This window comes from Scomber scombrus, chromosome 6 (genome assembly GCF_963691925.1).
Source record: "Scomber scombrus chromosome 6, fScoSco1.1, whole genome shotgun sequence".
NCBI lineage: Eukaryota > Metazoa > Chordata > Actinopteri > Scombriformes > Scombridae > Scomber > Scomber scombrus.
Genome location: NC_084975.1, coordinates 5341374 through 5485552, shown reverse-complemented (window position 1 = coordinate 5485552; position 144179 = coordinate 5341374). Strand labels below are relative to the sequence as shown.

Here is a 144179-nt window from a genome sequence, read left to right as displayed (position 1 = left end):
TGACTGTGCACATTCTTCTGGACAGTCGAACACGCCTTTTTAAACATCTAGTTTTTTGTTTTTCTCCTATTGCTTTTTGTTTTCTGCTGAGTGGGCTGTAATGAAGCCATCAGCACCATTACTCTATTGATAAAAGCTTTTTATTTAAATTATAGTTATAAGTAATTGGTATTATGGTTTTGAACAACTCCCTTTTTAAAATGCAAACAGCACTTTTTTTTTCTTTTTTTTTTTAATCTTTGCTTCTAAAGAAACACTTTGACATTTCTTGTTGAGCTTCATCTAATACTGCTCTTCGTTGTTCTAGACCTTCAGAAGACTGCTGATTTCCAAGCTTCAAGATGAATTTGAAAACCGCGCCAGAAATGTTGAAAGTAAGCTCACGTCTTTTTGTGTCTTGAAGCTCATTTCACCTTAGCCTGTCCGCAGCCCGCTAACTGCTATTTATTCCTCTTTCACTCCAGTCTATGACAAACATGACAACCCTCTTACTTCTGAGGAGGAGGAGCAGCGTGCCATCGCCAAGATCAAGATGCTTGGCAACATTAAATTCATCGGGGAACTTGGCAAACTCGACCTCATCCATGAATCTATCCTTCATAAGTGCATCAAAACAGTACGTGAAGGCCTTTTTCTTATTTTTAAGACATAATAAAAAAAGGACTGGAATCAGAACAATCACTGTGTTGTCCCTCAACAGCACATACTGTACCTTTTTTATTTTTTATTTTAATGAAGCCAGAACAGAGTACCTTATGTGACCCTTGCCTTCCTTCTGTCTTTAATCTCTTCAAAAGCTTCTGGAAAAGAAGAAGAGAGTCCAGCTCAAGGATATGGGGGAAGATCTGGAGTGCCTCTGTCAGATAATGAGAACAGTGGGGCCGAGACTCGACCATGAGAAAGCAAAGGTAACGGGCTCCAAGCGTCCTTGCATGAGATATAGCCCATCTGGAGGGGCTGTGTATTGGTTTGAGGTAGTAATGCCGGGGGGGGGGGGGGTCTTTGGAACAAAATGTTAAACACAACACAACACAAAGGCACAGTTCTTGTTGAAGACTCTGCTAAAGTTTTACTTCTGCATTCAACTACACAATAGCCACACAAAGCACTTCCATATATAAAAAGGTCAGGGTCATAAATCCCAACCAAACACAGAACACTCTTGACCAGCAGGGGAGTTTTTTCTCAGTGCTATTGTGGCCCTGTCTGGGTCAGCTGTGTCGTCTCAGGTCCTCGCCTGTCTCGCCATCTGGCTCACCCAATGCCTTACCTGGCTCACAGCCAACTAACAGCTAACATAAAGCCTGCTGCATATGTAGTAGTTGGGCAGGAATCACAGATGAACTCACAAAACTATACTATCATGATATTCTTCCCACAATATAATGATATTACCAAAAAAACAATTCTTCAATACACAATATATTACAATTAAGTAATCCAACTCATATCACAAAATCAGTTACAGAAGAAGAAAGGAAAAACATGTTTCAGGGTTCAGGAAATAGGCAGATTATGTACAATATTTATTAACAGTGCAAAAAAGAAGTGTAGCCTCAGATTGTGCCTCTCACAGAGCTGCTGGTACCATTAGTAAATCTGAGGCTACGCTGTGCTAATGACCCAAAGATTTATTCCTCTTCTGTGGCAGTAAACACAACCTCTCAATGCTTCCTTTCCACAGTCTTTAATGGATCAGTACTTTGGCCGTATGCGATCCTTAATGAACAACAAGGACTTGCCCGCTAGGATCCGCTTCCTGCTGCAAGACACCGTGGAACTGCGAGAAAACAACTGGGTCCCCCGTAAGGCTTTCATCGACAACGGACCAAAGACGATTAACCAGATTCGTCAGGAAGCAGTGAAAGTGAGTCCAGTAGAAATGATTGCGCTCATTGTTTAGATCACCCGCATTCCTGAATCAACAATAACATTGTCCGAATGACGTCAAGCACGTGTTTACGGGTTTGATAAATAAACATGTGACATTATTACCTTCTCTCACAAAGACCCAGTTTCCCCACATCAGTACAAACATCCTTTTATTGAGGAATGTGTGTCAGCGGGACAATAAAGTCAGCACAGGATGTTATCAATTTTCCGGTTTGATTGCAATCATGTGGTGTAGTATCAAGGTCTTAAAAACACGAGTTATTGTTGAAGATTCAAATTTGGAGCCGTAATGAAATTAAATCCTGGGTTAGAAGAGTTTGAGTCGTGTTGGTCGACATTTTGACGTGACAGCTCTGTCTCCCTGTTCTCGTAGGATTTGGGTGTTTTCATCCCAGCACCCATGTCTCAGGGGATGAGAATGGACTTCTTCCTGGAAAGCCCCTTCATGCCCAACAGAATGAAACTGGACAGAGAGACTCTTGGGGGATTGGCCGACATGTTTGGACAGATGCCAGGTACGGCTGTGTGCTGACCTTTTTTTTTTTTTTTTAGCCACACCTTATGTTCTCAATGTTGAAACAGGACTCACTTTTTTATTCTTTGTGTTTAAAATCTTCACCTTGAGTAAAAACACATTCACACTCTGTATATCTGTACTAACTTCCTCTATGTACTGTGGCAGGTAGTGGGATCGGAACTGGCCCGGGGGTTATTCAGGATAGGTACTCGCCCACTATGGGACGACATCGCACCAACCCGCTCTTCAACGGCCACGGAGGCCACATCGCCCCTCCACCGCAGTCCCAGTTTGACATGGGCCCCAAGTCTTTTGTCAAGTCCAACCAGGTAATCTTTCTCACAGTGGAAATTAATGTTACTGCTTGCTTTTCCACAAACCCTCAGGTCAAATCTTATTAAAAAAAAAAAGAAAGTACTTTGGCTGTTTTATCCTGCCTGCCTGCGTCTCATGGTCCTCTGTGCCCACGTGTCTCCGGACAGGTTCAGAACCAGCATTTCCTCAACCAGAACCAGAACCACATGGCCCAGCAGCAGGTACAGTCCAAGGACATGCCTCCACGATTCAGCAAGAAAGGACAGCTCAATGCAGATGAGGTATCCATTACTACTGTAAGAGTTCGAGTACCTAACAACAATATAATAAATATCAATAAGTTGAAGTTCAGTGGCCAGTGTTGATTTTTCATGCCCAGTGATTATGAAAAGACGCGTTATTCTGAGGAATAAACTTGCTACCAGTCTTTTCTTGTGACTTTTACTCTTTCTTTGATCTCCTCCATCTTTCTATCCTTCCTCCTCTCCTGCTCTCTCTCTCTCTTTCTCTTGCTCAAACTGGTAGCTCGTCCGCTGACTGCGATTATGAGATATGAGGGCATGACTTCAGCTAATGTGTGGGTGTGGGTATTGGATTTTTTTTAGAAAAACTAAACATACTGACTGATCTGTTCTTGACATTACGTGGTCCAGCAGATCAGCCTGAGACCTGCGCAGTCATTCCTACTCAACAAGAACCAGGTCCCGAAGCTCCAGCCCCAGATCCCCAACATGATGCCTCCCAGCGCCCAGCCCCCACGCACTCAAACCCCTCCTCTGGGACAGGTGAGACCTCACAGTTCACTACTAGCTCGAAGTGCTTTAAAAAAGAAAAAAAAAGAAAAAAATGTTTTGAGAGAAAGCACAATGATTTTATGAAACTAGCACATGAAATAAAAAAAGATTCAGTCAGTTTGTTGGTTAAACTGTGTGTGTGTGTAATAATCACATGCGTTTTGGCTTCAGCCTCCACAGCTTGGCCTGAAGACCAACCCTCCGCCTATCCAAGAGAAACCTCAGAAGATAAACAAGAAACCACCTCCTGCCAGGGAAGAACTTATTAAGATGACGGTACGTAGAACAATTTGGTTCTTTAACTACATTACTACACGCAAAAAAAGATAAAATAAAGGATAACTGTCACTAGAGCTGCAACAATTAGCTGATTAGTTGATCAAAAGAAGATTATTAGGTAATTTTTTTGATAATCATTTAATTCCTTTATTTTAAAAATGCAAAAAAGAAAAAAAAATCGGCTGGGTCCAGCTCCTCAAATGTTAGAATTTGATGCTTTTCTGTCTCATATATGATAGTAAAGTGATATCTTTTTGGTTTTAGACTGCTGGCCAAACAAAGAATAACACATTTGAAAATGTTTATTGCACTGTGGGAAATTATTAACAGCCATTTTTTTTCAATATTTACTGATATTTAATAGACACAGTTCATCAATAGAATAATCAGCAGATTGATCAATGATGAAAGTAAATGTTATGGCAGCCCTGGCTCTAACACAAATACATTTTGGCACAGTAAAGTCCTGTGGATAAATAAAGATTTATCACCTTAGTATACTTTCATACAGTCAGCAGCTGTTGAAACCAGAAAATGAGTCAGTTAGTGAGTAGAAAACTGACTAATGTTTGCAAATTGTAGTTCATCATCGTTGTTGACCTTTCCCAGTTATGTGGTTTTCACTCTCACACACGAACCTGCTTGGCACATGTATACAGAACAGAAGGTGAGCACAGATGAGTTCATGTTTTTTTTTGTGCTTTCGATAATTAATTTACCACGTCTTGTTTCTGCGTTGTGGCTTCAGGAAACGGTCATGACTGATTACTTTAACAGTAAGAACCTGACCGAGGCTGTGAGCGGCGTGCGAGAGATGAGGGCTCCCAAGCATTTCCTGCCCGAGATGCTGAGTAAGATCATTGTGTGCTCCCTGGATCGTCCCGATGAGGACAAGGAGCACGCCAGCACCCTGATCCACACGCTTCGCACCGAGGGCCTCATCACTGGAGAGAACTTCATGCAGGTGTGTGTGTCGAGCTTTCATTCAGTATCATACTGTGGGCATTACAGCGGCTCAGTGGCTAGCACTGCACAGCAAGAAGGTGCTGGTTTTTGGGTTTGTCAGTGTGGTTTTCTACAGGATTCTTCAGTTTCTTTCCACCATTAAAAACATGTATGTTAGGATTAATACTCCTTTCAGTGACCCTGACCACTGACACTGAGCTAGTTTGTCCCCCCATCAAAGTACAGTGCTGCCCACTGCTCCTACTGTATATGATGTATCAGATGGAGGATAAATTGCTTTTCATTATATGTGAGTGCTGAGAAATCCTGTAAAAATGGACAAAACACAGTTATATCCAAGAAATGATGCTATCATATAAACAGTTACTCTTCTCTTCTATTTTTTTTTTACCATGGATCAAATCTGGAGGATTTTCATAACAAGGGAACCAAAACCGTCTCACCATTTTCAATCATGCAATGAATTTCTCATTAGGGTTGCAAAGGGGCGGAACATTTCCAATACATTTCTGGGGATTAAGGGAAATTTGGGGTAATTTATACAAACTGTACCAATTTTATACAAACATAAATATAAACATTTGGTTTTGTCATAAGCAGACATGCATGCAAACTAATACAATTTTCTTTTAAAAACAAAGATTTGTGATTAGAACTTCAATTCTTTCATTGAACAACACAAACATGAATGTAGAGTAAAATACACACATTCCTTTCTAGAAATCAATGTGTGCATGTGATGGAGCAATGCACAGTGCATGTAGGGAGTGTGGCCCTGCAGTAAGTAATGTGCTATGTGCAAGTGATTTGAGGAACAGAGTAGATATTCATTTGTATTTGCATTAAATTTGGTTGTTGTAACCAAGATGCTACAGGATGGGTTTTTTTATAACTACATTTAAGTTCCCTGTTATAGGCTTATAATGAAGACACATCTGTGACTGATGAGCCTACAGGATGGCTGCATCTTTACTCATACCCCAACGTTTCCCTCCACTCCTGCAGGCCTTCCTCACCGTCCTGGACCAGTGCCCTAAGATCGAGTTGGACGTGCCCCTGGTGAAATCCTACCTGGCCCAGTTTGCGGCGCGGTCCATCATCGCGGAGCTGGTGAGCGTGGCGGAGCTGGCTCACCCGTTGGAGAACGGCACCCATTTCCCCCTCTTCCTGCTCTGCCTGCAACAGACGGCCAAACTGAAGGACCGGGAGTGGCTCACTGACCTCTTCCAGCTGAGCAAAGTCAACATGCAGAAGATGCTACCAGGTAAACCCCTCCGGCTCTACATCCATCTCTCCCTTACCGGTCATTCACAAAACCTCAAACCTTAGTTGTTACTCTGTGACTAACCGACTTCTTCTCGATTGATGTAGAAATTGATCAGAACAAGGACCGCATGCTGGAGATCTTGGAAGGGAAGGGCCTGAGCTTCCTGTTCCCGCTGCTTAAGCTAGAGAAGGAGCTGCTGAAGCAGATAAAGGCGGATCCCTCTCCACAGTCCATCTACAAGTGGATTAAAGACAACATCTCTCCCAAACTCCACACCGATAAAGGCTTTGTCAACATCCTCATGACCAGGTAAATATATTGTAGAGGTCTTTAAATGTATAGTAAAGCTCAAACACTTGCACGGAACCTCTATTATCCACCTTCTTATTAGAAATTAGATGTCTTAAATCACATTTTAGTAGTTATAATAAGGTTGAAAACATTATCTGAACACCTCATTGCCTAGTTTGTGGGATACTTGAAACATATTGTTTTGATACATATTTATTTATATTTATACTGATCCTGTAGCTGCTACAAAGATTGCTGCTAAATGAAATTTCATTGTATCTCGCTGTCCAGTGACAATAAAACTTATCTTATTTCACCTTAAAAACGTGTTTTAAAGAAACAGCAATGTTTGTGTTTTTAGGCGTTTTTTTGACCAAATAGTACCAGAAATGTAACTCGAAGCACATTTCAAGAACCACAATGAGGCAAATTAGACCCATCACTTCAATTAGTAACGCAATGACACAAAACAAACATAAAAGAGGCTGAAAATATGGACTTCAGTGTACACCTTGTACTAGAAGTATAAATACAAGGAAGGTGCAGACGTCGTTCTTGGCATGGAGAGTCCTTTTTGTTTACCACCATCCCCTCTGGTCCTCTCCCAGTTTCCTCCAGTACATCGCTCAGGAGCTGTGCATTGTGGAGAGCGACGACCAGCTGGCAGCCCCCTCCAAAGAACAGCTGGAGCAGGAGAAACAGTTACTTCTGGCCTTCAAGCCAGTCATGCAGAAGTTCCTGCACGACCACACCGAGCTGCAGGTCAGCGCCCTGTACGCCCTGCAGGTGCACTGCAACGCCAGTGGGTTCCCAAAAGGTACAGTAAACACCCCCCTCCCTCCAAAGACCCCATACAGACTACTACAGCTGCTTTAATTGACTTATTGCAAATATATTAGTATAGTAGTATGTGTCAGGTGATAAGTAATAGTTAGAAGTAGGTATAAACTGTGTCTCAGCTGCATCAGAGCTCTAATAACAAGTTTATTTTTTTCACGATACATATCTTGGTCACAGTACTAAGAAAACACATTTTAAGGGATTCTTATAAAAAAAAATGTTGTGTGCTCTTATAAAACCATGAATATTGTTGTCAGATGTTTTAAAATCTCAGATATTATCACTGCTGCCTTCAAAAACCTAGCACTGGTTGGGCTGCACTGACCACAGTTTCAGCAGCACAGGCTTAAACAATGAATCAGATACACTGGAGATACTTTCAGTACTTATCTTTTCTGAATGTCATGTTTTGTTACTCAAGCAGAAAAATAATGGGTCAGGTACATGCTTTGTGATTTGCTAGTAAAACAGTTTTCTTAAATACTCCACCCACTAAGGCATGCTGCTGCGCTTCTATGTCAACTTCTACGACATGGAGATCATCGAAGAAGAAGCCTTCCTTGCATGGAAAGAAGATATTACTCAAGAATTCCCTGGAAAAGGAAAAGCTTTATTCCAGGTACAGTGACACTGAAATCACACCGAGTTCTCTCAAGAAAGAAAACCGATTATCTTTTTTAATTTAATTTCAGTTGAGTAAAATGAGCATCTCTATCACTGAGATTGATGTGATATCAGTGCATCGCCAACAATCCAGTGCATTATAGAAACATAAGAAGCGATACCAATACAATATGATTCACCCTGAATGTGATGTAATGTGATTTGATACAATTTTAATAAGCAAAATTTGATTTGATGTGATGCAAAAGACTCATGCTGTGCAACTCAGTATGGTACAGAGAGTTTGGTTTTATATCTTAAGCGTACAGCAATGCATGGATTAAATTTTAAACTTTAATTACTTAACTATAAGAATCTGATTCGTGCAGTTTATTTTTGACCTCTAAAAACAACCCATGGACACTTTCACACACACAGGCCTTTTTGTAGTGTAGAGTTCTGTCTCCAAACCACATGCATACACTCTGTGACCCAATCAGTCACTGTCAAAATAGTTTAATAATCCACTTACCCTAATGTGTGGAGCGGTTCTTCTAGAGGGCGACTTGCACCCGTAACATTTTGGCAGAGCACCGCTTAGCTGTAGCATGCTACTGTACTTGAGAGGCAGTTTAGATGAGGAGGAATCTCTTAATTTTAATATCAGATTATTGGTCACAGATTAGTCATATTTCTAAATAATAAATTTAAAGGGCCTCTGCTTAAAATGATACAGAAATAAATTGTATATTACAGATGAACAGTGTTAAAAAACGATGCATCACAAGTTAATTCCCAGTTGAATCCAGCTTATGTTTTGGGTTTTTTAATGGGGGCAGTTGGGTCCCATTAGATTGCACAGGTGGTGTAGCATTCAGTCTTACTATTGGTTAAAAATGGTCCAAATGTCATTTCAAATGACATAAAAACTACACAAAAAAAGTACATCTTGCCAACCCTTTTTTGTCTCTGACTCATATGCATTTTCATTTTCTTTTGACATTGTCTGAAAGGTGATAATTGTTCTTTACGAGCATTATATTGAAAAGTGTTGTCATGTATATTAATGGAGTGGACAAAATGTTAGAAACACACCATTCAGTGCGTATTTTCTCCCTCTCAGGTCAACCAGTGGCTCACCTGGCTGGAGACTGCAGAGGAAGAAGAGTCTGAGGACGACGCAGACTGAGAAAACCGAAGCAGAAGCATCATGTGGTGTAGAAGACCGACTTAATCTTGTTATTACACTCGCCTTTCCTTTTTATTAAACTCCATGCTTAAGTTAACCACTATCATGTGGCACTCAGCTGCTTCTGTCTCGCAAATATAAACCGAAAGCTTGTACCTGTAGGGCCTCATGTGTTACCACCAGTACCGTGACAATAGGCTGAGGAAGCATCATTTGATCTGTTGCCTAATGGATGTTTGATTTTTTGGGGTCTGTGTCCTGATCGGCTACATGCATTGTGAAATCTGGAGTGGCTCAACCATGTGTTTTTTTGTCCTTCTTCTTTTCTTTGCTCTGACTGTTAGGTTTGTAACATTTTTTTTCTCCCCACTTGTATTGCATGTTTTTCATTTCCACTAAATTTTTTACTGATTTGACCTTTTACCCCCCCACCCCACATAGTAAACAGCTTTATTTAAAAATGTGTAGGATTTCCCCCTCCTCTCAATAAGTCAAATTAATAGTGATCTTTGCTAATGCTAGTTTAAAAAATAAAAAAAAGCATAGGACCGTTAACTAAAGGTCTCGTCAGCGATCTGCTTTGTGAACTTCGTTTAGGGCCAAGCGGAGAATCTTTAGATGCTTAACATCCGCTTGGATTCTCTTCATAATACTCGGAAACTGTAAGAAAAGGGGGTTAAAAATTAGCTGAAAGGTTGCAGACTGATCAATGCATTAAAAATCTTTGTTTAAAAAAGAAAGGAGGGAAAAAAAGTGTTATTGCAAAAAGGGGGGGCCTGTTGAAATGAGAGCAAAGTATAAGCTGGCCAAACATTTCATAATGGATTAAGGTGCATGTTCAACCTTTGCTTACTAAAAAAAAAAAAAAACAGTTTTTCGCTTCTTCTGTTTTTAAAAAAAATAAAAGTGCTCTTCATAGTCGCTCATGAATGAGCATTTTCATCTTTTATTTTCTCCTCCATCAGGAGATTTCCCCCCCCCTTTTTTTGTTTTGTTATCTGTCCCTTATGTCGTCTATTATTACATGAGTGGTTGCAATACTCCTCATCCTCCAAACGTTACAATATTTTAAAAGAACTGTAATCATTGGTGTGCCGCCGTAACGTTTCAAAGTTGCCTGTGTTTCTACCTCTTAGTTAGATGGGCTTTGGTTTGTTATTTTTTGTGTGCTGGGATAATGAAATCTACTAAGAAGAACTTAAAAGAGCCCAAGCGAATGCCGAAGTATTGGATTTACTCCTGGCCTAATTGCACAATAAATTTATTGAAGCAGACTTTTCCTATGAAGCTTCATGTGGTTTACAAGTATTAAATATTTAAGAACGTAAGAAACGCTTGTTTTTAATGAAAATTCGGCAGCCTGACATCCTCTTTTTTTTTTTTTGGAGAAATGTTGTACCCGTTAAAAGGTGCCGGGAGTTTCATCTCGCCCACAATTTGGAGTGACGGTGTGAATGTCGTCTGTTTACTTCGATCGCTCGACAAAGAAGAGGAATATTTTTAATGGATTTCTTTAATTGGCCAGAAAAAAAAAGAAAGCAAAACATTTTAGATAAGTTGTATTTGACCTTTCCCTTTACTAAAAAAAAAAAAAAAAAAAAAGTAACAGCTTAACACAGCGTAAGAAATGATAAGAAACATCGACTTTTATCCAAGAACTGTGCTCATAAGCCATGTGTATGTATAAGGCAATGGATTCGGATCATATTAATTACTGTGCACCTCTATTGCTTTAATGTCAATAAAGTCCAGTTCATGAGCACCAAAATAATTTCTCACCTTTCTTTTTTGTTTTGTTTTTATTTACTCACCTGTTCTTGACATTTTTTTACTCTCCATTAAAATGATTCACACTCTGTTACACATTACATTTTGAGATGAGATGACCACAGTCTGGTCGTTGAACAAGATCCAATCGATAACGTCAGGATTTGGTGCCGTGCAGAAGGGCGTCTGAATAATACATCAGAGAAGTTATTTATTCTCCTCTTTGCAGATTTTTATCTTCAGGTTGTATTTAGACTAGTAATTATTAGGTCTTGACTCTTGACACAGCTCTGCAAAACCTTGAATTTGATTTAAAAAAAAGGTTTATGGGTTTTAATCCACATGACTCCTTTAAAATTATTAAAAAAGTAGAAAGAGGCTTTCAAAATTCTTCAACTTTTTAGCTTTTTAAAAAAAATGAAAATATGACTCATCAGTAAACCTGCAGCTTTACAGACTTTTGACTTTTTGATGTCAACCATCATACTAAAAAACATTTAAAAGATGTAGTCATTGAACAGTCATTTGACAGTCTATCAACAATATCAAGGCACCAGGATTTAGATAAAAGAAAACAATTTTACATTTTCTTCACCTTAAATCTAAAAGAGTAAATTTAGGCCTCTGTAATGACTGTCAGCTTTAAATGTAAATGTGAACAGTATTTATCTTCGAGTCTAAAGAACATGTGAATTATAAATCCTTGATTGTCACCAAAGCCTTGGAGGTCTATTAAAAGTCCTTAATTTTGACATTCAAGGGAGTTTAATGAGTTATTTTGGAGTCGCACATTTGGTAGTACAAATACGTCTCTGTACATAAAATGAATAAAAAATAATGTAAGTGGTAAAAGAAGCAAAGAACACTTAAGTTTAAGCTCATTCTGAAAACTGAGAGCGTTGTCCTCTTTCTTGTGGAGGCAGGAATAGTTGACTCTAAGGTTATATTGGTAAAGTGGACATGGATTTGGATGTGTGGATGCTCCTTGACAAACATATTTTCAGTCTGCTTGACCTCATTAAGATCTCTGAACCATCTTCTCTGGCGTAAATGACTGAATGTTCATCATTGATTATTCCTGGTCTGTCGGGATCCAGAAGTAATCCACCACCTTCCTGCTTCTGCGATGGGGTGCAGAGTCGGGACGCTCTCCTCCGAAGGCAGGAAGCTCGTCAAAGTGACTCGGACCCGAATCCCTCCCTGTGAGTGGGGCGCACACCCTGAACATGGTCCTGGGAACAAGTTCACGGAGAAAATACTTTTAAGAGCAACGTAATAGCAGACTGAAAGAAGAATCTCACTGTCCTGGTCTGGTTGCAAGTTTCGACCCTTCCTCATCAGCTGTGGACGGACATCATGTGATTTGTTGCACCTGTAAAGACACCTAGTAACCGCAGCAAGGTAAGAAGTGTTACCCTTCCTGTTTTAGCCCTGACCATAGTTGTGTACCTGTTTTGCCATTTTCCATCCTGAAATCCAGCTTTTTTTCATCAATCAACCAATCAATCCTTATTTATATAGCACCAAGTCATCTCAAGGACCTTTACACATAGAGCAGGTCTAGACCCTACCCTTTAATTTAATTTAAAGAGACCCAACATTCCCATATGAGCAGCACTTGGCGACAGAGGCAAGGAAGAACTCCCCCTTTTAATGGGACGAAACTTTAGGCAGAACCGCTCCTCTAAGTGAGAAGCCATCTGCCTCAACCAGTTGGGGTTGAGAGAGAGACAGAGAGAGCGAGGAGAAGAGAGACAAGCACATTGAAACTCAACATTGAATATAGTAGGTCCAGGACAGCAATCGGTCATCCTGTCATCTACAACCCCAGGTTACCTGAGGCCAGTCCTTTTTACCTTTCAAGGATTTTTAAAGCATTATACACGCTTGTATCTTGTCCCATCTTGACTACTGTAATTCCCTTTATGTTGGTGTTACTTGCTTATAGCTGGTCCAAAATGCTGCAGTTCGTCTTTTAACGAAGGAACAAGCGAGAGCACATTTCCTTCGTACTTTGTCCCTGTATGTTTTAGATTTTACTGTTTGCCTACCAAATTTGGTGGTGGACGCACACATGCAGAAAGACAAATAAAGCAGGTGCTGAACCAAAACAACACATGAGAAAAAAGAAAAAAAGTCCACACTCTGCAGTTCCCAATGCAGGTATTTATTTGGATATCACCAATCATCAGATTATCATCAAACCAAAACCAGTCTTTAATCTGAAAAAAGATCATTGTGCTCGAAACGTCATGCTGGTGATATCCAAATGAATACCTGCATTGGGAGCTGCAGTGTGCAGACTTTTCTCTTGTGTTTCACTGTTTGCCAACAAATCATTAAATGGGCTAGCTCCAACATGTCTCTCTGATCTTTTAACAATTAAATGTCCTATGAAGGACACTCAGGTCTGTTGACCAGTTGCTTCTGGTTGTGACAAGATCAGGGTTGAAACACATGGGCCTTTTTTTGCAGATTTAGCCACCAATCTCTGGAACGAGTTGCCTCTGCGTGTTACGCTGGTCCCCACACTGCCTGTTTTTAAATCCTGTCTTATAACACATTTTTATTCTTTGGCTTTGAGCTCTGTATGAGAGCTTTCTTTTTGTCTTTTGTCTGTTTCACTCGTCTTTTTTTGATTGTACATTATTTTTGTTCATCTGCTGTTTTAAAAAAAATGTGCTTTATAAATAACTGATGCTTGACTTGATGTGACTATCATAACTTCTGGCATTCCCAATTTGGAAATGTCTATCTATTTGGTGTCCCATAGTGGTAATAACAATAAATACACTGTGACAGACAGTAATATATGCCAGTGTCACCCCTAGTAAAATCTAGAGAGCACAGATTTTCATCAGGGTTGTCTCATTATTCTACAAACACATGGGGTATCACAATAATTTCAAAACTGCTATATGCACAGTTTAGCACCTTTAACCTGTACAAAACAGGACATAACAAGACTTAACATTTTGTCACTGTTAAATGAAAACATCATAACGCCAATTTGGGGATTTTCTTACACTTTCTAATACTGTGAAAGTTTATATTCCACTCCTGATCCACTGATTAAGATCTTTATTCCATCTCTCTTGTATCTATACCTTTGCTATAGATACAGCTTGGTTGAGTTTAGGGCCCCCTGGTGGCCACAGCACAGCATTACCTGGATGAACTCCTCTCAGGTTCATCAGGGCTGGACTCTGAGGTGGAGATGTACACTGGGTCTCCTTCCTGAACAAAATCAAAGCACATGAGAACTGGTTGCTTTTCTCTAAAAGAAACAGTAGAACCTCAAATATATCTGTTTTTTATTTGATAGCTTCACGAGCACAATCATAAATTTATCTCACCGTAAAATTTCTTGGCATGCCATCTTGATTTTTGAGAATTTTCACTCTCTGATCGCTTTCTGTCATGCAGAGGAAGTAGCTCTTGATGTTGGCTTGACACTGTTGGAAAACAAAAAAAGTCTTTAAAAAGTCATTCAACCACAGACATACATTTTAATAATACAAAAAAATATGGAAGAAATGTCCATTTTTACAGGCTACACTTGGTATTCTCCAAGTTTGATATTCCTGTGCTGCTGTTTTAATGTAATTCACTCTTGTAGTAGTCAATGCACACTGATGACAACTTACAATAATATAGATATGTAGTTAAACTCTCCACTTCTTCTGTGTGCTGATGTTTATATCACAGTGCAAGATTGTCATTGTGTAATGATAGCGAAACCCTTCAGGCTCGTGTTAAGACTTGCAAATGCAAATCAGACTACAAACTCCAACAGAGATGCCACTTCGATGTCTCAGCTCTCTCCTTCAAAGAACACAAGTGTATGATGTTGTCTATGTATGACGTGCACGATGTTTTCTGTTTAATGGCAGTGAGGCGTGATGGACACTAATGGATGTCAGGGGATGTTCTCTCACTCCTTTGTTCTGCCTCAGAGCCGTCATGTCTTCCTGTGCTCTGAACATGTCTGCTAAAGCCTGGTGCTTCTCCCTCCAGCTGAGGCACTCGGCTGTTCTTTCCTGCCTCTCCTTGTCAGCCAGACGTCGCTCGGCCTCGGCCTCCCGCTGGGTCTGCTTGGCCTTTTTGCTCTCCTCCTCTGACGCCATCGCCCTGCGCCTTGAATTCACCTCACTGTAAAAACGGAGGACTGAAATTACATTGCAGCCATACTGCAGGGAAATTGTTTTTTATTCGATTAACACTTAGTTTGACAAACTGACTCTTTATTTTTTTGGCTGCTACATCGGGCTTTATCCAGATTAAATTCCTTTGTGACATCCATTTTGCAAAGATGTTCAGCATAAACAGGTTTTGTGTTTTCAAAGCAGTTTATGAATAATAAAACGTTCCAGATGTTTGCTTGCTGGCTCCAAAAGAAAATGAAAATCAGTCATTTTACGTATTTGTGAATACAACAATAAGCACATTTTCCGCCAACAAATCAAGGCAACCAGCTATGAAAGCCCTTTGGTGTAACTGTGCCACCCAGTCAGGTTAAATCTGTTTGGATAAATCTAACTAGGCACATCTGGATTTAGGAATCTCACCCTCATTATTCTTTGAAGAATCACCCAACATTTCAGATAGACCACCGAAGCTCACGTCCAATAAAGGTGAAGAAGTGTGTTTTAATGGGTGTTTCGTGTTAAGGGAGTGAAGCCTTTTAAAAATTCCGCTTTACATCTTGTGAAACTTCTTTTAACATCAAACACTCCCCTTTTCAACTTTCATCTTCATTTCTACTGTTTTCTCCGTCTCTGCTGCCTCCTTTTATTCCCACGAGTGCTTTCTTCTTCTTCATGTTCTCTGCTTTCTTCTCAGCTCCTCTGTCGTCCAATCCAGCTTTCATTGTGCCTTTGCTTCCCCGTATGAAGATTTTTAACACCTCGCCTAAAGCTGATCTCTACACCACTGGTTGTGCTTTGATTAGACTCAAACAACTGTTAAGTAAAAGGTCATAATTGACATTGGAGGAGCTTGGACTAACCTCAATGACGCCTGCAACATTCAAGCGTTTCATTTTCAATTACAGCTGATTTTCAATTATCCTTCAAATTAAGAGCTGTGTACTCTAGACATTGCCTTGGGCGCTGAGTGTGAAAGTTTAGATTGGTTGCAATTAATCCGATCTAATGTTCTTCTAGTGTTCTAATGTTGCACTCAACACTCAAATGGAGTAAATTAAAGTTTTAAATAGAGCTTACTGCATAATGTAGCACTGGGTGGCACAATAAAGACTTTAAAACAATAAATCTCTTACAGTAACATGATGTGAGACTTTCCTCTGACATAAATCTTATCTTGTTAATGTGATTTCTACTTATGGAGGTTTTGCATGCAGTAACATGGCTTACTGCTTAGATGTATTGCTTCCTTTAAGCAGAGTAGATTCCCACTATATTCTCTTTTTGACAAAGGGCCATAATCAGGTTCAACAGTCAACCATGCTGTATAGCTTCTTTCTATTTTTATAATAGAAGTGGATGACACTATGTACTGAAAACATGCCTCTTCTGGCTCCTTTGACATTGTTTCAACTTCCTTTTTTATAAAAGTATTCATCACTATCGGCCCTATAGCCCGCTATCAGCTGGGAAAAGTTCATACCGTTTAGACTGGGCAGCTGATTAGTTTCAAAAAGCAATCATTCAGCCGCTTTGGGAAAACGAACCTTGACCCATCACTTCCTCTTGTGTACACTAAACAAACAAACACACACACACACACACACACACACACACACACACACACACACACACACACACACACACACACACACACACACACAACTCAAACATCCTCTTGAGAACAGAGTCATTGAACAACTGCAACAAACACAATCAGAAATTTTATATTTTATATAAATTCAAGTCCTGTTTTTGTTGAAAGGACACGACTGAAACTGTATCTGTATTTAATTCAAATAGACATTTAAATAATGTGTTTTAAGAGCAGCATTCGATCATGCACAGCTGTCGATCATGATTTATTATTACTGACTAATGTTATTATTGACTAATATTATTATTATTATTAATCATTTCAGTAGTTCTACACTATGTTGGTCTTTACTCGAATGTCTCATCTCTTTGTTTTACTCGATTCCACTAGTGAATGTTTGGCTAAAATCTGATGCACACCAGTGCTCTATCCTTGGTTCTATAGTACTTTATTTTGCTCTAAGGTTATTTTTTAAGGAGATAACTCAGAAAATATTGTATCCCCAGATAACCTCACCTCTTCCATGTCAGTTTTTCTTTTTTTACATCTATGGCCCTAGTACGCCGTTGTCACATCATATCTTCGGCCCACTTCTGATGATAGTTAAACAGATCATAGACAACTCCAAAATTATGTGTTAATGTTGCTCCGTGTCTTCTAACATGTTCAGCATAACAACTTAAGAAGCCAGTGTCACAGTGTTGACCGTGCATATGTCAGCAGGTTCTGGTGTTTTTCTGCCCCCTAGTGGCCTAAAATTGATTAATGCAGCTTTAACATGAAGGCACATAATTAGAGAAATAATGTGCCTGCTACAGTCCTATTTAAAGGTGTATTTTTACATAAAGTCCCTGCCTGGTGCCGCTTTAATGTCAGCCAGGTGCCAATGAAACTCGCCTCTCTTTGATTTGGACGTTCTCCTCTGTGATTTGTCTCAGCTTGTGTCGGAGGTCGTCTCTGTCTCCCTCCAGGCTCCGGTTCTCCTGCAGCAGGGCCTGTTTCTCCCCAGACACCCGCTCCAGCTTCAGCTTGGCCTCAAAGTAACTCTTCTCTGTTTGTGCCAGTAAAAGCTGCAGATCAGTGTGCTGCACACACACACGAAAACAAAAAAACAGCAGATACATAAAGTTATTTCCACAAGTCATAATTGAATTGATCCAGTCCACCGATAATGTTACATCCTGTTTATGCCCTGGCTGATTTGGAGAAATTGATACCGGATAACGGAGAGAGGGAACTCATCTGCAGTTCATTACCCTGCTCATCATCAACACATTGTAATGATGATTTGCTGATTTATGATTCTTTATTAGATTATTCGGTCGTTCATTATTTATTTTCATCCCGCTCCATGATCTGGAGAAAGTTATGAGTTTCTTTATTGCCCTTGAAAGTTGAAAAACAAATTGCTTTTATAGTTTATGGCAATGGGCTGTCCCATTTTGACATTTCAGACCTTTTATAGCCTTTTAACATCTTCCTCAGTCTTTGAGGTCTTCTGATAAGAAAAGTTGTTACTCAAGCCTTTCCTGTCATGGCTAATTGATTGTGGAAGAAACCCCCCCTTTTAATATTAATAATATTTAAAGACCCCCTTCACTCAGAAATGTGTTATGCTTATTGTTACTCCAGTTTGATATTTGAGCTTCACTCTGCAGAATGATACATGTGCAGTTTGACACTGAAAGTCTGTTTTCTACATTCATCTTCCGAGGGGAGAAAATTCCTCTGTTGTCGCCTTAAATCTCAGTTTACGTCTTCTACCTACGAGCATGATTTGTGACATCACAACTTGTCGGGTCCGATGTGTGGTCCAATATATAACCTACAAAAATATCATGTGGAAACTTAAAACCTCCAGCGCACATACACTGAGAATAAACTTCTTAAATGAACAATATTTGTAGGTTTGGGATTTTCCAATGATGGTGAAGGTATAGATGTCACTTTAGGGGATTGTGATGAGTTAAATGAAGTATTTATGGGTGTAAAAAAAATGTTACTATTTAAAGCAAAGCCTTTTTACCCATCTTGAAACACGTCTGGAGAATATCTTTACTAATATTTTAGCTTTCTGATCTGTTATGTCCCAATTTGCATTATATATATATATATGCATTTTGATTGTTCTTATACTGCCTAACTCTAATGGATCCAGTCTAGTTTATATTAATATTTAGTGTAAATTGATGTAAAACAAAAACATCTGTACAAACTGACAGTTGAATAATTAAGTTTCTGTTCTATAACTATTATATTATTTATGAGTATAATAGAAACACTGATTGTTGGATTTTGGGATGACTGTAATACTCTGTAACTTCTTATCCTGATGGAGTCACAGTTAAGTCACAGCCAGATATACATATTTGTATACATGTTACATATATGATACCCTTTCTAAGTCCAAATAAGAAAAGAAAAAAGAAGGCCAAAGAGTATCTTGTACCCAATATGTAGCCTCTCATCCTTGTCTTGTTTGAGCCACATGTTTACCTCTTTTTTAAGCTGTTGTAGTTCCTCACTCAGACGGCTCCTGTCGGCCTCGGCTGTCTCCTTGTCCCTCTGGCTCCCGAGGGCCCGAGCCTCGGCCAGGGCCCTGCTCCTCTCTGCCTCCCCTCTGGACTCATCTGCCTGCTCTACAGTCCGTGAGCAAAACATCGCCCTCTGCTGGCTCGTGTACAGCTTCTGCTTCAGCTGATTGGAGTCAAAGGGAGAGGTGGGTGTGTACTGTAATGATGTTTGGTTAGGAAACAGTAGAGGCCTTCCTTTGTTTCTTGTTATATGACTCTGACCACTCAGCTGAACAATATGGGTCAGCAGTACTATATGGCATGATGGATGTAGGTTAATGGTGCAACATGGATCTACTTTATTTCAGATCTATATGACATTTGTTTATATTGGTGGGTGGTTGTTTTATGACCGTCTATACCTACTTCTTCACTTCCTATTCCTCTTTAGTGATGAGCTGAGCTGTGTCCAGTGTTTGAGTCGTACCTCTTTGACCTGAGCCTGCAGCTCCTGGTTCAGGTTCCTGAGATTCCTCATGGTCAGCTCGTTCTCTGTGCGCATCATGATCCGCTCCATGTGAATCTCATTTGATAAGTGCTTGTTTTCTTTCCTCAGATCCTCGCATTCCTGAAGGTAAATTTACTCGATCAACGACAAGTGATGTGGAACAAAAACAAGAGAGTTTCACTCCGACAATAATTAAATGATGGATTACACTTAAATAACACAAAGCCCCAATGATAACCTTTTGATAAGGGTTTTTATTTGAAGAATGATGACCTCTGGGTCTGCAGGGCTTTCAAACTTAGCTGTTTTACTACATCAAAAAGCTCAGACTTCAGACGAGTACCTAACCAGAAGAAAAGCCTCATTTTAATCAGCAGAACTACTTTCAAGTGAGTTATTTTGCGATGTAAAGCCTCTGGAAGGAAGCCCCTGCTTGGAAGTGTCTTGCAACTTGCTCATAAACTCTCACATTTAACATCAGCAGGCTGCAGATTTTTCTCCTGGGCAAACTGGTAGATGTCAATTAGCTGTTTTTTTAACATTCATTGCAGCTGTGTGTGTAGCTGCTGTTGGCAGCCACAAAATAAAACCCTTTGTTATCCTCTTAATCCTCACTGATGGGTAAATGCTATGCAGCCAAATGTTATTCAAACCCAAAGCAAATTTCCAAAGCTTGGACTAAAATCAGGCAGAATTTTGGTCAAATGTGTGTAACATGATGAACACAGCATCCAAATTATTTCCATTTGATTAAATAATGCATCCATCCTTGGTGTGAGAGTTACAACAAGCTGATAAAGAATATATATGTTGTATAATACAGCCGATCTTAAAGCTGCTTGAGAGGAAAAATAAAGGGAAAGATGGATGTTTAGAAAGAGTCTCGCCAATTCTTCAATACAGAAACCCACCAGTTAACTTTAACACCAGTGGCACGTTAGCACTTAAGCCAGTTAAAATGCTTATTATTAATTATTATGCATTATGTTATCATGCATGAGATGTTATTGCTTACTAGGCACTTCATTTGAGCATCTGTTTCCAGCAACAGTGGGTTTGAATAATCTCGTCACTGTATGTTGATATTTATGAATATGTATAAATTATTTAGCTCAGTCTGTTACACCTGTTTCATTGTGTCCTGTGTGGTGTGTGTCAATTGAACATAAAATATTAGGGCAGCGGAAAAAAACTGCTTGACATCTGAGATTAGGAAGAATAGATTGTGAAAAATCTGGCTTTTATCCCTTTCTGTATCCATGAAAATTCCTAGAAGGTACTGGGAACACATTTCCAATTTTATGAGTGAGTTCTCTGCACACTGAAGAATATACAAGGAAGCATAAAGCATATATTGCACACTTTAATGACTGATGTGTACAAACATTATGTTGTCCAAACTCTACCTGAGGTCACATTATACCCTTTTTTTAAAATCCATTAATAGATATATGACAATACTTGCCTGAAAACTATAATAAGAGATTACATTTCTATATGTAATGTTAGATTGTACAGTGTTATTTTACTGCGGGTCTTTCTACTTACTATGTAACTCCCTTTTATGACTTCTATTCTATTCTATATCTGAAGTATGAATCTCTGAGGAAGACGCTTTCACTTTCTCCCCCCTCTTCCTCCTTACCTTCCTCTTTCTGACCAGCTCTCCTTGCAGGTGATTGATCTGCAGGAAGGAGCCGCTGGAGCTGACGGCGCTGACCGGCCGGACGAGTCGTACAGGCCTCCTGGAAGGCCTCACGAGACCTTTGACCTCTTCCACCATCCCGCTCCCAAACCGACTGCCTCTGCTAAAGTTGGTGTTGCTCATGGAGAAAGACTTGTACAGGCTGTCGTCTAACGAGGACTTCCCGGCCATCTGCAGATCCGTGTGGGATTTGGCCCGAAGTGCCATTTCAAAGCCAGATCAGATCAGTGCAGTTTTGTCAAAATGTCACTCAACCAAAAATGTGAGGAGAGCAAACAGAGCTCACACTTAGTGCTCAGAACATAAGCCAACAACGTGAATGAAGTTCTCAGTTTCATGTCGAGTTCACTGGGTGTATCCTATCACCAAGTGAGCGTCATTTATTATACATTAGGGTAACATAATAGGACAAACCTGCATGTGACAGCGGCAACAACACACTCTGTAGTTTGGTATGAGGACACCGACAGTATTATCACACAGTACGGATTATCAGGTGTTAAGTGTTAATCAAATTTTCACATTAACTCCTCACACATAGTTGTGCTCTACAGTGGCAAGCACAGACATTTTTAGGGGTAAACAATCTCCCCAGGCTTCCTCAAGTAGAGACATAAATGGGAGCTGACAGGACAGAGGTAGCAAGTGTGTTTTGTGCTTCTTTGCAATAGATTCATTTTTGTTGCTGATTTGCTGAGAAGTAAGGAAAGCCAAAGGTGCAATCATTTTTGTTTTCTTTACTCATAATTTAGTTGGTTAATCTTTGGAAAATACAGTATTTTTTATTTGTCCACAAGAAAAATGATAGTATACATCCTTTGAACTGACTTTTAAAATATGATCATGAACTTAAATTAACCCGGTTGGTTTAACCCTCACATACTGTTCATATATTCTGACTCATAATTAGTCTCTACATCAATTCACATTCATAAATTCCCTGTCAGTCATTAATACATGTTTGATTAATACTGGAAAAAAAGACATTAACATTCAATAGAATATGATGAATATAATATGTTTGAATGCTGATTTAACACAGGTCAAACTTGTGTATCAGCTGCACAAAAATTAAGAAATGCATTTTATTTACATTTGTACAAATGTCCGGCTAAAATGAATGTGTGTATGTTGTTTGTGCAGCTCTCAAATCTAAAATCTACCCACATGTCAGTCGTGCAGTAGCATAAATGATCTGTTAAAGTTAAATGAGGAAGAGGCTGACACAAAACATCTAAGATGGTCAGTGTATCTATGAATAGGGACCAAAATAAATCACTATTACTACTACTAAAATTAACTTCTGTGCATGTGAACCATCCAAAAAAAATTGGTCCTGCTGCTCTGAGCTAAGCCACGGATCCTGTCATTCCCTACATGGATAAATAACAGTTAAGGATGATAATAATAAACCTCATTGACCGTCTGTAAACACTTTCACGTCTAACAGGAAGAGTAAAACAGACTTTGAGAAAAAAGTTCAATAGTTGACAAAACTGTCTAAGAAAAAGAAATGTGTGCTTGTAATTGGTTTTGGATCAGCGAGCACAGAGAAGCTGTCTAACAGTTACTATCTCTTCTTGTCCCTGAAGATGACTTCCTGTAATGATGCCGCGTAAAGGAACTTGTCATACTTTTATCACAGTATTATGCTTTTTCTCTCCTGGTGGATGAAGCAAGACTTTATGCTTTTCCTGACTAGGGAAGTGTGACCAATTAGCGTCTCCTCCTCCTCCTCCTCCTCCTCCTCCTCCTCCTCCTCTTCATCCTATCTGTGTTCCAGCGGTGAATTCCTCACAGACCCGCCGTCCATGCCGCAGTCTGAAGCAGACAGGAAGCTTCATTATACACATGATATTCACTCAGTCATAAAAGTAGGACACATTGAACTCTCTCATCTTTTGTGCCCGTGTACATCAGAAGAAGTCACTGTCAAGCCTCTAACACACCTAAATGGCTTCCTCACATTAGAGAAGCATACAGGTCTTTGATTGAAATGTTGAAATGGCATATTGTGCTTTTATGATGTGTATGTTAACATAAAGGACCAGCTACATAAAGGACCAGTATAAAGAGGTTTTTTTTTAACTGTAAATCATACAAAAATAGTCCAGTAGAGCCCCAAAAATATAAATATAGACCTGGATATGTACATGATACATCCCCTTTAAGTTAGATGGGATATTAAAATAGCTGCTAAAAATATATTTAACACTTAAATTTAATCAAGTGCATCTATAAATGAGTTAAATAGTATAAAGTCATTTTACTTAACACTCATAAACATAACCAAATAAAGTAAAGAGCTCTCTCGTGTTTCACCCCACATTTTCCGTCCTTTACACTCACACACTGAGGAAGCTCATGAACCTTTATCCTTTTATGACACCCCATTTAGTGTAAAAAAAAAAAAAAGGAAGTATTTGAAACACCCTTCCTCTTCTACTATGCTGCATGCATGTGAGACTTTACTGAAAGTGTCTCTGCAATCTGTTGAGACCTTCAGGGTTAAATCTTCTCTTGGAGTGAGGACCTCCACACCCAATTTATGTTGTTTCTTAAAGGCAGGGCTTATATAAGAGAAGAGAAATACAGGATGAGCTCCTATGTATTATAAAGTTGTTGGGTTATCAGGTCAAACTGTCACATGATTTAAGCGATGAAAGAGACACATTTCATCAGTTTGGACTGAGGAGAAATGATACAAAAAATCAACAAATTCCTCAAATTGAACAGCATGTTGAAGTGTTTTCTGATCTGACGCCCCTATCTAGTAGTTATCAGCAGTTATTGCAGGAAGACATCATTTGTCTCATCGTTGTCTGTTCCTCCCAAAACCAGTAAAGTCAGTAAACATACTGCATATTTCTTTATCTGTGAATGACTTTTTGGCAAACAAAAATTTAAATTTATAGCCTCTCTTAGATGTAAAAACATGAAAAATGTGCCTATTTTGGTGTAATAAGAATGCTTTATGATAATTTCAATATTTTATCAACTTTACCAAATGTGCAAGCTCACTTTGTGTCACTTTTGTACATATTGGATTGTATGAGGTCAAAAGAAAAGGTAAAAAAAATTAAATAGAAGGCAACAAAACGTGCCCTGATACTGTCAGGGGTTTAGAGGTTTGATCCCTCATTGCGCCCCCCCCCCCCCCCCCCCCCCCCCCCAGACAGTGTTGCCAGCGACTGCATGTTGTTCCTAATTGGTTCTTTTGATGTGAGTGCCATGGGACCGACCGCTACTCACTGTGGAGGTTTGAAGCAAAAAGGAAGAAGGTCCAACAATCATAAGCCAAAGAGAAATTTAATGAAGCAGAGAAAACAGAGAATAAGAGAGCTACAAATGATTATAGAGAAGAGGAGAGAAAGTGTAAAGAGAGAGAGACAGAAAGAGAGAGAGAGAAAAAAAGGACAGAAGCACAGAACAGTACGGAGGGAAGTTCCCTTTCCGACTGGTCAGTGAGAGCAAACATACCTCCGGATGATATATGCTGGCAAAGGCAGAAAAACCATGACAACCATTACCAAAAAAATACCAAAAAAAACAATAAAATAAAAGATAATTTTAAAGTATGTTCATGCTTCATCCATATTTGGCCGAGTATGAATCAGTTTGATAAAGTAGCACATGACTTATCATCAGCTCTTTATTGATACCGAGAGGATCATCTCCTGTTATTTATTCCTCTCGGAGCGTTTTTCTTAAAGCTATTGTTTCCTCTCATCCTGCTTTAATACTTCCTGGAAATCCTCAATTTGTTTTATTTGTAACTTCTTTAAGACTGAACGTGTGCTCCAAAGAACATATCTGTAATTTGATAACCAAAATAACAACGTTAGGATCAGATACATCGAGGGGCTAGTGTCAAGGTCTCTCTCCTCTGGACGTGTGTGTTATCTAATGACGGGGCATCAAGCAGATTTGACCTCAGCTTCCTGTTTCCTCTTCTCCTTTACATCACATTTGTTCTCAGGTTTTTACCCCTGCGTTCGCTTTATTTGGTTCTTGATCTTCGACCACGTCAGCTATATATATGTTTTAACAACTAAACATGGCAAGAATTTTGATTTTTACTCAGTTCTTATTTGTGTCTTTTGCAGTCTTTTCTCTGGCCTCTGACTCCAGTCTACTTAAAGGTAAGTTCTTTATTTCTGGTGAAGGTGAAGCTCCTCACTTACTGGCAAATTTAGAAAATCTGTCTACTATCTTATTGTTTGTATTACTGGTGTGATAAAGCTGAAACATATTTACACTGCATGAAATCATTTATTTTTTAGATATTTTTTCCTTAAGATCTTTTTAATCTTTCCTACATGATCATTTTTGGTTAAAAGTATATATTGAGGGCAATTAACTCACTATAACTTCTGCACTTGTGGTGACAATCGAGACGTTAAACTCATTCTACGCTCTTAGTTCAGTAATGTCATAATAATCCCAACATGTAAAAAAAAGGAAACATTTAAAAAATCACGAGTTCAAAGTAGAAAATGTTAATTAGGAGATAATCTGTGCCTATATTATGAGTCTAAATGCATCTACAGATAATGCAGTCTTTAGTATATATTTTGTCTTTTGTATGTTAGAATAGTTTAACCAAATTGACAAAATGATCACAAGTCATATGTATAAAATGCATGTATGACATCATTTATTTATTATCTATCCCAAAATGTATATGGCTGTTTGGATAAGAGTAAAATATAAGCCTACATAGACTATAAGATGTTGGTGTAGCTGTGTCATGCGTTCACATGTGTAATAAAGATGATTTTCATACTCTGCATTTTTTATAAACATCCAGCAGTCCCTAAAAGTCAGAGAGCCGCTGGAGTCTTCATGCTTATTGAAGGAGGAAAGTACAGCTTCAACCACACTGCTGCCAGAGCCGCCTGCCTTTCTCTGAACGTCACCATAGCTACACGGACCCAGATGGAGCGGGCCGTACAGCGTGGACTGGAGACGTGCAAGTAGGCTGAAAGCATGGGGTGACTGTTGTTTTACAGGAAACTGAGGTTTTAAAGACTCTTCCTGTTGATAGCTAATGAGTTGAGATGACACTCAGGTTATTTTGTGGTTGACCTTTTTAATGTCAGTAATGTGGTTTATTACTTTATGTGTGGCGGAGTGCAGCGTCATTTATTTTAAAGGATCCTTTATACTACACCTACAATGCACCTAAAGCCTAAAAACATACAATGATATGATTCATTCTTGTTCTCTGTAGAGTTTTAACATTTTTAAACACAGACACATGATCATTTTTGTGCTTTTATGTTATTTTTTATATTTTTATAATGTAAGATGTCTATTATACATAATCAAAGTTGCAAAACGTGAGGTGAACGTATGTAAAAATGTTTCCAGATAATCTAAATCCCAACTCTGAGCGCTTTGTTTGCAGTGTTGCTTCTACTTCCTCATGTGCATGCCCATAAAATGTTGTTCTCGTTGTCCACTCGCCATATTTCAGATTCGATTCGGGCTCGAACATAAAATCCTACTACTTCTGTTTGTTTACAAAGCCTCATGAGCAGCTGTAGATGGCCCAGAAAGGGTAGGGCCTTAAAGAGACAGGGGCTAAAACAGCCTGTTTCAGACTGAAGCTGAACTGAGGGGCTGCATAAAGGACCAGTTTAAGATAAATAACAAGTTTTCTGAAATGTGATTTGAACCAACTTCAAGTGGGAGTATCAAACGGGTGCTAATACAACAAGAGACATGCATACAGCAATGCACCAGATACATCAAGATAACACCGTTCCATTGACCGACGGAGCAGATTTTACAGGTCAAAGTTGAACAAAGGTACGCGTTTGATGTGAAGTCTGCAAGAACCGTCTCTATTCACAGATACAGTGGAATCATGAAAAATGAGGATGCCCCCCCTTCAGATAAGCATCGTCAATATCTGCAGAACATACCAAAGATCAAAGAAGGCTGATTTTGAGCTTTAGCAAAGACTGACTTGACCTGTGCTGACTTCCCTTCTGATCTATACTGATCTCTTAATTTTATTATCAGATTTGGCTGGATACATGAACAGATTGTGGTCGTCCCACGACTGACAGCGGAGAAAAATTGTGGAAGTGGCAAAACTGGAGTGGTGACGTGGAGCGTATCAGCAGATCAAAAGTTTGGTGTCTTTTGTTTTAATGCATCAGGTACAGTATGTTTACCGCTCTGTGTACTGTATGCTTCCTTGTATACTCAATAAGTAACAACTTCTAAAACCTTTTTTTAAATATAAGAAAACACATGATTGTTTTCTGATTTACTGAACTAGAGTAAAATGTAAATCTTTTTTCTTCTTCTCATCACTTGCAGATTTAGAGGAAACTCCTAAAACATCAACAACCAGGCCTCAAACCTCCTCATCTACTACGTCACCACCGGTGGTACCGACCCAAACACCATCAACACCTGCTGCCACACCTCTGGTCAGATCAACAACCAGCGCTCCATCTTGGCTTTCGAGGAAGCTGAAAACAACAAAATCCCCTCAACGTGTATCTCCCACCTCAGCTTTTACTCTCCCGGTCAAGAAAACACCTTCGACTGTATTCTCCTCCACTTCTCCTCCTCTTCTCCAACCTCTCTCCACTCGTACTTCTACTTCTCTTTCTCACCTCATCACTTCTTCTTCACCTGCTGTTACCAGTTTTGCATCTTCGACTTCTGTTCCCGCCTCCAGTTTCTCTGTCACCTCTGAATCGGTGCTGCTGCAGACCGTCAACCCCACAAAGCCTCGTTTTGGAGGTACGTCCTTGTCTTGGTTGTTTTTACTGTATATCCCTCCTGTTGTCCTCGAGTCAAGGAAGGAAGGGAGGAAAGAGGAAGGAAGGAGGACGGAAAGAGGGAAGGAAGGAGGGAGGGAGGGAGGGAGGAAGGAAGGAAAGGAGGGAGGAAGGGAGTAAGGGAGGGAGGGAGGAAGGAAGGGAGGAGGAAAGGAGGGAGGGAGGAAGGAAGGGAGGAAGGAAGGTAGGAGGGAGGGAGGGAGGGAGGGAGGGAGAAAGGAAAAGAGGAAGGGAGGAAGGAAGGAAAGAAGGACAGAGGAAAGATGGAACGTAATGGGGAGGAAAGAAAGAGAGAAGGAGGGAGGGAGGAAAGAACGAAGGGAGGAAGGAAGGAAGGAGGGAAGGAAAGAAGGAGGGAGGGAGGAAGGAAGGACAGAAGGAAGGAAGAAAGGGGGATGAAGGAAGGAAAGAAGGAAGGTTGTTTTTACTGTATATCCCTCCTGTTGTCCTCGAGTCAAGGAAGGAAGGGAGGAAGAAGGAAGGAAAGGAGGGAGGAAGGAAGGAGGAAGGAAGGAGGACGGAAAGAGGGAAGGAAGGAGGGAGGGAGGGAGGGAGGGAGGAAGGAAGGAAAGCAGGAAGGAAGGGAGTAAGGGAGGGAGGGAGGAAGGAAGGGAGGAGGAAAGGAGGGAGGGAGGAAGGAAGGGAGGAAGGAAGGTAGGAGGGAGGGAGGGAGAAAGGAAAAGAGGAAGGGAGGAAGGAAGGAAAGAAGGACAGAGGAAAGATGGAACGTAATGGGGAGGAAAGAAAGAGAGAAGGAGGGAGGGAGGGAGGAAAGAAGGAAGGGAGGAAGGAAGGAAGGAGGGAAGGAAAGAAGGAGGGAGGGAGGAAGGAAGGACAGAAGGAAGGAAGAAAGGGGGATGAAGGAAGGAAAGAAGGAAGGAAGGAACATAAAACAGACAATTTGACCCGGGAGGACGACACAAAGGATATTTGACACTTATACATGGAGGTTGTAACTTTATCTGCTCTAATTAGATTCATTGCTTCTCTCTCTTATGACAATTATAGTCACATCACAGTCTGGAGTTTGGATGGGTGGATTTTATTACCTTCAATTCCAGCACCTTTGATTCAATTATCAACTCTTAAAAGACACATGTTCCCCTCATGACATTAATTTGGTCATTCAGGTTGGAGTTGAATTATAAATATGTTTGAATTTGTGGTAATTATTGATAATCCTGGTTGGTTTTTTTTGCACGTTTCTCTCAGTCGTTCCTACAGCGATCATCATCCTCGCCACCATCCTCCTGATTCTGACTGCAGCAGGTGCTTTGTGCTACTACAAACTGTAAGTCCTGAAATAAAGGATTAGTTCACTATTATTCAAGTCTGTCTTAAATCAAAAGTCAGGTTTCTCTCACTGTAATCACTCTTCCTGTTCATACTGACTATTAAAAGATCCCCTTAAAAATGTCCACACATTCATTTTGTGCAAAAGAAAGCATTTAAAAGTAGATGTGAAGCTTATATGAGGCTTCAGCCGTCTGAGTTAGTCATATCAAGTGATATCTGACACATTTACAGTCTTTTTAGCATCAAATTCCCTCTTTGTGTTTCCCTGTTGAGCTGTGGTGGAAGTAAAGTAACAAAAAGAGGGACTTTGGCACTAAAAAGACTCAATTTGAAGGATATCTACTTGATTTAACTCATTTGGACGACTGAAGCTTTATATTAGCTTCAGATCAACTTTTAAATACATGTTTGCACAGAAGGAGGACTGTGAACAGGAGGAATGATTACAGCAAGAAAAACATGTTTCAATGACTATTAAAAGATCCCCTTAAAAATGTCCACACAGTCATTTTGTGCAAAAGAAAGCATTTAAAAGTAGATGTGAAGCTTATATGAGGCTTCAGCTGACACATTTATAATCTTTATAGCATCAAATTCCCTCTTAGTGTTTCCCTGTTGAGCTGTGGTGGAAGTAAAGTAACAAAAAGAGGGACTTTGGCACTAAAAAGACTGTAACGTTGAAATATATCCATTTGTTTTGACTCATTTGGACGACTGATGCTTCATATTAGCTTCAGATCAATTTTTAAATATTTTTTTTTTTGCACAGAAGGATTTAGTCCTCCGTCACTTACATTGTGAGTGAATTATGAAGGGATCTTCTAATAGTCAGTATTAACAGGAGGAATGATTACAGCAAGAAAAACATGTTTCAATGCTCATTTGGGCACCTAAATATTGTTTTAACCCTCCTGTTGTCCTAGAGTCAAGGAAGGAAGGGAGGAAGGAAAGGAGGGAGGAAGGAAGAAGGAAGGAGGAAGGGAGGAATGAAGGAAGGAAGGAAGGAAGGAAGGAAGGAAGGAAGGAAGGAAGGAAGGAAGGAAGGAAGGAAGGAAGGAAGGAAGGAAAGAAGGAGGGAGGGAGGAAGGAAGGATAGAAGGAAGGAACAAAGGGGGATGGAGGAAGGAAAGAATGAAGGGAGGAAAGAGAGAGGAAGGAAAGGAGGGAGGAAGGGAGGGAGGAAGAAGGAAGGGAATGGAGGAAGGAAGGAAGATAGGAAGAAAGGAAGGAAGGAAGGAAGGAAAGAAGGAGGGAGGGAGGAAGGAAGGATAGAAGGAAGGAAGAAATGGGGATGGAGGAAGAAAAGAAGGAATGGAAGAAGGAAAGGAGGGGAGGAAGAAATGAAGGAGGGAAGGAAAAAAGGAGGGAGGGAGGGAGGAAAGAAGGAACAGTCAAAACAGACAGGGTCAATTTGACCCGGGAGGACGACACAAGGGTTAAGGCAGAAATTATGGACCTATCCTTTAAAACCATTTGATAAACCTTTGATAAAACATGTAATATACAAACATGCTATATTAAGAAGAAGCAAAATACAATAAAAACAATAATTTGATGTCATCCTGCAGCATAAAAGATGAATTTCTGCACTGTTCTAGTTGTAAGCAGTACATAGACTAGATGCAACTAAACCAATATCTTCTTTAATTCTTGATGCATTCAATTGTATTTATGTGTTTTCCACATATTTAAAAAAAAAACTCAGTTATTTCTACCCAAAGGTAATTTAACAAACTGATACCAGAGAGGAAAATTATCTTACAATTGTCTTTGTTATGGTCTTTTCTCTCTCTTTTTTTTGGGAAAAGGAGCATTTTCCCCTTTCTGTCTCAGGGGCACAGGAAGGACGACATAGAGACGGAAATGTGGAAGCAAAGCGGCAGTGAGATGGACCTTCACGTTAAAGATGGAGCAGAGGAGGAAGACAACGAAGAAGAAGAAGAAGAAGGAGACATAACAGACACAAAGTACTCCGGTGACGTCATGCTGTTTGTGAATCCAAGCATCAAAACCTTTTCTTCAGAGTAGCTTCATGATGTGTCTGTAGGAGGAATGCATGGATTGATACCACCGTGTTTTCTGATAAATGTCAGAAAACAATCCAGGCTTGATTAATTTGCTTTGAATGGTTTATTTAGCTTCTCAAAGTCAATGTAAATATGCACATAGATTATACAGCATACCTTATTCTGTTGTATTTCCCTCTGTGTTTGTGTGTAAGGACAAAGGATTGTATCTCATAGCCTAAAGATTGTGTTCATGTGTTTTTTTAAATTTTTATTAAATGTACTTAATTTTTCATCAAATGGTATTTTAGAATTTTATTTTTAACATCATATTCATAATCAGCTCAACTGTCACACACCAACTTCCCAGACACATAAGAGGCACATTTCTTATTTTTCTTTTTTTTAAAGATTTATTTTTGGATTTGGATCATTTTTGATTTATTTATTTAGCTTTTTTTTTGCCTTTATTTGAAAGTAGATGGCAACGAGGCTAACAGGAAACTGGGAGGTAGGGAGAGAGAGAGAGAGAGAGAGTTAAACCAGGGACGCTGCAATTATGTGGCATGTGCGGTAACCAATAGACTTCATGACGTGGGGTTAAATGGAGTCACATTACCAATTAATCCCACTTTATTCATCAAATATCTTTATTTTATATTCCAAAATCTACATGAACTAATGAATACATTTTCATATGAGAGATAAATGTTGCTTTATAAGAAATGATCTCCCTTATAAATCATGTCAGTATCCATGAAAAACTTAGATTTTGGTGCTTAATGGGAACATTTACCCTAACAGCTGGAAACATCGGTTAGAAAAGTAGAAAAGTAAGCCATTGAAATAGTTACATTACTTATAACATTTTAAATAAGATAATTTGTAACATATTACATTTCCAAAGTAACCTTCCCAAACGTTGCCAGTACACCTCCATCACCCACTACGACCTCAATAATACACATAAAGTAGATTTATCGCTTTTTGACAATGTTAACAAAAACATTTAAATATATAAACTTCATAAAAATAGAATTTAAAGCAGAGTTGTTGCATTAAATTGCTCATGTGTATGATTCTTGGTCTATTTTGTGTTTGCAGCCCAACTTAATGTACATCTCCCTCCACATGGTGTCACTAATGAACCATTTTATTTATCCTCCGACATTAAAGGAGAAGAACAAGACCTGCATTACGTCACATGGTCCTGTCTAAAACGATAACCCTAGATTTGCGAAACTCTCCCTAGTTTTTCTCATTGTACAAAATACTTTTATGATATGACAACACCGTGGTTAAAGTCTAATTATGTCTATGTATAAAAACACTAGGTTAGGATGGTAAAAGATTATAATTTGGATTTAAAAAAGAGCTTTCACATATCTAGGGTTACCATGTGGCCACGCCTACATCACGTCACATGACCGGTAGTAAAAACAACCACATCAGCTTAAAGCAACGTGAAAGAGAAAGTTACATATAAGAGACGGTTTATTTAGGTGGATATCGACACATATAATTATATATATATAAGTATTAAAACATGAGACGTCTGGGCTCCGTGCAGCAGAAGATACCATGTGTGTTTCTGACGGAGGTGAAAGAGGAACAGTCCAGAAAACGCGACTGTCAGGTGAGCAGCAGCCATTGATGATGCATGAACATCATTATGAATCAGCTGCCATTGATGCATGAATATTAATATGTATCAGCTGCTGCGAGCATTTAGAAACATGACATTAATATGCAATTAATTCATTTAAATAAACAACACAGGATCATGCTCTCCTCCAAACCTCTAACTTCTGCTAATGTGTTGTGTTTGCTGTGTGGTGATGTGCAATATTTAGACATATAATAGGTTACAGATTACTAGTTACTCTATTTAAAATGTAATAAGTCATGCAACTATTTAAATTACTTACTTTTCTAATATTCTAACCAATGTTTTCAGCTGTAAGGGTAAATGTTCCCATTAAGCACCAAAATCAAAAAGTTCAGGTGTTTTTCATGGATACTGACATGATTTATAAGGGAGATCATTTCTTATAAAGCAACATTTATCTTTGTTGAATTGACTGTTTATGGTTAAATATCTCTGTTTGTTTTTCCAGCAATTTCAGGTTGTTGCCACTGAGAATGTGAACCCAGTAGCTGTGGAGGCTAATATTGACTGTGCACTGGCCACAGAGAAGCTGGATGGCACCTGCTGCTACGTCACAGTTTATAAAGGTGAGTAGATTTATCTGAAAATATCACAAACGGCATAATTCAGCATATTGGTTCACAGGAATCAACAGGAATCTTGGTGTTATATTTGGACCCTAAAGTGAAATTTGAGCACCATGTTGACAAATTGGTTAAATCCTGAGGAACATTGCAAAAATCAGACCGTTATTGTCGGCTTCTGACTGAAAAACTTGCCTCAATTAATGCGATTAGAGAGTCAAAGCTGCAGCAACACTTGTAGTATAGAAGACATTTATTAATAGACCGACGCATTTCGGCTTGCGGCCTTAATCAGGGTCATCATACAACACATTATACAAGCAGCATTTATATAGGTTGTTTAACCCTTTCATGCATAGTGGGCATTGCAGTGGACAGCTATTCAAAAGCTGTTTTCTTATGTATGAAAGGATGTATGATGGCATAGTTACACTTCAGCCACCACAGTGGACACTAGAGCGTCATCCCATACACTACCACTAAACCTGCAGTAATGTTTTAGGTTGTAGATCAGTTGATTTATGTTATTATAATTTAATAGTTTATCATTTGGTGAAAGAAAAAAATAATTTTTTTAGAGAAATGAAAAAAATTTGGAGAAAAATCCTGACTGAGGTTATGATAATTCATGAATGAAAGGGTTAAAACAGAAAAAATGTAAAAAGTAAAACTATATATATACAAAAAATAACCAATAATGTGCATCCAGATATGCATCAGCCAGTGGGTAATGGGTTTACCTATACTACAAGTGTTGCTGGAGCTTTGACTTTCTTCAGATTTGTTTCTCTCCATGCACCTTAGAAGCAGGTGAGGTTGTGCCAGAAACCTTGTCAATTACTGTAATTCCCTTTTTAATCAAGCTGCCCTGACTCTTCTCCAGCTCGTACAAAACACACCAGCTGGGTTATTAACTATGACATCACTCTGAGTGTAGCTTCACTTCATTGGCTGCCAGTGAAAGTTGAGGGTTATCTTTTAATCACTTGTAAGGGCCTAAATGTTTTTAGTGCCAGCCTACATTTACAAACTACTAAGCTCTTACACTACTGAGCGGGAAAAACTAAAAACCAAAGGCGACTGGTGTTTTTGTTGCCCTGGCGACCAGAATCTGGAACAATCCCTTCCCCCTTTTCATCAGATCAGCTGAGTCTATTGACTGTAGTATTACTGGTGTGATAAAGCTGTAACATATTTCCACTGCATGAATTCATTTATTTTTTTAGATATTCTTTCCTTAAGATCTTTTTAATCTTTCCTACATGATCATTTTTGGTTAAAAGTATATATTAAGGGCAATTAACTTACTATAACTTCTGCACTTGTGGTGACAATTGAGACGTTAAACTCATTCTACGCTCTTAGTTCAGTAATGTCATAATAATCCCAACAAGTAAAAAAAGGAAACATTTAAAAAATCACGAGTTCAAAGTAGAAAATGTTAATTAGGAGATAATCTGTGCCTATATTATGAGTCTAAATGCATCTACAGATACAGTCTTTAGTATATCTTTTGTCTTTTGAATGTTAGAATTGACAAAATGATCACAAGTCATATGTATAAAATGCATTTAAAAAACCTACTTTTTTAGGTTTGCTTTTCCATAGATTTCAATAACTTCATTTGTGTGGCGACTGGTTGCTGTATGCTTTGTGTTCATATGTGCATGATGCCTGTTTGTATGCTCGAATGTGTGTTTTTTAATGTACGTTTCAATGACGTATAAGGATTTTCAACAACTCAATTGTAGAATAATAAAAACAAGCATATCTAATGCTGTAGTTCAAACATTCAGAATGTTGTGTACCTGAAGATCCATATTATACATTTGAAATTAAGTGATTTTAGTGGGTTTGTCAAGATGAATTGGCACTTTAAAAAAGTCATGTGGTGCGACCATGATTCATCTTGAAATAAATTAATTTACTTAACACGCTTCACATCTTTTTTTTTATTTTTTTTTACAAGTTTTCAGTAATATAAAGTGTTTGGAAACAAAGTATTTGCAATTTCTTTAAATGTTTGTAAATGATGATCTTTTATTTATATAAGACATTTCAAGGCCAGAGCCAATTAATCTTGAAAACCCCACTAAAATCACTTTCAAATTGTAATATGAATTTTAAGGTACACAACATTATTATTATTAATGTTTGAACTACTGCATTAGATATCCTTGTTTTTATTATTCTAAAATTGAGTTGTTCAAAATCCTTATACGTCATTGACCCGTATTTCTTTGTAACCTGTGTTTAAAAAAAGGTGCTATATGAATTAAGTGTTCTGTCCATTAACTATCCAAGCTTGTATTTTGGAGTGAGCTCAATATTTTAGAGAATAAAACTACAAAAACAAGAAAGCTTCATCAAGACAGATGTGAGAATATCATAATAATGTCATATGTGTATAAGACATGAACACTGACGGTGGCTTGTGTACGTTTTTCTTGATTTGATGGCAGTATGGTGAGATGAACTGATAAGATGTCTTTATCTCTCTCTCTGCAGGACAGCCTTACCTGTGGGCTCGACTCGACAGGAAACCCAACAAACAGGCGGAGAAGAGGTTCAAAAAGTATCAGCATTCTCACAGGAGCTGCAAAGGTCTTTAAGCTTTATTTATAAAAAGTATAAGTTTGAATATTCACTTTCTTTGTTCACCAGATGTCAATTGTTTAGTTGTACGTGTAGAGGACCGTTGGACTAGTAATTATTGTTTCTGTTTTCCTTCTTTCAGGTTTCACGTGGAGCGTAGAAGAAGATTTTAAAACGGTACCAGAGACGTGGATCCCTGCACACAGAGTCAAACATCACAACGGCCAACCAGTGCCTGATGAACATGGACACATTCCAGGTGCTTTGACGTTTACATATCCTGGTTTGTTGAGCCAAATAATGATGAGACAGAGAGGTTGTCTCAGTTTAAAAAGACTTCAGTGCAGAGGTGCTTTTGTAAATCCTGGTAGATTAATTCATGGATTATTTGATCTTTTAATGATCATCTTGCACTTAAAAAAAGTATCAGTGCACACAAACCTGCAGCCCAGAACAGTGTAAGTAGGATATGGATAGATGATGGGTAATACTTGCATCAATTAGACTTTCAAATTTAAATTGACTGACTGTAGTTTATGCAAACAGATTAAATGATTCAAAGATTCAGGGATACTTTATTATCATACCAACAACATATGCATAGACATGAGGAGGTATGAAATTAAGAATTTAGGCCCGGTCAAGCCAAGAGCAAATAAAGATAGATAAAGGGAAGACAAGTTTAACAATAAGTACATTAAGTTACATGATATACTTATAATAATAAATCATATTAAACTTTATTTATAGACCTTTTTTCAAAATCCAAATTACAAAGTGCTTCACAAGGCAACAAAATACACAAATCATAAAATAATTGTGTTATAAAAAAGAACAAATAAAAACAATTTGAGTTGAACGTAGGAAAAAAAGTAAGAATAGACAAACCATATTTATTTTTTTAAGGAGATAAAAAGCAAATTCAAGGAAAATTAAAACTCAAATAAGATTAGGTAAGACTCTCCGGTAAAAGTGTTTTAACCCTTTCATGCATGAATTATAATAACATCAGTCAGGATGTGTTTTTATTTCTCTTTAGGCAGGGAGGGAGGAAGGAAGGGAGGAAGGACACAAGGAAGGAAGGAAAGGAGGGAGGAAGGAGGAGAGGAAAGGAAAGAAGGAAGGGAGGAAGGAAAGGAAGGAAGGACGGAGGAAAGAAGGAAGGAAGGAGAGAGGGAGAAAGGAAAAGAGGAAGGAAGGAGAGAAGGACAGAGGAAAGAAGGAAGGGAAGAAGGTAGGGGGAGGAAAGAAAAAGAGAAGGAGGGAGGGAAGTGAGGGAGGAAGGGAAGAAGGACAGAATGAAGGAAAAAAAGTGGATGGAAGGAGGAAAGAAGGAAGAGAGGAAAGAGAGAGGAAGGAAAGAAAGAGAAGGAAGGAGGGAGGAAAGACAGACAGAAGGAAGGAAGGGAGGAAGGAAGGAAGGAAAGAAGGAACAGTCAAAACAGACGGGGTCTATTTGACCCGGAAGGACGACACAAAGGTTAATATCTGTCCACTGTAGTGATCACTATGCATGAAAAGGGTTAAAGGAGATTAAAGTATTTCAAGGAATATTAAAAGTCAAATAAAATGAGGAAAGGGACTTAAAGACTGATATGAAATTTGGTACAAATAACTCAAATGTACTCTCAAAAATTTCTCTAAATTGATGCACTAGATGAAATAAAGTAAAAAAGCTCCTTGATTTCAACGAGGACAGCCACTCTCACACATGAATGATCAAGTTTGGATGTTTTTCTGTCAGTTTGAACGTCGCCACCTGCAGAAAAGTTGTGATTGGATCTTTTTTTGTGAACGTTCAGGTTGGGTTCCAGTGGAAAAGGACAACAAGCAGTACTGCTGGCACTCCTCCGTGGTGGATAATGAAGTCGGGGCGGCTCTCGTTCTCAGGCCCGGCGCCGACGACGACGAAGGCACGCTAGAAATCACGGCGCTCCCATTGGCCGACCTCCTGGAACAAACGCTGGAGCTCATTGGAACCAACGTTAACGGAAACCCGTACGGTAATATGATACGGCGTTTTCTGTCAGAGGCCATTAAAGTTGGTATGTAGGGAGGGCAAGATTTAAACAAATGGTTGTTAAACTTCAAGCTGTTTCTTGTCAGTGTCAAAAACACTTAATGCTGTTTTTTAAGTGAACGCTGGATCCAGATAAGCAAGAAAACCACCAGTATAGAAAAGCTAAGGCTGTAATTCTTCTGTGCCCACTGAGAATGTTTTATTACTCCTCTTGTAAATTTAATTACTCTTTAAATAATTTAGTGTCTGTTTAACAAGGAGGCATTTTAAATGTCAGCAGCACATAAACTTATCATCCTTGTGGGTTAAAGATTATCTAAGTTTGTTTGGAGCAATGCAAAACAGGACTTAACATTTATTTTTTTAAAGGTTTTGATAACCAAGTCCTTACTAATGACTTGTATTTTTACAAAAATGTTTTTTTAAACAGTAGCAAGTTCATTGCACGCAATTGAAAATAAGAGTGATAAAAATGTTTTAATGATGTAAAATAAATAAGAGAAAATAATACATTAATAAAATAATACATTAATAATAATATAAATGAAAATAAGAATAAATGAATAAATAAATGAAAATAAGAGACAATAAGAAAAAAGGTTTAGTAAAAGTTACAGTAAAAAACTAGGTTAACATACATTTAAAAAGGAAAATGAAATAAAAGAGATAAAATTTAATAAAAACTAGACTAAAACTAGGTTTAAAAATAGTTTAAAAGAAAAAAGAGACAAAAGAAACAGATGAATAAAATCAATAAGAAGATAAAACTTATAGATTGATAATAATAACATAAAATACTACTAAGGCCACTAAGGCCATCAGTGTGAACCCAACTTTAGTCTTTTCAGTAAAAAAGTCCTTAGATATAGACAATGTTTGACAATGTGCAAATATAGTAACAAAAAGACTAAATTTGATATATTGACTTGATTTGATTCATTTGGACGGCTGAAGCTGAATGGTCAGTATGAACGAGAGGAATGATTACAGTAAGAAAAAAAAGAAGTAAATATTCATTTGGCCACCTATGTTTCCAAAAGAAGCACTTTAAAAAAATGTGAACCAGTCCTTTAATGAAATTACGACATTTTTGGATAAACATGAAAACAAATACTGAATATACTGAAACAAATATATCATAATCTCATCTCTCTCTCAGTACTTTCCTGAGTCATAAAACAAAGTTTCATCCTACTAACAACAGGGTTGGGGTGTAAGAAGCAGCCGGTTCACTGCCTGGTGTCACACGGGAGTGTTCGGATCAGAAACCCTCCGCCTGTGGACTTCCAGCAGCTGTGCTCCTGGTTCCAGGAGAGTCCCGAAGGCCGGGTCGAGGGCATCGTCTGGCACTGTAATGACGGCACGCTCATTAAGGTAAGGTGACTGTAGATGTAGTTAAACCTGTCACCATAACGACTTTAGTTGGACGATAATCATTATAAATGATATTATTGTAATTTGAAGTTCATTTTATACCACTGATATACTGATAATATAATAGTATAATAATGCACAAAGGGGGGGTGGGGGCTACACTTCTGTAAAAACACAGACTGCCATTATGGATGAGGACAGAGTTATTTACCTTTAATTTTTCTGCAGTCTCCACTCAGGACGAGCACAGTGAGGAATGGAGGACACTACTCACTTAGCCAATGTGACATGAATAGTATCTTAGCTGCTAATGTGAAGTGTGGCAAGTCCCGAGGTCCAAAAAATGATCAGTCATGTCCACGTATTATACGATAAGTCCATATATAGACATCATGATGGTGATAATTATGTTATTGTACCATAAGTCGATAATTATTGTGACAGGCCTAGTTCTTCCTTAACTGATTATATTCAAATAAATAAATGTAATTTATAACAATGACATCATATAAGGAGAGAAATTCTTGTTAACTATTTGAAATAAATACATGTCAAATACAGTCAATCAACAGACAGATGAAGCTGTAGTTTTCTCACTGTGAAAACACTTTCAAAAATAAATACAGGTTAAACTTGTACATTTGCATATATAAAAATGTGTATCAGCTGCACAAAAATTTAAAATTTCCATTTTCATATATTTTAGGTTATATTAGGGAAAGTCTGGTGAAAAGAAATGTGTTTTTAACTGCCCTCAAATGTAAAAAACGAGTCAAATTTGACCCAGAATAGTATGTAAGGCTTTAAGGTATTGACTGAATTGATACTGGTATTGTACTTTTTTAATGATAGCCCTAATGTTCGGTATGTGTTCATTTACGGTTCTGTGCCTGTTGTGTTGTGCAGGTTCATCGTCACCATCTGGGGCTCAGGTGGCCCGATGGGGAAACCAGCTTGGGCAAGAAGCCGGTGGTGGTTCACGTGGACGGGATGGTCGATGAGTATAACAACAGCAAGGACTTGTTCACATCCTTCTCCAGACTCAACGGACACTGTTTCAATCAGCTTCAGGATATCCAGTATGACCTGTAAATCCAGCCTGAGGAGATAAAGAGAAAAAAAAAACCCAACCTCTGCTGCGATGAGCCAGTAGCTGCTCCATATGTCCGCCAGTAATTCCATTTCAGTCTTCTGTTTTTAAAAGCACTGCATCAGTCTGTGGAAACCAGTGAAATACACACAGATCTACAGAGAGAGGTATAGTAGTATAGTTTCGCTGAAAGTCTTAATCAGTGGTTTACAGTGAGAGAGCAGGAGGGGATCAAACCTGTGACATGAGGTAAGTCTTCTGCACCAAACACAGGAGCAGGAACAGGAACCGGAAAAGTCTTTACAGTTTCAGTGTTAAAAAAAAAGAAAAAAAAGACTGACCAATTAGACAATTTTAGCACTTTAAAAGTTGCTTAAATGTTCTGTAATTAAATTGTAAATACTGCATGTTACAGCTGCTCCATCACAATGTGAAGAATAAATGACACAGTATATAAAACTCTATGAAAACTGCTTTATTTCTAAATATATACATAGAAGCACAATATGTCCAAACTGTACAAATATAAAGAAATCTTATAAATATGCTACATTATACATTATATCATCAAACCAAGAACTTGGTGTTAAAATGAAATAGCTGCCTTTATTTAATAGAGGAAACTAAAAAGGATCACTTTACTGTTTAAATCAAACATTTACTTTTTGGAGACATTTTTCTTTAAATTTCAGAGGCTTTAGGGGTGTAACTGAGATTTCAAACTGCATCTGTCTAAAAAAAACAAGAAACATGATTGAAATGACAATCTTTCTATTACATAAATGCTGAATATTTCATTTGCAAATACTCTTTTTTTTGTTTACTGTGATCTTGAGATTCTTGAGACCTGAGATAAAAAGTTTTCCAACAAATGTTTTAGCTCAAAAATACTATTAAAATTCTATATTATTAGAAAACAGCTTAAAAATGGCAAAATTCTGATAGAAAACTGGAACTATTTCAGAATAAAGTAAACACACATTCAACTGCTGAAGCTTAAAACCACCAACACTTTTTTTAAGCCACTACCAAAGTACTACTGAGGTTCGATTAGCTGCCTTTTTTTAAAGATGTAAACTGAGAATAACCTGTAAACTTTTAAAGAACTTTTAAAGAATTAACATTTAAAGTCATTCAGTTAAAAGACACAGGACCCCCGACTTAACTGATGGACACGTTGGGCATTTCAACTTTGACGCCGAACCGACTGCACACCTTCCTCAACTGCTCCTCCAGCAAAATGCTCTTCTTCACTTCTACTTTGTAGTTGTACTTTAAATCTTCGATCTCTTCAAAAAACGTCGGGTCGAAGTTTTCCAGTTCTTTCTTCAGCTTTCGGACTTCGGATTGAAGTTGGGTTTTCTCCGTTTCGGCCGCCTGCAGAAGAGTTTTGAGCTTCCTGGAATCTACGAGTAAAAAGAGAGAAAACTTTAAATGATTGCTCTTCCTTAACACTCACGTACTTTTCATATTCTGACTCGTAATTAAACTCCACATTCATAAATTCCCCATCAATCATTAATAAATATTTGATTAATCTTATGAAAAAAAGATTAATCATAATCACTGTTTTATGTTCCAGGAGAACATTTTATAGAATATGATGAATACAACAAGCTTCACTATTTGTCACTTGTTGTCGTACACAGTCAAAATTTGGATTTTCTAATGATTTTTGATAAGCAAAATAACTCAGAAATCACAATCAGCTTAAAATTTAATATAATTTTCAAGGAACAATAAAAACCAAAGTCTCACCTTGCTTCGTGGACGTCTCACCGTATCGCTCGCTGTACGCGTTGAGCTTCTGTGTCAGTTCTGCGTTCTCTTTCTGCAGCTCACTGTTCACCAACCTGCACAGAAAATAACATGTACACTAAGAAAAAAAATATCATGGCCGTTAAAACAATCAGTTAAAACAATCCTGGCAAAGAAAATATGAGAACAGGACGGAAAAATGCTGCTAAACTTTCCAGGTTTTCTCTTTCCAGGCATTTTGACCCAATTATAATTATTCACATCTGCTCAGTCTTATACTGTATTAATTGATTGTTTGCTGGGTGAACAGTGACAGTGATTGTAAAATATCATGATTACACCAAACTTCCATTGTCTAAATTAATTATTCTAAGAAAACTATGGTTATTCTGTCAAAATGTGTATGTTTTACAGTCAGAGGTTTGCCTGATGTCGTACATAACAGTGGAGCATTCATTGCATTTAACATACGTTTTAATGAATGTTAGCCCTCATACAACTAGGCCTGTCGCAATAATTATCGACTTTTCATACAATAACGTTATTATCATCATCATCATGTTTATATATGGACTTGCCACACTTCACATTAGCAGCTAAGAGGCTATTCATGTCACATTGGCTAAGTGAGTAGCGTCCTCCATTCCTCACTGTGTACGTCCTGAGTGGAAACTGCAGAAGCGAGCAGCTCCGCTTATATGGAATTAAAGGTAAATAACTCTGTCCCCAACCATAATGGCAGTCTGTGTTTTTACAGAAGTGTAGCGCCCACTCTCTAATCCCAACCCCCGTCTTTACATTATTATGCCTATAAAAAGTATTCACCCCTCTTGAATGTTTTCCCCTTTTATTGCTTTTATAAATGAAGTTATGGTCAAAATAATTTGGCTTTTTTGAGAAGAAATTACAAAAAAACAAAACTCTTTAATATCAAAGTGAAAACAGATTCCTACAGTAATGTCAATCAATTAAAAATATACAATTGATTGCGTTAAATATTTTGTAAATTTCGACCATGATTCCATTTATAAAAGCAATAACGGGGAAAACATCCAAGAGGGGTGAATACTTTTTATAGGTACTGTATTATCTTTATATCAGTGGTATAAAATGATCTTCAAATGACAATAATATCATTTATCGCGATTATTTCGGAGGCAATATATCGTCCAACAAAGGTAGTTATCATGACAGGCCTATATGCATACATAAAACATTATCACTATTATTCATCACAGACTAGTTTTACATGCTTTACCTCATCGCCTGGAACTCCTTTGAGAGTCCAGCGTCTGCTTTTGCAGCACTGGGAAACTTTTTCAACATGTCGACCTGGAAAAGTGACAAAAAAACCAACAACAACAATACAGTAAAATGTAAAATGCTTCTCACAGAGACTCAAGGTGGCAGTTTGGCTTCACAACAGAGAATACTGACTTAAATGGAATTTATTTTTGTGAGTTATGTGCATCATTAATGTGTCTATGAAGCACTTTTTATGTTGTTCTGTTTCACTGACAGATTTTTGATTTCCAGAGACCGAACAGACTGAAACAATTTGAAGTTTTGACGTAACAAAATTAATGTTCATGATCCACAACACTGATTATTACTGTGAAAAATTGCCCCTCTGAATTTTTTTGGTTGTGAGAACATACTGGGGGCAGTTAATGTGCTGCTAATCACAGGAAATACTAGCTTCATACTTCAAAAGCTCTTTAATAATATCTATTTTTACACTAACTGCAAGAAGTGTTTCCCATACGGACTCCTCTTTAAATCAGCAGCAGGACAAAACGAGCTTAAAAAGCCAAAATCATCACTTCATTTCTCATTTTGGTAAAGCTCTGTGTTTATAGTTGATCTCTACTTGACAAAAAAAGGAGAAAAATCATTTATTCAGGAAGTCTAATAAGCAAAACTAAGGCAGCACACTAACAGTTATTTTTAAATTAAGTTATTGTTTAGCTCGTACCTGATCTTCGAGCGTCTGGGTGTTTATTTGAGCTCTCTCCTCGCGCTCGTTCACCTCCTTCAGCTGTTTTTTGAGGTCTGAGAGGTTGGAGGTCTTCTGGGCGAGCTCTTTCTCCAGCTCCTTCATCTTGTTCTCAAACATTCTGCAGATGGAAATGAAACAATCACTGGTTTATGCTCTGTAAGTAACTGTACTCATATCCTGGAGCTTCTACAAGTGGAGGACAGGAGGTTTGAGGCTCTAAGCCCACCTGGGAAAGTGTTTGCTAGTTTGCTGACCTTGTTACCACAGATGCCTTAAAGGTCTTACTGTCCGCCACCTCTGCGACGGTTTTGGACAGAGCTGACCGAAGTCTTTGCTTGGTTTCCTCCAGCTCTGCCTCCAGCTTCTCGTTGGTCACCTCCAGACTCGTCTTCGTCACTCTCATCCTCTCTGAAGCCTCTATTTCCTGTCGTGATAGAAAATGAACATCCAGGAAGGATAACAAGATGAAATGAAATGTATTTATTTATTCCAGAGGATGGAAAAATGACTTTGTCTGTCCTCAGTCATAAAAAACATTTAATGGACTGATGATAAAACAAATTATAAACAGTCAGGAAAGAACAATGCCTGATGAAACATTTTGAATATTGTTTTAACTTTTCATCGTATTATGCAATAATATTTACTGTATTTTTACCATAAGATAGTGACGGGGCACTGCAATAATCCTGAATAGTCTTTCCTCCTCTTAATATAATTTTCTTGTATATTTTTGTTTCGTTTTATAACTTTTAGGGTTTTTTTGTATATATTATTTGTTCTTATTTATTTATGTATATGTGTTTAATTTTTTTATATGTATGAACTAATGGATACATACATTTCTCCTATCGGGATGAATAAATTAAATCTATCTATCTATCTATCTATCTATCTATCTATCTATCTATCTATCTATCTATCTATCTATCTATCTATCTATCTATCTATCTATCTATCTATCTATCTATCTATCTATCTATCTATCTATCTATCTATCTATCTATTTACTAAATACAAAGTCACTAATTTACATTAAAAATCTCTCAATACAACACTACATTTTTATATATTATACATAGAGATGTTTTTCTTTTCCAAAGTGTGTTTGCATATTAACGTCTCATCGGCCAACAAACCAATCATAATTACCCGTTTGATCTCCTTTCGTAGACGTTCGTTTTCCATCACTATTTTCTCCAGTCCTTTGGTTTTAGCTTCAAGTTTAGAACTGAGCTCGGCTTCGCTTTGGCTCTTCAGTTTCTCATAATCAGCCTAGAAATACAATAAAAATATTTACCATCAGCTGTAATTAATATGCTTTTCACACAGAGAGAATATGACTTAAAAGATACGAAGAGGGCAATAACCTTTAGTTTTTTGTGTTCTTGCTCCAAGGCAGAGAACTTGTCCTGTTGTGCAGTTGCGCTGGATTTCTTTAGCGTTTCATTTTCTCTCTGCACCCTCTCCACGACCTTCTTCATCAACCCAATCGTCTTCTCGAGTTCAGGTACTGTTTTACCGCTGTGGCCCGCCTGATGAGGAACACATTATAAATCATTTTTAAGAACAGGAAGTTGGTGGATTCAATTTCAATTAGTGTAGTGTAGTTCCTGCTATCCAATTCAGTTTCTTTATTAAATTAGAGTTTTTTTAAGGTCATTAGATATTCTTAACCTCATCTACAGATATGTACGTTTATTTTTTGGTTAATTCTGTTAACATACTCCACGGATATTGGCCAGCTTTTTCTCTAGTTCCACCTTTTCCTTTTTCAGCACACTGCACATCTCCCTAAGGTCCGTAACTTGATTCTGTGAAAACAAGAATTTAACAAATGGTTTAAAAATAACAAAAACACTGTCAAAAACTTTTGCTCTTAATTAAATCAATATGTTATCTTTTAAGTTAATATATGGTTGAAATTTAGCATTTTTTTTGTTGAATTGCTTTGCTCCTAAAGTTTTTAAAGTTAGCATAGTGAAACAGAAGTAATGAGATACATCATGACACAATGATTGACTTCTTATTAAAGCAAAATAGATTATTTTTATCTGGTATTCACAAGACACCATTTAAATAAGACAGATGCATTCAATAAAAGGGTAAAATTACAGCTCCATTTGACAGGTTTTGACAAAAGTCTGTACATTAAATATGAAGCTACAGCTACGGTCAGCTGTGGTCACCATAGCATGATTAATATTTACCATACAGACATCAAAGTGTTGTCAAGTAAGTGAATGAGAATAATTCCCAAAATGTCAAACTATTCCCTTAAGTTCCCTTACAATCAGCATTCATATCAAACAACGGTACAAAACTGATCTGTACTTCTCAATCTGCTTCATGTGTACCTTCAGCCTCGGTAAATCTTTGTTGGCCTGCTCCAGCTGAAAGCGGAGCTCCAAGTTCTCCGAGGCCAGCTTGAGGTTTTCTTTCGGGAGGTCCTGGTCTCTTTGTGATGGAGTCCCAGTGCCTCGCCCTGACGTCTAGAAGACCGCAAACACTCAAAATCAATGATAAGCAAATAAAAAAAAAAAAGATAAAAGAAGGCATTTAAGATATGTTACCTCATAGAAAACAGAAGGGAGTGTAGGAAAACAGCATCATTTTTGAATAAATGTGTTGTTCTTGGGTCAGGAACTTCCTCTATGTAAACACTACCATGGAAACCTTCAGTCCATAACACACAATGCACAAGGGGATTACACCACAACACTACCACGACTTTGATTTTTTCTGCTACCACTGATTGACTGATGTACCTTCAGGTATCTAAGAGATCTCTTGTCTTGTGTTTGTCCACCACCATCCCTCTTTTTACTGATAAATCTCTCCGGATGTATAGAGATAGAGCCAACATCTGGATCTGCTGAGCAGGACTGGTCTTGATTATTATCCTCTGTTGCCTCCTTTGTAGTCTCAAATGCTTCATCTTTCAGCTTGTCATGTTCTTCAGTTTCTTCATCTGCCATCTTTCCCACATCATTATCATCATCTTCCTCTGTATCTCGACCATCTCGTTTCCCGACACTCTCTTTTTCTAGCGTTTCACACGCTTCGCCGCCTGCTGCTGAGGCCGGCTCAGAGGATGACAGGACTGATCCAGGTCTTTCTGACGGATTATCAGACTCGGGTTCGCTCTCTTCTTCAATCACACTCAATTCATAACCATCATCTGTAATGTCTCCTATATTTTCTACATTACCTGTTTCTATAAGCCTCTCACCTTCTTTAATCTGATCTGTGTCAATATCTTCCTCATCTGTTTTGTCTACTGATTGCTCTTGTTTAGTGCAAACCTTTGCTTCCGGAGAGATGGTTTTAGTATCTCGATATGTCTTGCTTTGGCTTGGCTCCCTCTCATGGTCACGGGTGTCTGCATCAGCTTTACGGACTGCAGGGCGGCCGCTGCGTTCGGCAGAGCTGGGGGCCACTTTTCCATCCCATAAACAATCCGCAACATCAAAAGTTACAGAACAAATCCCTCTCAAAGCCTTGGACCGGGAGCCTTTGTCCTTCACAGTCAATGAATCAGATTTGAATGCAGTGAAGAAAGACATGCATAAAGAAAGACAGTAAAGAAAGATGAATGGGGAGATAACAGCATGACGTCTATTGCTTCATAAAATAGAACAAAGATAAATCAGATGTGAAAATATTTTGCCTAATAGATGTCTGCTGTGTGCCCTCCATTGTCTCCCAGAAATAAACTTGGTCATTTTGCTCTTTGTAATATCTGTAATATATATGTAGGGTTGTATATAATCACTATTTTCATTATCAATACACATGGAATAATTGTTTTAGTCTACAATAAAAGAAATTGTTAAAAATGTCTGTCACAGGTCCTGAGAGCCCAAGGCGTGACATCATCAAATTGTGCCTTTCGACTCACGAACAGCCCACAACTCAAAGATACTCTGATTAAAATGTCATAAAACAAATTGTCAGATCAACAGCTCGAGTCTGAGCATTTTTGGTATTTTTCCGTGATAAACTACTGACATGATTGCCCTCTATTAAAATTGTTCTTTGATTTATTTTTGTTCAAGTAATGGATTTATCGTGTGTCTGCAGTGTTGGACATTCATTAGTCATTGTGTTTTTTATGCTCATAAATACTTACAGAGGGTCTTGATGGACTGTCTTTGGATAAATGGCTCTCTAAGGAGTGAAGCCTCTCCTCCAGGTAGCGGTTTCTCAGATTCAGATTCTCCATGGCGGCGTCGCGAGGTAAAGCCTGGTGCTGTCTGCAAGTTCAAAGACAAAATAAAGGTTTTAGTCTAAATGATGTGCCGCAGAAAACAAATCATCAAACTTCATTGAGTATCTAAAAAAAAAAAAAAAACGTAGGAGGAACCTCCGGTGTGAAAGGTGCTATATAAATAAAGTTGAGTTGAGGTGTATCTGGATCTTATCAAACACGTTTTGCAGACTGGTTTCAGCTACAAATTCCAAAAGTATATAGTAAACTTGGGAAAGTCTCATTTTCAATATCCTTTTCCATCATCAGGTAATAATTCAGAACAGACCCTAAAAGCTCAACACTGGCATCTCTGGATGGTTTCAAACAACTCATTACAGTGTTTCCTTCTGGATTTTATTTGGCAGCTGTGGACAAAAAGGGTTTCATAGTACCTGGGTGGCTCTAACGTGCCGCTGGCACTGTACGGCAATCTAATCTGTCTATCTTGAATTTATTAAATGTGGTTTGATGGTAGAGCCAGACTTCTATATTTATTTTATGAGTTGCTACTAACAACTTGTTTGCAATGTTACTGTGTGTATTTGTTGAATGATTGGTTTGATACCAACTAATACAACTGTAAAAATTGAGATTTTGAGGTGATATTTTAGGTTTCTCCATTCCATGCTTGGACTGTCCTGATTATAGGTGATTATTTAACCTCTTGTTTTTGCTGCCATCTTGTGGACAGAGTGTGATATGACTCGTGTTGCACAGTGTCTTCCCCTGCAGTTGTTCATGCTTTGCTGTTAAAAAGATTGCTTAAGAACTTAGATATCATCAGACAATAAACAATAATTATACTGATAGTGTGATATCATACACAATGTTATGAGCAGCTTAGCTTATATAAACATTATAAACTTTGTTAGTACCAACGTTTATTTAAGCAAGGTGTTACCACTATTATGATTCATTGAGTTCGCTTATGCTAATGTTAGCCAGAACATTTTTAGCTAGCATGGCTGCCATTGATCAAAAAACCTCACCAAGGCAAGAGCTTGGTGGGCAAATGGCCATAAATCGAGTTGTCTTCGAGCAATCCTGAATAAACTCTTGGAGACATTCTGCACTATGTCTTTAATGTTGCTGCCAAGTTTCATTCACATATTCATAGGCCTGCCGTTATCTCCAGTCAAAGTTTTGCCAACTCTTTTTGGAGGGAAATATTAATAAAGTAGACACTGCATTTACATCGTCCATGCATATGGACATCTTTGTTAAATTTAGATTTTTTTTCCTGCATACATGCCAATGATTAAAGAAGTGTGTAACTGGTTTCGCTCCTTCTTTAAACAGAATCAGACCAGCTGATGTAAATTTGCTCGGCTTCGTGAAGCCTGAAACCAGCTTGTTGCTACTCAGTTATGGCTGCTTCCATTCATGGAGCATAAGGAGGTTTGATCCCGCAAATTGCCGCTTGCAGCTGTATTATCCTTATTACAATTATGTTGCTTTTATTATTACTTACCTATTCGTTTTTATTGTTACTTTAAAAGAAAATCTGGTTTAATGATCATAAAAATCCTATGCTGTTTTTAATGCTCCTTTTATATTGCATTTTCCATGAAGCCAATTGTTTCACATATTTTGTTTGAAATGCAGCATATAAATAACATTTTATTAATATAATTGTTTATGATATGGCGTAACTTTGGCACAATTGTGCAATTGAAGACGGCTCTTGTACCTGTAAGTGTTTTTCCAAGTATGCCAATGAGTAATCGTTTTATATGGTAAGTACACAATTGTTTACAGACATGCTGAATCATTTTGCTCGTTTCTTTAAAATAAGTCATAATACAAAACATACAAACTACAATCAGGTTTTTTTTGAATATCAAAGATCTGAAAAGATTGATGAAGACTTACCTTATGGTGCGGATCTGTGTCTCCAGATCTGAGTTCTTTTTCTTCAGCTCCTCTATCTCCTTCTCCATTTCAGTGGATCTCACTCCGACCACCTGATCGGCAGTCACTCCTCGAGCCTTCAGCCTCTTTTGGAGTGCGTTCTTCTCTTGCTCCAGCCTGCGTACACAATAAAAACACGCAAATGAAATGGAGGAGACACTTACAGTTGATGTAAAAGTGGAAAAAAGGTGGATGGTGGTGTGACAGAACCAATGGCATCTTGGAAAGAAAACATTTTTGCTTCCTGCATATCTTATATACTGTAATTTCCTTGTATTAACTTTGTGCTAACTGTCAACATTTATAGATAGTGTACAACTTGTGCGCAGATGCAAAAGCTTTTTTCACATTTAACTGACTTTAACAAAGTTTTGGTAGATTATTTGACAATTCATCATCATTCGTCATTGTGTTTGTGCTTAGTTCAGTAATAATCTGGCCAACCTGTGGAGCTAACAACTACCGACGTATATAAAAGGCAATCACACTTATTCAAATTCAAATTCAATTCAAAATTACTTTATTTATCCCCAAGGGGAAATTCTATTAGTCTGTTAGCTCTTCTGTAAATTATTGAAGAATTAGTAGAAAGCCTGATGGCTGTAGGAGCGAAGGATCTTTTAAATCTCTCTGTCCTGCAACGGAGAGAGAGGAGCCGTCCACTGCTGTTTTTGTGGTCCATAAAGGTGTTGTGTAGCGGATGATCTGGGTAATTCAAGATGGCCTCGAACATCTTGACAGTGCATCTCTCCACCACCTCCTGCAGTGTGTCCAACCTGGCTCCAATCACAGAGCCAGCTCTTTTGACTTATGGGCATTTTACAGTCACTAATTTTCTGTGGGAGGAAACATGTAAACATCTTTCTTCATTTTGCATCCAGCACCTTCTTGTTGTGTGGTTTTGGAAAGTATTACAGCAACTGACATTTTATGATCTACTAATTGAACCTAATTGACTCCATGTTTTGTGTGTACTGTGTGTAGTTTCCTGACATAGTGAAGCTAAACTGAGTCCCTCCTGCTGTCATTTGAAGCCATATGTTCCAAGTTTCCTTGTTACACATATCGCTACACTGCTACACTTACTACATAGACACACTATTTATTTTTTATTTTATTTTCTATTTTAGCCTGTTTTACTACTTGGACTATTCTTCTAATTCTATTTTATTGTTTCTTCTTCATAACCCACTTTTATGTCTGTTTTACTTCTTTACTTTTACTCTTTTACTCCTAACATCTCCGGTTTTACTCACTTTATTTTATAGTGACTGTAATATTTGATTGATCTTTTATTAGCTCTTTATTTTATGTATTTATTTGTTATGTATTTATTATTACATTTTAATCCTTCCTCATTGCAGATTCTTAAGAGTTATGTTAGCGTTTCCTGAGTCCCCTGAGTTCCCTGAGTTCCCTGAGTTCCTATGTTTAATGATTTATTTTTATTTCCTTGTTCTGAATATGTAAAGCACTTTGTGTTGCATCGCAATGTATGAAAAGTGCTATACAAAAAAAGTTTGATTGATTGACGCTAAATCACCCAGTATATGATGTACACACACTGACCTGGCATAGAGCTCTTTAAGAGTGCTGAGCTGCTTCGAGAGGGATTCACTCTCTCGTTCCTTCTCTTTCAGCGCATTCTTCATCTTCTCCATCTTGGCCTGCCATTTCTTGCTCTCCTCCCACCGCACAATTTCTTCTTTGCCCTGTCAAATAAAACAGAAAAAAAAACAACAACAACGTTTAATGTATGACCATAATGCTAATACAATAATAGTGCAGTAAAATGAATCGTCTGATGTGGACGAAATTGATGTTCAAACCTTTCCGTGATCGTCTTTGACATTTTTTATTTCTGCTCTTTGTTCCAAGTCTGCCTCAAGCCTCCTGATTTTCTTCTGCAGATTCTCGATGGTCGGCGCCTTCCCATCTGGTTCTGGTTCATTCTAAGCAGCAAATATGAAGAAGAAGATTTTCATAGCACTTCATTAGAGACATGCCACGTCACACAGACTTGTCATAATGAAATATGTGAAAGATAAAACAAGAGACAGAGATCTAACCCCCAGGAGGAATGTCCACATTTATATATGGGTGCAATAAATACCTGAACATTGAATAATTAAATCAGCTCTAATATCAGCTTGGGGGAATATATCTTAAATCTCACAAGAATGTCAGATTACATTCTTGATGCATTCCTCATTTTATCTGCTACAGGAGGGAGCAGCGAGTGTTCGTGTGTTTTCTATTTTAATGTTTTATCGTATTTCAAGGTCTGACTGTCTTGCCTAATTGAGAGGATTCTGGTCAGTGATGTTATGCTGATAGCGGCTGGATCATGTGGCCAATGACTAACGCGTGTCACTCTATGTACTCAACTCTATTACCCTTATGTAATAATAACAACAACAGCGACAACAACAATAAGCTCCAGATCAAAGTCAAACCAAGCAGCCTACTTCCATATAGATTATTATCGTGGTGTGTTACTCTACAATGCTTGGTGATAATAACCTGAAGGGCGCTGCTGAGCCTTTTGACTTGCTGCTTTAGCTCCTGGATTTCCTGCTCTCTCTCCTCCTTTTCAGCCTGCAGGCGTCTCTGAGTTTTCTGAGTCCTCTGGATGTCCTGGTTTAGGCCGTCCATTTCCTCCTTCAGGGTGTTCTCCCTGCCTCTGGCTGCTTTGGCAGAGTCCTTTGAAACTTGAAGTTCGTCATTGAGCTCTTGCAACCGCACCTTAGGTGGGAAAGGGATTTAGTGTCTGGTGACATTCTATAGTTTTCTTTTTAGTAAATGAAAAACAAGTGTGTGTGTGTATGTGTGTGCGAGCGTGTGTATGAGCGTGTGTATTTTCACTGTATTGTTGTGTGTGCATTATGTATATAGCTAATTGCTGTGAATGTTTTGGGTTTGTTATACACATTGGAATATATTGAATGATTAATGAAAGAAGGGTAGGTGCTATAAGCATACGATTCAGCCTACACCTTTTCAGTTCAACTGCTTCATTTATACTTTTGTACATGAGTGTTTTATGTGAACTAAACTAAACCAACTGTAGGTTAAGAAAGTGTTGTCACGGCGCGCAGGTGGTCGAGTGGTTAGAGCGCATGCTATATACGCAGCTGACCCCGGTGCGAATTCCGGTCGGAGGTCCTTTGCTGCATGTCACACCCCCCCCCCCCCACCCCCCCTCTCCCATGTTTCCTGTCGGTCTACTGCTAAATAAAGGTGTCTATGCCATACAAAATCTTTAAAAAAAAAAGAAAAAAGAAAAAAAAGAAAGTGTTGTCAGTGTAACCGAAGCATGATGGAGTTTATCCCCATGTGCCACATTACTGCCTTGTTTTGAGTTCATCCCACACCTTGTTGCTGCTGTAAATCATCACGTTAGCACCACATGTTCAATGATGGGCAGCTGAAAATAGTCCCCAACGTATGCACTATTTACACCTATGTTAGTTATGTATCTAAAAACTATAATACCCAGCTGTTTTTGGCAATTACTGAGTTTCTTTTTCAAACTAATTGTATACAATTGTGACCTGTTTAAAAATATTTACATCATCTGAAGCTACAAATGACAAAAGACAATAAAGATACCTCTAGTCGTTTCCTTACGTTACCATGACTACTTGGTTATGATAACACAGTTCATTATGGCCATACTCTGTAATTGGCTAAAGGGCATGCTATGACTGCCAACATCATCATATGAATCACTCCACTGTATTTACCTTTTCATACCTGTAACCTGCAATAATGTCTGCCAGATATAAAAGAAATGAAATAATATCCAAATATGACATATTTCTATAATATATTGAATATGAACATCTGGTTAACTGTTTATAGAGATGAATGATGGACAAAAGTTTAAGGTTAGCTACTATTCAGAGTATTTTGGATGCTGTACAAGAGGCAGACAGATTCATGATTTTAATTAACCAGAGGAAATGACTCCTTAAGGTTGCTGACAGGTATAAAGCAGGAGTAGATGTTTCATGCAACATTTTCCTTCATGACATATTTTTGTTTTGTGTAATCTAAATTAATATACCCACTAGACTTCTATGTGGCAGATAATTTAGCTCAACTGTCAATACTGAAATATAAGATATCGTATGCAAGAAAAAACAAGTATGCTGTGATGTTATAAGGGTCCCACCTTTAGGTCTTTGGTTTGCCTGTCAACCAACATCTGTACGTTGAGACTCTCCTCTTTCTGTGCTGCGCTGGCGATGACTTGATGCTCTGCTGCAGATGTCATTTCTGCCCGCAACTCTAACAGAGCTTTACTGAGAGCCTGAGAAAACAAGAAGCAAAAAGAGATGCCAGCTATGATAAATATGATTGGTGCAGCTTTCACAATTCATTTGACAGCCAGCTGATGCACCTTCAAGCATTTCTGCAATGCACTCGTTTTCCTTGTAAATTTGATTCAGGGGAACACAAGGGAAACATCCAGATCAGGCTTCCTATCATGCAGCCAGCAGAGATAAAGAAGAATTTAGTACACCAAGCCCACATGGCATGCACATATTTGCAGTGAAAAGAAACAGAAGCAACGGATGGGAGGGGAACAAGCCAACAAGATACAGCATTTCCCCATTCCTTGGATATTCATCTCTGTGCTGTTCTCTCTACACAACACAGATTGTTGTCTTATTCAATTAACATGTTTTAAATTGCTTTGGTTTGCTATAGTCACTAAAAAAAAAAAAAAAGAAGTGGAAGAAGTACAAGACAATTTAGATGATTAAACCTTGAGCTGCTTCTCCTTCTGGGTGAGTTGTGCTTTCAGACGTTCCACCAGGTTTTTCATGGTGTTGCTGGGGGAGCGGACGTTGGCCTCCTTCTGGGCCTCCAGCTCAGTTTGAAGGTGATTCATCTCCTTCTCCATCTGGGCCATTTGGCTCCTGTGATCCTCAGTCTCACCAGACAGAGCTTTCAACTGGGCAGCATGACACTCCTCCAGCCTGCAACAAATTCCCTCTGTTAGTTTGTTGTTGTTTTTTTAACTATTACTATTAACGTGGCTTCTAATGTATACCTCAGACCGATGTGGGAGAGTACGGTTTGACTTACTTAGGCACTGAATCTATACAGTGAGAACACCTTTTCCATTCACCAGTGTCACAAAAAGTTTTTCATGTTTTGACATGAATCAAAAATGATAAGGTGTGTAGCAGTGTGTGCAGTGTATTTATCCCCTGGTGGGCCATTCAATAGGATGTGTGTATTTTTACAGTTCACTGCTGAGGAAATAACCAGAAAACATAAGAGATACAAGGAAGAGAACATCGATGCAGCCATCTGTGGCGCCATCTAACCCTAACCCTTCCTCATCTTATCTTCCTTCATCTTATGATAGGACAATTGCAATATCTTTGGCAGGGAAACACTTTTTTACATAACTTGTACAATAAGGCTGATTTGGATTCAAGCAGGGAAAATTAGCCTCTATGGCAGGTTACAACACAGGGTAGGACAAATCTCAAGAATGAATCTTGTGTGGTATATTTTGCCTTGTAGACGGGGTGATATGAACACACAGAATGTGGTTTCTGGAAAACTGACAGATTCCTTGTTGGCAAATCATTTTGTTTTAGGTCCATTAAAATGCGTCTTTGGTGATCACAACTGGACTGCTCTAAGTACAGGTGTAGACGCACCCAAGAGGCCTTGAGGACGCATTGAGATCTGATCACTCAGACTACATTCGGAGGTGGTCTGGGCTGCATATGGCCACGTTCTTTTAGCAGTGAGAACGCAATGTGTTCTGGGGCACGACTGAAAGAGCGCCTACTCAACAGACGTCCTCTATTTTCCAGCAAACAAGGCATGGGAATTGCAATGCTGCCTCCGAGTCTGTGAACCATCAATCCAAAACTGTGTTCAATTTGTTTGATAACAGGATAAAGAAATGCATGTGAATTAAAAAAAAAACAAATTTCACATCCTGTTTTCATCTTCAAATCAGCAATTGGAATAGAAATGAAACATAACCAGAAAATAAACTTGTTTTTTCGCTTGTCTGCCTGTAAAATATATTAAAAAAGGTAAAACGTTTAATTTCCGTTTGTTTCCCTTCGATTGTTCCTTCTGTCATGTCAAATTGAAGTTGACAAGTATAGTGTGAGATCCTATCACAAGGCGCTGATGCCAGGGTTGAACAGACGTACTTAGAGCAGTCCACTTGCAATCAGATCCCCCAAGATGCCTGTTAATGCGGGTGTGAACAGGGCCATAGACAAGGTTATTTCCTGATTTAGAGGTTGTTTGAAACATGAAAGGCAACATTTCTTGTATGCAGAGTTATTCTGCATGTAAGGGAAGGAATTCAGCCTGAGTGGCGAGAACAAAATTGTGATTATATCTAAATGACCGCAACGGCCCATTTCTTTTTTCTTTTCCATAAACTGACCAATTATGGCTGATTAGCAGCAAGCTCAAGAAAGCTACTTGATTTCTGCCGTGAAGGAATGTAAAAATGAGGAATTGCCAGTTTCTTAGGTACGACTAGCAACCAAGCTAATTGCTAATGCAATTAATCCTACATTAATTATCATATTCTTCAGTTATTTTGGGAGGGGGTGCAGTTTGTGGTGGTGCTGACTATTATTGCATTATACCTTAAAAGTGCGTTTTACCCCCCTCTGCTATTCATATAAGTTAGTGTGTCATCATCGTGTGCATGAAATGCTTATGTCCCACTCAACTAATGAACTCTTGCAAGCCCTCTTTAATCTGCTTTCCTTTAGCTGCTTTTTATTAACTTTTAACCCCTTTAACACCCAGCTTCCTTGGGTTTTTACTTAAGTAGTTTTAAAGTTGTCAAAGCCATCTTATTTCACACTGCTGGCAGTATCATCCTGTTCAGTGAAAATGTACAGTGTTACTTTATGTTTTGTACATTTAAACATTTCCATCAAATGGAAATATACTTGTGGTTTTTGCTTAATTTTTTTCCACAGAATTTAGATAAAGTATTCTGAACAATATTTTGGCTGCAGAGTTTGTATTGCTGATTTGTGGATGAAGAGGTTAACAACACCACCGGAATATGACCAAAATGTAAAAACTAAAATAAAGATAACTCATCAATAAAATACTAAATGAATGCAGCTCAACTACTTTTGGTCCAAACAAGACAATACATATTTTAAAAAGGTTAATTCAGAATCCATCCTGAGACTGTTTTTCATTTCTAAGTGCTCGACCCCTCTTTGAACTGTGCCAGGACGCTGACAGAGACCCTGCTGAGGTTGAAGTTCATGTCCCGTAAATTACCATAAAGCTTTTTCACTTTACAAGTAATCCTGGCTGAGATCTCATTTAACCTGGGTTAACAGTTTAGTTAGTGCTGAGCATTTCACATGTTCAACTTTAAATGTGTGATAATTCCTCTGTTAAGCTTGGACCGAGTGAACTTCTCCTCACAGCACAGTCATGCATGACGTCTATTTGAGGTTTGAGCACAAGCAGGAGAATGACATTTATCTAATCAGTTCTCCACAAGTTGCCTTCTGTGAATGCTATTGTTAATGTTAACAATATTAGCCCTGAGGCTCTTGTTTGTACTAGGCCACTTATCTGGCTGTCTTCCACATGCACATGTAAATGTTGTCTTCCTGTAAACACACAGTGTTGTATAGTCTTTCCTTCTTTTGTTACTGCTTGTGTTTGCATTGTTTAATGTTTCAATTGCATGCGGATTTGCTCTTTTAAAAAAAATCTGCGTCTTGTACTGTCTCCAAGGAGCTGCAAGAATTTTTCATGTTCTTGGCACTGCATAATGACAATAAATTAGAGAAATTGAGAAATTAATGTAAACCCTGGGTTACTCTTGTTACACAAGAGTGAAACAAAGCCAAAGTTTCAGTTAGCCTATGGATGAAAAAATGAAGGTGTGAAAAGTCTGCTGATACATCCACATCAATACTTTTGTACTCACTTAACTGTCTTAAGGGAAACGTACAGGTAAAGGATTCTGACGCTACTTTAATCTACTCTACTCTCGACCCTGGTTTAATAGGATTATTACTTGGATATCTCATCAGCGTGTTTCTTAGCCCGCGTTTCAACGGTGTTCTTCTGTCGCTCTAGATCCACAGCGGTCAGCTTCAGCTTCTCTGTGAGGGAGGAGAGCGAGATGTCCTGTTCAGCCACTGTCTGCTCCAACTCCGCCAAACGCTCCAGATGCTTGGACGTTGGTACCCTGATAGTGGGTTTCTTCATCAATTCCTGGACAAAGGAATGATGAAGCATTAAACAAAATACTTAAAGGACAGTCTGAAATTTCAAACAGCACTCAAAGACGCACAGAGGGTATTGTGTATGCTTATGTCACTTTCCCAAATGTATTTATTCTTCCCTCAACTACAGCACATAGCTTTTTGAACATCTTCTAAATTACACTTGGAAAACGGTACTGTTTCAAATTAAACATTGGCTGCAAGTGTGAAACGTTATGTAACATACGGTACGCTCAGAAATAGAATATGGGGATTGTTTTTAAAGGAGACATCTGTGGATATATATATATATATATATATATATATATATATATATATATATATATATATATATATATATATATATATATATATATATATAAATATATAAATCTGATGTCATGAACTAGACTTGCAGCAATGTTGTGAGTAAAAGCCAAAGCTATTTAAGGAAAACAAAAAAAACAGTTCACAGTGAATGACATGGATACCATTGCAGTCTGCCTGAAGCGGTCGAGAGACGTGTCAGTGTGCAAGTCCAACTTTTGGTGTAGCATTCTCAGCTCCTCCTGGTGTCGCTTTATCATCTCCTCTTGATCCTGGGATAAGTAAGTTGGAGTTAAAACAGAGAGACACTTTGGATCCAAAATTGTGATTGATTGTTCTTTAATATCCAAGCCAAGGTTTCTAAATGGGTCACACATTCACTATTAAATTAAACACAATGGCCAGGATTTTTCTGTGGAGAATTGATAGTCAATATTTAATCAAAGTGCTGAGATTTCTGGTTTTTCAGATGGAGATTCAAAACATTCAAAAGCGATTAATAAACTCCATTAAGCAGATCACTGAAGAAAGATGCTCACAGATTTGCTAATGCCTCTGAAACGGCACACATTGAGAATCACTGCATGCTCATTATCTCTCTCTGTATTATTGTACCTGTCGGGCTTGAGCCAGTTGGTTCTGGTATTTCTTTAACAAATCCTCTTTTTTGTCAAGTCGACCTTGAAGGTCTTTGATGGTCTGATGAGACAACTTAAGGGCAGGCTGGCTGTGGAAATGGCCTTCTTCATGCTTGGCCAGGTCGGCTAGCAGACGTTCTCTGTTGGCAGCGGCGGGGAGGCGAAGACGAAGCTCATTGATCACTTTATCCCTGGAAACGATGTTCTGTTCTGCCTTCCACAGAGCTGCTTCTTTCTCTTTCAACTTCTGCACATGAAGGATTCAGAACTCAAACAATCTGGTATTTGTTTAATTTGTGAGGAACACACATTAAGAGAGACAGAATACTGTACCTCATCCAAACTTTTGCAGGTGGCCTGTGTATCCAAGATGGTGCGAACATGCTCTCTGATTTTACCCAAAGCAAACTCTAACTGATGAGCCAGAGGTAGAGTTGGGTCTGGTAGGGAGCCTGAGCCTTCTTCAAACTGGAAACAACCAAAACAAATCAGCCAAGAGAGAAGAGTGGTAACAGATTAAAACAACAAAATGTTAATTCATAATAGATTAAAGCTAAGGTCATTGCTGTGTTAGAGACACATTTAAAAACAGGGGGGAAAAAGCTGCAAAAAGCCATTCAGTTACTGAAAACAGGTTAAACTTATTATTAATTTGAGAAACATTAGCATCAGAGGCTGTAAACAAAAGTCTACCTTTTCGGCACTACCCAAAATTTCATTCTGATGCTTCTCATAGTGGTCCAGTTGGCGCTCGAGCTCCACCTCTCGCTGATCCCATACAAGCTGATGCTCTTCTTGAATCTTGACAAGACAAAGACAAAGAGGTTTCTGTATAATCACGACATACCTCTGTACATAAAAGCTCCTAAAACAAGTGGTTTAGTAAATTTGATAACTACACTTTGTTTCCTCCCTTTAAGTTCTATGATACAACACATATAACCAAGTCATAGTTTCATAATCCATGAATTAATCAATGTTTAAGGTTGATAAGTGTTTGTCACAATGAGGAACAGACCGTTTTTGCCCTGTTGTGAACATTTATAAAAAGGTGTTTTTGTCTTACCGTGTTTTGCTGCACGATATCCTCTTCGAGTGATTGAATGGTTCGCTCCTGCTCTGCCACCAGGTTCTTCAGGTACCTGATCTCCTCCTTCTGGACCACCAGCTCCCTGCCTTTCCTCAGCTCCTGCAGGCGAGCTTCTTCCATTTTCTTGTGCCACTCAGTGACCTGTTTGAAATCATAAAATGTCCCTCAAACCAGTGAGATCACAAGACCAACAATATTATTCTATCACAACTGTGGCTGTTGCAAATATTTTTTTAAAAATAAGGCAACCAATTTAAATAATCTAATCAAGATATATCTGAACTGGACGATTAATTGTGCCAACAGCTCCAAAACTTGTCCCACTGACCTTTTGGGCTCCTTTCACATCCTTCAGTGTTGAGATGAGCTCCTCCAGTCCTCGAAGCCTCAGTTCCAGTTCTTCTGCCCTTCCCTCTGCCCTCCTTCTCTCCTCCTCCGCCTTTCTCTTCTCCTCCTGAGATTTGACTCTGTCTTCCTGGAGGCTCATCATGGTCGCAGAGAATTTTTCCTGCTGTGGGAGTGGCAGCGCTCCGGCAAACTGCCTACGTAGCGACTGGACGGTCTGCCGTAGGTGCTTGGCGCGATTTCTTCCCTCCTGATGGGCGAGGAACAGAGCACGTTCGCTGGCGTCCAGCCGTTGTTCAGCGCGCAGCTTGTGGGTCTCCAGCTGTTGGATGTGAGAGCTGGTAGCCTCCAGCTTACGCAGAGCAGCTGACTCACTGAACTGCAGAGCCACAATGTGCTGGTGGAGCTTTGCGATGAGGGCCTTCTCATCTGACTGTGACTGAGGAAAAGAGATGACACTGATGTTGAAACATTTTCACATGACTCCTTGAGTGATGTAACAAACTGCTACATTATTAGGTTAGTTTGTGTTTTCATGTGTTTGTTAATACTGAGAGGGTGATTAATACTTGTTCATGAGTTTACTTTCAATTTTATCTACAGGTCATTTGTAAATATTTTAAAACCACTTTGACACAACTAGAGATCTGTAACGGTTCTGATCATTGTGGTTCCAGTTTCTCAAATATGAGACATTTCCTGCTTGTCTGTATTTTATAGAATTATAAACTGCACATTTTCAGGTTTTGGATGATTGGTTGAATAGTGGACGAGTCACTTTGGACTCTGTGAAACTGTGATGGACACTTTTTGCTATTTCCTGATTAACGGAATATAATCTCATACAGATAAAGGCCTACATAAACACATATTTTTGGTAATGTGGTTATCAAACACTTGTGTGTGATAATTTACAGTTTAACAATAAACTTTTATTGTATAAAATGACATCAGTGCACTGAAACAGTGAAGTTCACTGGGAATCTAACAAATACAAATTTGTGAGTGGCAAAAGTATGTGAACCTCTAGGATTCTCAGTTCATTAGAAGGGTGAATCAGGGTCCTTTCCAAAAAGAACATTCCTGCTCGAGTTTGCTCAAGACCTTGTGGATAAGCCAGAAGTTGATTGGAAAAATGTTCTGTGGACAGATTATGATATATTTTCAGTGTGAAATCCCATTTACTCCTCCAAATTGGATATCAGTTGTTTATATCAGACAGTCTGCATTATAGATTATAGATAGAAGCTGCCTTGCCCATGCCTAGACTTTCCAGTTTAAATATTTCAGTTCACTGAAGATAAATCAATTCCTCAAAAATACAGTGAGCCAGTGGAGCCACTATGTCTAGCAGTGCCTATTTTCAATGTGTTTGAATGTGTGAAAACTAGCATGAATGCCAAAAAAACCGTAGATAGAAGAATATTTAAAACAACACAACACAAAGGTTACCTGGTAGTCCAGGATTTGTCTCCTCAAAGTTTCTAATTCCTTTTCCTTGGACTGCTGTCTGGCCTGCAGAGCAGACGCCTGCATCATGGCTACATCAGACACCTCTTGGAGCCTGTAAGATAAACCACATGTTGACTTAAGTAGAATAGAAACAGTAGAATAAGCCTGAATACTAAGATAAAAAGCAATTAACCAAGGAGAAGTGTCATAGTCATAGTTCTACTTGTATAGAAAATAAAAACATAGGAATGCTCATGCTTGACAGCTGAATAACTACTGGAAACAGTAATATTTGTAACTGTAATTAGGAGTTTACATAATAATCCCTTAGTGCTTTGTATGCTCCAGGCAAAATCTGTCTTGGTTTACAATGTCTTGTTGATTTTGGGACAGTTTATATTCACTTTGGGATGGTTTAAATTGCTTTTCTTGACGGTTCCAGGATGGTGTCGAAAAAAAGTTAGTCTGGAGCCCTGCATGTGGCATGTTCTCAAATTCCTCTGAAGGTCACATTAAGTGGAAGATTGCCTTTTGTGTTTGAACCCAACTCATTGCTGCTTGTGGCTATATTGAAAATTGTATTTAAATTTGTACTACAATTAAATTAGAACCCACAGAGACGAAACCAGAGATAATAAATCCTCTTCTAAAAATACATTAGTGTTTTTACTGTTAGCAGTGATAAGCCAAATAGTTTGGCCAAAATTCAGAGTTCTCCAGTTTCTCTTACTATAAGCAGGGCAAGGAGAGTTTTATATTAAGAGATTCATTCTTGATTACACTGCAGTGACCTTAAAAGCCCTTTTTATGTTTATACTATTATTTCACAAAATGATTACAAGATTGCAAATTTGCAACCTCTAAGATTAAACCTAAGTGATTAATCTTTGGCCAGTACATTGTCAAACATACTTAGAAACCTCGATGCGCAGCTCAGCCTCAGCCTTCTCCAACTCTGCAATCCTGGCTCGGTCAGCGTTGCTGACAGCTTTGCTGACGCCATCAGCCAACTCATCTCTCAGCTCCCGCTCCACCCTCTGGGCCTCCACATTCATTTTAGTCAACTGAGGAAAAACAGAGGAGGCGCTGCTTGATTAAAGACCTTTAGGGAAAAATGGCCTTAACTGGTGAGAATCTGGCACAGACCGACAATTGTAAAAACAGTTACATAGCTCTGAGTTATGTGCTGTTTTGGATCACGAACCAAAAGATGTTGAGGTGGTGAATGATACAAATCTTCATCTTTCCTGACTGCTTACCTCTGCAAACTTTGACTCCAGCTCTAAGTTGCGTTCTTCCACCTGCTTCAGAGAGTTCCTCATGTGTTCATACATTGTGTGTGCGTGCTCCGCTCTCTGCCTCTCGTTGAGCTCCTTCATCTCTAGATTGGTGATACGTCTGGCCGTAGTTACCATCTCATTGTTGGCCAACGCCTTGCCTGCCTTTTCCATGCTGCTCTCACCTCCTGAAATAACACAATTTAGTAAAAGAGAGTTACTTCAAGGATGGTATGCACACTTATCTGATAATGGCATTGCATTCATGGATTTATAGTATAGCCAAATTCCTGTTTCTTTGTATTTGGTTTGTCTTAAGAGTCATACTTTTAAGACAAACCAAGAAGAGAGACCATATCACTCCTGTTTGAAGTCCTTACAATGACCTGTTTTTTGGTTAGTTATAGAATCGATTTTAAGATCCTACTTATTACATTTAAAACCGTATAATCTTTATTTATTGATTTTCTTGATAGTCTTTTATAGTAATCAATTGTATATTTGTTTTTAATGATATATATGTGGGAATATACAGAGGTGTATTGCCGCCATGCCAGAACAAGAAACAAGGATCAGTATCTGAGTAAAAAATGATTGCATATTTCCTTACAGAGACTACTGTCTGTCACAGTTTGAAGTGTTTGTGGTTAGTGGTGAATTTCATTGGGGTATAGTGTTCTCAACACTAAATTTTAATGACACTCTTCAGAGTTTCTGACCTTTAGTAGCACCATGGAGCAGTTTTTTATGAGTTTTTATGTTGTTTGTCTCTTGCATCCTCAGGCGGGGTAACATGATACAGTTTTGCCAATGGTTTGACACTATGCTAATCATATACAGGTGGTTGTCATGCCCTAAGAAATGTGAGATGTGGTAAATGGTGTGCTAGCATAGGCAATGAAAAATACCGCAAGCCAGTAAACATGGATGTAAACAAAGCGGGAGGTAGTTAATGCATTCAACATGTTTATCAGACCTCAAGGATACACGCAATGCATTTTGGTTGAAATTTAGGACACAAAAGCTTGTATTAGTAAGACCTATTCACTTTATAGCTTACCAGTTGTGTTGACGTTCTCCCATGCTTGCTCTAATGTATTCAGTTTCTCCTTTGTGATCTCTAGTTCTTTATTAATGGCAGAGATTTGCCCTCGGAGAGACTCATTCTCATTCTGGGAGATTGGACAAAAAAACATGATTATGAACAATAAAAAAAATAAAAAAGACCAAGAGTAGACTCAGTAAAAAGGTGTGTGTATTAAGAGATGTACTCAAAATACTCTAGTACTAGTAGATGTGTGTCAGTACCTCCAAATGTTCAAGGTTAGTGGTTCTCTTTATGAGGCGGCTGTCCCTTTGCAGCATGTCTCTGTATTTAACTGTTAGTTCTGTGTACTGTTTGTTAGCCCTCTCCAGGTCTGATGAGGGCACACTATCGTCCAAGGCCTTCTGCAGAGCTGCTACCTTATAAGAGGCCATTTCCTAAAAAAGAGAACAAGAGACAACAGTGTAGTTAAAGGCTGCTGTAGAAGAGTAGTGGTAAGCTGTAAATGTGACTTAAAAGGATGCTTTTTAAAGGGGAGATTCTCACATATGTCAACCTGTAAATATACTTACATTTCAGTCCATGCTTGCTACAACAGCTACAGTGATTGTTCACTTTAAAATCAGACTCAAAGTGGACTGAGATGATTCCTGCTGAACTCCGTCTTTCTGGAAAGCTGCACTCCTTGCCACAGTTGATGCTATATTCTTGCTAAAGTCTTCATTTCTTATATCTTTAGAAGTAATGTGGTCACTAAAATGCTATTATGACCAATAATAGATATAATAGTCATGATATTGCTAAAAAAAACATGTCCAGATTTCTTCATCTGGCTTTCTTTACGTATCTATTGCCTTTGCACATATTTTTCTTGTTTCTCTGTGCTGCTACTTTGTATTTGTGACACTGGTACATCTTTACTACCCATGAAAAGACTGTCAGCTTCTTTCACTATGTGTTTGTTTAAACCTCTCTGAGCTCCTTCACCCCCACGCTCCTGCTCGGTCAGCTGATTTGCTGCTCCTGGAGGTACCAGGGTCAAAACGGAAGCTCAGAAGGGTTAGAGCATTTTCTGTTGCTGCTCCTAAATTATGGAACACGCTTCCTTTAAATATTAGACAAGCCTCCTCACTGTCCATTTTTAAAACTAGTCTTAAAACCCATTTTTATTCCTTGACTTTCAACCGTGCATGAGACTCTGCTCCTGTTTTAGTGCTTTATGGTTTGTTTTTAGTTATTGTTTTTAATTAAACAATAAACAATTATGTTACTATTTATTTCCTGTGTTGTTTTATCTATGTTGTTTTAAAGTGCTATATAAATAAAGTTGAGTTGAGTTGAGTTGTTTAAGTGTAAAATAGAAAAACTGCAACTGATAGTGAGATATCTGGAGTTTTCTCACTCAAACTGTTTTGAAAAAAACAGCACAAGCTTTCATTGTATGTGAGAGGTTTGGACAGACTGATTTACTCAGATATTAGGATTGGCTAGGTTTGTGGGTGGAATTGAACTTTTTGTTTCTCTACCTTGTATCTCTGTAGGTAGCCTATCCTCTGGGTGACAGAGGCCTGCATTTGGCCGCTGTCGTCCCTCAGCTTGCTGTTCTCCTTGCGGAGGTGCTGTTCTTGCTCCAGCAGGGTGGTGTAGCGCCGCGTCAATTTTTTCTCATTGACCTTTAACACCGTCAGCTTGCGCAATGCTTCGCTCAAGTGTCTCCTGTTTTCTTCTGGGTCCTTCTGAAGGGTGTCCAGCAGCTCCTGATGGGTGAAATGAAAAGGTTTGATCTTTCGGGATATTTTAGGAATGCAAATATATATCCATTATAATAATTTTTTTTTTTTACCATTTTACCAGTAGAGCAGTTACTTAATTCATTATAATCTTCCCCATTATGCATCTCATATTCTTGGATTCACCCATTTTTTATTTCTGTTCTGTTCTTTGTTTTTTTTTTTCATTTTCACAGGCACTGAGTGTGGAAGGGTTTGCATATGTTCAATCTTATCCCCAACATGTGCAAGCAACAAAGGTTAAGACCCAGGTCCCTCCTGCTGTGAGGCAATCTGTACCATCTACAACCCTCAAGGGTGTAACTCATTCTTTAAACATCAAGACAGAGTGGTCTGTCAGAGTTAAAAGAAGACACGCAGCAAGAGGGACATAGAAGAGTTTTGGTAAGATTTATCAGTGGTTTATTTGGATACATGGTAGGTTCTGAACATTAAACCATATGTGTGTATGTGGATGAATGAGAGGCACAATGGAAAGCATTTGGGTAAAAGCCTGACTTACATTGAACTCTTGGATTTTAACAGCATCCCCCTGCTTTTGCTCCTCCAATTTGTTCTTAATCTCTGTGAATGTCTCTTTCTCCTTCTGCCACTCCGCCTTCTCACTAAGAAAAAAAGAAAAAGAAAATGTGTTTCAGCTTTTGCACTAAAAGGTCATAAAGCAGCAATATCCTGAAAGGAACTTTCTTAACCCACCTTAGGTATTCTTTATAGAGAAGTCCCTGTTGGTGGCTAATAACAGCAAACTTCTCTTTGTATTCCTCCAGTGTTCCTGTGAGCTTCTTGTTTGCTTCATCCTTGTTTTTGAGCTCCTAATTAACAAAGGTGTTATACATTTTTAATTTACAGCTGAGACATTTAGTTGATTTGTGGTTGTTTATCTCCTAGACGGTCACACTGACCTGAAGCAGCCGGACAGCATACTCATTAAGGGAACTGATGACCTCTGTGCTGCTGTGACCCAGGCCTTCGGGGAGGGTCAGAGGTTGGAAGACGGCTCCACTGCTGACTGACTTCTGCAGCAGCTCCAGTTCACCTTCCAGTTGGCTGACCTGACAAGCACATATGAGGAGAATCACAAGCAGGCAGTGCTTGGCAGTCAGACCTTTTTTAAAAATGTGATAAGATACCGTGGAGCCCAATCATGGAACAGACATTTTTCATATACTTAGTGATTAAGTGATTCTGTCTTTGCCCAGATACAAAATTTAACTCAAAAATGCTGTGATAAAAAATATTCTAGTACATAATCTGGATTTTGTAATGTTTTGTTAATTTATTTTTTTTAATCTTTGTTTATAATTCTTTGCTGTTTCACTATTTTCCTCTGACTTTTATTATTTATTATTAAGGTTGCTTCTGTGATCAAATATTCATTCATAATGTTTTTTTTTATGATGGGACAGCATTGCTCTAAATAGCTGAGCACGATTCTATCCTTCACACAAGGAACTGTGGGGTGATTATGATCGGGTGATTGCCATGATAACGCAAAATAATATAATGTGAAACACCAAAGAATATGTCTATGACTTTTTAATAAACAGAGAAATGAAAATAAAATGCATAAAACTACACAAGAGCACAATAAAGCATAAAAGAGACCAAGTGATGTGACAGACTACAACTGGAGAACTGGAGAACTTGAGTTTTGACAGCTGCCTTAGGCAAAAGCTTTTATGTATAACAAGGCTTTCCTCTTTTTAAGAAGCCTGGACAAGGATTCAACAAATATAATTGGCTGTTCTCTGACAAACATGGCTTCTATTAAACATTTGCCAGAGATTTTGCGGTAGTTTCAATATTGAAACTGAATGTGAGCTGAAAAGTTGACACAGAAGTTTGTTAACCTCCTTTCTCTTATCATATAAAAGAGGATCAACATTTGTCAAAAGCACAGGAGACTAATCGGTCAAAGAAATTTGCCAGTCGTGCTCATTACTCTCAGAGAAGTCAGGCGGTGCCGCTGTCTCTATAAATCTTCATAATGTTAAATTATGATTTACTTCTTGGTAACTACATTCGTGTTAGAAAAAGATCTTCTGAGTTGCAACACACAGCTGAAAGCATTTGTTGTTGGCCTCGAACAACTGCTTGACTTTGAACAACTTTTGACAAATCGAATTTAAATGTGTACACAGAAAAAAAGCTGACACGATGAATAACACCGCTTTGTTTTCTTGCCAAAGGAGGGGAATAAATCCCAAAAAGGATTAAGCTGGAGTTTATATGCATCATTATATTTGTCAGTTTCACTCAACACCATCATATATTTATCTTGACATATCGGAATGTACCTTTTCTTTTGCTTTGGCGAGCTGACTGAAGCGGTGGGTTGCTTCTTCCCGGGCCAATTTCAGCTCCTGCCTCAACTCCTCATTTCTCCCCACGAGCTGGTGGATTTGAGATTTGAGGTGGGAGGCAGAATCAGATGACAGCCCGCTCACATTGTAGACATCTGTAACCTGTAGCGATAGGAGGGAGGAGCAGAGTTTTGAAATGCCTTGAGTATGAACTTATGTGCACCTGTTGCACATAAAAATAATTGTACTCACATAAATTAAAACAAACCACATAAATATTGTGACATATGACTGCTTCTCAGTTTGCGTCTGGCTTGCACCTGATACTTCCTGCTACTTCCTCTCGTGTGGGACATGTCTGATTCTGAATCCAAATCGTGTGAAGTCAAAATTAAACAATCGTCTTCACCAGCTGTTTTACATTTGAGATACTATATGATTTTCTTATGGGTGTAAAAACAGCATGGCAGGATCCTCCAAAAGTTTAACTACTCTCATTATTCTCTAGTTCAGTGAGTTTGTTGTTTATTAAGTTGCTATGTGACAAGACCTCTGATTCATTAACGGACAGAAACTATTGAAACACCTGGGAGGGGAGAAAAACCATTGTGCCATTGTTTTCAGAGGCTAAAAAGGCTCACATTGAGATTGTAGAAGCACGGCATATTTCTAAATCAGTAATGGAGGAGAGCTCAGCGTTTATTCGTGTCTGTATCGGGCTCAGTATGCCTTAGTGTGAGTGAATTTTTATGTTAAAATTATTTTTGAAGAGTAAAGTGTGCATCTCTAAAAGCATCTTGACTGCATCTGTAAAATATAAGTTAATAAATATAACAAAAATATGATCTAAGCAATCTTCCAAGTACTCATTAATGCTAATATCCAACACTGCTACTGCTGTATGTACTACTTATATTACTAGTGCTCACTGCAGTCATCTCCTTTTCCTTTTAAATCGTATCAAACTGCGGTTAAGTTAAACACATTAAATCAGCCAAGTGGCATTTTATGATATTACTTAAAAGTTACTAGAGGACAAAACGGGATTTAGTGTCCAGTGTAGCCAAGGAAATATAACAACAAATTGCTAATTTGATCAGTGCCCAGAGAGAGAAGAGAAAACAGATGAGACAACCGAAAAATCTGACACATCTGACCCAGGTAAAGTGCCAAGATCTGCTTGTGAGAGACTCTCTTGATACATTCCATATCTAACCTGCCAAAACCCCAAAACGTTCTTGAAACACCAACAAAGTAACTACAGTTTGTCTAGACATCTTGGTGTGGGATGCTGACTTTGGCCTGAATGCAACGCCAAACTTAGAAAGATGGTGCACAAGTACACACTCTTATAAATGGTACTCAGCCGAATCGAAATGCCGTGTTGAAACATTACAGTGATTGTTGTATTGAGAGATGTATGAAGCCGTGACATGCACTGTATGCTGATGTATGTGCTTCTTTCTCTTCTCCTTTTTTCTCACTCCTCTTTGTGTGTTTGCTCATGTGGGCATGGTGAGTATGCTTTATGTGTAAAGTGACTTGAGATGACTTTTGTTGTGATTTGGCACTATATAAATACAGATTGATTGATTGATTGATGTAAAAAATCCCAACTTTAAACATTTACAGAAACAATATCCTGACTGAGCACTGTCTAAATAATCTTAAATGAAACATCAGATTTGGTACCTGGGCAATACTTACATTAGCCAACCTTTCCAGACTGGGAATATCGATGGCAGCACCAAATGGAGTAGTCCCCTGATGAATCCTCATAGCTTGTAGGACTTCTTTCAGCGCAGCCTCCAGATCTCTTTTCACTTTTGACAGCTCATCCACTTGGAAATAATATACACACAGGAGGGAACAGTATCAGTGAAGCTGCGGACTCTGAAGCATTACATTCTGTTGAAAGCTAATGTTAATATATGACCCGTAGGTAAATATTCTGCTATTAGACTCATGGGACTGATGCAACACGTACACGTCCAGGAGAGACTTGGGGTAAAAGCTTGGCTATACTTACATTTGACCTGAAACTGGGTCTTGTGAAGTTCAAGCTCTCTTTCCTTATTGTTAAGTGCTTTTTCTAGTTTTTCATTCTGTGAAAAAAAAAAAAAAGTTAACATAATTGAAAAGGTTACAATTAAAAAAGGTAAAACATTTCAACTACAGATGCAACACATATTGGCACCAAAACAGAAATATCTCTTCAGTTCCCACAAATATTCCTAGTGACATGTAGTTTGGGGTAAAAATCAGCACATTTCATGGTCTGATATAGATGGACTATACTTACTGTAAAGACCGGTGTATAAGTTGCACCGGTGTATAAGACGCAGTCTACTTTGGGGGGTGTCATGTTGGGAAAGACTGGTTTATTTGAAAGTACCAGTAGCTATTCATTTATGAACACATCCGTATATAACTCTAAAACCTTCTCAATTTACTTTTATTTGAAACACAATCAAAACACACATATTACACCTGAAACAGTGTGTCAGGTTAATGGTTAATGGTCCGAAATGATGAATGCCCGCCTTTCTAGTCTTCCAACAACTCAAAGAGCTTTACACTGCATGCCATCCACACACTGACAACACAGGAGACGCCAAGAGCAATTTGGTTGTTCAGCATCTTGCCCAAAGACACTTCAACATGTGGATTGGAGGAGTTCAGGAGGAACAGCAACCCGGATATAGAGCTTAATCACAAATCATTGACTCATTTTTTTTTGTTGCATTTTCTTGTTGTTGTTGTTTAAAAGCAAAAATAGTCTGCAAGTTTTGTCCCACCTGTTCCACCTGCCTCTTTTTTTACTTAAACCTCAACTGTACCCAACAGGGTACTTTACTGCTTTCTTTGAGATCTAATTATTTCCTTTTGTTGAATCTGAGCCACTATGATGTGTACAATTTAATGGGTTTAGTGTGGCAGATGTCCGTGTTACTGTTTTATGTAATGGCATCCTACAGATATTGGCACAAATTACTAATTTCATTAAGTAATTGGATACATGACATCAGCTCATTCACTTTTTATCATGCATCTGTACTTGTTTACAGGTGGATTAAAAGGTGATTAATTCATAAATTAGTCATTTATTCCTCCCCCACTGCGTTTTTTTCTTTTTTATTATCCTTCTTATTATCATTATTTTTTCCCACTTCATTCATAAATTATTCTGCGTGTTTATTTTATTTGCTGGCTCAGTTTTTTGTGTGTACCAAGTCTCTGCAGTGAAGGACATAGACCAAGCAACTGTGTTGTGTACAGTAACATCAGTAAGCTTTGATATGGGATAATTTAAATCTGTGGCTTTATCAGATTTTCTCTTTTTGTTGAAATGCGGGTGAGATCAGGAGCTTACCTTTCGCCTGATTTCTTCATCTGTGTAAATGCTGCTCTGTTGAAGAGAAAGCTGCACTGTTCTGCTGGGCCTGTCGTCATCCTCGAGGAAGCTCGACTGTGGGATCCCTGAAGGCACAGCTGATTGTTACTAAGACTTCAATATGTCAATGAAATAAATGCATTAAAATATTCTGTATGTTTGGCATTTTAAAAGAGAAACAACACAAAAAGACTGTAAGTCAGTAATAATGTCTGATAGGAAACACTTGGTTCATTTGAGATAAAATATCAATATATAATGATTTTACCTACAGAAGTTTTGAGATATACGTATTTGAAATTTCCAATCCCACAAAAATATAATGGAGATGAAAGGAATTTTTAGTTTGTGGGGCAACGCAAACAAAAATGACATTTAAAAACTGTTCATTTGTTCCTAGAGAGGGTGTCCTAAATACTGATACAATGAACACATTGTCTGATTTCCAGGAATATTTTTTCTGGAAAGACACAGTTAATGCTGCTTCATCTGTCCAATCAAGGCAATTATTTACATGCTTGAAAATGACAGGAAGTCCAAATTTTTCACAACACAGATGGGTGGTGTGTGATGTGTCACCGGAGATACATACAGACAGACAGATGGAAACACCCAGAAGAAACCTCTCTGCTTTGATTTCATCTTTGGCAAAAATCTCTCAATACAATCATTGGTGTTGTGTAATTGTATGTTAGTTTGTTTTTTGGGGTCACCTCTCTCTTTCACTATGCGTCTGATTTGTTTCTTTAGCTCCAGTCTTTCCTCTTCAAGCCGTTCAATCTAGGGAGGAGGCCAAGCAGTGAGGTGAAAAGTGCTTATAAAGCATAGTGGTTATAAATGCAATGATTATAATCTTTGTAATCCCACTTTACCTCTTTGGTGAGGACTTGGTTTTCTGCTTTGTACTGGCGTTGCTTGAGATCTTTGGCTCGCTTGAACTCTGTCATATCCACTTCCTCCTTTGGTTCCAGGCCTTTGTAGTCAAGACAGAAATAAACAAGCAGAAGATTGATTATGCTAATCCAGATCAGTGTCGTCTAAACAGGCTTACAGATGTGAACTGTACATTTTTTAAATTTTTTTTTTTTTTTAATCTGACCTAGTTTTTCTCGGAAATCCTCGTTTTCATCCATGAGGTCACTGATTCTCATCTCAAGCTGGTTGATCTCTTTGGTCATGGCCTCTGCTTCACAATCTCTCACCCTAATTTGATTGTTACACTCTTTGATCTCCGCAATGGCTGCTTCCAGGCCATAAATGCCCTGCAATACAGAAACAGAGCTGCGGTTACTTGTCCGTCAAAAAGCATGTCTTGTCTCACTGTCTTTTATTTCCTTGTTTTTCAACTCATATGCTTTTTGGGGGAAATTAGGATGTGATTAGACATGGTGGAGGACAAACACTTAGTTTGTGGACCCAAAAAGCATGTTGATCACACCACAGTCACACAGTCATTTCAATGTCTCTATTAAAAGTGAGGATGGACAGAAAAAAAACATAGGCATCGCTTCTGGGAAATTAAGATGAATTAATTTGATTTGGATTGGAAAAAAACTTTGATCGAAGCCAAAAGTAAAAAAAACAACAACAAAAGAACAAAGGGGGAAAGAGACTGTCTTTGTAGACTTACAGACTCATACTGGCTCAAGCGGTTTGAAGCATCAATGAGAGCTTTGTCTTTTTCCTCAGCATGAGCTTCCGCTTGTTTTAACACCTGTTCTGCTTCCATCGCTCTGGTCTCTGCAACTTCCAACTTGGACTTCAGCTCCTCCATCCTTCGCTGCTGCATGGTTGATGCCGGGCCTTACACAAGAAAAGGAAAGTATTTCATGAATGTTGGAGGTACTTGGCCGTTCTAGTAGTTCATCTAATAAAAAAAGCATATGTAAACTAGACATTTTTAACTCCACTTCACCTTTGTTATCTAATAACACAGGTGTTCATCTAATAAAAAAAAGCATATGTAAACTAGACATTTTTAACTCCACTTCACCTTTGTTATCTAATAACACAGGTGTTCATCTAATAAAAAAAAGCATATGTAAACTAGACATTTTTAACTCCACTTCACCTGTGTTAGTCCTATAGATTTTACAGGTATGTCACAGATGTGTGGAGTGAAATTAAACTTATACTGAAATCAAATACATTTAAAGTGAAACTTTTAATGCTAAACTTGTACTAAAACCTCAACTCTAACCATTAAATTCCCTCTTTAAGGCGTGAGAAGCAGAAAAGATTTTCATCACACATTGAAGGACTTAACTTTTACTGTACCTCTCTCCCTCATTAGGGCCATAGCCACGACAACCATTATTACTGCAAAAGCCTGAAGCCCACCATGTGGGTGTGTCATCGGGTGAGTCAAAATTCAAATGATAAGTATTAAGATCCTTTTTAACAACCTTCATCATATGTATCTTTATGTAGGTGATCCACTCACCTCTGTCTTTCTTCGTGGACGTCTTTAGCTCCTCAATTAGCCGAGTGTGCTTCTCCATTTCCCCTGTATACTGCTCCACCTGTTCACTCAGCATCTTGATTTGATTATCTCTCTCTTGCACGGCCTTTCGGGCATTCACCAGCAATTCAAAAATAATGAGAATTTATGTGTTAGACTGAGCTCAGCTGTACCTGTAGCATTGACACAAGTGCACTTGCATCATAAAAGGAAATTTATGAAATGAAAATAAGGGGTAAGCCTGAGGGTAAGAGGCACATGACGGATGCATGAAGAGCAGAGACACTTACACCGCATAGCTCATATATGACCTGGCCCGGGACAGCGATGGAGATAGTAGGGAGGACAAGTTGATAAAACATGACAAGGTGAAGAAAAAGAAGACGGTAGGAAAAAAAAAGACAGATGGATGGAAAGCATGAAACGACAGACGCCTCAGATTCAAGATTCACGACTTACACGTTTACTACCTTTAAATACTGCAACTGGGATAATATACAGTATGCAGAGTGTGAATGAATGTTATAGTTATAGTTACTGCTCTATTGACGTATGTGCACATGTGATACTGCTTTAACAAGAAACTATTTAAATCCATTAACATCCTCATATCCTATATATAACAGATATTTGATTTCAGCACACTTCCTTTGAGAAAACACGAGTGGTATACATATCAATTTAATGTTAAAGCAACTCCAAGTTATAATAAATCCAATACATCATTTTTTTTTTCCATTAATAAAAAATGTATGCTGCAAGATATTCCAAGTTGACTATATCATCTTTCTACAAGAAGATCCTGAGATAAAGAGGCAATGTTTCTAAGTTTTTTCTCATAAAAAAATGTCCAGGCACTGTGCCTAATCATAATAAAGCATAATGACCAACATTCAGTACACCGCAGCAGCAGGAGATAAGCAATCAGAGAGATATTTGTGCTGGGACAGACCTGTTGCAAGGCAATAATGTTGCTTTTATCCAAGTCCAACTGGGCTGAACGCAGCTTTTCTCTCAGCTCGCGGATCATCTGCTGGTACACTGAAATTTCATCATCCTTCCCGGAGAGCACTCTCTAAATGTGAACAAACAATTGTGTCAGCATGGTGGGAAACATCATCACAGTGCTGTAGAAAAGTCAACAATTCACTGACTTTTGTAAAGAAGCATACACAAACATGTACGCATTCACATAACTAAGTCCCAGACGTTAAAGGAGCACCAGGGAGTAAAGAAAAGATTTAAAGTTTTTCTATTGCGTTCCCCTATTAGCACTTCTGATATTTATGAAAACTAGCCTGTTTTCAGCTTTATTTCACAACACATAGCCACAGAGACACAGTCCTGGCCTTTTTATTTTACTGTCTGACTGTTACACATGACTGTGATGTTTGAACTGATATTGTAAATGAGGCATGCAGAGGTGTTTTATGCTTATTCATTTCTGTTTTAATATGTCACTGCATTGATACAATTGTCTTTCTCTTTCTCTCATTTGCACACTGTATTTATCTCAGCATTGCTTTACACTTGTGGGTAAATTGACTACATAACTTTTTTTAATGTCAGTTACTAAAATATAACAAGAAATTTCCACCCCTACAGTTTGCCTTCTCTGTGAATGAATGCTGTTCACAAGTTGTAACAGCCTTGAGGCTTGTGTTTGAATAATCAGTGAAAAGTGGTGGAGCAAATCCCCCTAAATAGTTCCTCAGCATTCCTAAAGTCCAACCCAAGAGAACAGACTCTTTGGGAAACTAAACGTAGACCCTGGTTCCTCTGATCCAAAGGTAGGTAACGTTTCTGCGTTCATAAAAAGGTTCATGATTTATATACTCGCTGCCCACTTTATTAGAAACACCTGTGCAACAGCGCTGCTACAAATGGAGCTTATACAAAGCTTGTACATTTTCGGTTTCTGTTGACAATTTCAGAAAGATGATAATTCTACTTTATATTTAGTACTGAGGACATGGTGGGTGGTTGTGGTGTACTGGAGTGCACAATATTGAAACACAGTTCAAATATTTTGCCCTCTTTCATGTAGGTTAATGGAGTGGACAAAATATTAGAACAACTTTTCAATATTTGTTAGAGTTAAAAAGTACTTGTAAGTACATATTGTGTAAAGGGGAAAAAAGAAGAGGCCCTTCGTTGAAAGTTGTAAATATGACATTTGATTAACACTTACCTTCCACTCTTCGACTTTAGCATTGACCGCAGCCATAATCGGGTCATCTTGTTCTGTCATGTTATGAATCTTATCTGTTAACTCTCTGACCTGCACATGAAACACGCACACGCACGCACACACACACACACAGAGAGTCATGATTCAGAATCTTGCATACATCACTGTCTAGTAGTAAAAGACTATAACAGCTTTCACACTGCACAATAATAACCCACTTCTTATATGTGGTATCAGTAATGTCAGGCAACTAATCCCAGCATGAAATATACTTTACAAGCAAACCACAGATTTACGTAACAGAATAAAACGGAACTTCTGTGACAAAAATAATGGGGAGTAGTAGTTAATTCAGCAGGGTCTTTACTTGCAGCTTTGCATGATCCCTCTCTTTCCTGAGTTGGTCCATGATGGAGTCAGTCTGCTGCACCACAATTTTCATCTTGTTGTACTCGTCTGTCATCTTCTCCATCTCCTTCACCGACTCCTCCAGACTTTTCTGCATCTGCTCGTTCTGTGTCTTCAGGTATACTATTTCATCCTCTGATCGCTAAGCAGTAATTAAATTATAGTAAATGACTAGTTAACTGAAAACAACACTGATATTTCACGTTTTCTGCAGTGCACACATTTGGTGGTTCTATATTTCTCTAAATAATGGTATTATTGCCATGCTTTACAAATAATGATCTGTTACCTCACTCAGCAGCTGGTTTAGTAGACTAATAGTTCAATAAATTGTACCTGCAGGTCTTCCAAACACTGGTAGAGCTGGCGATTAGCCAAGTTGAGCTTCCTCTGGGTCTCAGCATTCTCGTCTCTGGAGGGGCCCGGCTGATTCTGGTCCAACTCCCCACGATAAAAGTCCACATCCTGCTGGAGCTGCTCATTCTGACGAGGTACAGGAAGGACATACTTAGTCTCAGAAGAGGTGTTGGATCCAATGTAGTGTGATTATACAATATACACAAATCTACACACACAACATTTGATAAAACAACTAAATGTGTCTAGGGTTTGAAGCTGAAAGAATTAGTTGACAGACACATTTTAATAATTTTATAATTCTTTAAATCATCTTTTTCAAGCAGAAACACGAAAAACCCTGATTCCGACCTCTGAAATGTAAGGATTTCCTGAGTCTCATATAATAATAAACTGAATATCTTCAGTTCAATAAAACCAAGCAATTTTAAAGACTTATAAAAGGGAAATGAAAGGAACTTGTGATGGGCTTTTAAAAATATATATTTTCTGACATTTTACAGGCCAAATGATTCCTCAGTCAATCAGGAATTGATCATGAAAGTAACTGTTAGTTAAAGTTTTACATATGTTCATTGTATGCACAGACACGTTGAGTAGAAAATAGAAAGAGAAAAGTAAAAAATGACCCGTCAATGTGCAAACTAGGCTGGTAAAAATTGCTCTTTGCCTGTTTCATCAACAAAAGATCACACTTCCACACAAGCCAATAGCTTTTACATAATAGCTTGGATTCTATTTTATTTATATTTACATATTTCAATATACTCTCTATATACTCTCTTAACTGCTACAAAATCTACCATTTTAAACTGAAACACCAATAAACTACACTGTTTGTCTTGTACATAATTTCTTTTTAATGCACACTGGTCTAGAATTGAATACTGTTTATACTTTAGAATCCCTAAATTTGACCTATTAGTTATCTGTTGCCAATTCCTCCCGTACCTACGCACTGGACTTTATCTTATCTATGCTATCTTAATGTTTTTTCCCATTTTCAACCTGTCACTGATACAGGATACAAATACAGGATGTTAAATTATGAATGATTACACTGTTTATTAATGACCTCAAACCTTAGTTTGGCATTTTTGTGTTGCACTTCCTTGTTGCTAATCAGCTGACATACATTGATGCAGATATGGTTGCAGCAAGTCAATATGAGCTTGGACAATTTATCAATCTATATCTACAGTCTCTCTGACTAACTATACAACCTTTTGTAATTTGACTAGCCTTTGTCAGGGGAGTCACACGTGTTTTTGGACTCAACACCCATATACTCACCATACGTAAAATGATCCAGCAGTACAGATTTGTAACAAAATTAATAATACATGTCCAGTACCATTCATGGACTATCAAGACCATCGCTACAAGAAATCTTAGATGTGTGTACTGTGTATCGTCAGGCTCACTTGTACCTTTATTCAACTACAAGCACTATCATACCTATTTTAAATAACTAAAGTCAAATATTTACTCAACTACACAACCTATACATCTTACCGTCTTCTTAAGTTTTTTTATCTATGCGAATGGAGCAGAAAAAAGATGAAAAGAGATGATGAAATTTCAAGAAAACATACATATGAGTAAATGATAGCATGTTTAAAATGTAGATGGTTTATATTGTTTACTGACTGAGGGTGAAGTAATGTGTTTGATGGAATGCCTGCTACCACATACCTCTCTTTTCAGCTTCTTGACCTCATCCTCGGCCTCCTCTGCTCTCACAGTCAACTGGGAAAACAAAAAAAGGGAAAGAAGAATATGCAGGAACTCAGTGAGAATTTAACCACATTAAATGCCTAACACACATCTGTTACATTTGTAGTTTGGAAAACCGCCAGAGTCCTCGAATACAACTGCTGACAGTGACACTACTAAATATACCATGTTTTCGTCTGCTTCAAGCAACTTGCACAGAAAAAAAAGTAAGAGAGATTTAGTATAAGAATACTAAAGTGTTTTTACATGAGGCCTAATGTAGATTAACTCATAAACCAATATGTATAGGTCATCCAAGGACTACATACAGAATTCACAGTGCTGTGCTAAACATTGGAATTGTGGGTAATGTGGTCATACCTCCTCATTGCTTTTCTTTTCCTTGCCCATTTCTTTCTTAATCTGGGTCACCTCCTTCTCCCTCTGCTCTAGTTGGGTCTCGAGCTGCCGAATCTCATCTCTCAGGAAGCGGTTGTCTGGCCCTGTGCCGGCGTGCTGAGCCGTATGGACCGGACGCAAGACAAACAAACACCCAAACAACCCCCACCAAGAAAGAAACCTCTTAGCCTACAATCTTCTTAATGTTTACAACAGTGATAAATGCATGACACTTAAACAAAACAAAAAAAGATTACCTACGTCTTCCCAAAGCAAATGGTGGTGAAAGTTCTTATTACATCCAAATCTTCTAAATTTAAAATAATTATAATTAACTTGAAAACTGTTATGGCTGTGAGCATGCAAGGAATTAGCTATAATCCTCTTAGGTGTTGTCTTTCAGTCACAGTCAGCACAACCAATCCCTCTGCAGCCAGGGATACACTCTATGATTGGCTAAAGGATTTGGCACTGTTGCCGGAAGTAAAGGGGCATGAAGGGTCATTTCAAGTCAAACATATCAGTGCAGTCTTTTACTTTAATATCTGTACTGGAATTCTTCCCGAGAATAAAAAAAAAGAACAAATCAATTGCTCAGGAAGAAATGTACAGTATGTTAAACACAGTATGTAAGTATGCAGAAAAATAGATGCATAGATAAACAGACAAATAGAGAAAAGCCTTACCTTGCGCTCTTGTTCCAGTCTGGACACCTTGGTGAGAAGTTCCTTTTCTACAGAAGTCATAATCAATTATTTAAATGGTGCTGTTTGTTAGAAAAATGCATAAGAAATTAAAAATATTTTGATTACTGAACATGATCTGTGTACTAACCAGTTCTAGCATGCTTTACACCGACGCCATCTATGAAGTCAAAAGCAAGAACAAGTTCCCGATCCTTCATCTAACAGGGAAGAGGAGGAGAAGACAATTGCGTCTACAATGACAAACTCATGCAAAGAGGGCTGTTGATAGATGTGCATGGTAGAGATCAGGATACAACAGTAACAAGACACTACACCTTCAAAAGGGCTTGAAACACTCTTAAGATGTGAATAATGTTCTCTGGCGCTTTATCCTTCACCTCCCATTCTTCCGTCTGCATGGAAAACATGATATTATACTCATTCAAGTCTGCAACAACAATGATCTGATACATAACAAATATATACACTTTATATAGACTTACTGAATCACATGTGCAAGCTTAGGGGCAGACAAAGCAAAACAACCTGATGAGTACATTCATTTAGCTGACAAAAGCCAGTGAGCAGGGATATGTAATACCCTGAACAATAATCTCAGATCAGTAGGAGAGTCTGCTTTGTATAAATAGCCGTAGTCATGGCAAATGGCATAGAATAGCCAGCACTAGTAGGGATACAACTTGTCTTTTTAAAACAATAGTAGAATAGCTGATGGATGGGTGAGTGGATGGAGAATGTGTGGCGTATGTTAATTAAAACTGGAGGTGTAAGATATTGTGGGACAATTACCAAAGCGAGCATGGTGAAGACCTCGTCCACTTTCTCTTTTTCACATTCGTGCAGGGTCGCTGCATCAATTCTCCTAACTTTATCCCACTCAAGAGCAGCAGGCATCTTGGGCATTTGTTTGTGAAGATTTTTCTTTTTACCAAGCTGAAGTAATACAACTGAATTTGCCTTATGTTAGTGTTAGCTTGTTACCTCATTTTAGAGATAGAAGCTATGGCTAAAACAAATATCATTATGCTTCTCAAAAATTAGCTGTGGCGGTTCATATGTGAGCTAACGTTCAACTAAACCACGCTCAGTAAAGACAGGTCGATTAAATATATATTAATGCTAAATGGAAACCATAGGATAACGTTAGAAACAAGCTAAAAAAGACAGTTACGTTAGCAGCTTCTTTATGGTTGCCAGGATACGATGCTTAGGCTGCTTGGTTACCATTGACAACGGCGCAGGTTAACGTAACGTTAGAAGAACTGATTAAGATAGTACGCAAGAAAATAAACGGCTTACTGAAGAAATTCAGTGACCAAGCATTTGTTTTCATTAATTTCCTAGCTGCTGTGGTGGTTCATAACATGAGCTAATGTCCAACCAAACCACGCTCAGTAAAGACAGGTCGATTAAATATATATGCATGCTAAATGGAAACCATAGGATAACGGTACAAACAAGCTATAAATGACAGTTACGTTTTGGTTGCCAGGATATGATGCTTAGGCTGCTCGGTTACCATTGACAACGGCGACAGTTAACGTAACTACTGATTGAGATAGTCCGCAAGAAAATAAACGGGCTTACGTTAAACTGTGCTAATTTTACCAATATATCTAGGAGGTGTGGATATAAATGTATCGTATAGTACTTATATTAAAGCTTGATACTGGTCCTTAAACGCTTTAGTTTGTCTTTAAAAAAGTCAAAAACTCCGACGCAGGCTAAAGCTAAAGTGTTTAACTTGCGCGGTCACCTCTGCGCCGGAAGTAATAGCGATGATGCGTTCAAAGACAAAAAAGAAAAAGAAAAAACCAACCTAGCTTGCACAAAGTGGGATGCCGTTTTCTGAATTGTGTACTAGTACTCCCTTTGTGTTTTTTACCACTCCAAAGTTTTTGATATCACCACATCTGCAAGTCACCGTCTGATTTGTTAGGGTCACGGTAGGTAGGAAATTCAATAAAGAATCTAAACGTACATCTAAGGCGTCCACCTTAATGTTGGGTAAAGAGTATAGTGTCAAGCCTGTTAGCATTAGCTGCGAAATTAACTACTTAGCTTTTGCCATTTAGCTAACGTTGAGGTGCAGCAGCCACAGTCTGATATTGTTATAACATGCTGTTTTGAAGGTGTTTATACTTTTACATCACCGGGATTTAGCTGTATCAACCACAACCACTATTATACAGCTATTTAAGCACTTATATTAGCTAGCAGTGGCTCTAGATTGATGCTAAAATACCTCATTCATAGCTTTTGCTCTCTACAGCCAGCTGTTATTTTTGTACTGGTTTGCTAGACCATTGGGTTTTTTAAGCATGTCAGCCAGTATATTTACCCGTAATTTAACGTGTTGAATGGCTGCGGCCAGATTATATAGATGTTACCTAATATTGAGGCCAGTGCTAATAGCCCAAACCCATGAAACAAGGTGGCAGGTTATTTGTAGGGCGTTATTATGGAATGAAAATCATTGCCAGCTCTAATTTCATCATCACATTATCACCCACTTTTAAAGAGGAGTTGTTAAATAATGATTTAAAAACTCACATATGAGGACAAAACAGCCTGCTAAGTACTTTTAAAGAATGAATGACATGTTTATTAATTGATTGTTGTTTAAAAAAAAAAACTGAGTCAATAAGTCAGCCCATTCATGAAATCAATATACAGTATGAGGCTACAATTTAACTTCAAACCTCTTTGTTTTTTCTGCACAGTGATCAATGACGGCTTTGGTTAGCCATGGCTGTCGTGTCATGGAAGGAGATTTTACTTTTGACTGGACTGGTGGTGGGATGTTACTGGAACAGTCTGTCGTGTGGCTTCGTGTTTGATGATGTCTCAGCAATCCTTGACAATAAGGACTTGCGGCCCTTGACTCCTGTCCGCAACCTATTCCTCAATGACTTCTGGGGGACACCCATGGCTGAGGTAAATGATGCTATCCTCTTTTTTCCACCCTTCTCAGGGCCAAGCACCAGACCTGGGGAGTAACAGAGCCTTCTTCTCACTCCCCAAATCCTACCATGACTGCACTGATTTCATCAAATTCAAATCTCTTCTCAAGACTCACCCTTTAAAATCCGCTTCTAATGTTTGATTGTTTTGATGTTTTTCTTTCATTTATTTTGTTTTTCTATTTAGCATCTCCTTCTCTGCATTGTTTTTATTGATTGTGTTTTCATTTAGTCTGTATGGTATTATTCTTTTAATTGTCTTTGATTCTGTAAAGCATCTTTGAGTATTGTTAAAAACGCTCTATAGATAAAATGTATTGTTATTATTATTATTATTATTATTAAGACACCTGTGCAACAGACACTCACATCATAATTTCTGACTGAAATTGCATTTGTGACACACTTTATTTTCAGTTTCAGGGCTGGTTTATTTGTTTATAAAAATATAAAAATGTATATTAGTCTTGACCAAGCTGATTAGATAATCAGTTATTTGTGAGTCATTTTTAAGAAATATGCTTATATGCTGACCTGCATCTGACGGCATGTGTATTTATCTCATTGCAGGAGCGCAGCCATAAATCTTACCGACCCTTGACCGTACTCACCTTCCGTCTGAACTACCTCTTCACTGAGCTGAGCGCCGCCTCCTACCATCTTCTCAATGTGGTCTTACACGCCGTAGTGTGTGTGCTTTTCCTGAGAGTGTGCCGTTTGTTCCTGGACAAAACCTCCAGCTTGGTCGCAGCATTGTTGTTTGCTGTGCACCCCATCCACACTGAAGCTGTAAGTTCACGTTCACTGGACGAAGTCAAGTAATGTGTTAACATGTGTGTATGAAATGGGGACAAAAAAACAGACAGAACAAATGCTGTGTTGTACTTCTTACTCATTAGCTGCCACTAAAATGTTAAATTTACTCACTTTATTGGTGTGTTTCCCGTTGACACAGGTCAGTGAGGCATCCATCTTGAGTATGAACTAAAAGGCTTTTCATTATGGTGGATGTTAGATTTCTTAGAATGGATTAAAAGGTGGAGTTGTTTAAAATTGGATGTGCATGAGGTCACTGAAGAGATGTTGTTGTCTAGGAAGCAGCGATTTTCTAGGAAGCAGCATTTTTATTGGAAAATCAAGTGCCCATTTCATGTGATCCTCTGGATTACCTCTTCAGTTCTAGGCATGAAATACTTAGCATTTATCCTCATAGCCAAAAATTAGGCAATTACTGAACTGAATGTCTTGACTCAGCTGATGTCCTGCCACTGCTGGAAAGGCCCAGTTGACATGTTGGAGAAATCTATCCAATCTTAAAGGACTGAGAATCAAAGCCTAAAACCGCGTGTATATGTGCATACTGTACGTGTCTTTACTGAAGAGGGGATGGGGATGAGCACTGCCTCAGCATCACTCCATCATGCACACTGGCTCTGTCTACTGGGCGGGGCATCACAGTCAGAAGGTGCTTTAATTTTCACGCTTCTGAACAAGTGGCCGATTGTGTGGCTTCTCCACAAGATCAATGCTAAAAAAACTAAAAATCACTTCTTCGTTTTTGTTTACATGATTTTTAAAGAAATACGATTGCAATGAACAGGTAGTGAAGAAAAACTGTTCATGCTAATATGTTGTTAGTACCTGCCCCTTAAAGCCTTATCCAAAACACCCCTCCCCCCTTCTGTGTTACATAGTATTAATTCACTTTTAACAAGATCAACTCCATTCAGTGCAAATGCCATTTTAATCCCACTCTGTTTATCCACCCTAACCTTAACCCTAACCCATTTCCTTCTGACTGTGGACATTGTCTCATTGACATTGCTATAGGCAAGGCAGCTTTATTTATATAGCGCATTTCATACACAGGAGTAACTCAATGTGCTTTACATAAAAACTAATTATCAGATGATTTAACAGTAAGAATTGGAAGCATAACAACATACAATTAAAAACAAACAATTATAATAAAAAGAAACAAGTACATTGAACAGTAGTAATTGGAAAGATTAAAACATACAATAAAAAAAAGAAAAAAGAACCCAATTATAATAAAAAGAAAACAAAGTACAGAAAAATAGAAATAGATAAAGAAAACGCCAAAAAAAGCCAGACTAAAATAGAGCATAAAATATGACAGTACAGCATAAAATAATGATTTGCAATAAAATCATTAAAAGAACATACAGTGCAAATGAAATATTCAATATTCATAGTGATTGCAATATATTTTAAGATTAATTTTGAAAGGGAAAGCCAGTCATATGTACAGTCATTTATTAAGGATAACGTGTATAACGTTGTTGATCATTTGAACTTGATCATATCTGTAGGGTCTATCTCAAAAACCTCTTCCCCAATTAGGACTTGTAATTCATCCTATTCAACATAGCTGAACTGATGACCAGACAGCTGCTGACCAGGGTAAGGGAAAAAAATCCAAAAAACAACAAAGAAAACATTCTGCTTCTTGGGGTGAAGTGCTACTGTTACACAGCATGCACCGCTGCGCCAATCATCCTCATGGTGTCCTCTAATCTATGCAGAGTCTCTCAGACTTCTTGAATGGAAACAATTTGCCTCACAAATGAGCCCTTAGAGTTAGTCCAGCGAATGCCCTTCATGTTATCGCTGTCTGGAATCTCTCTCTGAACGGGTCATTTGTTTTTGAGTTATGCTCCAAGCACTGAAGGTCCCTTCATGATAAAGTACGCACAAAGAGTCCCTGTGTGTCCTTGTGTCCTTCTTAGTGTGTGTTTTTTTTTTTTTGGGGTTATCTGTCTTTTTGAGGCGAGGCTTCAGGGTTTTTTTTAAGTATCTCCCAAGTTTCTTCAAATACAAATTATTTTGCGTCCGACAAATAATGCGGAATACACATGAAATGGCATTAAGGGGGGGAATGCACTCACTGAAAAGATGTAGTCCAGACACTAATAGTCAGATAATGAAATGTCAGACATTTAAGAAAAAGGATTTGAGCTAATTTGTAATCCGTTTTCCTACTATTCTGATAAATTAGATTTCATAGATTGACAAGGCATTTAAAGGCAGTCTCTTAGCAGATGTACTGAATTCCTTACTTAGATTTCCTTGTCCTGACTTCATGAATGCACTTCAATTTATAGAGCCGGGCCCTGACCAGAGATGGCATAAAAGTAGGCTGTCTGTCTGCTCGTCTAGATAACGCAACCACTTGAAAAAAAAGAGTTCATGAACAAGCCCTGTTCCTTTTTACGGTTTAACATCAATGTTATCAAACTAAGGCAATAAAACAAGTACAGTGAGTGCATACATGTTTTCTGCTTCCTGCATAAGAACCTTTTCCCACCTTATCAACAAGTGAGTTAATGCACCTGTTAATACACTTGTTTGTTTTAGTTTTATAGATTTTTAAACGGCCGTGCCATGATGTGTGAGTCGCCACTCGCAGCTAAACGCGGGGACAGCCGGTGAATTATTTCCCTCTGCCAACGAATGACAAATATTAGGTCATGGCCAAGTTGCCAAGTTGCTAAAAGCCAGTCAGCCTGCCAGCCAGCCAGCCAGGCATGGACTGGCTTTTTCATTAAGAGCTCAGCGTGCCCTCAAGTGAAAAACACTCATGGGATGGGAGAGGGAATAGTGTACTTTAGTAATATCTGTTGTTCTAAGATTATGTTATTCTAAAACCTCATGCTTTTGGTTATGGTATCTAGCACGACTGTTATTTCTTCCACATGAGGGCAGTCATCATTAACCCAAAATGACAGATGTTACTGTCAGACCAGCTGCTTTAAAGAAACAAATATCTGCATTGAGATGATTTATTTGAACAAACATGTTGTCACAGCTGGATTTTAAACATGTGGAGTTGGTTACTTGCCACCTGAGATCAGATTGAGAACTTGAGTGTTATTCTGTATATTGCTTCTCCTGACGCGTACCAGGAATATTGTAACGTGTCAATTCTTTCTTTGCTCATCGTTGTTTTTTAACCTCATGTGGAGTATGACCTCCATTTACTGGTAGGGAAGCTCTAACACTTGTGACATCCGAGAGTCTGGTTTGAAATACAGTGGCGTGCATGAAGTATTGTGTTATCACGAAAGCACCTGAAGTTTACAATTTCACTTTTTTCTCATCAGGTCACAGGTGTGGTTGGCAGAGCTGAACTTCTTTCTTCAATCTTCCTCCTGGCTGCTTTCCTGGCTTACACGAAATCAACAGGGTCGGATCACTCCATCGGTAAGCCCCCCTCATGCACATCATCACATACGATGTTCGTGTCATGTAAGGTCTGTTTGTATTTGCCCTTCGATCGACATATTACTGGAAACGCTTGGGATAGAGAGAGGAAATTAAACTCAAATTTTGTGTTTCAGTGTTTGCCTGTTTGGCAATGTTGCATTCATTCTTATTGGATTCACAGATTATTCTACACTTAAAGGTTTATTTTGAATGAGGAGGTTTTGGGCAACAATAGGATTTACAATCAATGCTTGGCTCGTAAACTGTCAAAATTGGGAAACTTTTTCCAGGATGAAACTAAAACTAATTGTTTTTCGCCCCATTGATCTGATAGGTTTTTGGCACTTTACTAGGTTGAATCTCTCATATTGTAATTAAAATCTTCCCTCCAGGCATTTTTTAAGACCTACAAACAAAATTCTGCTTTGATAAAAAAAAAAATTGTTTCTTTATGGTTTTTCCAAAAAAATTTCAATTTCCTGATGAGAAATTCATATGATTCTATTTATTTTTTCTCTCATATTGGAAAAAACACATCCAGAATCTGTGCAAATGTTCATCACAAGTGTAAATAAGCACGACTGGATGCAAGATGTTCTGCTAGTTTATTTTTAATGCGCGCTGGAGGCTTAAACTTTCCACATCACACTCCGCTGGACCATGACTGGTTGACATGCTCATCGGTACATGTTTTAACTCTAGTGAAATTGAAAACAGCCTTTTAATGTCAAACTCCAAGTGAAGTCACAACAGTAAAAGACATTTTTGAGTGGAGTGGGACTTTAATAACATTACATAACGTTACGTTTACAATGGTGTAATGTTCATTGTTCTAATGTTATATTTTATATACGCTCTGTTTCATGTGTAGTCGGTTTGTCATAGGCCACTTTCGGGGACACATTTCAAACTAAAGACGGGTTAATTGGGGATGGCTTGTCCAATTAGGGACGAAAGCTGGGTTTGTGGGTCAGTGTTTATGGTCAGTGTTAGGGAAAGTTTCCAGGAAATGAATGTAAGTCTATGTAATGTCCCCTAAAGTGACCTAGCTCAACATGTCCTCATGTGTGTGTGTTTCTATAACTGTCTGTGCCACATCACATCGGTGCCTATAAACTTTAAATGAATTAATCTTCTGTATCTTTAGTTCTCCGCCTTATTTATTTATTCATTTTTTACCTTTGATTGTCCCAAGCAACAGAAAGCATGACGTCAAATATTAACCTGAAGTGTTTAAACACCAGACCAATCGATTATTAATAATATTGGCTGATACCAAATAACAATATATGAGCTAATATTTATTTTTTTAATTATTATTATTATTATTTTACCATTAAATGAGGGTGTAGATAAATTAAATAAGACACTGTGACCTGATATCTCCTGAGCAGGGCATTTTACAGCTGAAAAATAAACTTGTTAGTGCTATCAGGTGGATGCTGTATAGCAATACTGTTTCTAAATTATTTATTTTTGGCATGCCTGTGCTGTAAATTCTTGTTACTCGTCACCTGACATTTAAACTGACACCAATGCAGGGGTGAAGGTGTGAAGTTTCAACCGTCTTACGCGTTAAGAGATGAATTAATTATCTGGTTACACTTGTATTTGTGCATGTTGTTGTGTATTCTCCTGCCAATTGTCTGTTCTCACGGTTTCCTCGGGCAGCTGGAAGCTTTTTTTTAAGCTATGTTGCTTAATGGTCCATTCAGGTAGTTCTCATTAAGTAGATATTCATTTCTAAACACACACGTTTATACTCCAAAACTTTCTCAATTTACTTTTATTTGAAACACAACAAAAACACACATATTACACCTGAAACAGTGTGTCGGGTTAATGGTTAATGGTTAATGGTCCGGTAATAATTTGCTTAACTGAACTGGACCGGTATATTAACTCAAATCGGGTTCAAAGTTAGGCTATGAGTTTCAATTAACCTTTTAAAAGAACACAGTAACTTTACAAATACCAATACCTCCTTACAACTGCTGCTCCAGTACTTTATTAGATGCTCTGAAATATAATTATTGTTGGGAGTTCTGTAAATAATGTAATATTAATATAAATTCATTTTTCTAACTTAAAATTTAATTATTAAAAAATCGAGTGATCCTATGTGCATGTACTCTGAGTTAGTGCAAATCAATCATTAGTAAATCAAATTTTATTTATATAGCACCAAATCATAACACAGCATTTTTCACATAGAGCAGGTCTAGACCGTTCTCTTTAAACAACGAATAAAGTCTCTTGAATCTTGAAAAACACTGGGGAAGTGGTTATAATCCACGATGGTGTTTACCGAATGAGTTGTAATGTTTCACTTGAACACGTGATAGACTGGGAATAATAGATGAATCCATATAAGTCCCATTTCCTTGTAATGTTCTGCCTGCTAACAAGAGCAAACATTGGAGCTAATGCCTGACTTACACTATTTTGTACACTGTAATGGCATCTCAGATCGGTTTAGTTAAGATAATATTTTACCAGTGATTAATGACCACCTGCACGCAAATACCCGGTCATGTAGTATTTCCCACTTTGACCAGCCTGTTATCTAAATTCAGGCTTTGCTTCAGGCTTTACTCAGTCGACTCAGCTAAAATTCACCCCCTTTGTAGGTAATGGATGAGCCACTGTCAAAGGTTGTGTAGAGGTTATCTGTTATTTATGTATATTCTTTTTTTTTTTTTCTCAGTTTGGGCTCCCATCGCTCTGACAGTCGTTCTAGTTGCTGCAGCAACACTATGTAAGGAGCAGGGAATCACCGTCGTAGGCATCTGCTGCATCCATGAGGTTTTTGTTGCACAAGGGGTAAGACACCTACTTTTTTTTTTCCAGTGATGGTTCAGGCATGTGCCTGGCACTTGTGCGATACAGTCTGACTTATATGTTGAGAAGTAGGATGAAACTGATAACATTTTGGAATGTGCATACACTGCTGGGATTCATCTGTAAAAATGTAAATCATTGAAATAATCTGAAAGAAAAAAAGTGTGGAATTTTGATCAGAAGTCAGTGAAACCTTTTAATCTCAAAGTTAAAAGCCCTCAACACCACATTGTGACCTTTCCTTCCTGTCTTTCTCTACCGCTGCTGCTGATCCTTCTGCTCCTGCTCCTCTCAGTTTACCTTGCCCATGCTGTTGGACACACTGCGGCAGGTCCTGCAGGGTAAAGATGGTTTCCCCTACGCCGTCCTGCAAACACTGCTGAAGCTCATTGTCCTGGTTATCAGCACCCTGCTGCTCGTCATCATCAGGGTCCAAGTCATTCAGTCCCAGCTTCCTGTCTTCACCAGGTAGGCACTTTTATTTGTCAGTAACAACTAAATGCTATTTCTCTCTGTTTGTCATCTACATGGGTTTTTCACTAGTGTACCAAGTATTTATTTTACAGATCAAATAGCAAAGTAACAGATATATTGGTATCGGCGAATATGTCGTCCAGTATGTGCTGACTTTTAGTTAAGTTATATAGGCAGCATTTTATTTATATTTGATCCTATTTAATAATAGCTAATTATAATTATTAAATTCCCAGTGAAGTTTTCTGTCATTTTATACAATAAAGTTTATTGTTAAATCCATTACATATCTCTGTCAAAAAGTGTTTGATAACCACATATGAGGGATAATTGCACACAAAAGAAAGTGTGTTTATATATTTTTATACATTATCGGCCAATATATCGGTATCAGCATTTATTTGCTCCATTTTATCGGTATCGACATCAGCCCCAAAAATAATTGCATCGGTCGGGCCGTACTCTGAACAACGTCATATGTCGTTTTTGTTTTTAGTGTGTTGAAATTCAATCTTCGAGGTGAGTTGTTAAAAAAGTGTATCTCCACAGCTGCTGCAACCTATCTGCATAAAAGGAAAAGACATTTGTTGATACTAAAAGGCAGCTGAACAAAAATCAGATCCATTTGAATGTAAATGGATTATGTGATTATGTAAACACATTACACTAGCCTGATTCTTTAATTTATTTTGGATTATGTAACAGTTTACATAATGCTTTTATTTATTAGATTAAAGTAGAAAATCTTCCCGTGGATTTTAACTTCCAGCAGCTTACTCTGTAGAGCACAGCGCTCTGCATGATGATGATGATGATTAATACAGAAATACGTCTGCGTGGCAGCTGCTCCTATTAAAAGAAACTGAAGTGTAGCTGTAATTCGTTAATCTCACATGTTAAAAGCAACCAGTTGTTAAAAGGGGTTCAAAAGTCAAAACCACAGCAACCTGAAAAACCCCCTGTGAAAATATTCCATGTAATCCTCTTAAAATGACAGTTATGAAAAAAAAAAAAAAAAAAAAAGGAAAGAAGAGAGAAGCTAGTGTGTGTTTATCTTGTTGTCCCTCAAATACTTTCCACTAACTCAACTCATGACCGCTCCGGATACGATGTGCTGCATCCTAGTTAATAATTTCAGAAGGAGAAATTCAGTATTTAGCTTTAGATGAAGTTCATGACCAGTTGGAGAACACTACGTAGAGTTATCCAAGAGGACAAGGAGGTCAAATGTGAATATGTCTATTGGATTAAGTATTTATTGAGTCTAGTTTGAAATAGTCTATACGGGATTCCACACAGATTGAACATAATGGCATTTTGATAACTAAGATAAAATTCCAGACAAGTAGCCTAGATGTGCTAATCCTCTAGCCGTAATCTTAAAGCTGTCTCCGGATTGTCTGAGAGAATTTCGGTGATCAAAAGATGAGCCATAACAATACATTTCATTTAGATTACCAACATCGGGGTTGTGATTAGTTTCCAAAGAGACGATCCACCACAACAAGTTTAAAATACCTACTGAACAAGGACATATACAGGCTGGATTTGTGTTCGCCTTGCTCACCTGTGATCAGACAGATCAGGATTTTAAGCATGTGGGTATTCCAGTGTTAGCTGTATAGTCAAAACACATTCATAACTGTGGGACTGTCATTCACATTTTAGGTTTATTTTTTTTCTCCCCCCCCCCTCAAGATCAAATAATGTCACTGTGAGAGCAATCACCAGATGGGTTATAGAGCCATATTGAGTATATAACATTATTACAGCCGTGTACTTTACTCCACACATAGACTCATGCTCCCTAGAACAGAGGTCACTAATAGGCGGACCGCGGCTGAAGTTATTAGATGTTAGAAGTTTATGGTTTAAGTTTAAGTTTAAAAGTAAAAAGGGATTCTTTTTTATTTTTTTTCTAAAACTAAGCACTTTATTTAAGAAGCAAAATCAAAGGCTTTCTGTAATTAACTTTATTTTAAAATGCCATCTTTATTTGATATAAGAAAATCCTTTTTTTATTCTTATTTTATTTATTTTATTATTTATTTGAATCCCACAAGTTGAGTGTAAATACTAATAAATGAATTCTAGTGTATTTACTTGCCAGTCTATAATCTAGCCACTAGACACAGATGCTGATGCTACTTCAATGCTACTTCAAGGTACTGAAAAATAACACGGACATTATGATGTTCCGGACCTTCACTTGAGGACATCAGTGAATTTTAATTAAATACCCCTTCCCTATTAAAATATCCCCCTTCTGTGAACTTTCCTCCATCAAAATGCAAACTTTACACACAATATATCTCATTTACTTGATTGGAAGATTTCCATCAAATTTTCTCAGGCCCATTCATATCCCTAAGACAATAATAAAGCCTTTTTTTAAATTTTAGTAACCATGGACTTTCCTTTAGCATTAGCATAAGGAAAGACTTTACTGGTTTAGCCCGACTGCTGGTAGAACTCTTAAACATCAAAAAAAAGTTGTGAGATAACATCTCAACACCAGTGCTGCCCAGATAATGGTTGTTATGGGGAGCTCTTCTGTGGGGAAGAGAGTGTTGAGGGTATCCTATACCGGATTAAAGGTGAAAAAAATGTAAACAGTAAGATGCAGCAGTCTGAACGTGAACATCCAATACACTCTACTACATCACATGCATCTCATTGTGTAATTATATTGTGAAAGCACCAATAGTCATCCCTGCAATATTGTTGCAATATCGATATTGAGATATTTGGTCAAATATATTGTGATATTTGATTACACCTTTTCAAATAACAACGACAAAGACCAACAAGATTAATTGAATAAGGTATAACGGAGGCTTCCTTCATAATCATATCAATATTATCTGGCATAAATAATCAATAGAGAAATGAAAAGTGATAAAATGAAATAAATAATAAGAAACATACGCTAACCCTTGTCAGACAGAGTATTAATTGAATAGTCCATCTTGCCTTCATTTCCAGGCTTTTGCCACAAAACTTGCAAACATATATAGATCAAAATTAAATAGATGATCCATTTTTTTGCTCATAAGAACGCCAAAATATTTCAGGATTCGGTCGAGCCATTTGATGGAACATTAACTCTCTTAAATCATCATAATGTGGACAGTAAAAAATATAAAATGGCTCTCACTTTTCACTTCACAGCTCTCAACAGGGCAACTAAAGATCTTTGGCTTCTAGATAACCCGAGATGTAACATAAGGTTCAGGAGCAAACTTTAGTTTCATGTGCATATACTTCCTTAATATCGGTTTTAATAAAATATTTTCAAGCCTTTTTGTCTTCATATTTCAATAAGAGCTTATTTCTAATACAGTTAATGTTACCACACAGATTATTCAGTATGCAGTATGTGATAGTAGGCCTTCATGCTCCTTCAATCTAAGTCTTCTCTTTATTTCATTGGTTAGGTATGGCATTTTATTTTAAAGTAAAAACTAGGTCAGCTTTTCCTCTCTCTTTTTTTTTTCTTCACACTACATTACAGTTACATTACATTAAGGGTTTATCTGTGTGTTTCCTTCCCGACACTGTGTTTTGAGGCTCTGTTTTACCCCCTCAAACCTAGACCCGTGACTGACCAGATGAAATCAGTGTATTCTCCTTTTTTCACTCGATTTCCATGACATGGGGTTGACTGAGGTCCCATTTTTCAAGTGCATCACACACACACACACACCAGATGCGTGTCCTTGTATGTACTCTGATGTGATCTACAAAGAAACTGAAAATAGTTTTAAATTGTTTCGATGCAGCCTTTAAATTTAATCGCTTTTTTATATTTTCTTCTCCACCTTTATCCTTAAAATATTACGCCAATATACCATTTTATCGTGTTTTCTTTTCTTTCTTTTTTTTACTCAAATCTGCTTGCGTTTTCCTTCTCCTGTCTACCATTCCCAAGCTTTTATTGGATTTACTCTTCTCATCTCTGTGTCCTGTCCTCTTTCGTAGGTTTGATAACCCAGCAGCAGTCAGCCCGACTCCCGGTAGACAACTCACATTCAACTATCTGCTCCCTGTGAACGCATGGCTGCTGCTGAATCCCTCCGAGCTCTGCTGCGACTGGACGATGGGCACCATCCCTCTGGTGGAGTCACCTCTCGACCACCGTAACATAGCAACCCTGGTATTTTACACTTTTCTGGGCCTGCTCGCTTACCACAGCTTGTGTTACAGGCACAGCTCTGCCAAGACCGTCATCATGGTGAGAGAAAGACCCAAGTGCATTTTGATATAATTTGTGTGGTCAAACAATGCATATCTGTATATCCAACACATGGTAATACCCATATTGCTATATTACTTCATCTGCAGTGCTAGAAATTAACTTTTTCCTCCACCAGCCAAAGTGGCAGGTGGATTCTGTATTGTAAAACTAATTGTACACTAATTGTAAATGTAATTAATTGAGTGACACGGGGGGGGGTTTCATTGTGGATAACACTCTGTTTTGTTTTCATTCACCCTTAATCTACTTGAAATGGGTGGAATAGTTTCATTAGGTGTAAATAATTAACTTGCCCCTTCTTTTCCCTTTTTTTTTATTTTAACAAGAACTAGTTCCTTGTGTTTAAAGTTTCCTACCCACATCTATTGTTTAACAGAGACCGCAGATAATTATACTTGATCCTACTAAATTAGGTACCAGAAGCCAGCACTAATGTTGACTTAGTACTTGCCAGAGATGCAGAGAGATGCAACTTAAGCTCTTAATGTTTAGATTTAAAGGAATGAATGAGTGATGACTGTGGCACGTAGAAACAAATTAGCATGTGTTGTGCAATAGGCCCTTGGCTCCCTTTTTCCTTAAAGGTCAGTAAACTTCCTCATAGCTTCTCTCTTAAGCTGCAGTTTTGGAAAAAGAGGACGACAAATCAACAGAAAATCAACTTTATCGTGACCTTTTTCTTACCGTGTTTACTCTGGTTTGCTAAGAGCGTTTTGGAATATGTTGCATAACGTATCGCATATCACATCAGCCTACTTGGCATCGTAGCAAGGCTTGCCAGCTGTCCCCAATGGAGTATGAAGCACATTCAATTGTATTAGATAACAGCTGTGCATTAGGGCACCAGATCAATTATTGTCATAACTGATTAATCTGCTGATTATTTTCTCTATTGATTAAGCAACGCTTTTAATTGTTTAGTCTATAAAATATCAGACAGTAGTGAAAACTCATCCCTCACAATTTCCTGAAGCCAAAGTTAATATTTATAAATGTTCACATGTTCAACTATTGATTACAAGTGCAGGAAAATAGGGTGGCTCATATTGTCTGAAGTCATTTCTTTGTCTTTTCTCCACCAGGCTCTTTCTTTTATCGTCCTGCCTTTTATTCCTGCGTCCAACCTCTTCTTCCCTGTGGGTTTCGTTGTGGCAGAGAGGGTGCTTTACGTGCCCAGTATGGGCTTCTGTGTTCTAGTTGCACATGGATTCAAGATTGTTTCACATAAAGGGTGAGTGCTTGTTCTAAGTAATGCTGCTGCCTTAAATTGGTCTGTTATGCCAAACAATCCTAACAAATTACTCACACCCGTGCGCCTCAGGGGACATGAATAATATATCAAACACTTTGTATTGTTGTGAACACATTTTCCACCAGAGATAATTGTTGCAACAATATTCAGGGTGGTTCCAGTTTGGAGAGGGAACAATTTGGCCCACATTTGTTTTTGTTTTTTTAAATGAGGTGCAAACCTTATTACTTGTGTGTACATTAAGTCAAAGCTATCAGTGCACCCTTGTACTACTCATAAAATTATCGGGTTCTCTGAAACTATTTAGTCTGGTTTATTGTGTCATGAAATCAATATAATTTCATTTTGTAGACACTTGAAGAAGATGACCTGGTTGATGATTGGAGTGCTGCTAACTACACATGCAGTGAAAACTTTCAACAGGAATTGGGACTGGGAATCAGAGTATACTCTATTCACTTCTGCACTGAAGGTAAGCTGTAAAGACATCGCCAGAATACCTTTGGCTCATTTTGTGTCCTGGCCATTTTCCAATGTCTAAGTAGATCGTTAACCACCTTGCAATCAAAATATTCTTTGTAACACTCTAAAAGATGACTCATCTTTTCTGAACAATAAAAATTCAAAGAACCGAGGCCGTTCTTTGAATTGATCTGACACAGAACAAGCTCACTCTCAAGTTTCTTGAATTGTTTGCCACTTCAGGTTAACAAGAACAATGCCAAGTTGTGGAATAATGTTGGCCATGCTCTCGAGAACCAAAACAATTATGCGAAGGCCCTGCAGTATTTCCTCCAGGCTACGCGTGTACAGCCAGGTAAGAAACATAAATCAGCCTGTAAATGAAATGATTGCATTGCATGTTAAGGAAATATAACTCTGCTAGAGCTCTCACATAGTGGGGTACACCATGTTGCAATGCATCGTCTGTCTTATTTGGTTGTGTGTACATATAAAAACATAACAGACATTTTTTTAAGGCAGGCAGCGACAACTATAACTCACACAAGTTCCATCTTAATAGACTTGTTTTTCTTTCTCACGCAAACATGAGAGACTTTACGGAGTTCAAACAAACCAGGTAGTTGCTGCCTGAATTTTCACAAACACTGCAGCGTGATGTTAATGCGGAAAAAGGAAATGGTACTATTACTTTAATTTAAAGTTTCAGGGATATTATATTATAGTGTTCCCGCTAAAATGTCCATGCTCTTTTAGTAAAGGCTTTGATTCCCTTATATGAATCTTGGTGAATAATATGCAAACACTCTGCTGTTTATTGTTCATAGGATCTCTTATAGTTATGTTAATGGTGTTGTTAGTTTTTCTTGGATACACAAAGGAAGAAAAAAAAAAGATGGAAAAAAAACGTGAAATGCAGCAGTAAAAGCTATTTTAAAAACAAGGCTAAATTATTACATATTCAACTTTTCTTCATGCAGAAACTTCTGTTCACACATGGTTAACGTTCAGTCTCTTGTTTAACGTCGCCATTAATTATACTCCTTTACTAAGATTGGAATCAAGTTAGGCCATTCCCAGCGTCTCTGTTTTATTTCATCATTGGGTTTTCAGGAAGCCCGTCCTCAGTTGAAACATCAACACTTTTACCGGTTCACCACCCAAGAGTGTTTCCCCAAGATTAACAATGTAAACACATTAACCCGATGAGGATTTCCTGCTATGCTAATCATCAGGCGTCGGTTCTACTTGTCCTGATCAACCTCTTTTCAACACTTCACTTTTCTTATCGGTTCCCAGAAAGATTCATTTTGCTTCTAGGCTCCTCTAAACAAGCGTCGTATTTGTTTCTTTAGTACACAATCATGGTTTCATTATTATTTTAACGTTAGTTCGGTTTATGCGTGTAATGTAAACAAAGCAGAGCGGGGAAAACCTGTTAAAGTATGTTTGAGATAGACGTGGTCATGTAAGGCAAAACTGAATTTTCCATTTTCTATTGCATGTTTCTGTCAGTTTTTGGATTGTTTTCTGTTGCCTCTCTCATACTCCACACAATGTTTCTGCAGATGACATCGGGGCGCACATGAATGTCGGAAGAACCTACAAGAATTTGAACAAGTCCAAAGAGGCCGAAGATGCCTACTTAGTTGCCAAATCACTCATGCCACAGGTATGTCACCAGGTCACACAGAGGCCTCAGATGTTTCAAACTGGCACGTAGCAAAGTGAAAACAATGTGACTTATTCATTCATCATTCAACCATGCCTCTTGGCTCCTCTCCATTCATGTATTTTTCCAGCTTCCTTCTGTGCACTTATTATTCATACCAAAGTAGTCAAGCTTGTAGACAGAGTTTAGCACCCTGAGCTGGAAGATCACATCATTCACAACATCCCGATGGTTTTGATCAAATCGTGCATCAGTCTTAAAGGTGCAGCGTTGTAGAATTTAGAGGCATCTAGCAGGATAGACTTGAAAATAATGGAATATAATATTCATAAGTATGTTTTAATTAGTGTATAATCACCTGAATTATTATGTTTTCATCACCTTAGAATGAGCCCTTTACAGTGTTTCCCGTAGGATTTTGAGAGACTATGGTGGTGCGACCTCAGCCCGACCCTCTAGGGAGGTCCGGGGGCACATTTTTAAGTCAAATGCATCATTCTGGTGCACTATGAGAGCAAAATTAAGAGGTTCATCCATAAAAAATATAAAAATGTGTGCTCTAAACAATTGTGCGCTTTAGTAATGCAACTACTGGTTTTGGGAAAGAAATTTTACCAGTTCATAAACGTTCCCAACAAACCATCAAAAAAGACTAATGCCCATATTTGAGCTCTGAAACAAGGAAAGCAGAAGTTGCTCCGGTGCAGGGCGAGATGCTTTGCTGAACGTTTGTACAGACATGTTTGGCTCACTATGAAACTGTGGTGGCACAAATTAAACTATGGTGGGCCGCCACATTCAATATAAAAAATGGGACCACTGCTTTATATCTGCATAGGGAGCTGGTCCTCTTACGTAGATGCCGCCATGCTGCACCGACATGTTTCTACGGTGGCTCAGAACGGACAAACCAAACACTTAATCTCTAGAGAAGCCTTTTATGTTTTTCACAAGTTTTGCAGCCTCTGTAGTTTCTTCTACATGCTTAGAAGAGGAGGGCGAGAGGAGAGGTATTCATTTGATTGCAATCTGCATCCTTACCGCTAGATGCCATTAAATCCTACGTGCCGGTCCTTTTAAAAAAAAAAACACTATGCTGCCAAAATCAACATCAGTTGCGCTTACAGAAGCAACAATCCTTTTGTAAGTGTCACTCATGTTGCATAACCACATATGTAGGTGTGTCTTCTAGTGAGCCGCCTTTGTCTTAACATGCAGTTGTTCAACTGGAGCGTGGCTTTGTTTTTGTTTGTGTGTCACTGCTTGACCACAGAGTCGAAGTAGGTCAACTGGTACAGGTACATTCTGGTGACACAGGGCATCGCAATTTAATATCAAGATCTGCCTCCACCTGTGTGTTAGTTTTGGCATTCGTCAGATGACATTGAATTGAGTCCAACAGGCTCCTCCCTACTTGTTTACTTCAACCAACTGTTTAGTATGTTTAGTTTTAGCAATTTTCTTACTTACCAGCATCTTTTTATTATTGATCACAGTTGCTGACGACAGCATACAACCGCAACAATCGTCACCACCAGCGCTCCACGTAAATGAGGGTGGTGATAGTCAGGAGGGTTCCAGTTATCAGACACTTGATTTAACTGGGGCATTGAGCCCAGATGGAGTCAGTGCCCAAAAAAATGTCTACATCAGAAGAAATGTAACTGTTGTATAATACTACGAACTGACAGATCGTTATCAAAATGTAGTCTGGCTTCCATTCCTTTTACAACTCATGGCATTTCTCAGAATTACAGACTGACTTTTAACAACTTTCTCTGCTGTTCTCAGTTTCTCTGAATCACTTTGTGAACGTCTCATCAGGTTATTCCCGGTAAGAAGTATGCAACACGCGTGGCCCCCAACCATCTGAACGTATACATAAACCTGGCCAATCTGATCAGGGCCAACGAATCGCGGCTAGAAGAAGCCGACCAGCTCTACAGACAAGCAATTAGCATGAGACCAGACTTCAAACAAGCATACATCAGCAGGCAAGATTTTTTTATTTTTGCACCCCTAAGATTTCACTCCTCTAAGCAAAACCAGTTTTCATTCTTTGCACACATAAACCAGAATACAGGAACTTAAAATTCTATTAAAGTGTCTTTACATTTATTATTTAATCGTAAACTGAAGTTTCCTGAAATATTCTGATCTTGTAACTCACACATTAGTGTTTGAACAGTGACACATCTTTTGGCTCACTACTCCTACTCCTCACAGCTATGTAAGACGCCCATTTTTACTAGTATTTTATTCCAGTTCTAAGTAGTTGCCAGGGTGCAGTTGGCACTTAATCAGATTAACACAATGATTTAAGGTCTCATAAAACAATTGTGGTAAAGTTTTCAGGAAGGGGGGAAAAAGGGGAGAAAAATACAAAATGATTATTCTGAAACCCCTCAATGGTAGACTTTTTATACTCATACCACACTTTGTATTGTCAAACATCTCTCGTTGAGCAGTGTGTCTTTGCAGCCACATTTCATCTTATTACTTGCCCTCTGTGCACTGTCTTCCCTGGAAATAAGTCTGCAATAAGTGCTACAGTATATCTGTTATCACCTGCACCCAAGCGTGTCTAAAACTGCTGCTTGCGTAACCTGTCTTGCCTTCCTGGTACAAAGAGGAAATGGATTTCCTCAGAAAGACAGGAGTAATTATAGGCTGAAGATTGTACAGGCTATAAATGTATTATCTATTACAAGATTCAATTACCATGCTTTGTCTCCTCTTGCTTTCTTTTTGCATGTTTTTAAATTACTGTATTTTGATTTGTCTCAGAGGGGAGCTGTTGTTGAAGATGAACAAGCTCACAGAGGCCCGAGACGCCTACCTCAGAGCTTTGGAGCTTGACCGCACCAACGCTGACCTGTGGTACAACCTGGCTATTGTTTACATTGAGATGAAGGAGCCATCAGAGGCCCTGAAGAACTTCAACCACGCCCTGGAGCTCAGCCCGCGCCACAAACTGGCCCTTTTCAACTCTGCACTTCTCATGCAGGAGTCTGGTGAGTCAGGTCTGCCAGATCACTTAAATCGAATGTCTCCATTTGGAGTCACACCAGGACTCGACGTTTCCAATGACAAGCATTACTTGGCCTTAACATAACACCCCCATTCACTCTAACTGGTATGAACAAAGGGAAATAACCTAATATTACCTTTTAGGGTGTAACCATGTTCTAAGAACTGGTGTTTTTGTTGCATGTTGTGAATCCTGCATGCATTAACATTTTGTTCATTGCCAAGTTTCTGTCAGGTCATTGACTCTGTCACAATCAACACATTTAATAAGCTGTTTTATTTCCAGCAGGTTTGACTGGCGGTTTGGACAGTTAGCTTTTCAACCAGTGTTTATTTGCTTTTGTAAATCTTGCTACAGTGCTTTTATACTGTCTGCTACCAGCACGCTCATGTCACAAGTTAATCCAAGTGCAACATATTAACACCGAGTTCATGTGAAGAGTGCTTTTGTCAAGGGTGTAAACAGGAAGAAACGTCTGTTTTGTTTTTATGTCGGGTGCTTGAGACAAAACTGAGAAAGAGTGAGTCATAAATGTAGCAATATTTCATTTAAAGTAATTTTTCTTTGCCTGTAAGCTCACTGTACCATGACTCTGTGACCAGTCAACATTTAGTGTGACGTATGAAAGTGTTAAGGTTTTTTGTTCATTGTTACTCCTTCAAAGGGTTTTTGTTCCGCAACATGAAAAATAACTTTTCAAAGGATATTAGGAAGCTTGCACCGTGTTTATCAGACCCTTCAGAAAGCCTGCTTCCTACAATCTGTAGATTTTATTTTAAGAAATGAATATATCACATTCTCTAAAATAACATTTGCAGTTGCACTCTCATTTAAAAAAAAAAAAAAAAAAGAAAGTTTTTCCCTGACTGCTTTTTCCTCAAGCGGACATCACCATTCACCAGTAGCTCTTTATTTCTATAGTCCATTGTTAAAACTCAGCTATCTCTCACATGACAAATCAGATGACAAATGAAGTTCAACAAAGGGTCACTTGACAATTTGCTGCAGCACTACAGACTCACAGCCACTACATGCTCAGTTAGTTTTTGCAACTGTTCAATAAACAGTTTTCTTAAGATTCTCAAGTTTCTCCAAACTAAAAAAAAACTGAATCCGGTTCTGAACAGCCGCTGGAGCAAGACTTGCCCTAAAAACCTTTCAGTCTTCTCTATCTTCCACTTCTGTTTTCTAATAATAATAATCATCGCGTTCCTATAAACTGTGAACCACCAGCTTGTCCGAGCACCATAAGCAGCTTTCACACGTGCACCGCAACCCTGAAATTTTCCAGACATTATCCGAAGGTGCTATACGCGTGAACACAATTATCCCAGTCAGTTGCACCAAACATTAAATGGACCTTACCCTGCCAGATGCCTAGTATAATAATGTGTGGGGAAAAAAAACAGCCACTCATTTTCCAGAGAATTCACCGCAAGCGAGTTGGCGCGTTGATGACATTTCATCATCATGCCGCTTGCTAAGCTGTATTGTTTTGACTAGTTTTGAACACTCCCCTGGTGAAGAAAGCTGTTTGAATTCTGTTGAAAAGCATAAAGAAAACCCACAGAATTAGCATTACATTTTGAGTCATGCCCTACCCAGGCGCCTCCCCTCGCCTAAACCCAACAGAGTATTCCTCCAGTAGGTGAGAACACGTCGGACGCCCAACAATTTCCTCTTGTGTGCTGCATGTGTGAAAAGGGCAACCCTGGACAATATCCGGACCTGAGTCTCAGACAATGCCCGGAGTTCATATGTTAAAAATGTCTTTGACAGTAAAATCTCTTAAGCAAAAGGAGAGACGTGAGCTGGAACTCGTGTCAAAACTCGAACCCCAAAGATAGATAGATAGATAGATAGATAGATAGATAGATAGATAGATAGATAGATAGATAGATAGATAGATAGATAGATAGATAGATAGATAGATAGATAGATAGATAGATAGATAGATAGATAGATAGATAGATAGTCACTTTATTGATCCCAATCCCAAACAACAGACAATAAAAAGACAGTAAAAAAGACAAAAGGTATAAGAGTAAATAAAACCAATAGCAAGATACTTTTTTTTTTTTAAACATATGTAATGTCTAAAAATAAATAAAGATACTAAAACTGTTATAAAAATAAAAACCATTGTAACAGGATAATTATCTTTGATGTGCATTGCATATAAAACATGCAGACATTTATTGCCAGAGGATTATCACGTGTTTACGTTATGTTCAGTATCAAAGTATTTTAGTGATAGTAGTCTGTACATGAGTGGGTGTATTTGCAATAAGGAAATGATAACTGATAACTTATAATGCCCACATTTCGTCACCCAAAGCATTGTGATAGTTGCATTTCATTTACATGGCATGAGAGAGAGAGAGAACTCTGACCATTCCTTCAGATATAATCCATCAACTAGTAACTTAATATGTCTGGTTCACACCTACCTGTCTAGATGATATCAGTAGTGGAGTAAGCAGTTAATTACTAACTTTTACTGTGCCTATGATGTCTTTTGGCAGGTGATTCCAAGTTCTGGCCTGAAGCCAACCGCCGTTTCCTAACATATGTGGAGGAGGAACCCGAAGATGCCAACGGCTATTTCAACCTCGGCATGTTGGCCATGGACGCCAATGAAAACGCGGCAGCTGAGAGGTGGATGCGCAAAGCCATCGGTTTGCAGGCCGGCTTCCGCAGCGCCTTGTTTAACCTGGCGTTGCTTTACTCTCAGTCCAAACGGGAGATCGATGCGCTCCCCGTGTTGGATGAGCTGCTGCTCCACCACCCAGAGCATATCAAGGGGCTTATCCTAAAGGGTGACATCCTCATGAACCACAAGAAAGACACTCGTGGTGCCAAAGTCTGCTTCGAGCGCATTTTACGCATGGACCCCACCAACGTGCAAGGCAAGCACAATTTGTGCGTGGTCTACTTCGAGGAGCGCGACCTGCCGCGGGCCGAGCGCTGCCTCGAGGAGACCTTGGCCCTGGCGCCGCACGAGGAGTACGTGCGCCGTCACTTGAATATCGTGCAAAGCAAAATGGCTGCGATGAGTGCGGCGGGGCAACCGCTCACTTCAGCAGAGGGAGCCACCACCACCACGTCAGCTAAGAAGGAAAAGCGTAAGAGAGTAAAGGAAGGGGCGGTGGAGGAGGAGGTGGTTGTTGCTACTGCTGAGGGTGAGGAGGAAGGGAGCGGTGCCGCTGATGCTGTTGCTGTTGGAAGGGGGGCTGGGGAGGAGAAGAATGTGCGGAAATCCTCTGCAGAAAGCCTCGGAGGTTCGGGCGTGGACCAATCAGAGTCGTTGGACAGTAGCCAGTCTGACAAGCGGACTAAGGGTAAGTCCACTAAAGAGATTAAAGATATAGAGGAAAAAAGGGCAGCTGCCTTGAAGAGACTAGAAGAGATTGAGCGCATATTGAGCGGTGATTGAAATTATTGTAATTTATAGCTGGACTACTTTTATAGAGCTCTCTCTAATGCTACACGACAGGACTGCATTCCCCCCCCCCTCTCCTCCCCTCCCTCCCAAATTAAAGCGTTTATTCTTTAATCAATTGCCATTTTATTTTCTTTTGATCTAATGACGTTTGCAGGCCTGCTCGGCATTGTCCTGTTGTTTCAATTTTAACACTAATCATGTAAAGAAGGGAAATGTTGATCTGCACATGGAACTCGTATAAAACAATAAGCACAATAAGCCAATTTGGGATAATCTATTTAAAAGCTTATGGCAGATGTAGATGCCAATGTGTGTGTGCTTCACCTGAATGTGATTTCACATATCGTAGATGTGTAGTGGTTATAAATATATGTTTAGTTTTTTCCATGAGTAGTTATTGTTTATCACTGGATTTTTTTTTCTTTTTTCTTTTCACTAAGATGTGACTCACTTGTGTTATTGTTTTTAAAAACAGAATGATTGTATCATGGACAATTAAAGGAAATGACGTGTCCCTCAGATTTCCTCAAGGCAGGATGATATCTGCAGAGCTCGAGCCTCAAAATAACCCAAACCACACAGAGAGAGAAAAATATCCCTCCACACTACATCTCAACGCCAGGATTATGTTCCAAAGCAGATCTTTATTGATCTCGCTCTGCACTTCCTGTGACTACATCATCAGCCCTCAGCTGCTTTCACCTCACAATTTCATTGTGATCCCATCTAAAGACTATTATCTCACTCCCTTTGTCACATTACGCCCTCGATTCCCCTCGTCTATCCCTCATCCTTTAGACGCTACGGCTTCATTACACGACTGTTTTTCCTGTTTATTTTCTTGATAAATTTGTCCCGCACACATCATTGTAGTCCGGGACAACACCCATTTTTTTTATGTGACGGTCAACGATGACGCACGTTCATCCTCTGCATCAGGCTTCATCATGTTGTCTTCATTTTCCCAAAGTTCCTTCCACTTCACAGGGAGAATTTTTCACAGCCCATTTTCAGAAAACAGTTCTCCTCCTTTATCGTGCTCCACAGTATGTTACCAGCACAAAAAAATATCATCGGGGGAGGTTTCCCACATTTATTTCCTAGTAGCCTTTGTGTTTCACTTTTCTTCAGCATTCACAAGCTATGATTTCTCTCTCTGTAGTTACTACCAACATATACAACTCCTTTGGGCATGTACACTAATTATAACTTGGAAGAAAGAAAAGACACAGAAACGCTCCTGTATCCTCAGGCCTTTCCCTTCGCAGACACTACAGCGCTGTAAAAAGAGCGCCTGATTGGCTGCTTTCCAACCGATCTGATGACTTTTAAACAGTCATCTGCTCTGATTTAGAGCACTCAAAAGAAATAAGAGGCAGATAACTGATGAAATGACAGCATGAGTAGACTTGTGATTGTTAGCTGTGAAGCACGTCAGCATTAGTGTTTGATTCATTTACACTCAATGTAAAAGCTAATTAACCCTTACATACTGTTCAGGGTCAAATTTAACCCATTTAATCCCCCGCTTTTACATTTGAGAGCTGTAAAAACACTCTATACACATTTCTTCTAGGAGGACTTTTCCCTAATGTGACCCCCAAATATCCCAAAAAATGGAAATTAAATCCTTTTATTTTATTTGTGTGCAACTGATACCCATTTAGTTAATATTTCTTTTATATGTAAATTGAAAATTTGACCAGAGTTTATTACAAAAATCCAAAAATCAGCATTGAAACATTTTGTATTCATCATATTCTATCAAATATTCTCCTGGATCATAAAAATAGTGATTCTGAATGTCTTTTTTTTTCTCTCTGTAATATATAAAATACACAGCATCATTAAGGATTAATCAAACATTTATTAATGACTGCTACATTTATGAATGTGGAATGTGTATACGGACTAATTATGAGACAGAATATGAACAGTATGTGAGGGTTAAAGGTAGAATTTATGAGCTTTAACATTAATATCTTCACATCACCCATCACGTTCATTGTTTTCCCTTCACAGTGCAATAAATTAGGATCCGTTACGACAACCCTGATCAGTGCAATTCTAAATAGTGGAATTAGGAAAAGAAAAGATTGAATACTGTAACTGTAAGAGCACTGTGGTGGTACTAAGGAGCCTTGCTATGCATTGACGCCCCGAATATCTATGTACATATATTTACAGTGTACGTGTATCCAGTGTTATTTATTATTGTTTTATATGCACTGCAAATGCTGTAGATGTTTGTTTTTTTTTGTTTTTTTTTGTTTTACCGCTGACAGTACGCTTTAAATCTTTAAATACATGGTGCATTATTTTTGTCTCTACTAATTTTTCAATGTGTGAACTTTCACTTTGTAAGACAACGGAGCCCATGTCAGTGTTAAACATGTACTGTAATGAACTATTCAAATTGTCTGCCCCCCCCCCCCCAAAAAAAAAAAAAAAAGTAGGTACAATTTTGAATGAGGAAGCATCCGGTTTGCAACATTTTTCTGTTTCTGCTGAGTGACTGATTTTTTTGTACGATTTAAGATTTTTTTATGCAATATAACCCTTGGTGGTGGGGGTCTTAGGTTATTAAATAAAGTGAGATGACAACTCATTGCTCTTGTTTTATTATGTTTGTTTTATTTCGTATATTTGTGTGTGTGCAGTAAAGAAGATACCTGCTGTGTTTTTTTCCGGACTCTGCTGCAGAGCAAAGTGCGGTGAGAGGGGGGGACGTGCATCGGACGCTGCAGTACATTTAATACCAGAGGCGCATCATGCCATTCCTCACAGGATGTCAAGCCCATTGCCAATCCAATTTTGAAATCCCAAATTGAGTTCCAAATTGAAATCCAATGTACCAAAAAGTATGCTATCGTTTGTCTCTCTGACCAATTAAATTTTCTATGTAATGCCATTTACAAATACACAGCAACTAATGGGTCTATCTATCCATTGACAAAACGTGACTTCCTGCACTAATGCAATTTCCGAAAAAAAAGTGTGTTTTTCTGCAACAGCGTGCTTCTTATGCTCTATGAACAAGATTATACTTTAAAACGGATGTATTTGCAGAGGGAATGAATGCAAAAGGTCTGCACCTAAGTAAACATTTGCACAAATAATTTTTGCCTGCATGTTGCCTGTTTTGATCCCCCTAGGGGTAAATTCAAAATTGACAACAGTATTCCTGTTATAAATGATAAAAAATAAATAAATAAATACTATATACAATAAACAATCTCTAAAATAATTCCTGTGATTAACAGCAGGGACAGCGTCAGCCTTATTAGTGGGAGTAGGAGGTACTGGGAGCTGTGGTGTTGTACAGTCTGCTGGCTGATGGTATGAAATAATAATTAAAAAAAAGAGCTCCTCCAAATAAAATATTGATTTGATTGTATTTTGCTCATTTTTTAGGACATCTGTCACCCGAGATTTCTGCTTTCACACCTATGCATTGAGGATGAATGAAATATATTCTGTGGTGCACACAGCAATGAAAAATGTACTATTTTGAGAATGAAGTGTACCCCTTAATTTCTTTAGGAAGTCATGTAGTTTGAATGAAAAGTGGATAGGCACATTGCTGCTGATTTTTGCTGCTGATTTTCTTTAAATATATTCACCTCCAGGGTTTTGGTGTGGAGGCGGTAATCTCACAGGAATGAAGCATCACAGGAAATCAAAGAGAACTTTTCAACACCTTGTTTGGAGAGGCGGTCTGATCTCTCAGCTTTACCGGAGCAAAGTGTAACTGTCAAACTGTCAGTCACTGTGTGCCTTTCATGAGGCGCTGTTGGCTTGAAGACTCTGCTTCAAGGCTTTTGCTGTCACACATACCATACCTGCTGTGCAGTATGACTATCTGAGGCCTTCTTACCAGAGTACGTGAAAAGTTGCACGATATTCCCAGCGAGCTCTGTTCCAGTGGTTGTTTCGTGTGCATTTTCTTATGAATCAGTAGATAAACAAATCTAACTGGTTTCATGCAGTCATGGGAGCCTAGACTGTATCAACAGTGCAAAGTGACTGAAAGGCCATATGTAAACAAGATGACTTAATGTTTAAGACCTTTGGGACACTCCTCTTTTTTTAAACTAACTGCCAAATTGCTGCCAGATAACTGTAACCGCAACGTATTTTTCATTGACTGTTCTGTTCTGTAGAGAAGCGTATTGCATTCACTTAAAAAAAAATAAAAAAAAAGATTAAAGGCTCCGTTTTTCTGAGTATTTTTTTTTCAATTTTTCGGAGTAACTTTTTTCTAACAGCTGAAGGCAAATAATCACATCAGATAGAGGTGCATGATATGTGCCTTTCTCCACACACACACCAACGGCGGACCATTTCATGACGCAGCGGTATACGAAAGTGTAGGAGAACATCACAGGGTCCACCTCTGAGACCAGCAATGACTTTCACATTATAACGTGATAAGAGATTCAGCTCTGATGCTTTTTTTTCCTCCTTTTTCTGGTGTGACAGAAATACATTTCAGTAGATTAAGAGCAGCAACATTAAATTAACGTTACTTGCAGGTTGGAGCTTCTTGCAGGATTTTGAAGTAAAAAATTACTCCAAAAAACAGGAAAAAGATTACTCAGTAAAAACAGAGCTTCTTTATTTGTTTTCAAGTGAATGCAATATGTAGCCTTAGTTCTGCCATTAGTTTATTAAAGTTAAGAAAACAGTGAAGTACAGTACTGTTGATTTACCAACAGTTCAAAAGCCAACTACATAAATAACAGTTACATAAAAGAGGAAACAGTTTTGGTCACTTTTCCTCTCTGATTGTCTTTCCTTCCCTCTGCAGCTGTCTACAGCTACCAGCTTCCTACCATTATTTATAGGCGTGTGGTTAAACTGTCCGCTTTTAATCCACACCATCTGATAAAAATGTATCATATTTAAAATATGCATACAGTATATATGACCAAATATTGATTTTCAGTTATTTTAGACAGAAAAACAGCATTATTAAGTCCTGCACTCCAAAATTTCACTTAAGAATCACAAGCAAAATATCCTTAAAGTATCAAAAATAAAGGTAGTTATTACATAAAATGGCATCATTTTGAGTTTTATATCCTTCATTTATATATTATTTCACTACGTAAATTTGTTATTTGAATGTTACTGATGCTTTTACGTGTAAGCAGCATTTAATGCTGTAAGGAGGAGCTTATTTTTAACTGTTTATATAGTCCTGAGTACTTTAACCAATTTTAATTCAATACACCTTTCCCTCTTGTAATACATTATTTTTTTTACACAAGGGACCCTAAGATAGATACCATATCATTATAATTCCTTAAAGACAAACATCTTCAGTTTACAACAATCATATACAGAACAATGAAACAGCACCTGTGCGTCATTAGAAATAAACCAGTTGCACTCCTCATAAGTCATTTGTTTGTTGATATTTGAATGCCTGATGGCAATTGAGGCAGTTTATGTGAAGTCGATTCCCATGACAGCGCATTAAAGAATCTAATATCATGGCCAATCCTAATCTGAAAGTAACTAGTTATATAAACTCCTGAATAAATGTAGTGGAGTAGAAGGACAAAGTAGCATATAATTGAAATACTCAAAGTACAAGTCCCACAAAATTGTACTCGAGTACAGTGCTTCAGTAAATGTACTTGCACGTGCAACCATGCATCATGCTCTTCCTTCATCATTTAGATTATGCTGACAAACCAACCTGTACGTTTCACATGCACAGTACTACATGTATCCTGTATGATTGATCTTAGTTGAAACTTCTATTACTTGACAGTTTCCTTTTATCTTTATTTCAGGAATGTAAAGCATGTAGTATCTAGTGCCATTGAGACTCTCAGAGCCTGAGGGGGTCTGTCCATCACTCAAGAACCAGAGCATCCTCTCTGTAGAAAATGCTCCCAGCTTTGCTCTCAAGGCTCTTATCTCTGTTTCATCTCCAATTGGGATCCTGTGTTAAAGTAAATACGTGAATGCCCACTTTACAAAACGTTTTCCTTTAGGGGGAAAAAAACCGGACAAACAGTATTAGTCAGCCATAAATTGTTGTCAGTGAGAGATTAGTGGGCATCATTTAAAACGTTTTATTACTTACGGTCCATTGAGCTTTGTAGGTTTGATAGATGTAAAATAATTGGGGTCTGCTTGGGGACAGGAGTAGCTTCAAGGTAAAAGTGCACATGTTGCTTAAAGGCTGGTAAGAGGAATCCCAAAACTGCATGAGTAAAAATCTAGATATGCAGAATCACTCTCTCCTCAAATGTAATTACTGTCTGTGTGTCATGGATGAAGAATAAAATACAGCTGAAATTACATGTGTGGTTGTGCCTTGCAGTGCTCGTGTGTGTGTGTGTGTGTGTGTGTGTGTGTGTGTGTGTGTGTGTGTGTGTGTGTGTGAGAAAAAGTAATGTGCGTAGTGTTTTTGAAAATATTTTGGAAATATTTGTCCAAGATGTTATCTGCAATACGTTGTGTGGTTTTTAAGTACATACATGCCTGTCTAACCGTGACCCTTGAGCTATTCAACGAACACAGACAATTGCTGGCGTCTTTTCAAAGTCACTGTCTCTACTTTGCTTCAAAACAGAAGAGCGGGAGGGAGAAAAAAAATGAGCTGGAGGTTAAATTTTGACACAACCTCAGTGACTCCAGACAAAAATTAGAGGGCCATACAACAACAGAGTATAACACAAAAAAGTTTGCTAGTACTCGTAACCTGCAGCCTCTAGAATGAATATGAACACGTGGGCAAGAATTATGAATTTGAGCGTGCAAATGACTTACTTTGTAATATGAAATATGGGAAATCTAAACTTTCCAATGGAACTAGACCACATATTGTATCTTTACAGCTTCCTCCGCTCAAAGCCTGTTTGAGCAGTGCATTAACAGTAACCGCAGTAACATTTATTACAAAGTGTCACTTGAGTGAGTTGGACAGAAATGTACTGTACCAGTGAGCATTGACCCAATTCAAGACCTACATCAGTATAAAATTGTTATGCCAAGTAATTTAAGTATGTCTTTTATCAAAGTAGAATTGTTTTAAATGTTTACTAAAACCATACTTTAAAAGATTCTCACTCAGAGAAAGTCTTTTTCCTTTTATGTTTCCCAGTATTGATTACCGTGACCGTCTGTTTATCTGTCTCAGCAGCAAAGATTCATCAGATACTGATTGTTGCAGCAAAACTAGAACAAATGAGAGCGATCACACAAAACTCACATTTTAGACTTTGTGAGTCTGCCTCCAGCTGATTCGAAGAGAGACTTTATTTAAAATGTAATAATCCATGGTCTGGCTCCAGCATACATTTGTCAACTGTTACAGTAGACATACACACATTACAGAAACACATAATTAAACAAAATGAAACAAAACTATGAACAGCATTTACAAAAAATAAAAATATATATATCATGCATACAAAATGAAGCATGGCATTGAATACTAGGTTAAAATAACTTCCCAGCGTGATCCTTGCCTGCCCAAATCATGATGAAAACAGGCTGTTGTGCCCTTAAATTAAGTTTTTCCACCTCTTTTTAAAACAAACTAATACATTCTGAGGATCTCACATCATCTGGTTAGCTGTTCCCACTTTTAGCCCACACATATTGTAAGAGTTTATTCAGAAGAAGAACCATATTCTTGTCATTTTGTCTGAATTTGGACTCTATCTATTATTCCTATTCTGGTCTATACGCCAAAACACCTGTAAAACCTCTGGTACCTGGAACAGTATGTAGACACCTGAACACTACATTAATGTGTGACTGTTTGGACATGTTAGTCCAAAATCATCTTTAAAAAAACTTCAAACAGAAAGTACAAGCAAGAAAATAACCACAGTAGCAAACACTGTGTGTGATTGACAGGGCACGCTAGAAAAACATTACTGAAATGCCACATAATTGAGCCTTGGTGAAATGATGACGAATGACTAAACAACGATGTGCTGATAAGTAGATCATTGATGGATTTCATAAAATAAGCCAAACATTCCACTAGACTGTGAAGCATGTGAGAGCGCTTAAGTATTCCAATTTGTATGTCAAAACCAGGCGGGGAGTTCTGGTCCTCTGAAATGAGGCCAACGCGGAAGTAACTTAAAACTGCATTCTATCAAAAGGCCACCAGGGGGCGACCGTTTTGGTGTCAAAAGGACTTCCGTCTCTATACAAGTCAATGGAGAATTCACCAACTTCTCACTTGATTTCTAACCTCAGTAAACGTTTTCAAAATGTGTTTATGGTCTCAATCGCTAGTTTAAAGCCTTCTTCAATGAAAAAAATATTAACTATTTTCAAATTTTGGCCTCCCTGATTTTATATGTGACGATAAAGCAGGGTATGCATTAGGGCGTGGCTACGTCGTGATTGACAGGTTGATTGGTTCACAGGTTCAGGAGGGCGCCTCATGCTCCTCCTGATGCCCATATAAGTAGAATCCGTGTTTTTATTTTTCCCGGCATGCACCGGAAATTTTCAAGATGGCGCTGCCAAGATCCGAAACTATTCGCTTCCAAGATGCAGTCCACAAACCAATGGGTGACGTCACGGATGTTACGTCCATTTTATATACAGTCTATGGTCAAAACCAAAAAACTGAGAGAGAAAAAAAGAACTTTTGAAGAACCCTAATTAAACTCAATTCATTTAATATCTACATCGGTCGTCCACATTTTTAATCAGCCTGGTTAATTTTGACCGTCACAAGGTTCTCTGTTGATTTAAAAGGACACTTTCTCATAACATTGTGGCACATACAGTGTATCTTACTTTCTCTCCTAAACAAGTTACTGCTTTACAGGATATTTTGACTGATTTCTTGCTTCCCAAATAAAACAACACTCAAATCATTGGAGAGAAATGTTAGATATATGATTCCGTCAAAATGAAAGAAAGAGCATGAGTGAGTAAAGTAAGATATCATAGTAATCTGATCGTTAAACTTGAATTCTTTTTTGTGGTAACTTTGGCCTGATGGCAAACACACACACACACACACACACACACACAGACACACACACACACACACACACACAATCACACACACACACACACACACACACACACACACAGCGGCAGATCTTTAGGAGGATCAGTCAAGCCTGGGTTTCTTCTGTCATTGATTCAATCCTGTTTATGTGAACTGTAAATTATAAACAGCAGCAGCAACAGAACTTCTGTTCTTCGTCCTGTTTGCGGACTGTAAATCAGAACCAGCAGCAAAAGAACTCAAAGGGGATCAGATGAGTCCAGGTCTCTGCTGTCATTGATTCAGTCCTGCTTATGTGGACAGTAAATCAGAACCAGCCGTTGGGGAGGGGGGAAAAGGGGTAGAAGCTTCACTGAGGTCATCAGGTGGGCACCCTTCTCCTTCGTGTTTCATCGATAGGCCGACGCAGCAACAGAACTTGAAGAGGATCAGTCAAGTCTGGATTTCTTCTGTCAATCACTGGGTTCTGATTATGCAGACTGTAAATCATAACTAGCAGCATCAAAACTTCATGGGGATCAGTTGAGTCCAGGTTTCTTCTGTCAATGAGTCAGTCCTGTTTATGCGGACTAAATCATAACCAGCAGCATCAGAACTTTAGGGAGATCAGTCGAATACGGGGGTTCTCTTCTGTCAATGATTCAGTCCTGTTTATTCGGACTGTAAATTATAACCAGCAGTGGGTTGGTAGCAGTAGAAGCTTCACTGGGGTCATCAGGTGAGTACCCTCCTCCTTCTGTGTTTCGTTGATAGGCGTACGACACCTCCAGCGTCCCAGGTACACCCTCTTCTGTTTTTACCCCTCATGCTGACTAATGATCATCTCACCACCCGTTTCTTCTTGTTTTTTTACAGCCAGAACCAGTTCAGTTGCTTCTTCGCTCCTCAGTTATTGCCAGTGACTTGATAACCTGCCAGACGGCTTGTCGTCGGATTCCCATCCCTTTTAGTAACCTGGCGGTCGACATGGCTGCAAAACCTCAACAGCCAACCTCCACAGGGAGCACATTCATACGCTTAACCAATTGCATCCTCTCCTCATGGCATCATCAGTTCTATGATGAACAGGGCCTTTTGTGAGCCTGACCACGGGATCAGATCCAGCCTGAGACTGGTTGTAATAATCTCTTGTGGGAAGATGTAGAAGTTAGAAGTTTTTCCATGCATACTGGCAATTGCACAGTGCATCATGATGACAGTGATGTGCAGAATAACATAACAAATATTGATTAAAGACACAAGAACAAAAATAAGTACTGAATAGGGGTCCAGACTTTCATGAGTGCCAGTTCAACATGTCAAGTTGCAAGCCAAATTTCAATCAGTCAACAACCTCTTATCTTAAAATGATTCAATTCTGCTTTCTATTTGAGATAAATTAGTGATATTTCTCTATCATTTTTCTCATTGTCAGTATTAAATTCATAGCATATCTATCATTTCTTCTCTCCAATGTTTCATGTGTCACCATATCTGCCCAAAGCATGTTTTTCCTGGCATTGTACAAACCAATTTTACAAACATTCATCCACTTGTAGTCACTTTACCGCCAGCAACATCAGTCCCTCAGGCACTCCTGGATGCTCCAAGGTAAAGACCGAAACATAAACGTCATTATGCTTTTGCTGTTATGTCTCCTTGAGTTCAGAACAGCCTCTACAGACCCAGCATCTTCAAAACTCACTTGTTTTCTGGTGTTTGGATAATGCCACAATGACCGAAGAAGTAGTTGAAAAACTTGACGCAGCACAAAATATGAATGTAGTTTAACTACCACCAAGTTACAGCAAATTGTAGTTAAGCTATGTAGTTCAACTACATGTAGTTTAAGTCTCCCCAACACTGCTTATGCTCAGGTTTTTGTCCAATATTTATAATAAAAAATGTCCTTTTTCTCATTCATTATCTTTTATTGCATTTATTTTAAAGCTTTAACTCTGTCTTTCCTGTTGTGTCTTCACTTCTGCTCTGATGTTGCTATGTGTAACTTCTTTTTATCTATGTAAAGCATCTTCGACTGCCTTTATTTATATTTGTTTGGTAAATGGACTGTACTTATATAGCGCCTTTCTAGTCTTTTCGACCACTCAAAGCACTTTACACTACAACTCATTAGCCCCATTCACACACTGATGACAGGGGCTACCACACAGGGTGCCAACCTGCACTTCAGGTGGAAGTTAACCATTCACACACATTCATACACCGTTGGCACAGCAACGGGAGCAATTTGGGGTTAAGTGTCTTGCCCAAGGACACATTGACATGTGGACTGGATCTTCCAATTGGAGGATGACCGCTCTACCTCCTGAGCTACAGCCTCCAACGTTTCCGTTGTTTTCTGGTTTCTTGCTCCTACTCTTTTTTTGTTTTTATTTATTTATTTGCATTGTGTAGGTTTATCTTTTTCTGTTGCAATTATTTTATAAAACTAAATGAAATATTATTTATGAAAATACACTTTTTAACTACTGTGTTATCTTCATCTGTCTGCATTTCATAAAGCTTACACGCTATAATGGAGACTATTGACTTGAACTTTTTCAGTTCATTTAAATATATTTCATAACAAATGTGTAACTCCTAATTGTTGCATCAGTCAACCAAGAATGATTTAAGCCTGTCCTGACAAGAATGCAACAAACCTTCTCAGGTCACTGTAGGTTAGGATCAAACTGAACGTAGACAGTGGGGAGTCTATTGGGGGTCTGGTGTTCAGTTTCCCAGCAACCATAAAACAGTAGTTTTGCTTGTATGGTGAAAGGCTCCTGTTGTCACCTCTGTTTATGTACTCGGCCTGTTACCTTTGACCTCAGTACATTTGTAACTTATTGATGAAATGCACGGTAAACACGCTAGATAAGCTTATTTTAGGATGGCAGACAATACATGATTCAAGTGTCAGTAAAGGCTACCTGCCAAAACCACTTTTAAGTTCTTGAGCAAACATGACTCCTCACCTCGTTCTCTTTAAAGCTGAGTTTGCCACCTGGGTGCTCGGCTCCGTCTGACCCTGAGTGGTGAAATTCACACAGCAATGCAAAGACAAATATCACTGAACATGCTGTGTGAGGCAGGAAAGTGCTTAAGGACACCAGAATACTGGAAAGTATAAAATATTGTTACCAGAGATATAACTGTGGAAATGTCATCTTATATTTCATTATTTTTTATTATTTATTTGCTATTTATTATATTTTTAGTATTATTTATTATTATATCTTAGAACCATTTACTGTATTTTTAAAATTTGTTTTAGCTCTACACCACATAATAGCTGTGTTGTGGCAAGAAACAACTTCACAAAAGCTCTATTTCCTTTGTGAATGTGAACAGGGCTGCCGCAAACTCAATGTCACAGTTTTTCTTCAATTAATCATTTCATCTACAAAATATTCTGAAATCAAAAAAATCCAAAAAAAAAGCTGGAACTGATTGAGATCATTAAAATAACTGAATAATAGCTGATTGACTAACTGTTTCAACTCTAAATTATTATTTTCATTTGCAGATAAACTGTGCCCCTCAGGATGCCGTTGATAAATGCTTGCTCCAATTGCACATAAGTGAATGGTGTTTTCACCTCAAAAGGCTTGGTTTTTCTGTTTCTGACCGAGACTTGGCAGAGGAGCTTAGGAATACTCACCCCTAATTGAACTGTGCCCACCAGACTTTACTTTTATCAGCGCTCCCAGGACCTCAGCCCAGAGTACAGGAGTCTTTCAAAGTTAAGACAAGGCTTTCTCCTCGTTTGAACTGCAGATGACCAAAGTTGGTCATTCGAATCCACTCTAGTGTTTTTTTAATATACCAGCCCCCTGGTTATAATGGTTCTTTTATGTCTGAATTTAGGTCTGATTTTTTAAAATTGTCTACTGTTAGGTTGGACAGTTATTATAGTTGGTGATTTTAATATTCACGTAGATGACATTTCTTGGAGCTTTGTTGCATTTTTTTTTTTAAATGTCATTGAATCTTAGTGTCTGGTCCCACACTTATTAGGGGTCATACCTTGGATACTTGGTTTAAATATTGATTCCATTTGATTTGTTGCTGATCATGAATGTATTCTGTTCACTCTGTCTTTTAATTTAAATTATCTGTCCAGTAAATGTGTTAAATGCTCTTAAATCACCTCTACGAGAGGTAGCAAAATGAGACTTGTTCCCTCCGTCAATCCATCCCACTGGTTAAATTGCATTATTCGTTGTTTGCGGCATAAATGCTGGAGGGTAGAGTGACCGTGTAAATCCACCCAGCTCCATGTTCACCATCTCCTTTAGGATTGCAGCAACACTTTCTCTCTTTTTTTGTAGATAAGATAAGAGATGTCAGAGCTAGCATCATCCCCTCCTGTACTCCTCTGTCTGCTAATCCATCTTGGCCATCAATGTTGGACTCCTTCTCTCCTGTTCTCATTAATAATTTTAGAAAAAGTTGTAACTGAACAGCTCACTGTTGTCCTGACTGCATACAACATTTTAGATAAATTCCAATCTGGTTTCGGTCAGGAGCATTTGTCCGAAACAGCTCTTCTCAGGGTCTCCAATGTCATACTGATATTCTGATGTGCACTGTAAAAAAGCCAACTTTTTTTCTTTAGCCTAAAACAGTAGTTTAAGTTGTTTAGACTTGAAAAATATAAATTATTGACATTTGAGGCAATCATGCGAGTTTTTTTTTTTTTTTTGATATACTTTATTGATCCCAAGCTGGGAAATTACAGTGTAGCAGCAGCTCGACGGGAGCTGCGGCTCCAGGCAGCCACCTGGGACGGCGCCAATTTGAGCAATTTGGGGACTGGAGGAACCAGGAAACGAACCTCCAATCTTCCAATTGGAGGACGACCGCTCTACCTCCTGAGCCACAGACCAGCTAACCAAGCCATTTTGTTTGCTTCAATATTATTAATAGTTATATCTTTAAGTTGGGGTTCAATACAAAGGAGGTCAGTTCTGCTAACTCTTGTTTCTTCGTTATACTGGCGGGAAAGCCATCTTTCCTTGTTGGCATTTGTCACTTGAAGTCTCTGTCTGGCTGTGTTGCCTCGAGCTGGAGTTCAGACAGGTACATTTTAACCTACCTCTAATGTAATCAGATTAGAATGATGAGGGAATTTTATTGAGGGTTCTTATGTTGTAAATGTATGGTGACCTCAGATACCGACACTGTGGAGACAGTGGAGTTGTAAGAAGATAATGTTAAGACTATAAAATGATTATTATTTACGCAAGCGGCAGAACTCATATGATGTTAATGGGACTGGTGGCGTATGTGTGCCACAGTGTAATGGTTTTGCCCTCAGCTAATCTCTTCTCTACTGCACCAAACAGCGATAACATATTGTGCACACCTGGTTGCGCTGACTCATTGTGTTTGAAAACCTTGAAACATTTATTTTGTTGAATTCTGTTTCATACCGACTACTGAATGTCTTAACCAGCCAGCAATCAACAACTGCTAGGCTAAAAACAATGCTTACCTAGACTGTTGTAGGTGTTAGATTGTTGAATAGTGTAATTCATTCATTTGAATCAATTAATCGTGCTGTAGCAAAATGTATAACACAATATAATACAAGTTTGTCAAAGTTCTACTGACTGCTTTGCCAATTTCCTCCTTGAACATGTTAGGTCTTTTGAGCTTGTGGAGAGCATCTATTCAGACACTGAGATTTTGATCCTGAGGCTCTCAACAACCATCGTCCATTGGTTGCATACACAGTGGGAGGGAAGGTGCTGGTGACTCCAAAAGTGTGCTTGTTCCATTGAAGTGATGCAGAATGGTAAATGAACTCACAAAACTCTCTGTTGCTCTCACTCTCATTTTCTCCCTTTCTCCCATTCAAGATGCTAACATTCAAGGCTCATCCATAGTTATTCAATTATAATATGACTTTTGATGTGTTGACTCTCTCACTCTGTACTGAGTACTGCTCTACCTGATATAGTTGAGTCTAGGAAGATGAATGTGAGGTTGTAAGGTGGTCAGCTGATATGGCTCACCTGTACAGTGTGGAACATAAAGGCACGTAAATGGCTAAATCAGCTCGCTCACGCTGTTTAGGCATCTGCTTCTCGTGTATTATAATGATGCTTTGCAGGTAGTACTAACACAGTGTAAGACAGTGCTGCATTGGTTATTCATTTAACTTTCAGGGAATTGTCTCGTTTTTTTTTACTTCTGCAACCTAACCCTTCTGTCTTCTTTTATTCTATTCTCTTGTGACACAAGCTGCATCTTTTTTTGTTGTTGACTAGTGTGCAAATTGAGTGTGTGCTAGAGCCACAGGGCGATTGGTCAACTTGGATTGGATTGGCTGGCTCACCAGGACCCGAACTATAAGAGCTCCCAAGACTACGGCAGTGCGGATGCAGAGGGGCATTCACTTTCTCCTCCTTCTCCCAACCAGCCACATTAGTTTTTGCTTATTCTTCAGTTTATTAGCTCCATTGTTTTAGTAGGGGTGAACTGCCAGTTTGTATTATTCTGTTTTCTCCTATTTGTTATGTTACTGTAATTTGGTTTATTTTGTTTCAGATAAGTTGTATTGATTCATTTTTAATTAGGTTAGTTTAGTTTGTTATTTTGTCCTTTGTCCACCCCCGAAGGTAACCTTAGTTGTGTTATTAGATACTCTTATGTAAATAAATTCACCTTTCTTTGCACTTAACCTGATTTGTGTTGATGGCTACTTGGGACTTGGGGAAAATGGGGCTCTGGTTTCATGTTGTGTCTCAGACACCCCTAGCTGGGACATAACACTGAATTATCTGGATTCCTGAAGTACCTGAATCAGTTGAACATTTTCAAAACATTCCTCAGGAAAATCTTCAACATCAAGGCAGCTTCACACTAGGGCTGTCAACGAATATTCTAAATTCGAATATATATTGGAATATTAAAAAAAAAAATGGAGATTCGATTGTGAAAATTAATATTCGACTGTGGAAAAAAACACATCAGCGGCTGCTTTGCGAGTGGGCGCACTGCATGAGAGAAAAACAAAGTCCAGAGCCCAACTCGGACGCAGTGAGAGTGGTTTGCACTCCAAGCAACCTAAAAAGCCCCGTTTGGAAATACTTCGGATTTTGGTCAGTAGACGGCAAAAATGCAGAGCCTCGAGATAACGTTTTATGCAAACTGTGTAAGCTACAGTTAGCTTACCATTCCACCACTAGCAACATGAGGGCACATCTCGAAAATGTGCACCCAAATGAGCATGCCCTTTTCCTCACTATACCGCTTCTCCAGATCCAGACATCCCAACTCTCCCGGAAGTTACGGGAGTCGCCCGCAAATGAGACGTAATCTCCCGGAATAGTAGTAAATGAAAAAGCGTCCTTATAGCTCTGTGTTACAGCTTATTGGCCGATCGCAACCCCCACCCCACCCCCCTGATTGGACCTCCCAGAAATGACATACTGCAGGTTGGGATGTCTGCAGATCGGTGATGTTTTTTGTCTTCATCTCTGACAATACAGGTGGTTCTGGTTCTGGTTCGTAATTGACATAATGCGCAAATATAGATATTCGAATGGTTCGAACCTATGTGTTTTTTTTAGAGGGAATATTCAAACGTCATTTTGGGGCAATTTTGACAGCCCTACTTCACGCTACAATATACAATCAGCATAACAAGAGACATAAAGATAGAAAGTTTGATTGCTCAGGCAATCAAAGTGAAACTTTTAAACCTGATCAATTCTGTTTGCTCACTTGTCTGATTGCCATAAAGGAGTGGATGGCAAACAACTTTTTCCAACTAAATGCAGATAAGATTAAACTCCTGATCATTGCTTAAGATAGCATGGCTTCAAGGTGATTCAGTATAATGCTTCCCTTTTATCAGCTGTACTTTGATCAACATAGTAAATCATGAAAATTGCCAAACTCACATCTGTTGTATCGCAACCTGATTGAGGGATGATAACTCTTGCTTTTATATCATCCTGGCCAAACTACAACTCCTGCAATTCTTCACTAAGTAGTATCATTAGTGCTGCTGTGGACCTTGACTAGCAGGATATCTCACATTCACACGCATCTTATCTTCTTTATTTTGGCATGGTCAGGCACCTGTGTACATCTCTGACCTGCTCCATCCTTATATCGCCAGATGGACCCTGAATTCTTATGACCCAGGCTCACTGGTTGTCCCTCGCTCTTTACTAAAAACCAAAAGGTGACCGTGCATTGTAAGTAGTGGCTTTGACCAGTGTTGGGGGTTACGCATTACAAAGTAACTCTATCTAATTTAAATACTCAGTTGTTTAGTTACGTTTTCAAAAAGGTAATCTGTTATTTTTTAACCAACTACTCCTGTAACTTTTGCCACAAGAAAAGAAAATCCGCCACAAATTTGCACCATTATTACTTTTTTGGAAGGTAGGCAGGCACCTGGCCACGTGCTCCGGTTACATCACTGCGTGTGTGTACAGCAGCTCAGAAGGGACAGCCTTCATTACGTGGAAATATTCACATTATATTGAATTTATAGGAGGAAAGAAGAGCAAGAACATTACAGTAACATGCAAGTCGTGCCTGGGTAACAAGAGCCTGCTGCCCTGTTGCAGTGATGTAGGGATGTGTTTGAAAAGCCTGTATGTAGTTTATAACTTGTATGTGGGCATATGTTTGAGAAGCCACTTTAGTCCAATAAAGAGCTGTAAATGGGACATTGTGTCTGTTATTCCTGCTATTAGTGTAAAGATTTACAGATTCTGGGCCAGACTTGGCTGTGTGATGATGGTGGAGTCATTATATTTAAAGGAAGTCTTGACTAAAACAACGAGTCTTAACAAAAGGGGTTTTCATTTTCAGTAACACAAAAGTATTCTAACAGGTTACTTTTCTCAGAAGGTAATGCTGTAACATAACTAGTTACTTTTTAATGGCAGTAACTTTGTAATATAATTAGTTACTTTTAAAAGTGACGTCACTTATTGGTTATTGGACTGCTGCTCAGAGGCCAATAGTTCCGGATCTGAGCAGCGCCATCTTGAAAATTTCAGGTGCATGCCAGGAAAAATAAAAACACGGATTCTACTTATATGGGCATCAGAAGGAGCAAGAGGACGGAGCGGGGGAGGTTGCGACAGATTACCACAGTTTACACCAGCAACCTGGTGATGCTAACCAAATTAGCTGTTATGACTATAACCACAAAACTCCGGAGAAAATTGTCGGTGTGAAACAAGTTCCCGGCTATTTCCTGCAGTCTATCTGTCCGCGCCCCCTGGTGGCCTTTTGATAGAATGCAGTTTTAAGTTACTTCCACTTTAGCCTCATTTCAGAGGACCGGAACTCCCCGCCTGTCCCCAACACTGGCTTTGACACTGTGGAACGCTCTTCCATATATGACATATGATCTCTGGTCTCTGTTGATGCCTTTAAAAAAGCAGCTGAAGACTAATTTATTCAAACTGGACTTTGTCTTAACTAGTGCTGTCTAGTGTTTTTACTCTTGTGGAGCTACTTCACTATAAAAGTAGGCCGATCTAAGAAAGTAGACACAATAACTGATAAAACGCCGCCATTCATCACTGATCGGGGGTACTACCTCAAAGAAACACACAGCAACATCAGCACCCACCCAATGCTGCCGGGTGGCCAACTGAAACCAAGCTAGAAGCGGCTGGAGCTTTTATGCTGAGGCTGATGGCAATTAAGACACAGCTGTGGGGATCAGCGGAGGAAGAGGGAGGGCAGTACTTGGCGAACAGAGGAAAAGAAAGCAGCACCAAAGCCAAAAACACACACTACCACGCACGTAACGGGTGCACTATTAAATAAACATTACTACTTACTTTGTTTCTCAATTAACCAGATCAATCAATTGTTCCAAAATATCTTAAATATAATCTTCAAAATACTATCACATAAGGCAAGGCAGCTTTATTTATATAGTGCATTTCATACACAGGGGCAACTCAATGTGCTTTACATAAAAAAAAAATCAGATGAATAAACAGTAAGAATTAGAAGCATAACAACATACAATAAAAAAAAAGAAAGCCAAATTATAATAATAGAGCATAAAATAAAATAATGATTTGCATTCAAATTATTAAAAGCGCAACAACCACAGTTTTATTTTTTTATTTAGTTAACATGTCCACTCAGGGCGACAGTTTTATTTATTTATTCATTTATTTTTTAATGTGCCCACTCAGGGCAACATCAGACAAAGACAGAATGGCATTTTTGGTCTCAAATAATACTCAATAATGAATCAGCTATCAAAATGGTTGCCAGTTAGTTGTTGTTTTTTTGTTAATCAAGTAAATTGATTATTGACTGATCATTTCAGCTCTAAACTGAATGCTAAAATTAAGAGTTCTGTTGCAGATGAGATAAAAGGAGACAATTTCTAACATAACATAGCGATAGGCAAGAGTATATAAGAGCAGTTGAGAGTAGAGAAGATCACAACAAAGATAAACAGATCCTCTCTCATGCTGCATCAATGTGATAAAAAAAAAAATTTTGCAAGACCATCAAAGAAACAGATGCTTGTAGCTAAATGCTCAGTCGTATTTATCAGATTTCCTTGCCTTCGCTCACTCTGCAGATGTTAACTGAAACCCACTGGTGTGACTTCAAAGAATATCCACTGAGAAGTTACTTAGCAAAAGATGTCAGATAAGACATGCACGCTGAGAGACACTTTATTTATACTATTACACGCATGAAAGCCACACTTCAACAGCTCTTAATTACATCTATTTTAGATAAAAACACAAGAGCCAGCAACTGCTTTCTCACTCAATCTCACTCATCCAGCTGTATTTGATCACAGGGAACACTTATCGAGATTTCCGTGCTAATATTCACCTCTTTAAGTCACATTACGGACACCTGCGTGTTCGCACTTTGGGACGTGAAGCTGTTGGGCAACTTTCCCCCTGACTGTGTGTGAAATTATCTTCTGTCTCAAGTTTCTGAGTTGAAAAATGTCACACTGTGGAAATTCCTATGAATACACATGGTGCCCAGTAGTCTGTCTCAGTCACATGAAGCTGTTATCAACCTAAGTGAAACACGCTACAGTTTCAAGATAGATTTATTTGTACCAAGCCAACAGGAAGCCTGTCTGTAAAAACAGATGGGGATTTACTTTGGATGAGAGAGATCTCTATCATAAACATGATCAGTATTGTGGTTCTTTTTTTTTTTTTATTCCTTACTATAAGTTCTTCCATTACCACAGACGAAGTTGTAAATTATACTGCTTTCTGTGAATTCAGCACTTTGTGTTTGGGTTGTTTTTTGGAAAGTGAGACGATTTTGTTCAGTCCTCACCTCTTAAAATGGCTGTTTAGAAGGGTCAACTTGAGTTTTCTGTTTTATAGTAATGTTAAGGTTAAGGTTAGGCTAAGGGTTGGAGTTAAGTGTGTAGATGTGATAATTACTAGGCGTAGGGGTTACAGCAAATGCATTATGTGAATGACGGGTTGTCAAAAGGAACTCACAGAAGTACAAACGTACAGTCTCATAGTCTATGCACTGTATGCTTTTTACTTAAATTCAGTTAAATGTATAACCAGGGCCACTTTGCATCGAGATGCTTCTTCGTGCATCTTTGCTTATTTGCATATAGTAACACAACTCGCTCTGTGGGAACTTGTTCTGACTATTTTAGTGGTATGTCCCAGGAAACTGTGACTTAGTCTAAAAGAATTCTTTTTAGAGAATTATTTGAAGAATTTTGCCTTAGGGCTAAAACTTGGTGTGTTTTACAACATGCCATCTCTGTGAATTCATTTTAGGCAGTTTATAGACAAAGCCTGAAGATGCTTAAGGGTTCAGCACCTGTGTAGTAGTGACACAAGGTTGAAATATTCCAGTTGATTTCAACGCTGCAATGAGAAGTGAAGAAACCGTTCTGCAGAATCTGGTATTAACAAGGTTACCGCTGCTGTGCCGCGTGTGTAAATGTGCACAGCTTCCTTCTCAATTTGGAGATGCAATCATTATTTGAGCTGCTGTGTGATGCTGTAGCCAGCTGTTTGGGACACACAGCCAGCTGTGGGCAACAAACAGAACCTGAATAATTTCAGACCTGCCTGAGTCTCTGTACTTTCACATTCGACAACTACTAGAGAAGTTATCTTTAACAGAAAAGGTGGTTTGTGATTATGGGGAGCTGTGTGAGTGCAACTGCTAATTAAAAACACACAATTTGAGGCTTTTGTGTGCTCTGCAGTTTTCATTATGGTGTGTTTGTGCTGTCATGTCATTAGTGGAATATCTTTGTGAGCTGGACCTTGAGACAGGGCAGATAGCAGTTGGAAATGATGCATAATTAATGGTGCTGTCAATGGCTGTAATCCATTCTTTGTGCATTTGCCCCTGAGTGTAGGCTATTTACAAGGTTGCATCACGCCATCCTGTAGCATTTTAATTTAGTTACCATAGCTCTCTCCTCGGTGAAAGTGCTTGTGTTGCTCAGGCAGGGTTTTTTTTTATAATAGATCCAGGAGCAGAGGATCACTTCCAGCTCAAGAGGTAAACAAGGCCATGGTTAGTGAAATGGCAAAGGGAAATTCATGTGACTAAACAACTAAACCCCCTGTTTTTAATAATTTGACACAGCTCCTAACCAACAAAAATATACTGGAAATCTGTTAAAACCACTTTTTCATTTATGCTGTCAGACACGTTAAGAAATTCTCAACAAAGAGAACCTGCCCAATTTATATGAGGAGTCATGAATTCCAGTTTCCCCACACTGAAACTAAAATCCATCTTCAGTAGACATAAAACAACAAACAATAAAAACATCATGAGTCTTAGAATTTTATTTTCCTTCACAAAAGATGTTCAAGTGAATCCACCAAAAGGAAATAAACATTCGTGAGAAGAGTTTTCATTGGAGCTATTTCTCCAGAAGAAAGTATGTTAATGTAATGAAAACTGTTTACAGTGAAGTCTGTGGATTGTCTCAAGGAACTGGGTCAGTGTTTCTGGAAGGACACATTGGTGTTGGGATTTTTTAAATGCTATTTTGTTTTTTTTATATCTTTAAACACTATAAACCAAATTGGAGTGGCAGCAGAAACTTCGTCTAATAAAACCAAACTGTATCTGTGGGTAGATACCAAGAGGAGTAAGTGAGAGAATATGTTTTTTAATGATTTAGGTGAAACAACCCTTTTACATCTCTCCCTCTCAACCCCAACCGGTCGAGGCAGATGCTCACCCATGTGGGAATGTAGGGTTTAAAAAGTTCGGTCTAGACCTGCTCTATGTGTAAAGGGCTTTGAGATTACTTTTGTTGTGATTTGGTGCTATATAAATAAAGATTGATCGATTGATTGATTGATGACCTGTAAAACAGCTGTTCAGTCCAGCAAGGCTCAGTATTGTTACAAAGTCAGTGGTGGAAGTAACTAAATACATTTAATTAAGTACTGTACTCAAGTACATTTTAAAGTACTTTACTCGAGTATTTCCATTTCATGCTGCTTTTTACTTCCACTCCACTACATTTTAGAGTGAAACATTCTACTTTCTACTCCACTGCATTTATTTGACAGCTTTAGTTATTCTTCAGATAAATATATGATACGTTTAAAAAAAAAATACAGCACATTATTAACGATGAAACCAGTGTTTTCCAACCTTTTTTTGTCTTTTAACATCTTACAAAAAGCAGTGTGTAATCGGGGTCACATTTTTCATTCAGTTTGATGGTGATAGTAACTTCCGAGTTAGTTTATCAATTGTTGTGTTTGTGTTGTATTTATGTTTAAGATTATAGGTTTGACACTTTTCACACTTTTGTTTTAAACATTGTTTTGGTTGGCACCATAAATTAGATCTATTTATCTTAGTGGTCGGATTAAACCTTAGTTTGCATTTGCATTACTTCACATGCTTTGTTTTACTCAATGCAGTGGGAGACGTTTTTAAGTATATAGGTTTGTTATTAGTATTAACTGCTGATGCCTGCAGGACAAACCATTAATGCAGCATCTGTTTGATAATTGTGACACTGTTAAAAAAACATAAAACATTTGTCATCATATTAAAAACGTCAATTAGAAATACATGTATCTCTTTATCTGCCTCGTTTTCTCGCTCTTAAATAGTACATTAGTTTTTATTGTGGGAAGGTATCTTGCCAAGACAATTACTACTGATGCTTATACTGATATGTGATAGCGTTATGCCCTAATCCGCTTGGTTCTCCGCCAGTTCTCAGGCTGTATCTTATGGTATAACTCCTCTAGTCTATTAGAAGTCTCTCTTGATAGCTCCGTCATACACACTCACCACCATTACAGCTCGCATGCAAAGCATGTATAGTCGATCTATGCACTCTGATGTGGATCAACCAATAGGTGAGAAGTTGACCCCCATGACACGCTTTGAATCACAGCGCCCTCATTTGCATAATGAAGCAGAAATTGCATTTATTTTAATGATTTTTGATGCATTTAATGACGAATTACCTTAATTACTGATTCAATTATTTATTTCTTCATGTATTTTTTATTTTGGCAGTTTCGGTCCTCCATATGTTGAATTGTCTCATAACTCCTGATTTATCTGCTGACCCTTTGGAGGGACTCGACCCCTAGGTTGGGAACCACTGGACTAAACTAGCTAACTGTAAATAAAGTAGTGTAAACTAGCTCCACCTCCAGCAGCTACAACAGTAACATGCTGCTCTAACACTGATGCTTCACTTATAATAATGTAATGATGTCATATATAATAATATATCAGTCACTGCAATACTTTAACTACATTGAGCTCATAATACTTATGTACTTTTACTTAAAGCCATGGTTCGGCGTAATGAATGGAGTAAAAAATGGAGTTAGAGCCATCAGCCGAATTTCGCGCGACCACTGAAATACTGTGTGGTCGTGCCAGATTTCGCCGATGTTTACAGCTTTAGCAATAGCAGCAGAATAAAAGCCATCAGGTAAGTGTTTATTTTAATTAACTCCTGGTGTACTTACAAACTTTCCAATGCATCGATTTATGAGTAAAGACCATAGACTGTATATAAAAATGGACGTAACATCCGTGACGTCACCCATTGGTTTGTGGACTGCTGCTTGGAAGCGAATAGTTTCGGATCTGAGCAGCGCCATTTTGAAAATTTCAGGTGCATGCCGGGTAAAATAAAAACACGGATTCTACTTATATGGGCATCAGGAGGGGCATGAGGCGCCCTCCTGAACCTGTGAACCAATCAACCTGTCAATCACGACGTAGCCACGCCCTAATGCATACCCTGCTTTATCGTCCTTTTGACACCAAAACGGTCGCCCTCTAGTGGCCTTTTGATAGAATGCAGTTTTAAGTTACTTCCGCATTGGCATCATTTCAGAGGACCGGAACTCCCTGCCTGGTAAAGACCCTATTTGTACTACTGTATAAGTTTGATAACAACCCAGGCATTATTAGTGGAGTAATTTACGAGATACACTGGTGGGTCCGTTAGCGACTGTACTAAGCCATTCGGCTGATGGCTCTAACTCCACTATTTTGCTACCAAATAAAAAAAAAAGGGCTGAGGCAGTGATTAGATAGACCACATGGTGCACATGACGCTAGGTCGAAATTACGCCGAACCATCGCTTTAAGTAGGAATCATCATGCAGGACTTTTACTTTGCTGTATTGGTACTTTCACTTAAGGAAAAGATATGAGTACTTCTTCCCCCAGTGTATACACAGTAGCCCAGAATATTAAAACTTGCTCTTAATCCTATACCAATTAGCACTGGGTGTATCTGTCCCCGAGGGAGGTGTGAGTCAACTCATGTCCAATATTTCTAGAGCTAATTAAATAATCCATAAAATGAAAGGCATGCAGCTTAATTAAAATACAATTATTGACATAGTTACTTTATTAAAGAAAAACAAGACCGATGTGTATGAACGGCATACAGACTGTCCGGGTAATTCATACCACCTGCTTTGTGTTACTGTCATGTATCCAAGTGGTGGTTCCTCTATTGTTTTTCATGTCAAACACTTGAGGAAAAAATAAGCAAAACGAAAACAGCTTGACTAAATATCATGTTTTTTTATTTGTCCAGAATAACAGCAGGTTGGTACTAGTCAACATGTAAGTAGTTGTGAATGCAGTGAAAAATGAGCTGACTACATTTTTGTGGTGTGTGACTTTGGCGGGGTCTTTTTTTGTTTGTATTATACAACAAATACAGATCCATCTGAATCTCTCCCTTTAAACATTTCAGCATATTATCTAAAAAATCATCTAAAAAAAAAAAAGTAGCACAACTAGAAGTAACCAGAGAAAATGATGTTTTCCACTGTTACATGTTCAAAAACTGGTAGATTACATTATGTTGTTGTGTAACTAATTATTGTCAATAAAGTTTCCAATTCTTCCCGTAGGAGCTCCATTCAGACATCAACAGGGATTCTGAAAACAAGTAATTTTCTGTTTCAATTTTTTTTTTTAAATTGGTTCGTTCTTATTTAATATGTTAAAATTAGATTTAAAAAAAAAAAAAAAAAACAATTCTTGTAAGGATACAAACACAGTATTATTCACTCGTTGCACAATTATTTAATCAAACTGTATGAGGGTGAAAAAGTTATTTCAAGAGATGGAAAGAGAACAGATCCATTTATTGTTGACATCGCAGCACTCTGTTCTAAAAGGCCACATTTCCAGGAAGGGGTCAAAATTGAAAAATTATAACATCAAAGCTCAAGATTAGTACATATGTTGGTGCCAAGTTATGCACCAAACATCTGGTTTTTAATCTGTAAAAACCTGATTTCCCACTAGCTTTTCACATTTCACATTAACACACAAGTCAATACAAGTTGATACAAGTTATTGACAGTCTCAACGATTCATGGGATTTAAGTACTGCAGCTTGTCCTGTTAACTGAGATGTCACAACGACAGACAGCAGCTTGAAATTAGCAGCGGCAAATGGGACGTTTAAATCCATTTTGAACTCTGACGTTAAATTTAAAATTTGTGTTTTACCTTCTAAAAATGGAGAAAACATCCTCAGCATAAGCTAGAGCCACATTGGGCTGCTTGGAGAATACAACACATATGTTGGAAGATAGACAAGTAAAATATCTAAAGATTCAGTTTTTTCTTTAAGGTTAACAAGCACTTAAACATATAAAAAATGAGCTCTGTCTAGGGTCAAATTCGACCCAAATTTACATTTGAGAGCTGTAAAAACACCCTGTAAACATTCATTTTAGCCAGACTTTTCCTATTGTGACCCACATTTTACAAAAATTGAATTAAAATGCACAATCTTTTCAATTTTTGTGCAGGTAATACACATTTTTATATGTGCAAACGTACAAGTTTGACCTGTTTAGTTAAAGAAAAATCAGAAATCAGCATTCAGACATGTTCTTGTGTATGGGCAATGTGGGAGAAAGGAGGGTTGTGCATGAGTTAGATTGCAATGTAGACAATAGCACTCAACTCTCTTTCATTATTTACTTGTATATTCAATAAAATGTTCACCTGGACCATAAAATAGTGATTGTGATCAGATTAATCAAACATTGATTAATGACTGATGGGGAATGTATGAATGTGAATTGGTGTAGAGACTAACTATGAGTCAGAATATGAACTGAAATAAAAAGACAAACTTTGGGAGAAACCAATAATAATAATACCCACTGTTATTTCTGAGAGTCTTTTACATGTAAACATATTTAACTGAGTGGTGGTGATGACTACACCGTTCAAGTCTTGTCTGCCATCAGAGTCAGATGTTTCATCATGTTTTAATATTGCAAGACCTCCAGCACGAACCTATAAGTATATATATATGTATATAGTATAGTATATGTATAGTATAGTAACATAATATAGTTCATATTCAGAGCAGTACAAGCTTCAACTCATATTCGTCATGTGGCCACATACAGGCCTTATTTGAATGTTAGGTTTAGGGGAAATATAAATCATAAAGTGTCCATCAACCTGTCATCAAATTGTGAAAGAAATGTCAGAATATTTATTGTTTTTGAGAGGGGAGGTTACTGACTTGTCAGCTCGTCAACTTTATTACCAGAATAATTTACAAGAGATGGATTCAAATGGCATCTTGCATGTGAAAAGACTGAACGTTTGTTTGATCATCACAGAATTGTATCGAAACTTTGAACTGTCTTTGAGGTTGCTGCAACGTTAAAGTGCATTTGATTGAATGTCTCAGAGGGACAGTTTTGGCAGTGCCTGTCTTTTTGGCATTCTTCAGAAGGGAAGTGATCAAGCAGAAGCAGAAAGAATTGCCTTAGACTCGTAACACAAAACAAACAACAAAACAAATAAGTTTCTTCTGCAAAATGGAGCTGTGCTGGATGTCTGTTACCCTGATGTTGGGCAAATCGCACCTGAACCTAATAAAGTTTCTCCTGCCTGTCAAACAAGCTCGAGTCTCCTTAAACTCCATAAAATGACCCAGGGTGGCAGGGGTGGACGGATATCTCATTTAAAGACCCTTTCACATTAACATTAACTCATTTTCTGTCACTTAAGGGACTTTGACCTATAGTTTAAAGGGTCATATATAGCTTGAAGGTGCATACAGATGTTGAGTGGCAGGTGCAGATCAGCAGCGATGTGGAGGACATAAATTAAACATGTACAATTTGGGAAAACTTGTGCAATACTGCTTTCAAGCTGCTATTAATGTTTGGGTTTTTTGTACTTTTGTCTCATGATTTTATTCAACGTTCTTCTTTTCTTTCTTTCTTTTTTACTTACTGTACCTACAATCATATAATAACTACCTATCAGATAATAACATATTGTAGCGGAAATGTTAGGTTATGGGACACCTGTTATGATGTTAATGTCAATGCTGTCTTGCTCCCTTTAAGAGGTGGAAGTTTGTATAAAAGCAGGATGTTACAATGGAGCTATATTTTGGTTTTGCAGTTTTAGTGTGTGAATAAATATTCGCAGAGGTGTGCAGCCAAAAGAGAAGATTACTGGTTTTTTGTCGATGCCACAACTCTTACAGTGGTGACCCTAGTTTTCTGTTGGACATAACAACACATGCAGTGTCGCTCAAGCTGCCGGAGATTTAGGAGATACAAGCAGCAGTTTGGGTTGCTCAGAGAGAGGCTCAGCACAGGCACAGAGACATTACTGCAGATACAACAAAATAATACGCCGTCATGGCCCTCAAGTGTTCAACAGCAGACAGAGATGTTAAGGGCCGCCGCCTGATTAACACTGTGACTTAATGCTCCTACGCATGTACACTTAATGGATTGGAGACAATCAGACTGTCTAGCATGCTCTCAGCCGCAGATGAGTTTGTCTGCCTACTTGCTGAGTTTACTGGACCTCACATGACTCACCTTCTTGTCTTCCACCACCACCACAAGCCAATTTGTCCATGCTTGGGTTTTGCACTTTGACCCAGCCTTTGCATCATTTGCCACTATGATTGCCCATAGGCTTCACCCCCCCTCCCCATTCCCCTTCTGAAGCCTGGCAGGAATTACTGCCGGCTCAACTGATGCTATCACTCCTGACCACTATCCAGTCCTGCACATCCAGGACTAGTTCTGCCCTTCTGGTTGGTAGCATCATGTTTTCTAAAGTGGACCTCATCCGCAGTTACCGCCTGCTGCCTGGAAACAGCCAGAGGTCTCTTGTGGCAAAGTCCAATGTTGGGTTAAATTCTTCATACACCCCTCCTCCGAATGAGGACATTTGTTAACATACTTTATATGTTTGCTACATGGCATCCGTCACTCAAACATAATGTTACTTTGCATCATTTTTCTTGGGAGGATGGTGGATGGTGTTCATAAGACACAAAATCCTCCATGAATACATACCTTCTTGCATATAGGCACAAAATACATGGGTGCCTGAGAGCTCACCTATGTACCCACAGATAATTGTGAGTGTCCACAGAGTAATTATACTGTTAAATGACCATATCGGAAGAATGGTATTGTTGTCTAATGCAGACAAATAGAGGAATGGACACATTGTCAAATTAATGACTTTTCATATGGACCTAAACCTGAGTGTGTGTCTGTAGCTATACTTAATCCTCACATACTGTTTAGGGTCAAATTTGACCCATTTTTACATTTGAGAGCTGTAAAAACACCCTATACACATTTCTTTTAGCCAGACTTTCCTAACACTACCTACAATATACAAAAATGGAAATAAAATGCATCTTTTAAAAAAAAAATTGTGCAGCTTATACACATTTTTATATATGCAAATGTACAAGTTTGGCCTATGTGTGTTAAAAAAATTCACAAATCAGCATTAAAACATACAGTTGTATTCATCATATTCTATAACATATTCACATGGACAATAAATAGTGATTGTGAATGTATTTTTTCCACAAGATTAAACAAATTGATGGTGATGCTGAATTTATGAATGTGAATTGGTGTAGAGATGAATATGAACAGTATGCAAAGGTTAAGTTTTTTTGGGGTCCCAGTGGTTTCATACACTAATACAAAATGTGGCATTTTGCATCACATTGTCAATCTGACCTAATCTAACCTAATTAACCTAACTGACCAGTAACCAGCAACATTAGTCAGTGTTCACCTGTGGTGAATGAGCATATAATGGTAGAGTCCAAGCAAATGTGCTATATATTTGTTTGCATCACTTCATTACTTGTTTATATGGTTTCAGATGTATCGATCCAGCTTCCTACTATGTTTGTGTTATGTGTGCGTTGATTGCATGTTTTTGCAATGATTATTCTCATCAGTACTAGTAGTAGTAGGAGTAGTTCGGCAATTACACTGTGGATTTTGGTACAGTTTGGAAGCTTTATTCCTGTGGAAAGCGCTCCCCTCTGTGCAAAATAAATTCAGAGCCTATGCTGTCTTGACTGGTTATTGAGAGGGCTCCAGGGTAATTCAATAATCTGAAACTGCTGGAGTGCACTGGTGATATACATAATTCCTGCAAGTTTTGTCCAAAACCAATCATGAGGTGGATATAGGGATGACGAAAGAACGGACTGGACAGATACCAAAGGCCTTCCTTATATAATTATTTATTCATCATTCATTGCTGGCCATGAAAGTATCCCACCCATATGGCAGCCTGCATCCATTATTGGTAGAAATTCAAACTATTAAAAATAGTTACTTCAAAGTTCTGTGACTATACTTGGCAAGATATGCTTGGCTGAAGTGCCATCTTACATAAAACACAGTCAACGGTTTAAATAGTCGACAATCCTCTAAAGACAGCTTTGGCTCTTTCTCAAACCTGGAAGAATATTATGAGTCAGGTTTTTGACTTTTTAACATTATACCCATGAGACTGCAACTAAAGTCAATAAGACTGTAAATAATGTCATTGCCTGAGTCTTGAGGAATAAAAAAGGAAAAAACTATAACGATATCCCACTGGCTTAGAAGTAACGTACATGTATATGTGGGGTTTCACATTATAACTATACTTTCACCACTTGCAAGTTGTCATGAGTGACCTGAAACACTGTGGGAGTGAAAACACTGTTGACTTAGCGTTACCTGTTTCTCAGTCGTGTTTGAACCTGCAGAGTAAAGATAAGAAGGTTAAGATGGGTGACTCAGGGCAACGGAGGTGTGTTGGTCACTGCAAAACTATTTGACTCACTTTAAAAAGGTAAACACAAAGTTAAATATCTGATTCATATTTTAAAAAATGAGAAAAAGCCATACCTGTCCCCCAAGGATTAGGGATTGTTTGAACTGTTCTGCAGTAGAGAAACACTTTTTTATGTAGTTATGAAAACAACTAAACCGTAGCCTGGGAATGAGGCTGTAGACAGACAAACATGTGTCCTCCTTTCACTCCCTGAAAAAATAAAAGAGTCTCTATTCTTTCATTGCAAAATCCCCCTTTTATTCTATCACAGTCACCCTTTATATCAAACCATATCCAAGAATAGCTATTGCTGTGTTCTCTTTTGGAAATTCCACACTATGCACCATGCATAATTGCAGTTTATAGTTTATTTTGTGAATGGCCCATACACAATATTGTATACTGCCTTTGTTAATCAAAAGACTTACTTGTATTTTACACAAAGAGAAGATTATTTTCAAAAACGCTAATAAAATAAATATATGAATGAATTAACAAATAAATAAATAAATAAATAAGAAAAAATCTGGCCATGTGTTCATTAACAAATCACACATTGCACATCACTAAGATTTATTAAAGTGCCGTTACATTTTTTTCAACCATCGTCAGAAGTCACATGATACCTTTTAAAACAATTATGCAGTTAATAAAACAGGAAATGCTAGAGCTACAGTTCTGGGCTCATCTTACACAACAGAGCACTGAAGCGTTAATTCTTTGGTCAAACAATTTTTACAAGTCTTCTTTTAGTTTTTTCCCAAGTAATGCAATAATCACAAACCCATATGTACGTCAAAAGAGTTATTGGTCACTGTCATTGTTGTTTCTTCTTATAATAGTGATCCCCTGCAGTGTAATTATATTGTAAAAGATAACAGAAAAAATCTACAGTCCTTGTTTCCATGTTTGCTCGCTTAGCTGTTTACTACTAAAGATCTCTGGACAGGAGGAGTTTCTAATGGTGCTTTTCCACTTTACAGTTCTAGCACTACTCGACTCGGTACGGTACCAGGACAGACCTTTTCCATTACAAAAAAGTACCTACTCAACGTGGGCAGGGTCGTCATAGCACGGCTCTGCGAAACTGCCTTGACTTCGTTGTATACGCGACACAAAACACATAAACAATGGAGGACATTGAGGCAGAGGTGTACTTGCTGCTGTTTGTGGCTTTTTGTCACACACAAAGCAAGAAAATTGAGCCGTATAGCTGTAACGCTGTTGCCGGTATTTAAAAATGCCAGGTTTGATTCTTATGTGGGACGGCTCATGACTCTTCCAGTGAAGACTCTTTGACCAATCAGTGGCCGGCAGTCTGTTGATGTCACATTTATTATCGACTCGGCTCGCTTGGAACCTCACCAGAGCAGGTACTAAAAAAGTAGCAGGTACCAGGTACTATCCCTAGTGGAAACACAAAAAAAACAGAGTCGAGTTGAGTCGAGTAGTGCAGGAACTGTATAGTGGAAAAGTGCCATAAGTAAACCTGCTGTGTTGTTTTAAGATGAATGGCTTTTTCAAACATATCCTATAACTCCCCAATAAATTAACTAAAAAAAACAACTTTTCCTTGTACACTATCTGCCAAAGATTTTATAGGATGTCATGTTTAACACAGCTATTTAAGTCTTTTTTTTTATATATATAATGATCTCAAAGTCCTGCCAGAATTTCTAGTCACCTCTTGGCTCAGCTCTTGGCTCTCACTTACCATTATATTTTCTCAGTTAGAATAATAGGACGATTATGTGTCAAGTACAGTCATATATTCCCCACCCCTTTTTATGCCCAAGGCTAAGGCAACAGATGCTATATTACGGGTGGGACCTCAGCTCTCTTTACAATGGAGTGAAAGGAGTATGCAGCAGTATAGTAGTAGTAGTTAATTCTCTGAAGGCCAATCTAGCCACAGTCCTGACCCTGCAGTGCCACTAACTATTCTTAGACTGGATTAGTCTGATGAGGAAGCTACCTTGAATCCAGTCAACACAACAGACTGCAAATCTATGATCCCTGTGAGGAGGCTGAATATGTCCAAGGATACTGACATGTTGGCCTTAAACATTACGATACCCTCTATCCCACCCTTAAAACCCTCAGGATTTTACCTCCGGAGTTTTAAACCCTTGAAATATAAATCAAGTCATTAAATGTGATACTTTAAAGCAAGTAAATATTGCTTTACACACAGGTGGTAAGTTACTTAATACTATTTACAACCTAACAAATGAATATTCCCCTTTTTTAGTTTAGTTTATTCAGTGAATAAAACAGTAAGACTTACAGTAATACTGTACACGAGGAAAGGAAAGCACCAGTAACTCTCTCCAAATCCGAAAAAGCTAAGATGCTTAAATACTGGCAATGGCTAAGAGTTTTATATTTAACAAGTGAAGCAACTGTTATGGCTAGGTTAATGAAGCCAAGTGCATTACAGACACAGACACGGGCAGTAGGACAAGGCCTTGGGCAGGTAGCTGTAAACCTGGGGATAGAGGCTTTGGCTAGAATCTGGGGCCAAGCAGTCCGTGGGGGGGGAAGGAGGGAGGGAGGGAGGGAGAGCAGGTTCCAGCAAGGAGGGAGAAGACTGAAGGAGGATAGATGACGGGCTGAAATCAAGCGCGGAGAAACAAGAATTCAAGTCAGATGCACGACTGTCTTTGTGAACCCGATCGAGCGACGAGGGGGAGGCTGAACCAAGTATTCATGCAGCACTTATCATGATGAGTGGCAGCTGGTTGCGTGATGCCCACACACCTGTCTCCACTCTTGTAATTAAACAAACACAGAGACTCAAGGAAGGAGAATGTGAGAGAGTGGCTGCAGGCTAGGTGGAAGAGTAGGCAGAAGTGGATGGCATAATAGCAGCACCCCCGCCACTTACCAATACTCTTGTGCAACCAATTGCTTTTAAAGAAAGAATGCTTTTTACTTTTTCAAAACTTGGCTGAAAAGTAAATCTCAAGTGAATCTTGAAACACTTGAAATACAGATTGCACTGTGTTCAAGTTTGATTAGTGTTATTTTGAATATGCAAGTTTTGATTCATCACTGGCGTTGATCCAGATGTTGATGTACTGCTTTTCAGTGCCAGGATCAGTACAACACAGGCCACAATAACAGGCTTTGGGAGTGACCAACAACACTGTTTGTATTAGTGGTTTCAATATGATTCAGAAAGTATATAAGATTTTCTAGGTCATCGCTAATTCAACACACAGCAGCCCAGTCGGGAGCTGCTCAGTGAGATGAGAGGGCACATTAGAAATCCTTTTTACCACAGCCAGTAAGTTTGATTGATTCCCATTTGTGCCTTGATGCAAAGTCAATGTGCAGCTCTACTTAATTAAAAGAAGCCAAGCAGTCATATGACTCGCTGTGGGAGAGATGGATGACAGATTCAGAGGAAAAGTGAAAGGCTGAATTGAGTTTGGTATGGGATGGGCACATGTGGGAGAAGAGCTGGATGCAGAAGGGAGCGAGGAGAAGGAGATGGATGATGTGAGGCCAAAGTGGGAGTCAGCGAGAAAACTGTAAGGGTCACTGAGAAGCTCGACACTGCGATTAATTTTTCCGGCCCTTTGACCGAGTCGTAAAAATCAAAGATGTTGAGGGGGGAGTTCACTTTTTATATTTGCCCTCCTCAGACACACCCTTTCTGACTTGACCCAGAATAAATTTAGTTTCCAATAAATTCCAAATATGAGAATCTTCTACATGAGGCATGCACAGATGAATGGCTGCTAGTAAAAAGGTGGGAAAAGCAACGACCTATTTAGCATCCCAAAAGGCTCTTTTACATGTTATATTTACTAGAATATATTTTATCATACTGAGGAGAATTAAAGTGGCGACAAGGAGGTGTTTTTTTGGGTAGTTTTAGATAATGCAATAATAATGATAATCACATACTGTACCTTTATTGTAAAGTGGTGGTTATAAAGTATAAATAGTAAAGCTGTCACTGTTTTAACCCTCCTGTTGTCCTCGAGTCAAGGAAGGAAGGAAGGAAGAAGGAAGGAAAGGAAGGAAAGGGAGGAAGGAAAGGAAGGAAGGAAGGAAGGAAGGAAGAAGGAAGGAAAGGAGGGAGGGAGGAAGGAAGAAGGAAGTAAAGGAGGGAGGAAGGAAGGAAAGGAAAGGAAAGAAGGAAAGGAAGGAATGAAGGACGGAGGAAAGAAGGAAGGTAGGAGGGAGGGAGGAAAGAAGGAAGAGGGGAAGGAAAGGAAGTATGAAGGACAGAGGAAAGAAGGAAGGAAGGAAGGTAGGAGGAAGGAAGGAAGGAAAGGAGGAAGGACAGATGGAAGGAAGGAAGGGAGAAAAGAAGGAACAGTCAAAACAGACGGGGTCGGGAGGAGGACACGAAGGTTAATGTCCTTGTTTAAACATCTTAAGGAATCGAAAATGAAAAAAAAAGGTTCAGTTTGTTTTTGACTGTGTTTTTGAGTATGAATGTTTAAAAAGTGCGAAGCGTTTACAACATTTTTATAAAGAAAACAAACAGCACTAGTTAAGTGGCAACTACTGCCAAAGACTTGAAGTGCAATTTCATAAACAGCCAAAAAATTCTTCCTTCTAAACCCCGTCTGTTTTGACTGTTCCTTCCTTCCTTCCTTCCTTCCTTCCTTCCTTCCTTCCTTCCTTCCTTCCTTCCTTCCTTCCTTCCTTCCTTCCTTCCTTCCTTCCTTCCTTCCTTACTTTCCTCCCTCCCTCCTTCTGTCTTTCTTTCCTCCCCCCTACCTTCCTCCCCTCCCTCCTACCTTCTTTCCTTCCTTCCTTCCACCCTCCTTTCCTTCCTTATTTCTCCCTTCCTTCCTCCTTTCCTTCCTTCTTACTCCCTTCCTTCCTTCCCTGTTCCTTCCTTCCTTCCTTTCCTTCTTCCTTCCTAACTTCCTCCCTTCCTCCCTTCCTTACTTTCCTCCCTCCCTCCTTCTCTCTTTCTTTCCTCCCCCCTACCTTCCTCCCCTCCCTCCTACCTTCTTTCCTCCCTTCCTTCCACCCTCCTTTCCTTCCTTCCTTCCTTACCTCCTTCCTCCCTCCCTCCTTTCCTTCCTTCTTCCTCCCTTCCATCCTTCCTTCTTCCTCCCTTCCTTCCTCCTTTCCTTTCTTCTTTTTCCCTTCCTTCCTCCTTTCCTTCCTTCTTACTCCCTTCCTTCCTTCCCTGTTCCTTCCTCCTTCCTACCTTTCTCCCTTCCTTACTTTCCTCCCTCCCTCCTTCTCTCTTACTTTCCTCCCCCCTACCTTCCTCCCCTCCCTCCTACCTTCTTTCCTCCCCCCTTCCTTCCTCCCCTCCCTCCTACCTTCCTTCCTTCCTTACCTCCTTCCTCCCTCCCTCCTTTCCTTCCTTCTTCCTCCTTTCCATCCTTTCTTCTTTCTCCCTTCCTTCCTCCTTTCCTTCCTTCTTACTCCCTTCCTTCCTTCCTTCCCTGTTCCTTCCTTCCTTCCTTCCTTTCCTTCCTCCTTCCTACCTTCCTCCCTTCCTTACTTTCCTCCCTCCCTCCTTCTCTCTTTCTTTCCTCCCCCCTACCTTCCTCCCCTCCCTCCTACCTTCTTTCCTCCCTTCTTTCCACCCTCCTTTCCTTACCTCCTTCCTCCCTCCCTCCTTTCCTTCCTTCTTCCTCCTTTCCATCCTTCCTTCTTCCTCCCTTCCTTCCTCCTTTCCTTTCTTCTTTCTCCCTTCCTTCCTCATTTCCTTCCTTCTTACTCCCTTCCTTCCTTCCTTCCCTGTTCCTTCCTTCCTTCCTTCCTTTCCTTCCTCCTTCCTACCTTCCTCCCTTCCTTACTTTCCTCCCTCCCTCCTTCTCTCTTTCTTTCCTCCCCCCTACCTTCCTCCCCTCCCTCCTACCTTCTTTCCTCCCTTCTTTCCACCCTCCTTTCCTTCCTTCCTTCCTTACCTCCTTCCTCCCTCCCTCCTTCCCGTCCTTCTTCCTCCCTTCCATCCTTCCTTCTTCCTCCCTCCCTTCTTTCCTCCTTTCCTTCCTTCTTTCTCCCTTCTCCCTTCCTTCCTCCTTTCCTCCCTCCTTTCCTTCATTCTTCCTTCCTCCTTTCCTTCCTTCTTACTCCCTTCCTTCCTTCCTTCCGTGACTCGAGGACAACAGGAGGTTTAATATCATCAGTATTGGTAGCGGCACTCTTTCAAAGTTTCTGACCCCAGACAGAAAAGATACCGCCACCCATAAACTCCCAACCCACCAAAACCAACGGATGACATTACAACTCATACCTTCGTTTTCAGTTAAGTGCCTCTCAGAGCAAAGGTGGCAAAGCTCAGATGTACAAAGGACCGCGACACGCTGTCATATTTACAGCCAATGGTACTGCAATGTTTGGCGCTTAATAAATTACAAAAACAATTAAATGTTTTGTCTATTAATTGTCAGTTGATCAATCCCTTACTAATTTTGTTGTTCGATTATAAAACCATTAAACTCTTAAATTAATCAGCAAGTATAACATTAATGAGTTTTTATGAGTTTGAGAAATGATTTATGTTGGCTGAGACTGATAACAGAAAGCAGCAACAGATTAGTAGAAAGATGCCGCAAAGAAACAGTTTTTTAATGATCTTTTATTACCGTTTGAACTTAAGACCGCCATTCATACACAACATTACATATTCAAACATTAATTCACCTCATCTGTAAAACAAGACACCTACAAGCAAAATCACCTCACGGTAAGAATATAAAATGAGTGTGTTGGAAGTACAAGAAGCTGGTATGGCGTCTGACTGACCTATATATATATATGTATATATGTATATCTATATATATATATATATAAACTTGAGTAATAAAGATAACTGTTAGCAGTCACTGAGAAACTGTGACCTCTGGTTGTGCAGTCTAATGAAAATAAATGATCACAGACCTCTTTGCTCCAATATCTATTTGGGTAAATTCCCACAATTTTTCTGGTCAGGGCTGCTGGTGTGTGTGTGTGTGTGTGTGTGTGTGTGTGTGTGTGTGTGTGTGTGTGTGTGTGTGTGTGTGTGTGTGTGTGTGTGTGTGTGTGTGTTTTATCAGACTAGGCCAGTGACCACGCAGCTAAATATAGCTTTTCTCACAGAACACAAAAGGGGGTCATTTGAAAGGGAAGTTGCGACATTCCTATTTCCTGGACACTGATATACAGTGTAATGATTTACATTTAGCAAAGTGTCACTGTGACACCGGTTCCACATGGACAATCTCAATTTCAAAAATCTCTGCATGACAGATGGGTTGAGGTGAGTGAGTGCAGATTTAGACAGGTTTACATATTCACAAATGAACTAATAGACACATATTTATGATCTTTTTAACTACGGAGGACAAAGAACCTCGGAAAAGAATGTAATTTGTAATCTTGCATACCAATTAAACAATCTCATAAGAGTTATAAAATAGTAAAAGGTTACTCATGCAACTGTAGTGGGTGCAATTCATACCTCAGTCTTATCAAAATGAACTAAAGTGGTGTACTCCTGATTCCAAAGATTATAGTTTGTGATAAGTGTAAATCACAATAAGTGAATGGAAAGGTGTGTCCAATCTTTTGAATAGTACTGTAGATCATTGACCCCCCCCCCCCCCACCCCACCCCCAAGAATACACTAAAAAATGTAATTTTCAGAAAAAAAGATAAATGAGTTCTGTACAGAAAGAAGACAGTAAGACAAGAATGGCAGAAGGTGAATGAATCTTAGGAAAAGCCACGATGGTTAAAATATATATTTCAAGCAGGAAAGCAGTAAACGGTGCACAATTGTTTATATGTAATGGATGGTTGCTACTAGTGTGTAATAAGTGGTTTCTAAGGCTGGCAGTATACTCCAAACTAAATCAAATTTGTCCTGTTTGCACAACAGTTGTCAAACAGCAATAATATGCAACAGAAATGGAATTAAACATAATAAAGAGTGAGAGGGACTTAGAATAGTTACACACAGTGGGAAGACCTAAGAGGTGAGTAGAGTGTACTTCCAAACAACTTCAATCATTTAATGCCAATCAATTGAATTAATTTAAATAATGGAATACCTAAACGATCATCAGTGTGCTCTTGGGAGGCTGTGGTGTCTTTAATAGCTAATGGAAATGAGTATTGATTACTGTAAGAGTGATGTTTTATTAAGTATTAGGATCCTTTACTTAAAGCTGTTGCAGTCAATGTTGTAATGTAAAAGGGCTTGTTCATAGTGACAAAACCCACAAAGAATTATCACTCAACTCTGCACCTCCCCTCAGCTAATTGTTTTAGTTTTATGGCCC

At 38.5% G+C, this 144179-nt stretch overlaps 5 protein-coding genes and 1 non-coding gene across 7 annotated transcripts in view; 5 read left to right on the top strand and 1 right to left on the bottom strand.

The window, feature by feature from the left end:
* The window catches only part of eif4g2b (eukaryotic translation initiation factor 4, gamma 2b), a 13909-nt gene extending 4239 nt beyond the window's left edge, over positions 1 to 9670 (top strand). The window contains exons 6-20 of the mRNA XM_062420350.1: positions 308 to 374; positions 465 to 616; positions 798 to 908; positions 1685 to 1867; positions 2267 to 2408; positions 2576 to 2739; positions 2893 to 3021; positions 3379 to 3510; positions 3691 to 3795; positions 4547 to 4762; positions 5770 to 6028; positions 6136 to 6340; positions 6931 to 7139; positions 7660 to 7781; positions 8889 to 9670. Coding sequence (XP_062276334.1) covers positions 533 to 616; positions 798 to 908; positions 1685 to 1867; positions 2267 to 2408; positions 2576 to 2739; positions 2893 to 3021; positions 3379 to 3510; positions 3691 to 3795; positions 4547 to 4762; positions 5770 to 6028; positions 6136 to 6340; positions 6931 to 7139; positions 7660 to 7781; positions 8889 to 8954 — 2127 coding nt within the window. The 5' untranslated portion in view covers positions 308 to 374; positions 465 to 532 and the 3' untranslated portion in view covers positions 8955 to 9670. The remainder of the gene's footprint in view (positions 1 to 307; positions 375 to 464; positions 617 to 797; positions 909 to 1684; positions 1868 to 2266; positions 2409 to 2575; positions 2740 to 2892; positions 3022 to 3378; positions 3511 to 3690; positions 3796 to 4546; positions 4763 to 5769; positions 6029 to 6135; positions 6341 to 6930; positions 7140 to 7659; positions 7782 to 8888) is intronic.
* On the top strand, positions 3097 to 3287 carry LOC133982606 (small nucleolar RNA SNORD97). The gene has a single exon (XR_009925351.1). It is a non-coding gene; the product is annotated as a small nucleolar RNA SNORD97 (small nucleolar RNA).
* A 15568-nt stretch (positions 9671 to 25238) lies between the features above and the next one.
* On the top strand, positions 25239 to 31420 carry lyve1b (lymphatic vessel endothelial hyaluronic receptor 1b). The gene is made up of 6 exons (XM_062420805.1): positions 25239 to 25331; positions 26000 to 26165; positions 27220 to 27359; positions 27523 to 27954; positions 29205 to 29283; positions 31097 to 31420. The coding sequence occupies exons 1-6, from the start codon at positions 25247 to 25249 to the stop codon at positions 31314 to 31316; spliced, it is 1122 nt and encodes a 373-aa protein (XP_062276789.1). The 5' UTR covers positions 25239 to 25246; the 3' UTR covers positions 31317 to 31420.
* A 1336-nt stretch (positions 31421 to 32756) lies between these two features.
* Positions 32757 to 41078, top strand: rlig1 (RNA 5'-phosphate and 3'-OH ligase 1). The gene is made up of 7 exons (XM_062420922.1): positions 32757 to 32930; positions 33412 to 33529; positions 36035 to 36130; positions 36264 to 36380; positions 37924 to 38124; positions 39346 to 39515; positions 40422 to 41078. The coding sequence occupies exons 1-7, from the start codon at positions 32841 to 32843 to the stop codon at positions 40605 to 40607; spliced, it is 978 nt and encodes a 325-aa protein (XP_062276906.1). The 5' UTR covers positions 32757 to 32840; the 3' UTR covers positions 40608 to 41078.
* A 16-nt stretch (positions 41079 to 41094) lies between these two features.
* Positions 41095 to 81574, bottom strand: cep290 (centrosomal protein 290). The gene is made up of 51 exons (XM_062420921.1): positions 81461 to 81574; positions 80986 to 81063; positions 80799 to 80868; positions 80651 to 80697; positions 79947 to 80081; positions 79545 to 79598; positions 77829 to 77975; positions 77452 to 77634; positions 77085 to 77174; positions 75846 to 75968; positions 74876 to 74999; positions 74063 to 74235; positions 73532 to 73694; positions 73305 to 73405; positions 73146 to 73212; positions 72412 to 72518; positions 71068 to 71143; positions 70746 to 70879; positions 69033 to 69200; positions 67638 to 67787; positions 67432 to 67547; positions 67238 to 67340; positions 66472 to 66702; positions 65209 to 65382; positions 64961 to 65072; positions 63883 to 64088; positions 63536 to 63687; positions 62624 to 62735; positions 61155 to 61610; positions 60803 to 60967; positions 60430 to 60537; positions 60070 to 60204; positions 59714 to 59983; positions 59263 to 59370; positions 58582 to 58781; positions 55300 to 55513; positions 54703 to 54840; positions 53049 to 53270; positions 52355 to 52477; positions 52095 to 52237; positions 50487 to 50642; positions 48495 to 48618; positions 46720 to 46854; positions 46090 to 46176; positions 45733 to 45897; positions 45515 to 45637; positions 44617 to 44786; positions 44339 to 44480; positions 43622 to 43695; positions 42364 to 42458; positions 41095 to 42011 (listed from the first exon to the last, which is right to left on the bottom strand). The coding sequence occupies exons 1-51, from the start codon at positions 81572 to 81574 to the stop codon at positions 41767 to 41769; spliced, it is 7308 nt and encodes a 2435-aa protein (XP_062276905.1). The 3' UTR covers positions 41095 to 41766.
* A 920-nt stretch (positions 81575 to 82494) lies between these two features.
* On the top strand, positions 82495 to 106584 carry tmtc3 (transmembrane O-mannosyltransferase targeting cadherins 3). 2 transcript variants are annotated; one of them, XM_062421327.1, is made up of 15 exons: positions 82495 to 82617; positions 83395 to 83608; positions 84205 to 84423; positions 87759 to 87858; positions 90569 to 90684; positions 90998 to 91170; positions 95158 to 95410; positions 96517 to 96665; positions 97038 to 97158; positions 97392 to 97503; positions 98717 to 98820; positions 100645 to 100814; positions 101608 to 101834; positions 104377 to 105192; positions 105772 to 106584. In XM_062421327.1, the coding sequence occupies exons 2-15, from the start codon at positions 83420 to 83422 to the stop codon at positions 105774 to 105776; spliced, it is 2754 nt and encodes a 917-aa protein (XP_062277311.1). In that variant the 5' UTR covers positions 82495 to 82617; positions 83395 to 83419; the 3' UTR covers positions 105777 to 106584. The 2 variants fall into 2 exon arrangements, with proteins under 2 accessions (XP_062277311.1, XP_062277310.1); XM_062421326.1 differs by lacking the exon at positions 105772 to 106584 and having other exon boundaries at positions 104377 to 105759.
* The last annotated feature ends 37595 nt before the right edge of the window (positions 106585 to 144179 follow it).

Excerpts from the sequence above, each read along its gene's own strand:
- lyve1b (XM_062420805.1), top strand. The coding sequence starts at position 25,247 with ATGGCAAGAATTTTGATTTTTACTCAGTTCTTATTTGTGTCTTTTGCA. Across the intron at positions 27,360-27,522 it reads CTTTTGTTTTAATGCATCAG|ATTTAGAGGAAACTCCTAAA; the intron begins GTACAGTATGTT and ends CATCACTTGCAG. Across the intron at positions 27,955-29,204 it reads CACAAAGCCTCGTTTTGGAG|TCGTTCCTACAGCGATCATC; the intron begins GTACGTCCTTGT and ends CGTTTCTCTCAG.
- cep290 (XM_062420921.1), bottom strand. The coding sequence starts at position 81,574 with ATGCCCAAGATGCCTGCTGCTCTTGAGTGGGATAAAGTTAGGAGAATT. Across the intron at positions 75,000-75,845 it reads ACATTATTGCCTTGCAACAG|GCCGTGCAAGAGAGAGATAA; the intron begins GTCTGTCCCAGC and ends AATGCCCGAAAG. Across the intron at positions 67,341-67,431 it reads CTCTATAAAGAATACCTAAG|TGAGAAGGCGGAGTGGCAGA; the intron begins GTGGGTTAAGAA and ends TTTTTTTCTTAG.
- tmtc3 (XM_062421326.1), top strand. The coding sequence starts at position 83,420 with ATGGCTGTCGTGTCATGGAAGGAGATTTTACTTTTGACTGGACTGGTG. Across the intron at positions 97,504-98,716 it reads GGCTACGCGTGTACAGCCAG|ATGACATCGGGGCGCACATG; the intron begins GTAAGAAACATA and ends ATGTTTCTGCAG. Across the intron at positions 98,821-100,644 it reads CCAAATCACTCATGCCACAG|GTTATTCCCGGTAAGAAGTA; the intron begins GTATGTCACCAG and ends ACGTCTCATCAG.
- rlig1 (XM_062420922.1), top strand. The coding sequence starts at position 32,841 with ATGAGACGTCTGGGCTCCGTGCAGCAGAAGATACCATGTGTGTTTCTG. Across the intron at positions 33,530-36,034 it reads CTACGTCACAGTTTATAAAG|GACAGCCTTACCTGTGGGCT; the intron begins GTGAGTAGATTT and ends CTCTCTCTGCAG. Across the intron at positions 39,516-40,421 it reads ATGACGGCACGCTCATTAAG|GTTCATCGTCACCATCTGGG; the intron begins GTAAGGTGACTG and ends TGTGTTGTGCAG.